Source organism: Eucalyptus grandis, chromosome 1 (assembly GCF_016545825.1).
Source record: "Eucalyptus grandis isolate ANBG69807.140 chromosome 1, ASM1654582v1, whole genome shotgun sequence".
NCBI lineage: Eukaryota > Viridiplantae > Streptophyta > Magnoliopsida > Myrtales > Myrtaceae > Eucalyptus > Eucalyptus grandis.
Genome location: NC_052612.1, coordinates 10,918,370 through 11,051,431, shown reverse-complemented (window position 1 = coordinate 11,051,431; position 133,062 = coordinate 10,918,370). Strand labels below are relative to the sequence as shown.

At 40.2% G+C, this 133,062-nt stretch overlaps 8 protein-coding genes and 1 pseudogene across 8 annotated transcripts; all 9 read right to left on the bottom strand.

Moving 5' to 3' along the window:
• Positions 1 to 14,137: 14,137 nt before the first annotated feature.
• LOC104454489 (putative UDP-glucose flavonoid 3-O-glucosyltransferase 3) lies at positions 14,138 to 14,839 on the bottom strand. The gene has a single exon (XM_010069347.2). The coding sequence runs from the start codon at positions 14,837 to 14,839 to the stop codon at positions 14,138 to 14,140; it is 702 nt and encodes a 233-aa protein (XP_010067649.2).
• Positions 14,840 to 23,725: 8,886 nt separating this feature from the next.
• LOC104433865 (anthocyanidin 3-O-glucosyltransferase 2) lies at positions 23,726 to 25,516 on the bottom strand. The gene has a single exon (XM_010046742.3). The coding sequence runs from the start codon at positions 25,300 to 25,302 to the stop codon at positions 23,851 to 23,853; it is 1,452 nt and encodes a 483-aa protein (XP_010045044.2). The 5' UTR covers positions 25,303 to 25,516; the 3' UTR covers positions 23,726 to 23,850.
• A 24,741-nt stretch (positions 25,517 to 50,257) lies between these two features.
• On the bottom strand, positions 50,258 to 51,879 carry LOC120291166 (annotated as a pseudogene).
• Positions 51,880 to 61,107: 9,228 nt separating this feature from the next.
• On the bottom strand, positions 61,108 to 62,444 carry LOC104454480 (anthocyanidin 3-O-glucosyltransferase 1-like). Its single transcript, XM_039316535.1, has 2 exons — positions 62,215 to 62,444; positions 61,108 to 61,453 (listed from the first exon to the last, which is right to left on the bottom strand). The coding sequence occupies exons 1-2, from the start codon at positions 62,442 to 62,444 to the stop codon at positions 61,108 to 61,110; spliced, it is 576 nt and encodes a 191-aa protein (XP_039172469.1).
• Positions 62,445 to 63,852: 1,408 nt separating this feature from the next.
• LOC104433880 (anthocyanidin 3-O-glucosyltransferase 2) lies at positions 63,853 to 65,461 on the bottom strand. Its single transcript, XM_039307478.1, is given in 2 exon segments — positions 63,853 to 65,017; positions 65,020 to 65,461. Coding segments are annotated over 2 exon segments (1,446 nt in total). The 5' UTR covers positions 65,357 to 65,461; the 3' UTR covers positions 63,853 to 63,908.
• An 8,596-nt stretch (positions 65,462 to 74,057) lies between these two features.
• On the bottom strand, positions 74,058 to 88,994 carry LOC104454455 (anthocyanidin 3-O-glucosyltransferase 6). Its single transcript, XM_039316532.1, has 3 exons — positions 88,753 to 88,994; positions 88,286 to 88,664; positions 74,058 to 74,246 (listed from the first exon to the last, which is right to left on the bottom strand). Exons 1-3 carry the CDS (start codon positions 88,992 to 88,994, stop codon positions 74,058 to 74,060), a joined length of 810 nt encoding a protein of 269 aa, XP_039172466.1.
• A 14,258-nt stretch (positions 88,995 to 103,252) lies between these two features.
• LOC104433885 (anthocyanidin 3-O-glucosyltransferase 2) lies at positions 103,253 to 104,989 on the bottom strand. The gene has a single exon (XM_039305343.1). The coding sequence runs from the start codon at positions 104,879 to 104,881 to the stop codon at positions 103,427 to 103,429; it is 1,455 nt and encodes a 484-aa protein (XP_039161277.1). The 5' UTR covers positions 104,882 to 104,989; the 3' UTR covers positions 103,253 to 103,426.
• Positions 104,990 to 112,776: 7,787 nt separating this feature from the next.
• LOC104433895 (anthocyanidin 3-O-glucosyltransferase 2) lies at positions 112,777 to 114,573 on the bottom strand. The gene is given in 2 exon segments (XM_039307420.1): positions 112,777 to 113,684; positions 113,687 to 114,573. Coding segments are annotated over 2 exon segments (1,458 nt in total). The 5' UTR covers positions 114,372 to 114,573; the 3' UTR covers positions 112,777 to 112,911.
• Positions 114,574 to 131,048: 16,475 nt separating this feature from the next.
• Positions 131,049 to 132,111, bottom strand: LOC104433905. The gene is made up of 2 exons (XM_010046803.3): positions 131,620 to 132,111; positions 131,049 to 131,457 (listed from the first exon to the last, which is right to left on the bottom strand). The coding sequence occupies exons 1-2, from the start codon at positions 132,025 to 132,027 to the stop codon at positions 131,359 to 131,361; spliced, it is 507 nt and encodes a 168-aa protein (XP_010045105.2). The 5' UTR covers positions 132,028 to 132,111; the 3' UTR covers positions 131,049 to 131,358.
• Positions 132,112 to 133,062: the final 951 nt, after the last annotated feature.

Below are 133,062 nucleotides of genomic sequence, written 5' to 3'. Positions count from 1 at the left end.
ATCATACATCATGCGAGGTAGCCTCAAAACAAGAAACGAACTCAGCTTCCATAATGGAAGTAGTAGTCAAAGTCTATTTCGCACTCCTCCATGATGCGACTCTGCCAGCTAACATAAAAATATATCCAGATGTTGATTTTCGAGAATCAATGCAACCCGTAAAGTTCGCATCCGAATAACCAACTACTTCTAGGTTGTTAGTCCGTCTATACATAAGCACGTAACCTTTGGTACCTTGAAGATATCTTATCACTTTTTTTTTTTTTTGTAGCTTTCCAATGATCTATATCTAGATTACTCTAATATCTTCCTAATGTTTCCACAACAAAAGCGATGTCAAGTCGAGTGCAAACCTGAGCATACATTAAGCTTCCGACAACAGAAGCACATGAAATATTATTCATTTGTTCCCTTTCTAGATTGTTCTTCAAGTATTGGTTCAAATTGAACATGTCACCCTTCACAATAGGTGCTATACTTGGTAAACAATCTTTCATTCGAAATCTCTCTAAATCCGTATTGATATAAGTTTGTTGAGATAGTCCTAAAATTTCTTGAGTCTACTCCTATGGATTTTAATGCCAATGACATAAGATACTTCACCCATATTTTTCATGTCAAAATTCTTAGAGAGAAGTTATTTTACCTAATGTGAAAACCCTTTATCATTAGTTGCAAGTAGAATGTTATCCACATATAACACAAGAAAATAAATTTTGCTCCCACTGACCTTCTGATATATACATTGATCCATAACATCCTTTACAAAATTGAATAAAAATATGACATCATGGAACCTTAAATACCACTGGCGACATGCTTGTTTTAAGCCATATATAGATTTCTTAAACTTGCATACCAAATGTTTACCTTTACTAGAGAAGAATCTTTCAAGATGTTTTATATAAACCTCATTCTCTAGTTCCCCATTGAGGAATGCCGTTTTCACATCCATTTGATATAATTCCATATCAAAATGGGCAACCAATGCCAAAATAATACGAAGAGAATCTTTTTTAAATACAAGAGAAAATGTCTTCGTGTAATCGATCCATTCCTTTTGAGTGAACCATTTGACAACAAGTTTGGCTTTATATCTCTCAATGTTGTCCAATGAATCCATCTTAATTTTGAAGCCCATTTACAACCGGTGGCCTTCGCACTATCAAGCAACTCAACCAAATTTCAAACTCCGTTAAATGCCATAGAACTTATCTTTTCCTTCATGGCATTGTACCACAAATTGGATTTATCATTATTCATGACTTATGAAAACATTTCAAGATCATTCTCAGCTCCAATATTATAGTTAGAATCTTGAAAATACACAATATAATCATTAGGAATTGTTGATTTCCTCATTCTAGTAGATTTTCTTAATGTTGCATCAACATTCTCTTGAGGACCGTGTTGATCAATTGGTTGTTCAACAAATTATGATAATTGCTTAACAACTAAATCTACTAGATCAATATCAACAGGTTATGGATTATCATCAGGTTGTTCACTAGTTGGTTGAACTGAAGGGGCGTTATGAACAACAACCGACCTTATATTTGAGGTGGAAGGTTGAGTGTCAAAATAATCTTTCTTAAGAAAAAATTCCTTCGATTGATCGCTTCCACTAATTAAGTCATTTTCAAGAAATTTAACGTTTCTTGACTCAATAATCCTAGTGGTGTGAGATGGATAGTAAAACTTATATCTCTTGGACCTTTCGGCATATCCAATGAAATACTTATTTATGGTCGTTGGGTTTAATTTATTTTCTTGTGGATTGTATAATCTCACTTCAAACGAGCATCCCCTAACGTGTACATGTTGCAAACTCGATTTCCATCATTTAAACAACTCAAAAGGTATCTTTGGGATAGCCTTGATCGAAACTCAATTTAATATATACACTATTGTCTTAAATGCTTCGGTTCACAATGACTTAGGAAGATTGGAGGCGCTAAGCATACTTCACACCATATCCAATAAAGTTCGGTTTCTTCTTTCTGCTATACCCTTTTTGATTTGGAAACCAAACATAGTATACTGGGCAACAATCCCATGCTCTTGAAGAAATTTCGCAAATAGACTAGGTGCTTGTCTATCTTTAGTGTATCTACCATAGAATCCTCCACCTCTATATGATCTCACGATCTTAATTTTCTTACCGCATTATTTTTGTACTTCCACCTTAAATATCTTAAAAGTATCTAACGTTTCATGTAGATACATGTACGTGAGTAATCATCTATGAAAGAGATGAAATAGTTCCAACTATATGAGTCCATATCTGGACTATAAATATATGTATGTATGATTTCTATTATTTTTATACTCTTCTTGGCACATTTCTTCGTCTTGTTGGTATGCTTTCCATTTATATAGTCCACACAAATATCACAATTAGTAAAATCTAAAGTGCCTAGTACTCTATCATTTATCAATGGCTTAATTCTATCTATGGAGATATGTCTCAATATCTGGTGCCACAATATAGAGGAATCTTCATTTACAACACATCGTTTTATACCAATGTTATTAGAAACATGCATCGTATTATAATAAGCACTGTCTTGTAAATTGATTTGAAAAAGACCATCAAACAAAATACCACTCCTAACAATTTCAAATTTAAATAATAAATACAAGTTTGAACTTGAAAAGTTAAAAGAGTAACCCAAATGTGCAAGTCTTGAAAGTGAAATTAAGTTTATAGAGAAATTATGAATATAAAAAGTCCTTTATAAATTCAAAACAAATTTACTATTGGGAACTAGTCTACATATTCCAATAACTTCTACATGCGAATGCATTTTGTCTCCTGAATAGATACTTTGCTTACTTCCCACTAGTTTCTTATGATTTTGAAAGCCCTGCAAGGAATTCAAAATGTGAATTGTAGATCCAGAGTCAATCCATCAAGTGTTATGATTCATATCGGCCATATTAGATTCATAACAAGCACAAGAGATTGGATTACCTTTCTTCTCGAGCCAGGCATTAAATTAGACGCAATCATTTCTTATATGCCCATTCTTTTTAGAGAAGAAACATTTGGTTTCTTTTTTACTATCAGCTTGGGAAGGTATTTTACCTTTTCCCTTTTGCTTGCCATGACCGTTATTCTTTTCTTGTGTTGCTAAATGAGCACTTTCTCCCGAGTCCATAATCAATCTTTCTTCCTCTTAAACACACATAGTCATGAGTTCATCAATTGACCATTTATTATTATGTGTGTTATAACATATCTTAAAAGGTGTCTACTGTTATGGGAGAGTGTTCAGAATATATACACAAAAAAAGATTCAAATATCTTAATCTCAAGGTTCTTAAGCTGAGCTGCAATGTCCCTCATTTTAATGATGTGCTCACGCACATCTCTAACACTAGTGAGCTTCAATGATGAAAGATTTATAATTAGGGTCATGGCATGTGCCTTTTCTAAAGTCTCAAACTACGCATCAATAACCTCCAATAAAGCCTTAGCGTTGCTATGTTGCACAATCAAACCACGAATATGAGGAGATATTTTAGTCCTTATAAACATCGCACTGAAGTAGTTGGACTGCTCTCATTGTTCACAAAGGGCTATCTCAACCGCAATGCTCAAATCAGTAGGAGGAGGTGGTTCGTCTTTCCTTATAGTATAGTTAGTGTTCATACACCCCAATTAATGAAGAACTAACTCCTTCCAAATTTTATAGTTTTCACCATTCCGTATAGGAACATCACTCTTAAATTCAAAGAAATTCACAAATTGCAAAACTGCATATCAAACAATCATGCTTGTGTTATAAAATTTGAGGCAAAATATACATAAATCATGTTTTACTAATGTAAACATGTTAAAAATATGAATCACATAACATAAAAACTGTATGTGGGCTAAGTTTTTAATTTAAATAGATTCATAATTACATCATGGAAAAACTACTATATTATATTCCTTTCCTTAATCCCTATTGGTAAATTAAGAAAAATAATATGACATTTCATCCTAATTAATCTTATTAATATAATGAAAATTAATATGGGATAAAATTCATCATATTAATATGATTAATTACAATCAATGTACATTTCTAAATATGATCCAGAGACTCTTAATATATAATTTAATTAATTAAATATGTTGTAGTTACTCTCTAATTAATTAAAATATATGGATCACTGGATATTTAATTTCTTGCATAAAATATTCATAAAAATGCATGGATGGTTAAAATAGTAAATAAATTCAGCCTAGGACATAAGAGTATATTCAAATGGCCAAGGGGCAAAACAGTGGAAAGATTCGTCGATGGTATAATCGTGAAATCGTGGAAAAGGGTGCGCAAAACCGTAAAAGTGAAGCTAGTCCATGGGTCCATGGGCGTGTGCATGGCACGTGCCTGCCTTTTGCGAGGGCCATGGCATGCACACGCGCCTATTCGCCATGCAGGCATGTGTGGTGCACACTCCCAGAAACTGTCACATAGCCAAGGGTGGCACACGCGCTTGCAATTGCCCATAGTAGTTCTACACACGTGGCCCCACTAGCTTCTTCCTCCACACGAACAGAAGGCTTTTTCTTGCCTTTTTCGCCATTCCATCACGATTCCACCATCTGTCACTTCTTCGGCAGCCCATCTCAGACCAAAATAAATGATGGGCTTTGAAGACCATATCGACACGTCCACATAGCTCCAAGTTTCAGCAAAAATGACCAAGAAATTGGTCGCAAATCAAACAAAAAAATTGCCAAATGCAAACCCTTAACCATTACGACTTCCGCCACCGAATTAGCCTCCAGCAAACACTGATATGCTGAAATATATTATGACTATTCTTCCCCATGGCGGTGCAACCATACCGGTCCGAAGTCGAGTGGTGGGTCGCCGGACTTTGGCTAGAATCAACAATTTTCCTCTTAGCTCCAAAATAGTCGATTCATCTAAAAACCCCAAAAGATACACCAATAATTTGACGAAAACAAGGCAAAGGCACTAAACATACTCTGATACCAAATGTTAGACATAAAAATGATATGTGGAAAAACATGATCAAATGTAAATTAGACCTCCAGCTGTTGTTCTCATAAATTCACGGAGATTCGATAAAATTACAGGCATACTCTACTAATCCAATTCTCTCACATACTAATGGTGTATTTCCAAATGTAAGGATTTGAGTTAGACCTTGTGATTACCCTTACGAAATGAACATTCATCCTTTTATAAACTGTCTCCCATCAAGGTAGTTATCAAGAAGAGATACGAAACATGAAAAAACCGTATGTAGAATAATTGCTACTTGAGCACACAAGCGATTTCCTTCAGTTGGTCCTTGTGGAAGCTGCCATCACTCCCAAAGCATAGGAAAACCATCGATGAAGGTGGTTGCTCATCGAGCCACTCCATGAGGTCATCACCTTGGTGGCAAACATCAGCCTTCCTTTTAGTAATGTTAGAAGCAAAAATCAAATGCAGAAAACATGATCAATATAAACGAACCTCCAACCATTGTTCGTATTCACGTTCGTCGGAAAATCCCAGAGATTCAACAAAATATCGAGCACACTCTATGTTGACACCTCAATTTTAATTAGGTTAATTTTATTTTATTAAGTTTTTATTTCGGATAAATAAGATAATTAACAAAAAAAAAAAAAACAAAAAAAAAAACAAAGCGAAAACAAAAATTGGCAGCCCCCTCTTTTTCTCCCTTTCGCCGGCCCAAGCCCAGTTTTTCTTTTTCTCTGGCCCGGCCCCTCTCTTCCTTCTTCTTCCTTCTTCTTCTTCCTTGCGCCTTCCTTCTCCGCCCTCGTACTTCACGCGCACGAGAAGACGACGATGCACACAAGGACAGCCTACGGCCGGGGAGTAGGCCGACGTCGGCCGGAGAAGATAAGATCGCGAGCGCCATCAATGCCAAGCATGCTTCGCTGGATGAGCTCGGATGGGACGCCGGTTCAGCCGAGGAGAATCGCTCGGCGCGCGAAGGGAACCGGCGGTCGAAGCTCCGTCGACCGGATTTCGTCGCCTATAAATAGAGGAGCACCTCCGTCGACGATCGGCATCGCAAGCTTGGAGATCTTCCCACTGAGAGACTTCGGGGGAGGAATCGACGAGCGAGTGAGAGAGAGCTCGAGTTGTGAGCTCAGCCCACCCTCCACCGAGAGACTTCGGGGAAGGCCGGCGGCGAACAGCCCGAGAGGGTCGATCCGGCCGGTGGAGGCTTGGATCTGGCTCGAGTGAGAGGAATCGGAGGAGGGAAGGTCGGATTCGGGAGAAAGGAGCTGCCGTAGATCTTTGCCCGACGCCGTGCCGCGACTGACCCACCAACGCCACACCGGATCTGAGAGTCGAGGGACTGCCGTCGCTGCCCTGTCGTCGTCACCACCACCATTTGCCGCCACCAGGTATCCGCCGCCTCCGGTTGCGTAGCCATCATTGCACCCCCCTCTCTCGAAACCCATCTATCCCCGAGATCTCGACCTCAGTAAATCGGGGGCCTTCGTCGCGTCTCCTACCGCCGCGCCACGGGCCCCGTCGTCGATCCCGTTGAGTGGCCAGCTGCCGGCTGCGACGTCGCCGTCGTTGGACGCCGGGCTGCTGTCCGTCGGACCCCCTCCGTCCTTCATCAGCGCCGCGAATCGCCAGACTCGTGAACTCCAGAAGTCCAGGTCGACGAAGGGGAAAGCGGGTCGAAGTCGGGCGGATCTGGGCTGGCGTCCGGGTAGGGTTCCGCGAGCCGGGTCGCGGTTGTGAGCTGGGTCAGAGAGTGGGTCGGGCGTGGGTTTGAACCGGGTAGGGTTTCCGCTGAGACAAGCCTGTGCGCGGGGGCCGGGTAGCTTTCGGGCTGAGGTTTTTATAAAAGTGGGCTTATTTTGGTTTTGGGCCTAGAGTTTTTTTAAATAAAGAAAAAGATAAAAAAAAATCCAGTCGGGCCAACGCGGGCCCGTCCTCATTCGGATTCTTGGCGCAGTCGGACCCAACCCGCGGATTCGACCCAGGGTCGGTTTTTATATTATTTTAATATAAAATAATATTTTAAATAAATAATAAATATTTATTTTTCGAAAAATCAAAAAATGTTTTATTTAAAAAAATCGAGAAAAATCAAAAAATAATTTATTTTCCAAAAATATTAAAAAATATTAAAAAAATATTTTATTTTCCGAAAAATAAAAAAAAATAAAAAAGATTTCATATTTTCCAAAAAAGCCAAAAATTCATGAAAAAGCCAAAAAAAAAAAAATTCAGAAAAGCCAAAAAGACTTGTATTTTTCCAAAAAAAAAATCCAAAAAGATCCTTTTATGTCCAAAAATGAGAAAAAGACTCAAAAATGTTTTTCCTCCAAAAAAAAAAATTCTTGGAAAATCCCTTAAAAATCCAAAAAGCCTTAGGGTTTAAACAAGATTAGGTACCGAAAGGGCATTAGTAATTAACTAGTGTAATCAAGTCTCCGATCCTAATTTCTCTGGTTGCGCAGGAGCGAGTATTTCTCTCGATACTTCACTTGGATTTCTAATCAACCCACCTCAAATCGATTAGTGGCGACTCCAATTTAAAAATTGATTTACAGGTTAAAAACTCAGACTATTAAAGTCGTGAATTGGTGGACTTGGGAGAGTCCGGGCATAACTAATTTCAGCCGAGCCATTAGCCTCCTTAGGCGCCCGTACCCGATTGCGGGCGCCGAAAAAAAGAGGTCGCGACACTCTACTAACCCAATCCCCTTGCATACTGATAGTGTATCCCAAAATGAGAAGGTTTGCATTAGACCTTGTGATTATCCCTTAAGAAATAAACGATCGTTCCTTATATATACTGTCTCACATCAAGATGGTTACCAAATGGGCAGTTGTCACAAAGAGGTACGAGGCATAGAAAAACTACATGTGGAATAACCGCCACTTTAAAGAGAAAATGTCGGTCCGAAAAGGTGGGATCACATTATATAAGTAACATTCTCCCACTTGATCCCAACATTTTCATCATATGAATTATCCAACCAAATCCACGAAAAACTTCATGCTTAAAGAAAAGAAACAAAACACATGGATCATGGGGACATGTCCTCTAAAAACGAGTAATATCTTCCACGTATCATAATGCATTTGATTTTTTTAATGTCGGCCTATTGTTACAACACATCTTAATGAATAAACCTTATGTTTATTCCAAAACCAAGGATAGATATTATTCTCATAAACAACAAAATGTATACATCAAAATTGAGAATCAACATTACAACAGAATAAGAGTTTCATACAACAAAAATCGTCTATATGACGACAAATCACATGATGGGACCTATTCCCATACTAGTTACATGATCATTATATTTTATTGTAGCATGCCTTTAGTTAAAGGATCATGCATGCCTTTAGTTAAAGGATCATCTATCATCAATTCAGTGCTAATGTATACCATGACCACTTTATTCTATTTAACACGTTCTCTTATGGTTAAATACTTGATGTTGATATGCTTACTTTGACTACCACTTTTGGTATTTATAGCCATAAAAACCGCAGCTAAATTGTCATAATATATTCTTAATGGCCTAGAGATAGAATCAATGGTTCTAAGCCCAAAAATGAAACTCTTCAACCATACACCATGCAAAGTAGCCTCAAAATAAGAAAAGAACTCATTCTCCATAGTAGAAGTAGCAGTCAAAGTTAGCTTCGCACTTTTTCATGATATGGCTCCACCAGCTAACATAAAAATGTATCTAGATGTTGATTTTCGAGAATCAACGCAACCAGTGAAGTCCGCATCCGAATAACCTATTACTTCCAGGTTGTCAGTTAGTCTATATATAAGCATGTAGCCTTTGGTACCTTAAAGGTATCTCATCGCTTTCTTTGCAGTTCTCCAGTGGTCCATACATGGATTACTCTAATATTTTCCCAACATTCCTATAGCAAAAGCGATGTCAAGTCAAGTGCAAACTTGAGCATACATCAAACTTCCAACAATAGAAGCATATGAAATATTATTCATTTGTTCCCTTTCTAGATCTTTATTTGGGCATTGGTTCAAATTGAACCTATCACCCTTCACTATGGGTGTTATACTTGGTAAACAATCTTTCATCCAAAATCTCTCTAGAACCTTATTGATATAGGTTTCTCGAGATAGTCCTAAAATTTCTCGAGTTCTATCTCTATGGATCTTAATGCCAATGACATAAGATGCCTCACCCATATTCTTCATGTCAAAACTCTTAGAGAGAAATTGTTTCACTCATATAACAACCCCTTATCATTAGTTGCAAGTAGAATATCATCCACATATAGTATAAGGAAACAAATTTTGCTCCCACTAACCTTTTGGTATATACATTGATCCATGACATTCTCTACAAAACTGAGTGAAGAAATGACATCATGGAACTTTAAGTACCATTGACGGAATGCTTGTTTCAAGCCATATATAGATTTCTTAAGCTTGCACACCAAATACTCACCTTTACTAGAGGAGAATCCTTCAGGTTGTTTCATGTAAACCTCATCCTCTAGTATTCCATTGAGGAATGCCATTTTCACGTCCATTTGATATAATTCCATATCAAAATGGGCAACCAATGCCAAAATAATACGAAGAAAATCTTTCTTAGATATAGGAGAAAAAGTTTATGTGTAATCAATTCTTTCCTTTTAAGTGAATCATTTGGCAACGAGTCTAGTTTTATATCTTTCAATGTTACCCAATGAATCCTTCTTTGTTTTGAATACCCATGTACAACCAATGGTCTTCGCACCATTAGGCAACTCAACCAAATCCCAGACTTTGTTAGATACCATAGAACTCATCTCTTCTTTCATGGCATTGTACCACAAATTGGATTTATCACTGTCCATGGCTTGTGAAAATGTTTCAAGATCGTTCTCAGCTCCAATATTATAGTTAGAATCTTATAAATACACAATATAATAACTAAGAATTGCCAATTTCCTTATTCTAGCAAATCTTCTTAATGTTGCATCAACATTCTCTTGAGGAGTGTGTTGCTCAACTAATTGTTCAACAATTTTTGGTAATTGCTAAACAACTAGATCTACTAGATCAATATCAGCAGGTTGTGAAACTTCAGCAATTGGTTGTTCAACAGCCAATTGAACTAAGGAGGCATTATGAACAACAACCAACCTCATACTTGAGGTGGAAGAATGAGTTTCTGAATGATCTTTCTTAGGAATAAGGTCCTTTGATCGATCGCTCCCACTAATCAAGTCATTTTCAAGAAAGTTAGCATTTCTTGATTCCACAATTCTAGTAATGTGAGATGGGCAATAAAACATGTATCCCTTGGACCTTTGGGCATATCCAATGAAATACCCACTTATGGTCCTTGGGCCCAACTTCTTTTCTTGTGGATTATAAACTCTTACTTCAAACGGGCATCCCCAAATGTGTACATGTTGCAAACTTGGTTTCCAATATTTAAATAACTCAAAAGGTGTCTTTGAGATAGCCTTGATCAGAACTCGGTTTAATATGTACACTGCCGTCTTAAGTGCTTCAGTCCATAAGGAGTTAGGAAGTTTGGAGCCACTAAGCATACTCCGCACACCATGTCCAATAAAGTTCGGTTTCTTCTTTCCGTTACACCATTTTGGTCCGGAGAACCAACCATAGTATATTGGACAACTATCCTATGCTCTTGAAAAAAAATTTAAATGGACCAGGTGCTTATCCATCTTCAATGCATCTACCATAGAATTCTCCACGTGTATCTGATCTCACGATCTTAATTTTCTTACTGCATTGTTTCTCTACTTCCGTCTTAAATACCTTAAAGGCATCTAACGTTTTATGTTTATTATGAAGCAAGTAGAGATACATGTAACGTGAATGACCATCTATGAAATAGATGAAAGTATTTCTAACCACACAAGTCCATATCCTGATTACAAATATCTGTATGCATTATTTCTAATAATTTGTACTCCTCTTAGTACATTTCTTCGTCTTGTTGGTCCAATTTCCCTTTATGCAATCCACACAATTATCACAATCAATAAAATCTAAAATACTAAGTACTCCATCATTTACCAATCACTTAATTCTATCTAAGGAAATATGTCACAATCTCTAGTGCCACAACATAGAGGAATCTTCTTTCACAACACATCATTTTATACCAGCATTATCCTGAACATGCATTGCATTATAATAGGCATTGTTTTGTAAATTAATTCGAAAAAGACCAGCAGACAAAGTACCACTCCCAACAATCTCATATTTAAATGATAAATAGAAGTTTGAGTCTGAAAAGTTAAAAGAGTAACCCAAAGATATAAGTCATGAAACTCAAATTAAGTTTATAGAGAAACTAGAAACATAAAAGGCCATTTCCAAATTCAAAACAAAGCCACCATTGAGAACTAGTCTACATGTCTCGATAGCTTCCACATGTGAACGCATTTTGTTTCATGAATAGATGCTTTGTTCACTTCCCACTAGCTTCTTGTGGTTTTGAAAACCCTACAAGGAATTTGAAATGTGGATTGTAGATCCAAAATCAAACCAACAAGTGTTGTGACTCACATCAGTCATATTAGATTCGTTACAAACACAAGAGACTAAATTACCTTTCTTCTCGGGCCAGGTCTTAAATCTGACGCAATCCTTCCTTACATGCTCATTGTTTTTACAAAAAAAACAAAAAAACAAAAAAAAAATTGGATTCTTTCTTAATGTCAGTTTGGGGAGGTATCTTACAATTTCCCTTATACTTGCCATGGCCTTTATTCTTTCATTGTGTTGCCAAATGAGCACTTTCTCCCAATTCCATAATCAATCTTTCTCCCTCTTGAACACATATGGTCATGAGTTCATTAATTGACCATTTATTCTTATGTGTGTTGTAAGAGATCTTGAAAGGTGCATACTGTTGCGGAAGAGTATTCATAATATAATACGCAAGAAATGATTCAGATATCTCAATGTCAAGGTTCTTAAGCTGAGTCGCAATATCCCTCATTTGTATGATGTGCTCACGTACACCTCTAACACTAGTGAGTTTCAATAATGAAAACTTCATAATCAAGGTCATGGCATGCACATTCTCTGAAATCTCAAACTGCGCATCAATGGCCTCTAATAAAGCCTTAATATTGCTATGCTGAGCAACCGAATCACAGATACTATGAGATATTTTAGCCCTTATAAACATCGCACTAATGTGGTTGGACCGCTCCCATTGATTATAAAGGGCTATCTCAGCTGTAGTGCTCGAATCAGTAGGAGCAGGTGGTTCGTCTTTCCTTATAGTATAGTCATTGAAAAAGAACTAACTCTTTCCAAACTTTATAATATTTACCATTAAGTATGAGAACATCACACTTAAATTTAGAGAAATTCATAGGTTGCAAGACTACATATCAAATAATCATGCTTATGTCACAAAATTTGAGGCAAAAACATATCACAAATATGAATCACATAACATAAAGCCTGTCTATGGGCTAAGTTTTTAATTTAAATAGATTCATAATTATATTATGAAGAAACTACCATATTATATAAATTTTCTTAATCCCTGTGAGTAAATCAAGCAAAAATAATATGATATTTCATCCTACTTAATCATATTAATATAATAAAAATCCGTGTGGGATAAAATTCATCATATTAATATAAAAAAATAAATCAATGTCCATTTCTAAATATGATCTGGAGGCTCTTTATATATAATTTAATTAATTAAAGATTCTATGGCCACTCTCTAATTAATTAAAAATACGGATCATTAGACATTTAATTTCATGCAAAAAATTCATAAAAATGCATGAAATGGCAAAATAGTAAATAAATGCACTAAGGGGGCAGAACAGCAAATTGATCAGCCAAGGGTAAGATTGTAAAATTGTAGGAAGGGCAAAAAGGGAATTTTAAAAATGGCGTAGGGGCAATAGAGTAATTTTAGCCATCAAGGGTAGAACCGTAAAATCGCCGCAAAAATTGCCAAAGCATGTGAGGCGTGTGCCATGCACGCATCAGGCATATGCCATCCACTCGCTCGCAGGTGAGTGGGCGCGGGTGCGTGGCCCACACGCGCCTAGCAGTTGTCGCGCACGTGACCCCACCTGCTTCTTCCTCCACGCGAACAGAAGCCCTCTCGCTGTTTTTCGTCGTTTTCCACTGCGTTTTCTTCTCGAACAACCCATCTAAGACTGAAATAAATAATGGGTTTTGGAGACCATGCCAACGCGACCACATAGGTCCAAGTTTCGGTGAAAATGACCAAGAAATTGGCCCCAAATCAAACGAAAATTTCCCAAAACGCAAACCCTTAACCGTCTCGACTACCGCCTCCCGATTAGCCTCCGGCAAACACCAATATGCCGAAATAACTTATGGCTATTCTTCCTCATGGCAATGCGACCGTACCGGTCCGAAGTTGAGTGGTGGGTCCTCGGATTTGGCTAGAATCGATGATTTTCCTCTTGACCCCAAAATGGCCGAATTATTGTTCACATCCAAAAGGCTCGAAAAGTACACCAAAAATTCGACAAAAACAAGGCAGAGGCACTAAATATGCTCTAATACCAAATGTTAGAAGTAAAAATCAAATGCGGAAAACAGGATCAATTATAAACAAACCTCCAGCCATTGTTTTTTTTTTTTGATGACCCAGGAACCCTGTACAGCCGGCAGCCGGCCGAGCAAACCTGGGGGGACGCTAGCGGAGGACCCACCACCCCAACATCCCGCTTAAGACACAAGCACCTCCACTGGGTTTCGAACCCCTCACTTTTGGGCAAGGATCAGCGAAGCTCTTATCCAACGGAGCCACCACGGCCGGTGGTAACCTCCAGCCATTGTTCGTATTCACATTCATTGGAAAAACCTAAAGATTTAGCGAAATATCATACACACTCTACTAACCCAAACCCCTCGCGTACTAATGGTGTATTCCAAAATAAGAGGGTTTGTGTTAGACCTTGTGATTACCCCTTAAGAAATGGACGAGGTTCATTTTATATACCATCTCCCATCAAGACGATTACTAAATGGGCAGTTGTCACAAAGAGGTACGAGGCGTGGAAAAACTACCGGTGGAATAACTGCAACTTTAAAGAGAAAATCTCGATCTAAAAATGTGGGATCACATTATATAAATAACAAGTAACACCCTTGAGATTCAGTATGGGCCTGCAAAGGATGCCACTGCATGCGGTTCGAGCTCATCGAACATATTTATGACATTTCCCCCGGTCCCTCTCATCATCTTGGCGTGCTCCAGGAACGTTCGGACCGACTTCTTCATCAAAACTACAGAGCATAAGACCTTGGCTGGCAATGGTTTCTCAAAACTCGGGAAGTCCAACTCAATGGCCGAGTCCTTGAATTCAGTTATATCCAAGCGTTGCTCGTCTTGGAGCAACTGGAGGTGCAGCATCAGGCCAAGGAACGCTGCGCTTGACGTGAAGAATACATAGGAAGGGACTCCGACCTCGTCAGCCAGTTCAGTCATGGTGGTGCAGAACATGTCGAGAAGCAACCCCACCAGCCGCCTGTTTGAGCCGGCCGAGTTGGTGGTTCCGCAACAGCCCGCTTGGCGTGAGGCTTGTTGCTTTCCATAAAGAAAGTGGGCAAGTTGCCGGCGGAGATCTGTGTCTATGTTCACACGCGGGAGGTGGACAAAGCGGATGCGGGCAGCGTCCACAGAGGTGGCGAGTGAGTTCGTGTACGAGTTGAAGGCGGAGTCGAGGAGAAACTTTATGATGAGAACGGTTACGGAGAGTTGGGGGTCGTGGTGGACGAGTAGCTTGGCCATCTCAACCATTGATACGAGATGGCCCATGCCGGGGGTCGGGATGAACACGAGCTCGCCATAGGCCATCGTGATGTAGCTGATTATTTCCCGGGCTCGAGCGAGTGCTTCGAAGGTTCTGTGGTTGGAAAACGTAGCGATGAAGCTCAAGGCTTCTTATGTTGATTATGACTTAAAATGCTTCCGTCTGGCGGCATTTTTGTGGTTCTTATATTCGCGTTGTTCGATTTTTATTAATTCTATTTCGTGAGACATATGTCGTCCTTTAAACGGTTGGACAGCGAGACGGGAAATGACTTCGTCACGGCTTTACTGGTTGGGGTCAACTTGAGGCGTTATTCGACTCCAGACGGTACTTAGCGAAAGATGGGACCAAGAGACCGAACGATCGTCATGTTATTAGCAAGACGCGATCTATTATAGACCGGATTGATCTCGATCGATTATGACTCCAATATTTATGTATAATTTCTCATCAATTTAACATGACGATATTTGATTTAGGAAATAAATTTGAAAGTACCTTAGCCGTTGTTGATGTGCGCCGTGACTGTCCAAGTGGCGTGACATCTAGACATCCAATTTGGAGCATGCAGCTTGGTGGTGTCAGTGAGTTGCATACAAAAGACGAGTGTTCAGGTCAACAAATCTTGTGGTAAGAGTTACAAAGTACTCTGGAAGATCGAGAGATATTCCGCGAGGAAGTGTGCGAGGCTAAACATTGTATAAATTATTTAGTATAATATGTAGTTGAAAAATACTAATAGCATTTGAGTGACTCAGATGTGGTTGATATCTCCTTTGTTTGCTTGATAGGAATCTTGTGTTGTTATCTCTATGAAGTAGGTCTCACAAACCCAACCACATTAATCTCACATCCAATTTATTTACTTGTTTTATATATTTTATTATTTGGTCTTTTTTTTTTTTTTCAAAAACTTTCTATAGAGATTGTTGATTGAAGTGAAAATTGTCCAAGAAATTCTAAACATATCGCACCTTTGTTATTTTAGTCTTAAAACCTTTAGTTTTGCCAATTGAGTCATAAAACTTTTCACATTTTGTCACTTAAGTCCATCTGGCTAATTCTAGCCGGAAATCGTTGACATGGACATTAATAGTGTCATATGACACGATCGCATTGACGTTGATAATTTTTATAATTTTTTAAAAATTTCTGAATTTTTATTATTCTTCCTTTTCTTTTCGTTTTCTTCCTAGCCCGGTGAGGGCTTTCTAACCTCGCCTAGTGGCCGATGAGGTTGTCAGCCCTCACCCATGGTGGGCAAGGGTCAATTGGTGATGCTCGCCGAACTTGGTAGGAAAAAAAAAGGAAAAAAAAAGTGAAAAAGAATAAAAAACAAAATATCAATTTTAAAAATAAAATGTTTACATCAACGTCAATTGCCCTAAATAGTGTTACTAGCATCCACATTAGCAATTTCTGATTCAAATTGGCAAATTCAGTTTGCAAAGCATGAAAAAATTTATAACTCAATTAGCACAAATGAAAGGTTTATGACTAAATTAGCAAAGTGCAATAGGTTTATGACATTTTGGACAATTTTCCCATTAATTAAAGTCTGAATATGAAAAAAAAATTATGGGTGCTCTAATGAAAGTTCCATTATGTTTATATGATCTTAGAACATGTCATCGCAAGATCGATTTAATCCTTCTACACCTAATGCTACTTGTGACTTTTTGTCAAGATGAGAATAATATAAAATTGGTTTGGTCTGACGATTTGCTCCTTTCTTTCTCTGCAATGCTTTTCTCGTCTCTTGATAAATTACTGCTGTACATCACGAGCAATATTTTAAGAACACAGACGCAATAAGTTGTAGTTAGTAAACGGAACGATTTAAAGTGATTTTACGCATGAATTCTATCAAAAAGGTGTATATGAACATAGTGAACGCTGTATGGGCATCATGCATATGCAAGATTACTCTATTAATTTAGAAACATGAGGTGTGAAAATTATAAAATTATTAAGCACTTAATCAAAAGTATGGGTCACTTTTCTCCTGCATTAAAAAGAAATTTATGAAAGACAAAAAGTCCACCAACGAAATAAATCGCTCTCCATGAAAAAGAAAAAAGAAAGAAAAAAAAAACCACGAGAAAAACTGTCATATTTTCTAAAGAATGGACTCGGAAAAATTACCAATAGCGACGACGATAGGAACTGGCACACAAATAAAAAGGTTGTGCATTGTCATGACGATCTCTTTCAAAAGGGTTGAATGTTTTGGGTTGTTATGGGGTGCATTTCAATCACTCTGTTGCAAATGACCTAGTCACTAGTGGGCTTTATAATGTATAAATTCAAATTGTCAACGGTTGAAGGCACATTGAGAAATAGGTAACAGTAATGAGACAAATCTCAATTACTGAATGACACGACAGACGGTACATTATCCTATCTTCTAATTTTTTCGACTACAAAAGAGAACTGGTGATCAATTTGTCAGATCTTCCATGTAATAGTTGCAAAATCGGTCTTTAATTAAGTTCGTGAGCCTTAAACGAGGGGTTAAGGCTCTATTTGGTAACCAGCCAAATAGTAAAAATTTATATTCTTTTGTATCCGAGAGTAGTTTTGGAATAAATCGTGTTTGGTTAAAAATTTTGTTCCTGGGAACAAATTTCTATTTTTTGTTCCCGGAAGTAGATTTGGAACAAAATCCATAATAATAAAAAAAATTGATTCTTATTCTCGGGAACAATTCTAGAATCAAGCCCATATTTTCTTTTTTTTACTTTCTTTTTTTCTTGTTCTTCTTCCCTTTTCTTCTTCTTCATCCACCGCCGCGGTTGCCGTTCGCCACCGTCCGCCGTCCGCCACCCACTGCCGCCAGTCGCCGGAGGCTCGCTAGGCCAAGGCAAGGTCCAGTGAGCTCGTCAGAGGCAAGCCCAGCCACTGGCGAGGCTCACCCAACCCCAGCGAGGCTCGCCTTGCCACCTCGGCAAGGCTAGGCGAGGCTTGGCCGAGCCATGGTTGGGTGAGCAACCTCACCTAGATTTGGCAAGGCCGAGCTCGCCCAACCACCAGCAGGGCTCAACCTCGCCGAGCCAAGGCGAGGCCGACCTCATGGTGGCCTAGCGAGGTCAAGCCTCGACAGTAGTTGGGCGAGGTAGCTCGCCCAGCTACAGGCGAGGCTCGGCCGATGAGGGCCAGTGACACTCCAATGAGGTTGTTGGCCCTTGTCTGGCCGATCACCGGTCCTCCCAAGGCCGGTGACCGGTGACTTAAAGAAGAAGAAGAAGGGAAAGAAAGGAAAAAAGTAATAATTTGGAGTATAAATTTTGAGCACGGTACTAAACACAATTATATTCCAAAATCAGAAATTTTGTCTAGTTACTAAACGCGTTCTTTTGCTTTGAAATTGTTCCTGGGAACAAAATAAATAAATAAATCATTTCTGATCAGAAATTATTTCCAGGAATAGAAGCGTTACCAAACGCGCCCTAAAATGCAGACTTGTCAAATGAGTGGGCTAAATTGAAAATGATCTAGTCTCAATTTATCCATTTTAATGCAACACAACTTTCGTATTCATAACCACTAGGGAGCCACCCTTCTAACATGGAAGGGAGAGGTGGGGGGTTCGAATCTCCACATTCTCAAGGAAAGTTGGGGTGAGGTCAATTTAGTTTCAGGAGTGGGTTTCGACTCCTATGCCCTGCAAGGAGGCAGGACAAAAGTTAGAGCAAAAGTTTGAGAGTGAGAGTTAGTCTAGGACTAGAGTAGGACCGACAAAAAAAAAAAAAAAAAACTTTCGTATTCCTAACCCGACTCAACCCAACCGAACCCGACATACTAAACCGCAACCGTATTTTACCCGATCTATGCTAACATATATTACTCATTTAATCCCTTTAAGCACTTCATGCGACTTATCTTACTTCAAAAATTTTATATCAAATAAAAAAAATGTAAATTGACAAAAATAAAAGTTACTTGCCCCTACCCAACTCAATTGACATAGTCCCATCTCGAGCCCCGAGACACTTTGGCCGAGCTCCCAAAACTAGTCGTTGCTCTCTCTCTACCCCCCCGCCCATTCATATATGAGATCGCAAGGTTAGATCTAACTTCACCGGTCGCTTTGATTGCGGCATCACCATGACCCTGGTCAATTTAAAAACTTGTATTTTCAATGCATAAACAAAGTGACCAATGCTGTTGCTCAGCCATCATCATCGCCACCATTAGCACAGTCACATTAATGTTGTTGGAAATTGTTTTAAATTAGAAACAGATAAATCTACAAAATAAAAGACTTAATTAATTGTAACTCACTTGAATAAAAAGCGTCCTTATCTCGATTGGACGATGAAGATGAGAGGAACAGGATTTTAAGAGGAAATCAAAAGACATGGCATATCATTGGCTACTGATACAAACAAAGGGGCTTCACGATTAGTTGGATCGACGGAAATTAAAAGCGAGTAAGGGTTATAGTAACCATGAGGTTGGCTGGTGATTTGGATTTTGGCCTATATTTTGAAGTGTCCAAAGCTGCTTTAGTCTTAGAATGCCAAATGAGTTAAAAATTGAATTATTTAAGCAATTCATCATGACCCAATTTACCAAGACTCTATTTGTTTCCCCGACAAGGAATGATTAAAGATTATTATTTTTGTTACTTACAGAATAAATGAATAAAAGATATATTTATCAACCACGATAACGTTTAACCATAAATTATTATCAATAATAAAAATATTTTCTATTGACTAATTCTTTCAAACTGTATATAAGCGAAATGGTCCATTTGAACTCTACTGAAGCGTGTTTCAAATAGTTCATTTTTAACTACGCGTGTTTGAAATGTGTTTGGAGTCAATTCAAAGCTAGCTCAACTTACTTTAAAGGCGAACTTGTCTCCAACTCAAAAAAATGGCTGGAGACGAGTGAAAGCGGGTGCCAAACACATTACTCCGAATCTGGCTTCAGCAGTGAGCAACAAAAACAATTTCAAGTTTGAAAGGTCAGGAAAAATTATGTTCTATTAATTGCATTTACTCAAAAGAATAAGGGTTAAACCATATAATTTACTTCTTTTTATGGGGGGAAAAAAGCTCTCTTTATCTTTTTGCAACACAAATAGAGTGAACATAGTCCTCCACCGCCGGGGTGGATAAATTGAATACATATGGAGTGTCTAAAGGTAATCCTGAACTTATAGGAGCTGGAGGATTATTCCGAAATGAAGAAAGAGACTAGCTTGGCAGTTTTATCTAATTTCTTGGAATATGGTCATCTTTACAAGCAGGATTATGGGCATTATGGATGGGATTTACCATTGCAAAACAACAAATTTTCCACAAACTCATCATTGAGATAGGCTCCAAAATTATTACGAACTTATTAAACAAGAGAGAATAGCGGATAACACTAAACCCGCACTACATAAGGATATCATAAAGCTATTGAGCTCTCATTTTGAGCTCAAAATTCATCACATTTTTCAAGAAGACATTCGGCCTACCGATATGCTTGATCGTGGAGAATTATCTCATGTTTTGCTTAGTGATAAAATTGAGGTTGTAGATTTTAGATGTTAATATTTATTAGTTTTTTACCTTATATTTACCCGATAAGTGAACATAGTCCAAGTTTCAAAGTAGTTGAACTCTAGTCAAACAGCAAGAAAGGAAAAGAAAAAAAAGAAATTGGGGTTCGGATTGATTTTGAAGCTTGACATGACGGTACAATTTCATTAAATTGTGACGAAGGAATGAGCAGGCTCAGCAATGTCATTATATATCAAAGAAAATGAATGATACAATGTGTAATATGATTCATGCACTTTAACTCAATATTCAATATCATTTCAGAACTTTCAATTTATTTAATACGGTCCTTATACTTTTGATATACGTTCAATAATATTCATAACTTAAACATGTATTAAAAGTTTAAGGATCATATTGAATAGATTAAAAATTCAAGAACTGTATTGCGGATTAGACCAAAGTTTCAATACCATATAAAATAAATTAGAAATTCATAGAGTAGGGACTATTTGTGTCATTACCCCTATAAATTATAGGTCTTAGCATTTCTTGTTGAACATCTTTTGAGAGTGATATCTAAGATTTCCTTAAGACAGTTTTGGCATCCCAAAACATATCGAAAGCCTCTATTAAGTATTGAGGGGAGGATAGGTGATGCATAACGGAAGCATATAACGTAGATGATGATTGAGAACCGTAGCAAGAAAAGGACACTTTAAAACTTCCTTGTAAAGTATCAGTTCTATAGCGGGAAAATTGTCCAAAAAGTCCTAAACCTATTGTACTTTTGCCAATTCAGTCCTAAACCTTTTAACTTTGCCAATTGAGTCCTAAATATTTTCACTTTTTGCCGATTCAGTCCATCCGGCCAATTTTGGCCGGAAAATGCTGACGTGGACGCCGGCGGTGCCACATAGGACTGACAGCGCTGACGTGGACAATTTTTAACAATATTTTAATATTTTTAAAAAATTTTGAATTTTTTTGAATTTTGAATTTTTTATTTTTATATTTTCTATTTTTTCCCTTTTTACTTTTCTTTTTCTTTTCTTTTTTTTTTGTTTTTGACTTTTTGCTTGGCCTTTTCCGGTAGCCGGCCATCAGCCATAGGCGACGGCCAGCCACAGGCCATAGCCAGCCGGCTGGCCTCGCCCGCCACAAGCGAGGCCCGGCTAGGCGAGGAGGAGCACCGGCGAGGGAAGCCCTCGCCTAGGCGCGGCCCGGCAAGGGTCGCCTGGGTGAGGCCAACCCTCCCCCAGGCCAGGGTGGCCTCGCCGGGCGTCGGCCAGCGACAACGACGCCGAACGAGGTCGGCCTCGCGGATCCGGCAAGGGGAGCCCTCGCAGGGCTCGCCCTCGCCCAGTGAGCGTCGACCTTGCCCGGACTAGATCTGGTGAGGCCAGCCCTCGCCCCTGGCTAGGCGGGCATTGGCTTGTGGCCGGTGGCTAGCCGTCGCCCACCTGGCCAAGGGTGAGGTCGACACTCGCCTGGGCAAGGGCAAGCCTTGGCGAGGGCTCCCCTCGCCGGGGCTAGGGCGGCCTCGCCAGGCGTCGCCATCGCTCGGCCGATGCCCGGCGAGGCCACCTTGGCGGGGGAGGGTCGACCTCGCCCGGGCAACCCTTGCCAAGCCGCGCCTAGGCGAGGGCTTCCCTCGCCGATGCTCCTCCTCGCTTGGCTAGGCCTCGCCTGTGGCGGGCGAGGCCAGCCAGTGGCCGTGGGGTGGCTGGCCTTTGGAAAAGGCCAAGGAAAAAGCCGAAAATAAAAAAATAAAAAAAAAGGAAAAAACATAAAATTAAAAATTAAAATTTAAAAATTTAAAAATTTAAAAAAATTTAAAATATTAAAATATTATTAAAAATTGTCCACGTCGGCGCCAGAGATCTTACGTGGCACCCGGTGTCCACGTCAGCATTTTCTGGCCAAAATTGGCCGAATGGACTGAATCGGCAAAAAGTGAAAAGATTTAAGACTCAATTGGCAAAGTTAAAAGGTTTATGACTGAATTAGCAAAAGTGCAATAGATTTAGGACTTTTTGGACAATTTTTCCCATTCTACAGCAAAATAAGTATTTCACCAACAACGTGACAAGAAAAGGACAAAAGAAAATAGTGAGAAAATTACCAAAAAAGTCATAAATCTATTACAATTATGCCGATTCAATTCTAAACTTTCTTTTTTTTTGTCAATTGAGTCCTAAACCTTTTGTAATTGCGTCAATTTAGTCCATCTGGCTAAATTTGGCCGACTAGTGCTTACGTGAATGTCAGCCGGTACCAACAGACAATTTTTTAATTTAATTTAATTTTTTTCAAATGTTTTTATTCATTTTTTAATCTTTTCTTTTTTCCCCCTTTTTTCTCTTTGTTTTTTTTTTTCTCTCTCCTCCATCCTTCTTCTAGCAATCAACTAGGTCGGACTAAGGGTGAGCTCACCCCACTGTCGTTGGGCAAGAGAGAGAGAGAGAGAGAGAGAGAGAGAGAGAGAGAGAGAGAGAGAGAGAGAGAGCCCCTTTTTCTCTTTGTTTTTATTTTATTTTTTTCTCTCCTCCATCCTTCTTCTAGCAATCAACTAGGTCAGACTGAGGGTGAGCTCACCCCGTTGTCATTGGGCGAGAGAGAGAGAGAGAGAGAGAGAGAGAGAGAGAAGATTAAAAATTAATTAAGAATTGAAAAAATTTAAATAATATTAAAAAATTGTCCACCGGCACCGGCCGGCAGCCACTTCAATGCTGGCTAGCCAAATTTGGCTTGATAGAATGAATTGACACAATTACAAAATGTTTAAGACTTAATTTCGATACAATTGCAATAGGTTTATGATTTTTTTGATAATTTTCCCAAAAATAGTTGCATCCACACACCAATGCAACCAAACAATGGCCTATTTTGATATGTAATTTTGATTCATGTGAAACATTATTATGTGACTCAATTCATTGCTAGATGGATTTTACAAAAGACTTGTCAAATTGAACGTTCTAAATGAATCAGTCCGTGACGTGTTTATCTAGATAAATATTTCACATTTTCACTCCATTCATGTTGTACTATGATTAATTCTATTCATAGTGTCGTTCATAAAGCAAATATATGCTAAATTCTTTTATATCCCAGACGTTTGTTCTAGAAGGAGGCCCCGTTTGTTCAAGAGACAAAATTGACATTCTTAAACATTCGAAGTGTGCAAGTTTTTAGAACTAAACATCAGAGGATAAACCGCTAGCGTTAGCAAAACTTTATACAAATCGGTGCGTTCCACAATAGATATGAGGATTTTGTGGCAGATCTCTCACTAACCATCAAATTAAAAGCGGGTCACACCGCTGGTGGAAAAGTATTTTTATGTTGACGTTGTACGTTAGATTCACACTTTCAAAATTCGACCAAACCCATATTTTGGGAAAATTTGTTTTATGTTGTGGAACATCCATCCAAAGTTTACACATTAAACTGACTTGGTGAGTACAAACTGATCAGGTACAATGCAAGCGACCATTTTTTGTTCAACATGCTTACAGCAGAAGACTAAATATTCCAACCATTGGAATCACCTAAATCAAAGGCATATTATTCAAGATGTCATCAATCAAACGACCCAAAGATAAATAAGAAGAGCCACCCTCAGTCAACGCCTTTCGGCTCTTTTCGCTCACCTCCTTCACCTTCTTCCAACTATCGCTACCTGCCTCCTCCATTAACTTCCTTATTCCGCCCTCTATTTCATCGGCTGTTAGGATGCCGCTTTCCATCCTAAAATCCCTCCTATAATCCATCTTGATCTCTGTCGCAAGGCCAAGCTCTACCACCAGCTCAAATGCATTGAATTGTTGTTCCGCCCTTAGGGGCCATGTAGCCACTCTAACACCGAACCATAGGCTCTCCAGGGTAGAGTTCCATCCACAGTGCGACACAAACCCTCCAATTGCCCGGTGGGCCAAGACCGCAGCTTGCGGAGCCCACCCAATCACTTTCCCGACGCTAGCTGTCCGGTGCAGGAACCCCTCGGGCAAGACCTCTGCAGGGTCGGCATAGTCACTTGGGATCTCAACTTGGCCTTTCGACAGTGGCGGCCGTCGTAGGGACCACAAGAAGCGGTGCCCACTCCGCTCTAGCGCGCAAGCCATCTGCTTCACTTGGTCCTCGCCGAACCATCCCCTGCTCCCAAAGCACAGGAAAACTACTGATGAAGGCGGTTGCTTGTCGAGCCACTCCATGATATCATCGCCTCTGTGGCCATCAATATCCTTCTCTTTAGTCTCACCATTCAGACTAAGTATAGGCCCCACGGGGTACACCGCAGGTGCCCCAAGGCCCGCCAAGGATCTCATTGCATGCGGTTCGAGCTCGTCGAACGTATTTACAATGATTCCCTTGGTGGCTCTCATCCTCTTGGCGTGCTCCAGGAACGGTCGGACGCTCTCCTTCGTCAGAACCACAGAGGGTAAGACCTTGGCTGGCAACAGGTTCGTGAAACTCGGGAAGTCCAGCTCGCTAGCTGAGTCCTTGAATTCGGTTATGTTCACGTGGTGCTCGTCTTGGAGCAACTGGAGGTGCAGCATCATGCCAAGGAACGCGGCGCTCGACGTGAAGAAGACGTAAGACGGGACTCCTAACTCGTCAGCCAGGTCGATCATGGTGGTGCAGACCATGTCGAGGACAAAACCCGCAAGCTGCTGAGTCGAGCTGGCCGAGTCGACGAGCTCGGCGACAGCCCGCTTCACGTGGGGCTTGTTGCTTTCAATGAAGTCGGTGAGGAAGCTACCCAAGATCTCGGTGCCGATGTTCTCACACGGGAGGTGGACGAAGCGGATGCGGGCAGCAGCCACAGAAGTGGCGAGGGAGTTTGTGTACGAGTCGACGTCGGCATCGAACGGAAGCTTCATGATTAGGACAGTGACAGAGAGGCGGGGATCGCGGTCAACGAGGAGCTTGGCCATCTCGACCATCGATATGAGATGACCTATGGCAGGGATTGGGACGAACACGAGCTCGGCATGGGTCATCTCGATGTAGTCGATCCTTTTCCGGCCTCAAGTTTTTGGGTTGGAAAAGACGGTGATGAGTTTCGAGGCTTTGTATGTTGATTATTACTGATGCTTGTGTCGTGTTGTGAGGTGGGGAAGACTTGCACGGAACTTCAGAGAAGAGAGAGCAGGGAGATGCTTGGACAGGAAGAAGGGAAATGACGTCATTGCTTTGCTGGTGTAGTTTGACTCCAGACAGTACATAATACAAGAAGAGAACGGTTGACTTTTCAACGTTCATCACACTATCCATGTATAAATTTCTCATCAATCTAACGGGATCACATTTGGTTTAGGAATTTAATTTATAAGTACTAGTGATTAAGGATGAATTCTCGTACAGTAGATTGAATTACGTTCCATTTATGCTTATATCATCTTAGAACTTATCACGTCACCAAATCGACTTTATAAAAATTAATCTATATACACCTAATACCTAATGCTATTTGTGACTTTTTGTCAAGACAAGGAGAATATAAAATTGGTTACGTCTGAGATTTTTCCTTCGTTTCTTTGTAATGCTTTTCTCATCCCTTGAAAAATGACTGTTGTACATCATGAGCAAGATATTAAGAACATGAAAAATCTATTTGAAGTAATTTATTAAGCGACACAAATGGTCAGAGTTAACAAATAGAATGATTCGAAGTGTGTACTTTATTGTAAATAACAAATGGCCCACAATAAAAATAAATCACTCTATGGAAAAAAGACACAGGTTTCAAAGAACCGTGATGGAAAGTATGATATATTTTCGAACAAATGGACTCAAAACATTAGTAATAGTGACGACGACAGGAACAAGTGCACAAAGACAAAGGTTGTATGGCATGTCGTGTCAATCTCTTTCTATTGTCCATCATTTGGATGACACATTGAGACGAATGATTGCTAATTGACAAATCCCAATCATTATATGACAAAACAAATGATGCATTTTTCTATCTTAGGACTTTTCCGTGTTGCAAAAGAGGCAACAGTAATCAATTGATTTGAACTTCCATGTAACAGTCACAAAATTGGTCGTCAATCAATAGGTTCGCGAACCTTAAACGAGGAACTAAAGGGTGCTCTAAGTTTGTCCATTCGGACTCTTTGATGCTTGAGCAAGTAAACAAGGTAACAGAGCGAGATATAGGTTGATTCTCTATATTCCAAAGCGCCTAACGTTGAAATAAAATTTTACCATTGTAGACTATCCATTTATATGATCAGTGTTTTTAAAATCCATCCCAAATATATGCACAACTCTTTTAGGTTATACCAAAATCCATTTTCCAAAAATTCCCCATCGGTGCATCTCTCATCTCATTAGTTGGTAGGTGTAGAATCTGGGAATTTTTTTTCTTTTTGAAATGAATGGTATTAGCTTACCATGGCTCAGTATGTAGTACAAATATCTTTTAAGTAGTATCAATCTCTTTTAAGCAAATTAAGAATGCACTATACACATGTATAAACGATATCAAAATCACATTTATCCAAATCTAGTATGTAATATGTACAAGATGAAATATGAAGGTCAACCAATTGTCAGAGAGAGAGAGATAGAGAGAGAGAGAGAGAGAGAGAGAGAGAGAGAGAGAATTCTTCAATTGCACTGCCTTAAGTTAATAGCTAGAGTTTATCCATTCAACGTAATTTGTTGACCAATCGATATCCTAGAAGCAAGTTGTCGGATAAGAGTAGATAGTGGGGTTGGCAAGATAGAATCTTGTCTAATCTGACTTTGAAATGGATGATTGCGAGTGATACCTAATTGATTTAAATCGATCCATTCCTTTTTCATTGATGGCAACAAGTGCTCCTGGTAAACTTCAAGGTCTAAATAATCATAATATCAACATCGTTCCAGCCTCTTTTCTTTTTAAAGCTTTTTCTCGATTTCTTTGACGGATCTATAATAAAACCTCAGGGCTTTTCAAATAACCATACCATCAAAATTCTAATATGCTAAACTTACTAAATGAGTAATTTAAATGAATCTACTTAATGATGCGGCATAACTCTTTTTGCTAGTGCTTAAATGACCCCCCTTACTTTAAGGACCAATTTTTAACCACATTATTTAGTAAACTCATCAATATGAATTTTAGTATCTCTAGCATTATGCAAAGGCTAATAGGCAACTAACAAGTAATCATTTTTGTCCCTGGTATCTTAGCCATTCAAATCTTGAAATCTTGAAATGACTTCTTAGCACGAAATCAAGACATTTCCACTGGTAGGTACAATATTAGTTGTCTTGGGATATCAATCTTTGGTCAAGGCCCAAACTTGGAGAAAAGTACCAAAAAAGTTTTAAACCTTTTGTATTAGCATCAATTTAGTTCTTAGATCTTTTAATTGAACTAATTTAATCTTAAATCTTTTTACATTGATACCAATTCAATCCTCTCGGCTAATTTAGGCTAGAAATTGCTAACGTAGATACCGGTCGTCTTACGTGACATAACCAATTGTGACGTGAACATATTTTTAATATATTTTTTATTTTTATAATTTTTTGTTCTTTTCTTTTTCAAATTTGGGTGAGAGCCGCCTCATTGGCGAGGGCTTGTTGACCCTCGCTTGCCAAAATGACAAAATTGCTCTCCATCCAGATTCGCCCCCGTAGTCCATCCTAATCTCCATGGCAAGGCCCAGCTCTACCAAAGCTCCTTCCTTGTCTGATAATCATCCCGCCCATGATTATTCTTTTATTAACAAAATGTCGATACACTATTTTAAACTTCTCTTCCTAATGTTGGAATTACAGTCTTCCATTGCAGGCTTATCCGCATTTTACAAGATCAGTGTTTTAAATATATATCTATATATATCTATATATATATATATCTATATATATATATATATATATCTATATATATATATATATATATATATATATATGGATAGATAGATAGATACAGCTATCTCAACTTATACCAAATTCAAATTCCAAACATACCCCATCGATACATCTCCTATCTCATTTGTTGGTACCTATAGAACCTAGAAAGGGATTGAGATGAATGGTATTAGCAAAACACCACCAAGTAAGAAATACAAATTTCTTATGAGCAAATTGAGCATTCACTATGGACATTTGTAAATGGTACCAAAAAACTTATTTTTGCCAATTCAATATACAAACTATTTACAAGATCAAACATGGAGGTCAACCGATTGTCAGATAGGGGGGTTGTTTGCAAGATGTGAATTTTATCCAATCGCCATAATTCGTTGACTAACCGATTTACTAGTAGAAAGTTGTTGGAGTAGAATAGATACGGGGTTTGCAAGATAAAATTTAATCTAATTCAACTTTGAAATGGATGATAGGGAGTGACACCATAGAGAGTGTAGAGAAGCAAGATGTTACACTTTAGATATAGAGGTTGCTCGCCACCTACAATTAATTTACTTGAAGGACGAGCAAAACAAGAAAATAAGAAGCTTTCTTGTTCTCAAGTCAAAAGGCTCAAAATAAGACATGAATCAAATAAGATTTGCCTTTTCATTTTGTCGCGACCTCTTTTTTTTCGACGCCCGCAATCGGGTACAGGCACCTAAGGTGGCTAATGGCTTGGCTGAAATTAGTTATGCCCGGACTCTCCCAAGTCCACCAATTCATGACTTTAATAGTCTAAGTTTTTAACCTGTAAATCAATTTTTAAAATGGAGTCGCCACTAATCGATTTGGGGTAGGTTGATTAGAAACCCAAGTGAAGTATCGGGAGAAATATTCACTCCTGCGCAACCAGAGAAATTAGGATCGAGGACTTGATTACACTAGTTAATCACTAATGCCCTTTCGGTACCTAATCTTGTTTAAACCTTGAGATTTTTTGGCTGTTCAAGGGATTTTCCATTCAATTTGGGGAGGAAAAACATTTTTTAGGTCTTTTTCTCATTTTTGGACATAAAAGGGATTTTTGGTATTTTTAGAAAATACAAGTCTTTTTGGTTTTTTATGAATTTTTTGGCTTTTTCATGAATTTTCGGCTTTTTTTGGATTTTTGGCATTTTTTGGAAAATATGAAATATTTTTATTTTTTATTTTTATTTTTCGGAAAATAAAAAAAAATTTAAACATTTTCGGTTTTCTGGAAATTAAAATATTTTTTAATATTTTTCGAAAATAAATTATTTTTTTATTTTTTTATTAAAATATTATATAGAATAATATAAAAGCCGCCCGGGTCGGATCCGCGAGTTGGGTCTGGCCCAGGTCAACACAAAACGCAAACGGGCTTTTTTTATTTTTATTTTTAAAAAAGACGTCGAGGCCGGGCGTTTGGAGACGCCCGGCCCGACCCGATGACCTGGGTTCCTAGCAGAACCCTACCCGGGTCCAACCCGACTCCCAACCCGATTTGCAGCCGCCCCTCGAAACCCTACCCGGATCCAACCCACTTGACGACCCATCTTCTTCCCTCGCCGACCCGGCTCTGGAACCCTCGAGATCTGGCGATCCGCGGCGCTAGGGGGGTGGTGGCTGGAATGTCATCGAGCGGTGACTCAACGATATATGGTAGCTAGGGTTCCGGTGACGACAACGGGCGGCTGCTGGGTCCTCAGAAACAACGGCGGCAACGATGACGGGTGATTGCTGGTTTTTCGGGGATGGCAGTGGCGGCACGGTTCGAAAAAGGGGGGAGATGCGACGGCGACGACACGACCAACGGTGGTGATGGCTACTGTTACCTGTCTATGACGAGGTGGTGAATGGTGGCGGTGACAGGGTAGCGACGGCGTCGAGGCAGTGGTGGATGGTGAGCAGCAACGATCGAACGGCGATGGCGAGGGGGGGAGGAAAACAGATGGCAACGACGATGCAACTGCCGGCGGCAGAGGGCACTCGACTCCCAGATCTGGCCTTCCTTCCTCCTACTTCTCTCGCTCAGCCCCTTCACCCACTCAGATCTCTCTCCCTCGAGCTCGCTTGCCGCCGGTCTCCCCTGAAGTCTCTCGGAGGGAGGTCGTTCGAGCTTCGTGACCCGATTTCTCACGTGCTCGCTCTTTGATTCTCCCCTGAAGTCTCTCAAAGGAAGATCTTCGAGTTCGCCGTATCCCTCGACGGAGCTTGTGGCCTGCTATTTATAGGCGAGGGGGGCGGCCGGTCGACGAAGCTTCAACTGCCGGTCTTCGCGCACCAAACGGCCTCCGTTGGCCAAACCGGCATCCCATCCACGCTTATCCGACGAAGCGTGCTTGGCATTAAAGGCAGCCATTAATGACGCCTAAGATCTATCATCTCCGGCCGACGTTGGCCTACCCTCCTCGGCCGTAGGTTGTCTTCGAGTGCGTGAGTTGCAGAGGCGTAGGGGGAAGAAGGGAGAAGAAGGAAGAAGAAGAGGAGAAGGGGGCCGGGCTTTGGGGAAAAAAAAAGCTAGGCCTGGGCCCGCGAAGGGGAGAGAAAAAGGAGGGGGGCTGGGCGCGAAGGCCTAGCCCCGATGGGTTGCCGATTTTTATTTTCTTTTTTTTTTACTATTTTTTGGTGTTTTTATTATTTATTATTATCTAAAAAGGAAAAAAAAAATTAAAAGAGACTAAGGCCTAATTTAAAAAACCTAATCAAAATTTAAGTGTCAACAATTGCCCCTCTTTGAAGGTGAGTTCGCAGAGGTTGCATTCAAAGACGAACCCGATACCTAAATTTTGTCTATACATATGCAATAGATAATATTTTATTTAAGACATATTGTCCTATGCAGAAAATAAGCAATATAATATTACACATACTAAGACAAATAAGATGATACCTATAGTTACTTACTGGGAGTGAGTGAGATAGGGTGTGAACCCCGAGTTTTGGCAAGTATCAAGGCGTCATCTTACCTGTTGCATGAGAAGATTGTTTTTCCAGAACCCAAACCATTCTTCGGTCGCCTATTGGAGCAATAAGTGATTTGTCTAGGACCCGAACCTTTCTTCGGTCGCCTGTTAGAGCAATAAGTTGGTTTGTCTAGGACCCAAACCTTTCTTCGGTCGCCTGTTAGAGTAATAAGTTGGTTTGTCTAAGACCCGAACCTTTCTTCGGTCGCCTTGACGAGGAATTGCTTTTCCAAGACCCGAACCTTTCTTCGGTCGCCTTAACGGGGAATTGCTTTTCCAGGACCCGAACGGGGAACGGGAATTGCTTTTCCAGGACCCGAACCTTTCTTCGGTCGCCTATTAGAGCAATAAGTTGGTTTGTCTAGGACCCGAACCTTTCTTCGGTCGCCTATTAGAGCAATAAGTTGGTTTGTCTAGGACCCGAACCTTTCTTCGGTCGTCTTGACGGGAGATGCGCCGACCTTTCTCAGGGCATCTGTTTGTTGGGAGATAGTACTTGGATGATCACAAGTATCGAAGGGGTACCTGGACGATCACAGGTACAAACTCTTTGGGGATACCTGGATGATCACAAGTATCGAAGGGGTACCTAGACGATCACAGGTACAAACTCTTTGGAGATACTTGGATGATTACAAGTATCGAAGGGGTACCTGGACGATCACAAGTATCGAAGGGGTACCTGGACGATCACAGGTACAAACTCTTTGGGAATACCTGGATGATCACAAGTATCGAAGGGGTACCTGGACGATCACAGGTACAAACTCTTTGGGGATACCTGGATTATCACAAGCGTACAATGTGATGGAATACTTGAATGGCTACTAGTATTCAATGATACAATTTTGAGGACGACTCGAACAGGTTGAGTGTCAAGAAGAGAGTACCTGAACAGAGGTAGATACTTTAAGACAAATTGTGATAGGGATATGCTTACCTGGCAATATCTCTGATCTCTAAGAGTATGTCTGCTGTTTGCACAATATGTACACATGATTGTATATGCTGTAAATTCATGAATTTCAATGTGATTCATGCATGATAATTTTGTCAATTTTGCATCATCTGATTTCCACTGGGGAAGATTTTGAAAGACAACCTTTCATTTAGAATGTAGATGTCTTGAGCATGCCAGATGAGGGACTTTCAGTCTGAAAGGACTTTCTGCTCACTCTCATGGAAAAGGCTATCATGACTATTGATGTAGGATTTATAAGGACCACACTTCTCACTGTCATCATGTCAGCAGGGGTCCGAGTATTCTCGCAAGTGGTACGACTTTACCAATGTGAGAGGTCTTTGTTGAAATTGTGATGAAGACTTGGTCAACGGCTCATCAAATGGGACCGTCGAGGTCAAGGCTGGAAAAAAAGTGCCGTACGATCATCTCCAGGTTTGCAAGTCAAGAATCCTGCGAAAAGAGATAGGATAATCTTGCTTGTACTTCTTCGAGCGATGTTTATAGACATATGAAATCCTACATTAGTTGAAGTGCCCTAGTCTAAAGAGACTTTTACAATGGGACGCAATGTAGACTTTGACTAATGTGTAAAAAGGTGAGAGCTGGTGATTGCCTTGGCATTTGTCACCGGTCTTTCTTCTCACTGTTAGATGGAGGCTCTATCAATTGAACCATAACGACAACTTCTCTTGGGAATATTTTTGACTAGGGGCATTGGCCTTGCTTTTACTAGGCACACTGCTTTTTCATGCCCCTATTTTTATCCCAACTTTTCATTTATGGGCATTTGACCTTGCTTTTACCAAGTACACTGCTTTTTTATGCTCCTATTTTTTCAGTTTTGTTGCTTGAGGAACTGATCTAGGCAAGTTCAATCGAAACACCGTTATTAGACTCTTGAGTCTTCATCTTCAGTAGGTGCTCTAGGTTATACTGCTTAAATGGCAATAACTTCTGCTTTGCCTCCATGTGAGGGTGAATTTACAGACTCAATTGAGTTGTACAATGGATACAAGTGCATAGAGAAGGAATTGCTCTTCGTCATTCTAAGGCACTTAAATTAACGCGAGTGTTCATATGCAATAAAGACACCCGAAGATTGATGTAAGTGTGAGCAAGAAAATTTCTATCTCTCTCCTCACCTTGTGATGTTGCTTTGCCTCCGATCTACCCTAGTGTGGGGTGGTTCTTGACGGGGGTAGGACAGAAATTTCACCAGTGTATAGGGCTCAATGGGGGTGAACGATGGAATGCCTCTCACTATTTTGGTTATCGTACCATTCGTGAGAGAACTCTTTACCCTACAGTCATGGAATCTTCTGCACTCATCTCACAAGTGTATGGATGGGGACTATAGGTAGGATATGGCTTGCCTTTCATCATTCTGATGTACCTCATCCAGCATGCTCAATCAATCTTGTATTCTTCACTTAGCTATCTATTCTAATAATCCTTAGTGGAATTAGTGACTTAGACAGACAAAATCATCATGTAGAATTCATCTGGAAACGACATGCAACATTTTGAATATGATGAAGTTTGAACTCTTCAAAACAAGTGAATGGTTTTGACTAAAAAAAAAAAAGACCCTATTGACAACTTTAGGAGTTAACATAATGGTGTTTCCAAATATGTTAGATTTTGAACATCAAAAGGGTTATTTGCAAATGGATGTCGATGGTTGTCCCTATTGATTAGGGATATGACACATGAATGATCAGCCAAGGATTGGGAATCTAATCGGGCATCTCTGCTTTTGCCCTTGCGAAGAAAATATGAAAATGGATGTACAAGTAGAAATTAATGTGAATTGAGGCCTAAAGATTTTCTGTCATTTGCTTTGATGATTACTCAAGATGCCATTTTGCTTGGGAGAGTTTGTCATTTGACATGTCTTTCCTTGATTTGCATTTTATCTTTGATTTTTGTTAGTCGAAACTCTTTCAAGAGTCGAATAACTTGATAACATTACCCTTCACTAGATTGGATGGCTGAAGTGCAAGTGGGATACGAAGTCCTATGTCTTTTGCTTCGTTAGGTCACCTGCTTTCTTGTAATTTACAGGCGTAAGAGAAGCAAAATTTTTTTATTATTATTATTTTTCTACCAAGCAACTAACTGCCGCATCGGGGATTCGAACCCCTGACTTCGGACCATTTTGCTTCTTCCCGGTACCTGACTAGAGGTGCCGACGGTGTCCGTAGGGTGCTGCTTTTTTCATTTAACCGAACTAGCTCTGGATGACACGCTCTTTTATACCAAGTTAGGTAAATTGATATGGGTCATTTGATTTTCCCAAATTAACCATTAAGCTTGTTTCTTGAATCCTATGCTTCCTGTCAATGGGAGAAAATATGTCAAAAGTGAGTTCAGATACTAGGAGTATTGAAAACGATACCAAATTACCCTTCCCCAAAATTTATATTTTTTGACTCCTAGGGATATTTGAATGTCAATGACGGCTTTTTGTCTTTGACACAGTTCAACATCTCTTTTGATTGGCCTTTTTCATTTGTGGCCATGTATGCATGATTGGTAGTTTGCAACGCCTTCCTTCTGTGGAATTTTTCTTCTGTCTTTGACTATAGCAGCATTTAGCAAAGTCATGTACCTCAAGCTTCTATGGAATCTGAGATGGACAATCAAAACCTCCAATTCTCTAATGGCAATTACTTCTTGTGAGAGCATGCATCTGGAACAAAAAGTGAGGCATTCCAGTTCTAAGGTCATTGTTTGGGATAGAGGGCTTCTTTTTATTTAACCGGACTGGTTCCTAGACGACACATCTTTTACACCAAATTAGGCGAATTTGACATGGGTCACTCCTAATGCATTGCCTGGGTATTATTGATTTGCTCAAATTATTCCATTGAGTTTGCTGCTTGATTCTTGATATTTCTTTAAATGTTGGTGATTACCATTCATTCTTCTTCGTTGAATCACCCAAACAGATTTTTATGATAGTGTAAATGCATCCCTCATATATAAAAGGTGCATAGGCATTTTCATTTTGGTAAAGAAATGCTTAGCAATGCCAGACAATGAACATCTTTTAAGGGTAGTACTTTTTTACAGTATCGGAATTGACCGATTTGGAGAATTCCCGTCCATCCATTTCAGTCAGAATCAAGGCTCCTCCAAGGAGTATCTTCTTTATTACATAGGGACCCTTGTAATTTGGGGCAAACTTGCCTCCAAGCTCTAGAAAGATTGGCAATGTCTTTCTCAAGACTAGCTCATTTACCTTAAAGTGCTTGGGTTGCACCTTTTGATTGAACGATCGGGCTACCCTCTGCTGGTAACATTGACCATGACAGAGGGCTTTCAGTCATTTTTCGTCGATCATATTCAATTGTTCGAGCCTTTGTTGTGTCCATTCTTCCTTGGACAATCCCGCCTGGGATAAAATTCGTAAGGAAGGGATTTCTACTTCTACAGGCAAAATAGCCTCTATACCGTAAACCAGGGAAAAAGGCATTGCCCCAGTGGAAGTTTGAAGCGAAGTTCGATATGCTGTTAGTGCGAAGGGTAACCTTTCATGCCAGTCGCGATAGTTTTCAGCTGTCTTGGATAAGATTCTCTTGATGTTCTTGTTGGCGGCCTCCACGGCTCCATTCATTTGGGGACGATAAGAGGACGAGTTTAGATGTTGGATTTTGAATTCAGAAAAAAATTGATCGATCAACTTGTTGTTCAGGTTTGACCCCTTGTCGGTGATGATAGCTTCTGGCACACCATAATGGGCAATTATGTCATGTCTGATTAACTTCATAACACTTCGTGCAATTACGCTTGCAGAGGATGTGGCCTTGATCCATTTTGAGAAGTAATCGATTGCAACCAAAATGAACCGGTGCCCATTTGATGCCTTTGGATTGATTGGGCCAATTACATCGATGCCCCACATTGAAAATGGCCATGGCTCAGATAACTAGTGCAGTTCGGTTGGAGGGACATTTATCTTGTCCCACGTGAACTTGACAACGATGACAGCTTCGCAAATGTTGGGCACAATCGCTCTCTAAGGGGAGCCAATAATAACCCAATCTCATTATTTTCTTGGCCAACATGCGTCCGTTCATGTGAGGGCCACACACTCCCTCATGTATTTCTTGCATTATCCGTGTGGCTTCAGTTGCATCCACACACCTTAGTAGAACTGAGGCATATGATCTTTTATACAGATTTTCACCGTTGACAAAGAACCTCGAAGCCATTTTCATTAGGTATTTTCGATCCGAGGGAGTGCTTTCTTTAGGGAACTCCTGCTTCTAGACGTATTTCATGATATCGTAATACCAGGGTTTCCCGTCGGGTTCTTCAGTTATAGCCATGCAGTGAGCTTGTCTTGCCAGGACTTCAATCTTCAAAGGCTCCACTTCTAACCTTATGTTATTTGTAACATAGACGATAACGTTGCTAGTGCATCAGCGAACTGATTATGAACTCTAGGTAGGTATTCAAACGAGATGTCCTGGAATTCTCCCACCAATTCTTCCAAGTATTTGTGATAAGGCACAAGTTTGGTGTCTTTTGTCTTCCACTCACCCAAAGTCTGGAGAATAATTAAGGTGGAGTCACCGAACACTTTTAATTTTGTTACTTCCATTCCAATAGCCGCCTGCAAGCCGAGGATGCATGCTTCATCTTCGGCTATATTGTTGGTGCATGGAAACATCAATTTTGCAGCCATAAGATAATGTTACCCATTTAGGGATATCAAGACCGCCTCGATGCCGGAACCTGACAAATTTATAGCTCCATCGAAGAACATAGTCCATGTGTCCTCTTCTACTATTGAAATTCGGTCATTTGGGGAATTATCCTCGCATACTTCCTTAGGGCAATCTGCTAACATATCAGTAATCACCCGACCTTTAACTGATTTTTGTGACATCACTTGGATGTCAAATTCTAAGATTAGGATTTGCCATTTGGCCAATTTTCCCACCAAGGCCGGGCGACTGAGCAAATACTTGATCAAGTCACTCTCGGTTACAAGGAATGTTTGGTAATGCAAGTTATACTGATGGAGTCTGTGCAACACCCATACCAATGCAGTGCATGTTTTTTCTGATTTGGAGTAGTTTTGCTTCGACGTGGTGAACTTTTTGCTCAAATAGTAAATGGTTCGCTCCCTCCCATCATGGGAGCCTTTCTGTGCCAACATTACACCTAGGGATTCATTGTTGATAATAAGGTAGAGGGTCAAAGGGTGTCCTGGAGTCGGGGGACTAAAACCGGAGGTTTCATCAAGTACTGCTTTAGATTTTCAAATGCTAGTCGGCAGTCGTCATCCCATTTGATTTGTGCATCCTTCCTGAGAAGTTTAAAGAAAGGTTTTGTAGTTTCAGAAAGCTGGGAGATGAATCACGCAATGTAATTTAATCTTCCCAGGAGGCTCTGGACTTCTTTTACAGTCGAGGGAGGAGGCATCTCAAACATCGCTTTAGTTTTTGACGGGTGCACTTCTATCCCTTCAAAGCTCACAATGAATCTAATTAATTTGCCAGAAATTGCCCCAAACACACATTTTGCTGGGTTCAAGCGCAACTTGAACTGGCGAAGTCGATTGAATAATTTTTCCAGGGTCTTCACATGGTCTTCTCCATGCCTGGTTTTGGTGATCATGTCATCGACATATACTTCAATTTCTTTGTGCATCATGTCATGGAAAAGGGTGACCATGGCATGTTGGTAAGTTGCTCCAGCGTTTTTTAGGCGAAAAGGCATCGCCTTATAAAGAAAAGTTCCCCATGGAGTAATGAATGCCGTCTTTTCCTTGTCTTCCTCCTTCATTTTTATTTGGTTGTATCCCGAGAATCCATCCATGAAAGAGAAAAGTTTAAATCCAGCAGTACTATCCATAAGAATGTCTATGTGAGGTAGCGGGAAATAATCTTTTGGACTTGCTTGTTCAAATCGTAGTAGTCGACACAAATCTAGATCCGACCATCTTTGTTCTTCACTGGTACAATGTTCGCTACCCAGCTAGGATATTGCGAGACTTCGAGGAAGCCTACTTCCAGGAGCTTCATTACTTATTCTTCAATCTTTTTTGACAACTCAGACTTAGTTCTTCTTAGTCGTTGCTTCTTGGGGGCTACATTAGGGTTGGTTGGCAAGCTATGCTCCACGATCATTGGATCAAGGCCTGGCATATCAGCATATGACCATGCGAATACGTCTTGATACCTCTTTAGGAGGGCAATTAAGCTTGCAGCTTCTTCTTTAGGAAGGTTTTGCGCCAAATTTTTATTTCTTGGACCTTCTATCACCCAAATTGACAGTGACAGTGTCTTTAGTAGTAAGGGGCCTAGCTTCTTCATGTCGCTCCCAATTCCATTGGACTTCATCGAAATCATCGTCTGAATGATCAAAATTGCTGTCATGGCTGCCTACAGTGTTGGTTTGGACCGTTCCCATACCCTTGCCTACCGCTAGATTACTCCTGTATCATAGAGTAGATAGGCTAAGGGAACAAATAAGGTTAAAAACATGCATGCTTCTTTTCTTTTCTTTTTTCGAAAAGGTGATGAATTGTTCTTTAAGAGGAGGAAGCATGAGGAAACCCGGGCCTCAGATTTCTTCTTTCATTTTGTGGTTGGATATCATCAACGGGCCGGTTTGGTGTGTTTCCTCAGGCCCTCAAAGTGTTTTCAACTTTATTTAATAGTAGGTGGATTTACATTTTGGAATAGTGATTTCAAAAGTTAGTTCCTTAAGTGGAACTGATGTTGAAAACAAAACAAGCTAAACTTAAGAAATATGTACAAGCTCCCACGTAGGGGAGTATGCAAGGGAATTAAAAAGGGTTCTACTCGAACGGGCCTGCACCCATTTCCCCTGACGGTCCTTCGTTGATGGCGCCCACGAATAAGTCTTCATACCAGTCACCAGTCACACTTCCTTGTGCTCCCAGCTTTGTGAACTTCAAATCGTCCATGCCTCCCCATCCATCAGGGACAATGTTTTGATGATGGTCATAGAAACCTTGGGGGATTGAATAGTTGACATAGTAGTCGAATTTACCACTTGCTTGACCCAAAGTGTCCATGATTGCCTTTCCTCTGTGCGCTTTCTTAGTGTGCTCAGAGAGCACGGTGTGGGTGCTAGGTACCATGAGGAGGTCATCTTTACCATAACATAGCCACGGGGAACGGAACGTGAATACCCAGCATCCAAAAGTACCTAAATCTTGTCTCTTAGGACGGTACAGTCATCTAGTGAGTGTCCTAATTCCCCCGAATGATAGTCACAATACTTGGATGGATCATAATCAAGGAAGTACTCGGGAGTAGGATGCCTCCGTTCCCTAGAGATTATTCCTTGCTCTAAGAGGATGGGGAAAACAGTTGCCATCGATTTAGGAAGAGGCGAATATGGCTGCGTGTTCCTTGAGGACTGGGGTAGCCGAGCCCCTTGCCAAATTGTGTCAGTAGGGTCTTCTTCATTTACTTTGGCTGCCAATTCCTCATTGTGGCGAGAGCAAAATGCACGGGTAGCTTGGGTGAAATTTTCTGTCAAGTGGTATATTGTCTCGCGTAGTTCATCGACTTGACGTTGAAGCTGGGTGAACAAGAAGTTATTGCCTACCTGTTCCACCTCAATGGAACCTACGAAAAGGTCTCCAAACATGGTGGTCACGTTGTCTGGCTCTTCTTTCTTTGTAAATACGGGCTGAGTTATGTTCTTCTGACCCATGCCTAAGTAAATGGGCAACTTCAAGCTTTCATGGTTGAATTGTTTTGGAATGCCGATTATTTCTTCTTCCTCATGCATCATCTTCAGAAGGCCTTGGATGGTTTCCTCAAGGTGTGGGTATACAAGGTCGGTCTTCTTTTTTGCCTTTCCTTCCCAGTATTGTTCTGATATCCTAAACCAATGGTGTGAGGTCTCCTCAAGGCTTTGATAGGCTCGCGGATGCCTTGGTTTCCCCTGCCAAGCCCTTGATCCGAGATAAAACCGTATCTAGTCATGATTTTCCCTACCATGATTGCAGTGCTTGATATTTCGGGGACAAGGGGTGGAGTTGCTTGAGTTTCATGTATAGTAGACACAAGCTCGAATGATTGATAGTTGGATTCATTTTTGTCACCAGGTTCAACATAAGGGATGTCAATCTCATGGTAGACGCGGTGATCTTCTTCACCACGGACCGTGATAAGTTTTCCTCCAATCACGAACTTTACATTTTGGTGGAGGCTTGAAGGTACTACTCCAGCGACGTGGATCCATGGGCAGCCTAAGAGGAAATTGAACGCAGTCGGGATATCCATCACCTGGAACAAAATTTTGAATATGGTTGGGCCTATTTGAACGTCAAGCTCGATCTCTCCCACTATTTCCTTCTTCGTTCCATCGAATGCTCGAATGGAAGTCTTAGGTGTCTGGATTCGTGATGTCTCAATTTTAAGACAACAGAGTGTCGCTAGTGGACATATGTTAAGAGTAGATCCATTGTCAATTAGTACTCGAGCGACATGAGATAAGTTGCACTTGACTGATATGTAGAGACCTTTGGTGTGTCCTCTACCCTCCTTAGGGATCTCTTCATCAGAAAATGCCATTTGATATTTTAGAAGGATGGTACTAACAAACTCCTCGAGTTTGTCATGCTCAATCGTTTTCAGGGACATGTACTTCACTTAGTACCTTCATGAGGGATTTATGGTGCTTGACAGATGTCTAAAGTAATTCCAGCAAAGAGATCTGTGCTGGTGATTTTTGTAATTGTTCCACCACGTTGTAGTTGCTGGCTTTAACTACGGCCAAAAACTCCTTGGCTTCTTCGTCAATGACGGGTTTGGCGGGCTGGGTATTGGCTTGAGCATAGGTTCGCCCAGATCTTGTGACTAAGCCAACATCGAGGTTGTAAGACCACGGTACTGCATTGTTGTCTTCGTATTTGTAAGGCTGGGGGATCTCAATGACTATAGATGCTTCTGCTGTCGATGCTTGGACTATGGCTCCTTTCCCCTCAAAGATGTCCTTAGGTGGGGTGGAATCCTTCTTCTCCCTCTTTGCGTTTAGTGTGGAAAATTCTTCATCCCAATTGATGATGACTTGCAATATAGTAGAGACCATACAAGTGTGGCCAGCGTACACAATTATTCTTGCCTCTATCATTCTCGATACCCTTTCTTTCATTGTTACTAAGGGTGGTATTTCATCGCCTGAATAATACCTGGCTTCTACTAGCCCTCGATAGATGTCAACAATATGTGCATTGACATTTCTGATTTGGTTGGCTTCATAACTGAATATCGCATTTACTTTGTCAGTGTGATCGAGGAGCGAATTGCTTTGGACATTTGGTTTTGTAGTTTGGAATGAGGAGGCCTTAGTATCCAGCATGTTCTGGATCCGATGCTTAAGGATGAAACACTCGTCAGTTGAGTGGCCTACTTCTCCCATGTGATAGTCACATTTTTTGGATGGGTCATAGCTGGAGAAGCTTTCAGCGTTGGGTCATTTTGGCTCAATTGAGAGGAGGTTCTTGTTCCGGAGGATTGCCAAAACCTGTGATAGAGATCTAGGAAGCGGAGTGAATTGTCTTCTATTGTTGTAGCGCTAGGGTGGTTGACGACTAGTGGTCTGTTGTTGGCCTGTGCTTGTCTGAACGGTCGGGAGGTGACTGGTATTTGCAGTGTAGGTTGCATTGACATCTACCAGGGGTTCTTTGTCTTTCTTTTGAGCCTTTTGGCGACGAGTGCAGGTTCAGTGAACCAGCCATCCCTTAACCCTATCTCAATCTGCTCTCCTACTGGAATGAGTTGATTGAATGATTCAGCAATTGTAGTCACCATTCGGTTGCGATATTCATAGGGGAGGGTTTTTATGAACATTTTTCTTAGTTCAAAATCAGTTGGTTCGGGACTGATCTGGGTGGCTAGATTCCTCCATCTAATAGCATATTCTTTGAAAGATTCATGCTTTTTCTTTTCCGTGCGCTCAAGATCTTCACGAGAAGGGGTAATATCCATTATGAACTTGTACTGCTTGAGGAATGCCTCACTTGCTTCACTCCATGTTTCGAGGAGGTTTATATTTTTTGTGAACAACTGGATCATTAGAGGTACATTATTAACGTACTGGGTCATTCGAACCAAGTACATTTGCAAATGAGCCATTGGGCAAGTCATGCCATTGTAGTTCTCAAATTCAGGCATTTTGAATTTTTCCGGGATTTTGACCTTGGAGTAGATGGAGAGGTCTGTTGAGGTAGGATCCTGAAGGCCTTGCAGTTGCTTTAGCTTCTCTTCAAGCTTCTCAAGGCGTTTGTCATGTTCGGTTTTAGACAAACAGTTGGGCTTTGCTTTCTCAACTATGATTTGGTGCGTATCATCCTCCAATTCGGGCATGTTATCATCGGTATCTCTTCCTTGATCACCTCGGATAGACGATTGTGGTAACAATACTTCGATTGAAGCCGGGGCAGGAGCCAATTTGCCTTGGATGGAATCTATCTGCTTTGAGAGTTGCTGAAGCACATTGAAGACCCGCTTCATTTCATTTTCCATAATCTCGATACGGCTTGGTACGTTCTCTTCAGCCATTTTAGTTTAGCTTTTGGTGAATGCAACTATGGCGTGATTAGCTGTTTTAAAAAAATGGAGAGAACATAAGCCAAGGAAACATATGGAACACTGGCCCATGGCAAAGGTCGAGTCATTTTTATTTATTAACAGGAAATTTATACAATGCCAAAAGGGCTTTTCAAACAGAGTAAAACGCTCCTAAATATTCACATTAGAAATATTCACACCAAAAAGCCAAGCTGCCCATTTTTATATGCGATGGGAAGTTCTAGTCTTGTGAAGCTGCTTGCTCCTTCGTACTAGCTTTGATACGTGCCTCCTGCTTGTCTCCAAACTTTTTTCAAGAGATTCAATTCGTCTTTGAAGAGTAAGTTTATCAGCTACATCGGGGATTACTGGTTGCAACTCTTCGGGAATTATATGGTTGAGGATGTAGAATGTAGACGCATGATGAGCTTTTTCCTGCCCCTTCAACCTTCTGGGTACGATGATCTTCTCGGTGTGACATTTACTCCATGCATTCTGAATTATGCAGATCTCCTCCAAGTACTCATAGCTCGTATGGGTGAAAAGAATTCGAAACAATCCTGATTTGAGCGCTGGTGGGATTTCTTGGAGGGCCCTGTACTGACGAGCCACCCTATATGGATAATATGAGGTAGCTCCGAAGAGGCCCAGCAGCGGGATGGGGTCATAATAATTCAGCGCAAAGCGCGCCTCTCCTACAATGAACCATTTAGTTCGCCATAGGAATGTCTCAGGGACAGGGTTTTTTAATAAGTTAATCCATCGAGAATATTCCTCGTTGGGAGAGTATTTTTCCAAGCTTTGAAACTTTTGCAGTGGGTGTTTGAATTCATTGATTTCAAATATTTGCATGAGGTGCCCAAATCCTTTGATATGGGAAAAGAACCACATTTGTAAAATTTCTAGGGCGGCTCTCATGATTTTTTCTTTGTTTTCCTTAAAACGATTAAGGGATAAAAACGTTTTGGCTAAAACCATGTTCAGATATCCTGCTCCAAAAATGACTTGATTTATCACCCATGCGATTGAAGGATTTATAGCATTCTTTCGATAGGGGAAGATAATAAATCCAAAGAACGCTAAGAGGAAGATCTTGGTTTTTTGGGTCATTGATTGTTTTTCAAAACATTCGGTTAAAGATGATAGTGGGAAAGTATGGTTGTTGGTTGAACAATTTCTCTTACCGAATGATTTTTTAAAAACCTTGATAGACTAACCACAAGGTCAATGCCGATCGGTGGCTTGGCAAGCTCCCTTCCCAGGGGCATTCCTATGGCGAGACTATATTCTTCCAAAGTCGGAGTCAGTTCAAATTTGCCGAATATAAAGGTGGATGTTTCAGGGCACCAGAAATGTGGTAATGCTTGCATGACCCCAGAGTGGACGTCGATTTAGAGTAATGGGAGGAGATGGCCAATCCTTGCTTTGACACATTCTTGCCCAAGCTGATCTAACTGATCCCACCATCTGAGAAGCTCTTTCTTGGGGGTAGGAATGAACTGGATATTGATTTTTCCCATCGCATATAAAAAAGGGAGTTACACAACCTGACCCTATTTTGCCATGAGCCAATAAAAAGATTGAGTAAAAGTAAAAATTACTTTGCTTTTAAAGAAAAATAGCAAGCACAAAGACATGCGTATGGGACGTGCGGCTCGACTTCTAACTGAGAAGGTTTGTTGAAATTAAAAAGGTATCCGCCCGTCGCAGTCTCGCGTTAGCAGCATACCCTCTTAACCTCGGCTAAAGTAATTCGGGAAAAAGAAAGGCAACCTCATGACGCAGTCTCGCATCCGAAGCCGTATCTTTCTTAACACCATCCTAGAAATCCTATGGCGGCCCAGGTCTGGCGGCCGGGTTGTGTGTGCCATGTGTAGTGTTTAAAACAGTAAAGCATGCACAATAGTTTATAATCACAAGACAATCTATTTTAAGCAAAATTTTAAAAAAACTTCTAAGCTACTAACCTGCATAAAAAAAAAAAAAAAACAAGTCAGTAAAGTGTTTAAATAGGATAGAATGGCCTAAGTCCTCAAACGTCCCCAGCGGAGTCGCCAAGCTGTCGCGACCTCTTTTTTTTCGACACCTACAATCGGGTATAGGCACTTAAGGAGGCTAATGGCTCGGCTGAAATTAGTTATGCTCGGACTCTCCCAAGTCCACCAATTCACGACTTTAATAGTCTGAGTTTTTAACTCGTAAATCAATTTTTAAAATGGAGTCGCCACTAATCCATTTGGGGTGGGTTGATTAGAAACCTAAGTGAAGTATCGGGAGAAATACTCATTCCTACGCAACCAGAGAAATTAGGATCGGGGACTTGATTACACTAGTTAATCACTAATGTCCTTTCGGTACCTAATCTTGTTTAAACCTTGAGGTTTTTTGGATGTTCGAGAGATTTTCCATGCAATTTGGGGAGGAAAAACATTTTTAGGTCTTTTTCTCATTTTTTGGACATAAAAGGTTTTTTTTTTGGATTTTTGGTATTTTTAGAAAATACAAGTCTTTTTGGTTTTTTATGAATTTTTTTGGCTTTTTCATGAATTTTTGGCTTTTTTTGGATTTTTGGCATTTTTTGGAAAATATGAAATATTTTTTGATTTTTTTTATTTCTTCGGAAAATAAAACATTTTTTAACATTTTTAAACATTTTTCGGTTTTCTGGAAATTAAAATATTTTTTAATATTTTTCGAAAATAAATTATTTTTGATTTTTTTATTAAAATATTATATAAAATAATATAAAACAGACCCGGGTCGGATCCGCGGGTTGGGACCAACCCGGGTCAGCCCAAAACGTAGATGGGCCCGCTACGCGAGCCTGACTTATTTTTATTTTATTTTATTTTTTAAACGACGTCGCGGTCGGGCGTTTGGAGACGCCTGGCCCGACCCGATGACCCGGGTTCCTAGCGGAACCCTACCCAGGTCCGACCCGACTCCCAACCCGATTTGCAGCCACCCCTCGAAACCCTACCCGGATCCAACCCACTTGACGACCCATCTTCTTCCCTCACCGACCCGGCTCGGGAACCCTCGAGATCCGCGATCCGCGGCGCCGAGGGGGGGGGGGAATGTCACCGAGCGGTGACTCGACGACGGATGGCAGCTAGGGTTCCGGCGACGATGACGGGCGGCTATTGGGTCCTCAGAAACAACGGCAGCAACGACGACGGGTGACTGCTGGTTTTTCGGGGATGGCAATGGCGGCACGGTTCGAAAAAGGGGGGGAGATGCGACGGCGACGACACGACCGGTGGTGGTGATGGCTACTGTTACCCGTCTGTCACGAGGTGATGAACGGTGGCGATGACAGGGCAGCGACGGCGTCGGGGCAGCGGTGGATGGTGCGGGGGGGAGGAAAACGGATGGCAACGACGATGCAACCGGCGGCGGCGGCGGAGGGCACTCGACTCCCAGATCTGGCCTTCCTTCCTCCTACTTCTCTCGCTCAGCCCCTTCACCCACTCAGATCTCTCTCCCTCGAGCTTGCTTGCCACCGGCCTCCCCCGAAGTCTCTCGGAGGGAGGTCGTTCGAGCTTCGCGACCCGATTTCTCGCATGCTCACTCTTTGATTCTCCCCTGAAGTCTCTCAAGGGAAGATCTCTGAGTTCGCCGTATCCCTCGACGGAGCTTGTGGCCTGCTATTTATAGGCGAGGGGAGTGGCCGGTCGACGAAGCTTCAACCGCCGGTCTTCGCGCACCGAACAATCTCCGCTGGCCGAACCAGCGTCCCATCCACGCTTATCCAGCGAAGCGTGCTCAGCATTGAAGGCAGCCATTAATGGCGCCTGAGATCTGTCATCTCCGGCCGACGTCGGCCTACCCTCCTCGGCCGTAGGTTTTCTTCGAGCGCGTGAGTTGCAAAGGCGTAGGGGAAGAAAGAGGAAGAAGGAAGAAGAAGAGGAGAAGGGGCTGGGCTTTGGGGAAAAAAAAAAAGCTGGGCCTGGGCCCGCGAAGGGGAGAGAAAAAGGAGGGGGCTGGGTGCGAAGGCCTAACCCCTATGGGCTGCCGATTTTTATTTTCTTTTGTTTTTACTATTTTTTTGTTGTTTTTATTATTTATTATTATCTAAAAAAGGAAAAACAAAAATTAAAAGAGACTAAGGCCTAATTTAAAAAACCTAATCAAAATTTAAGTGTAAACACATTTATCATAGCATGTTTATATGAATTAGCAGGGAACAGCCTCCGAGTATAAGTAATTACCAATACTCATAGGAAAGACAAACTAGTTTTACCAAAAAACAACTCCAATTAAAATGGACTCTAGAAACTTAAACAACTACTAAACCTTGAAAATTTGAGAAATAAATATAGTTGGTTATAGGTTTACAAATTTTACTAGTTCCAACGTAATTGAATTAATGGCTTTCAAGGAATGCCTTGGCATCAAGTGATACTTGGGTCAATTCTTTTTTCATTGATGGCAATAAGTGCTCCACGTATACTTCATGGCATAAATATGAACAAAGTTCTAGCCGTTTTGGATGCCTTTTCTCAATTTCTTTGAGGGATCTATAAAAGAAGCTCTGGATTTTTCAAATAATTATACCATGAAATTTATAAGATTTAAAACATACTAATATGAGCATACTAAATGGATTCACTTAATGATGCAGAGTTCTGTTTGCCAGTGTTTAGATGATCCCACTAACTTAAATAACCACTTGCCATGAGCCACATTATCTAGCAAACCCATTCATATGTGAGTTTTAGTATCTTTAGCATTACGCGAATGCTAACAAGTGTTCATTTAATCCTTTTTATCTAATGTGTACCCAAGCACAAAATCAAGAGATCTCCACTAGAGGTTTCAATTCCATTTGGCTTGGGATACCAAGGTTTGCCGGAGGCTCAAACTATGTTGACGCCCCAATCATGTTGTTCACTGGGAACACTTGATGAAATAGTTAGGAAAAATTGTCCAAAATTTTTAAATCTATTGTATGGCAGCAAATTCAGTCATAAATCTTTAAATTTGGCCAATTTAGTTCAAAATATTTTGTTGGCTTGTCAATTTAGTCCTTTCAATGGTGTAGTAGCCGATGCTGATGCGGATTTTTTTTTTTGTTTCCATTTTCTTCTTTCTTTTCTTATTTCCCTCCCCAAAATGTCAAGCTTCAACAATGGCCAACGTCAATAGGCAATGGCCAAGATGCAACTGTCAGATCTAGGTGAGGGCTATGACGTGAGCCCTCGCGAGGGCCGTCACTTGATCTAATAAGGGCCACGATTCCATCACCAAATCTGGGCTAGTGACGTAAAGAAAAATACTAGACCGTCAAGTTAGCGAATTCTAGCAAAAAGTAGATGGGAGAACTAAATTAGCAAATCGTTAAAAAGTTTAGGACTAAATTGACTAAATTAAATCAATTGGGACAACACTTTTTGAACTTTCATCAGAGAGAGAGAGAGAGAGAGAGAGATGTTGAAACTTTTTAATTCTTTTAGATCTAAAGAAAATTATATTGATTGAGTGATTTTCAAACACTTTTAAAAGGAAACTTATTTAAGAGTAGTAGTTGAGGGAGTAGATGACAAACAGCGTGAGAAGACAAAGAACAAAACAAATAGTGGCACCCACACACACTAATACATTTAAAAAAATCAAACACTTTTAAGAAGGAAACTTATTTAAGAGTAGTAGTTGAGGGTGTAGATGACAAACAACGCGAGAAGACAAAGAACAAAACAAATAGTGGCACCCACACACACTAATACATTAAAAAAAAAAATCAAACACTTTAAGAAGGAAACTTATTTAAGAGTAGTAGTTGAGGGTGTAGATGACAAACAGCGCGAGAAGACAAAGAACAAAACAAATAGTGGCACCCACACACACTAATACATTAAAAAAAAATCAAACACTTTAAGAAGGAAACTTATTTAAGAGTAGTAGTTGAGGGTGTAGATGACAAACAGCGCGAGAAGACAAAGAACAAAACAAATAGTGGCACCCACACACACTAATACATTAAAAAAAAAAAAATCAAACACTTTAAGAAGGAAACTTATTTAAGAGTAGTAGTTGAGGTGTAGATGACAAACAGCGCGAGAAGACAAAGAACAAAACAAATAGTGGCACCCACACACACTAATACATTAAAATAAGTACTGTGATTGATTACATTCAATGCGTTGATGGTAAATTAAGTCTAAATTAAATTTTTTTATATCTGAGACATATTGTACTGAGAAATATGCAATTGACATTCTAAACCATTCACCCTCGGATTTAGGTGAAGGCTACGACGTGAGCCCTCGTGAGGGTCGTCACTTGATCTAATAAGGGCCACAATTCCATCACCAAATTAGGGCTAGTGACATAAAGAAAAACACTAGACCGCCAAGTCAACAAATTCTGGCAAAAATTAGTTGGAAGAACTAAATTGGCAAATTGTTAAAAAGTTTAGGATTAAATTGACTAAATTAAAACAATTGGGACAACACTTTTTGGACTATCATCCTTAATAGTTTAGATATACATTGGGCTCGTTTTCAGTCTTTCTCATATTGGTGGTCATTTGCATTAGTTTGTAATATATTGCCAGGTAAGTTTGAAGGAGAATCAACCCTAACATGCTCGACACATGGATGGTGAGAGTGAGGACAATGCTTATGATTAAGGCAACTTTCAAAATGCTACATTTGTACCAAATCGTAAGTTGTCTTCGTTCGCGAACATAAATCATCGAATTGGCACAAAGCCTAGCTAACCATCAATCTGGTTCACTGAAATTGTTCGAATTCCCATAGGATAGCCTAGCACACTGAAATTTTATAAAAATAATTCAAATTCCTTTGGAATGTGAACAATTTCATATTTTATTTTTTGCTCAACTGGATAAGTTGAATATATTTAAAATTATCAAATTATCAAGTTTACCGTATTTGGAGTTATATATCTCATATGAAATCAGGAACGAAGTATACCTGATGACAAACCATTTTAGATGAGAAAAATCGAAGCATATTAGATTATTCGGAGATTGAGGTGGTGTTCCCCATCTAAGGAAGGATGTCAATGAGAGAGAGAGAGAGAGAGAGAGAGAGAGAGAGAGAGAGAGGACAGGACAATTTTAAGGCAGATAACTTTTTAGCTCTAAAGAAAATTATATTGATTGAGTGATTTTCAGGCACTTTAAGAATGAAACTTATTTAAGAGTAGTAGTTGAAGGTGTAGATGACAAACATCGCGAGAAGACAAAGAACAAAACAAATAGTGGCACCCACACACACCAATATATTAAAATAAGTACTGTGATTGATTACATTCAATGCAATGATAGTAAATTAAGTTTAAATTAAATTTTTTATATCCGAGACGTGTTGTACTGGAAAATATGCAATTGACATTCTAAATCATTCAAAAATGCATACGTATTTTAAAATAAATCATTGGAGCATATTACACTAGAGTAAATAAAATTTTATATGGGCGGGGCTTATTCCCTTTTGATTTGTTGGCAGATAAAAAAAAAATTATATTATATCGCATGCCAGAAGATTCCCTCCATGTAACGGCAGATTTATCAGAAATTTCCCTGGTAAGCCAACTTTAACGAGGACCAATTGATCTAGTACAACGAAAGCAACTTCTTTTATTCAACAGGCATAGACCAGAACTGCTAAACCATTGCGGTCACCTAAATTAAGGCATATTATTCAAGATGTCCTCAATCAAACAACCCAAAGACAAGTAAGAAGAGCCACCCTCAATCACCGCCATCCTACTCTTCTCACTCGCCTCATTCACCTTCTTCCTCCTGTCACTGTCGACCTCCTCCATTAACTTCTTTATTACACCCTCTATTACGTCTGCTGTCACCACGAAATCACTCTCCATGCGGGGATCCCTTCGAGGATGCCTCTGATGGTCCATCTTGATCTCCACTGCAAGGCCCAGCTCCACCACCAATTCGAACGCATTAAATTATTGCTCCCCGGAGAGGGGCAATGTGGCCATCGCCACACCAAATCATATGCTTTCTAGGGTGGAGTTCCATCCGCAATGCGACACGAATCCCCCGATTGCTGGATGGGCCAGGACGGCAACTTGTGGAGCCCATCCAATCACTTTCCCGATAGTGGCCGTCCGGTCCAAGAACCCCTCGGGCAAGACCTCAGTAGGGTCCATTAACTCACTTGGGAACCAAACCTTGCCCTTTGGAGGTGGCCGTCGTAGGGACCATAAAAAGCGATGCCCACTTCGCTCCAACGCGCAGGCCATCTCCTTCACCTGCTCCTCGCCTAAGCTCCCCATGCTCCCGAAGCACAGGAAAACCACCGATGAAGGCGGTTGCTCGTCGAGCCACTCCATGATGTCATTGCCTTGGTGGCCACCGCAGGCCTTTGTTTTAGTCTCACCCTTCAGATTCAGGATGGGCCCCAAGGGGTACACCGCGGGCGCACCAAGGCCCGCCAAGGACCTCAGCGCATACGGTTCGAGCTCCTCGAACGTATTTACAATAATTCCCTTGGCCGCTCTCATCCTCTTGGCGTGCCCCAGGAACGGTCGGACGGTCTCCTTCGTCAGAACCAGGGGAGGTAAGACCTTGGCTGGCAAGGGGTTCGTCAAACTCGGGCAGTCCAGCTCGGCGGCGGAGTCCTTGTATTCGGTTATGTCCACATGGTACTCGTCTTGCAGCGACTGGAGGTGCAGCATCATGCCGAGGAATGCAGCGCTCGATGTAAACAAGACATAGGACGGGACTCCAAGCTCGTCCGCCAGGTCAATCATGGTGGTGCAGAACATGTCGAGGACGAACCCAGCTAGGCGCCCGGTTGAGCCGGCTGAGTCAGCGAGCTCGGCAATGGCCCACTTAACACGGGCCTTGTTGCTTTCCACGAAGTTGGCGATGAATTAGCCTGAGGAGAAATCCGGGTTGGCATTCTCGCGCGGGAGGTGGATGAAGCGGAGGCGAGAGGCAGCCATGGAGGTGGCGAGGGAATTTGTGTACGAGTCGACGTCAGAGTCGAAGGGAAACTTCATGACGAGGACGGTGACAAAGAGGCGGGGGTCACGGTCAACGATGAGCTTGGCCATCTCGACCATTGCTACGAGATGGCCCATGCCAGGGGTTGGGATGAACAGGAGCTCGGCATCGGCCATCGCGATTATCTCCCGTGCTCAAGTGAGGATTTTGAAAGTTCTGCGAGTGTTTCGAAGTTCAGTCGATGAGGATGGGGGCCTCTTCTATTGATTATTGAGTACGGTGTTTTGAGGAGCGGACGATTCGTAGTTGTAGAAGGCTGGGGCCCTCTTCTGTTGATTATTATGTGCGTCGTGTTGTGAGAAGCGGAAGATACGCCTTCTGTCGGCATCTTTTACCATTTTTTGCTCGGAATTTTTCGTTTCTTCATTTGCACGGAACTCGAATATAAGAGAAGGCAGAGAGATGGTTGCAAGACACGATCCATCTTAATGAGATTTTATACCTTACTTTTTATGGGAATTGTCGACTGAGGACAAAAATTTATCTTAAGGTGCTTGAATATAAATTACATATAAGACACGATCCATCTTAATGAGATTTTATACCTTACTTTTTATGGGAATTGTCGACTGAGGACAAAAATTTATCTTAAGGTGCTTGAATATAAATTACATATAAGACTCGATCCAGCTTACGATTTGTCACATCGATTTTATAAAATAAATCCACGTACACCTAATGCTACTTGTCCCTTCTTGTCAAGACAAGAAGAATATAAAAAATCGGCTATGTCCGACCATTGCTACGAGATGGCCCATACCAGGGGATGGGATGAACAGGAGCTCGGCATCGGCCATCGCGATTATCTCCCGTGCTCAAGTGAGGATTTTGAAATTTCTGCGAGTGTTTTGAAGTTCAGTCGATGAGGATGGGGGCCTCTTCTATTGATTATTATGTACGGTGTTTTGAGGAGCGGACGATTCGTAGTTGTAGAAGGCTGGGGCCCTCTTTTGTTGATTATTATGTGCGTCGTGTTTTGAGAAGCGGAAGATTCCTGGTTTTATTGTTGGAAGATTCCTGGTTTTATTGTTGGAAGATATGATTTAGCAAATCATATCAAATTGTAAATTGATATGTAAAATTGTCTATCTTAGGTTTAGAATGATAGGGGATAATTATTTTCCTTTATTATTTCTTTCTTTGTAATTAAATACAATGTATTGTGCACAGATTACATTCAATAGAGAGAATACAACTTTTCTCCTATTTCTTCTTTTGCATACTTTCCTTTGATCTTCTGACATGGTATCAGAGCCTCTAACGATTCTGGCATAGCTTTTGCTTCCATCTTGATTGCCTTGAGGAACTGTAACCTACAAAACAGTTACTGAAAGGAATCAACTCCTTTCAAATTTTTCTTTGCTACAATGAACAAATCAAAAGCCCTCACCTCCAAATCAAATGACCAGCCAGCAAGAGATGCGACGCCACAGACTATGCACAATCCAGATTCAACTGTCGTGACGACTATGGCTGAACAACAACTCAGTCAAAACCAGATCCAGCCTCAACACGTGCAATGGCAGACTTTTCCGGCTTAGTTCAATCTGGGGCAGCCCTTCTTGGGCCATCCTTACCAGTGGATGCCGTATCCATGGATCCATGGGACAAACCCATATACATCACAGCCGGGCTACCAAAGCAGCTTGCGGACCAATGGAGGCCCACCAACCAACAGTGGGGCAGGCTCTACCTTCGGCCCGGAGCAGACGGGCGGATCAGGCGAATCAGGGGGAACGAATCCTTACCCGAATTTTTTCAATGCGGATCGAGGAAACAGGTCAAATACTCCGAATGTAGGGGCGAATACCTACCCGACTTCACCTGGTTTCTTTCCATATCCAATCCTTGCTGCCGGAGGACGGCCGGAGCCTGGCGACCCTCTTTACACGACGAATGTCGACGGACCAGAACTGAAACTCATCAGTCATCAATTAACGGGTCCAGACAATTACGCGACTTGGTCAAGCGAGCTCCGGCGTGCCCTGGTAACAAAGGATAAAGAGGGTTTTCTCGACGGAACCATTCCGGTTCCGACCGATGAGCGAATGGCTCGATTTTGGAAAAAAGTGTAATCAACTCGTCAGAACTTGGATTGGGAACTATATCACAACTGAAGTGGCAGCAGGGCTTCCCCCGACAGAAGATACGAAAGAGATGTGGGATAACATTAAGGAAATGTATGGAAAGCTAGATCAAATCAAGATCTTTTCCATTACACAGCAAATTTCAGATCTGAAACAGGGCAATATGAGTATCGCGACAGTCTATAACAAACTGTCGGCACTGTGGAATGAGATGGAATCAACCGAAGAAAAATTCAACTGGCCCGAACCCATTCTACAACAGTACAAGATCATGCATGAAAGAGAGAAGGCGATTAGGTTCCTCCTAATCTTAAACGAGACATACCTTTCGTTTCGATCCCAGATCCTAACCATGGATCCTATGCCAAACCTTGGCCGAATCTATCAGCTTGCCGTCCAGGAGGAGAGCCAACAGAAGACGGCAACCTATGGAAAGGGGAGCGAGGCGATGGCTCTGGCCGCAAGAGGCCATTTTCGCTCTCCACAGAGGAACCCAAGAGTCGGAGGACGAAATGGGGCGAATGTGGGGTTGAGAAACCCTAGCCCTAATTTTGGTGAGCAAATGGACGGCTCCGATTTTGTTGAACAATCAGACGGCTCCCATATTATTTCGATAGGGCCATTCTTAGATGGCCCACGGAGCAGCTTCGCTGGAGCAGATGGGCCACGTGGAATCAATGGGCCCCGAGCAAATGTTTATGGACCAGAAAGTGCACGCGGATTTCAACCCACTGGATTAGAAGGGTCATATGGGCCAACTTCGGCCCAAGCTTTTCAGCCCGACAACAGATTTCATTCAACTGCAAAAAACAATGGTCAAAAAGGAAGAGGTAAATTATATTGTGACTATTGTAAATGTGCGCACCATACAATTGACAATTGTTGGAAATTACATGGGAAACCTGGAGAAAAAGAAAAAGGGAAATCTTCACAAGTTTTTCAAGTGTCGGGTCAGCCAACAGAAAGATCGATTATCTATGAGCAGTGTCAGGAATTGATGGGAGCTTTAAAAAGGTTGGATGCCTCTGATAAAGCTGGGAGTTTCACAGCTACATCTTATTTCTTGATGAATTCAATTTCGAAAAATGCATGGATTATAGATTTAGGTGCTAGTGATCACATTGTCTGTGATAAGGGCTTCCTTTCCAAAATCAAGATATTATCTTTTCCTATATCAGTGCAACTTCCAAATGGAAATTCCACACAAGTTGCCATAACCGGCACTGTGAATCTTAGTCCCCTAATTACACTTCGAAATGTGCTATATTTGCCTGACTTCCAATTCAACCTAATATTAGTTAATCGAGCTTCTAAAGAAAATTCATGCCATGTCCTATTCACTCCCGATAATTGTTTCTTTCAGGCCCTTTCGCCTGGCAAACTGATGGGCTTGGGTAAAGCTTATCAAGGACTCTATTTTTGGATGGATTTTCCCAGCAATTCTAAATTGTCTTCTATTGAATTCAATAAATCATTATGTAACCATGTTATCAATGACAAAAATTTTATTTATCATAAAAGATTGGGACATAGTGCTAAATTTCCTTGTCCTTAGTGTCCTATCTGTCCTTTGGCAAAACAGACATGTACTCCTTTTCCCAAATAGTAGTTCTAGAGTAGATGGCATTTTTTCATTAATCCATGCTAATGTTTGGGGACCCTACCATACCGTGCATCGTGATGGATCGCAATATTTCCTCACAATTGTTGATGATTTTTCTCGTGCAACATGGATATTTCTCATGCAATCCAAGAATCAAGTCATTTCCTATCTAAGGACATTTTTTTCCTTATCCAAAAATCAGTTTGGAAAAACAATCCGTCGCATTAGAACTGATAATGGAAGAGAGTTCTTCAATGGTGAATGTGCTTCTTTATTTTCATTGAATGGAATCTTGCATGAGAGTTCTTGCACTTATACACCACAGCAAAATGGTGTTGTTGAGAGGAAACATCATCACCTCTTAGAAGTAGCACGTGCTCTTAAGTTTCAAGCATCTATTCCCGAGAATTTTTGGGAAGATTGTGTGATCACAGCAGCATATTTGATTAATCACATGCCATCACGCATTCTGCAAGGGAAGACACCATTTGAGGTGTTGTATGGAAGGAAACCGAATCTGAGTCATCTTAGAGTTTTTGGGTGTCTTTGTTATGTAACTACAGTGGGACACAGGGATAAGATGGCACCACGTGCTAGTGAATGTATATTCATGGGGTATCCCACCTTAAAAAAGAGATATCGGATTTACACACCATCCACAGGAGAATTTCTCATGAGCAGAGACGTTGTTTTCCATGATAATATTTTTCCCTTCCAAACTGTTGTTTCTTTATCTGAAGATGAGAAGACAGCCAATTCAAGATTCTTATTGGAAGAGGATTTACTTTCGGGAGGAACATTTATTGCTACTTCTCCACCAAGACCAACTAGTCAATTGCCTACATTGCCTATTGAGACATCTACAAGTCATTCCACTGAAGAACCTTATATAGAAGAACCAGCACAGTTCGTAGAACTTCTAGCACCAAGCCCTGTTATAGAAGAGTCTTCCTCATTGCAACAAGAGCCTACACGACGTTCTAGTCGAGTTGCACGGCCACCAGCTTGGACAAAGGATTACATATGTGGTTCTTCCAGATTATCAGGTACTCGTTATCCTCTCTCGTCTTACATCTCATTCGATAGGATATCACCAGAATATCTATGTTGCATGAGTCGTATTTATGAAGAACGAGAACCTTCTAGCTATAATGAGGCCAAAGACAATCCTCATTGGCAAAAGGCCATGGAGGCCGAGTTACATGCTTTGACAGAAAATCATACTTGGGATGTCGTGCCAATGCCTACTCATTGCAAACCCATTGGATGTAAGTGGGTTTTCAAGATCAAGTACATGGCAAATGGTTCTGTAGAGAGATGTAAGGCGCGATTGGTGGCCAAATGATTCACACAACGAGAAGGTTTTGACTACCATGAAACTTTTTCGCCTATTGCAAAGGATGTCACGGTTCGATCTTTCTTATCAATTGCTGCCTTTCATGACTGCCCATTGCATCAAATGGATATGCATAATGCTTTTTTACATGGTGATCTGGATGAAGAAATCTACATGGATCTTTCACCAGGATTACGGAGACAGGGGGAGTCTAAGGTATGTCATCTCCATAAATCTCTTTATGGACTAAAGCAAGCCTCTCAACAATGGTGTGCCAAGTTTACTAATGCACTTATGACTGCTAGATTCAAGCAGTCCAAATATGACTATGCTCTATTCACTTGGACAAAAAGTATGTCATCTATTTACTTGATGATTTATGTTGATGACATACTTATCATGGGAAATGATGATTCTGCTGTGAAGAAACTTAAAGTACATCTACATTCCACCTTCCATATCAAAGATTTAGGGTCACCTAAATATTTTCTTGGAATTGAGATAGCTCGTTCAGATCAAAGAATCTCTCTCAGTCAGTAGAAATTCATAATGGAAATCATATCAAAAACAGGACTGTTAGGCTGTAGACCAGCCATTATTCCTATTGAGCAAAATGCTAAGCTGACATATGTCGACTATGATACTGGCATATTTCGATGATCCGTTATTAAAAGATCCGTCGGGATATCAGAGACTTGTAGGGAAACTTATATATCTCACTATGACTAGGCCAGACATCTGCTATGCAGTGCAGACTCTTAGTCAATTTATGCACAGTCCAAAGCAATCTCACATGAATGCAGCCTTGAAGATCATGAGATACTTAAAGACATGTCCAGGCCTAGGGATACTCCTTTCTCGAAAATGCAACATGGAAATGACGGCTTACTGTGATGTAGATTATGCCACATGTCCTATGAGCAGGAGATCCATTATCGGATTCTATATCAAATTTGGGGAATCATTACTTTCATGGAAGACAAAGAAGAAGTCTACTGTATCTCTATCTTCAGCTAAAGCCGAGTATTGGTCCATGGCCAAGATTGTCTGTGAAATAGTTTGGTTAAGGGGTTTACTTCAGGATCTCAGGGCACGAGTTGAAGGATTGACTACACTCTTTTGTGACAATGATTCAGCACTCAAACTTGCAGCAAATCCTGTATTGCATGAGAAGACAAAACACATAGAAGTTGATTGTCACTTTACTCGATAAAAGATTCAAGAAGGAGTAGTCGAAACAAGAGGGATCAGAACCTCAGAGCAACCAGCAGATATATTCACTAAACCTCTTTGTCAAAGACAACATGCATATCTTCTAAACAAGCTTGGAGTCTTGGACATCTACAAGCCACCAGCTTGAGGGGGAGTGTTGGAAGATATGACTTAGCAAATCATATCCAATTCTAAATTGATATGTAATATTATCTATCTTAGGTTTAGAAAGATAGGGGATAATTATTTTCCTTTATTATTTCTTTCTTTGTAATTAAATACAATGTATTGTGCACAGATTACATTCAATAGAGAGAATACAACTTTTCTCCTATTTCTTCTTCCGCATACTTTCCTTTGATCTTCTGACATTTATACGTCTGCTGTCGGCATCTTTTGCCATTTTTTGCTCGGAATTTTGTCTTTCTTCATTTGCACGGAACTTGAATATAAGAGAAGGCAGAGAGATGGTTGCAACACGCGATCCATCTTAGACGCAATCAATGCCCATCGTCCAAAATGCATAACGTGCGCGAATCCCACACTTCGTCCAATATCTTAATGAGTTTTTATACCTTTTTTTTTTTTTTTTTTTTGTGGGAATTGTCGACTGAGGAAAAAATTTTATCTTAAGGTGCTTTAATATAAATTCCATTCAAGACTCGATCCAGCTTAGGATTTGTCACGTCGCTAAATTGGTTTTATGAAATAAATCCATGTACACCTAATGCTACTTGTACCTTTTTGTCAAGACGAAAAGAATATAAAATCGGTTATGTCTGGCGATTCATTCCTTCCTTTCTCAACAATGCCTTTCTCGTCCCTTTACAACTAACCGTTGTTCATCAATAAGCAATATTTTAAGAACATCAAGAGTCAATTAAAATCAGTTTATTAAGCGACACAATAAGTTATAGTTAATTAATAGAACGATTCAAAGTGATTTTACCATTATTTAATTCACAAGTCCTATAAAAATGTTTATAAAAACATTAACTCTTTCGTCCTTTTTCTCAATTCCCTTCTTTTTGTCTTTATAAATCCTTATGTACTAGTCATAAGTAAAGCAACAAATGATGGCATTTATTTCATAGCAAAAGTATTCTAATGATATTTTCAAGTGATTTGGCTTCATAGGATGATGTGTGAATTAAAATATGAACAAACAGGTCTTGTCAAAATAATGTGTGATAATAAGTCGGCTAGCCAAGAATCTAGTTTTTTCATGGTAAGAGCAAATATATCGATATCAAGTATCACTATATCCGTGAGTGAGTCAAAGATAGTAGCATTGAACTTAATTTCTAGATTAGAAGATCAAATTACAGATATTTTGACGAAATCATTGAAGGGGAATTTGTTCAAAAAATTAAAGATGATGCTCGATGTTGTTGATTTCAAAAATCAATTATAAAGGATGCTATTAGAGTAATATAAAATTGATTGGTGAAGATTTGAGCCTGTTGATTATTGAGCTATGGATTTTTTTGTTAGTATTCTTCGAAGGATGTCTTGACTTATGATGGGTGTCCAAAGATGATTGAAGACAAAAGGAAATCAGCATGATTTATGGTGGACTATGTTTGGGTAGACCCTCTACTATTCAACAAGGAGTAAATGCTATCATAAGGAAAATAGAAGCTCTTATTTGTTTTTTGATCGTAGAGCTTGAAATTTTAACGTTGTTAGAAGGAGTGAAGACTTCATGAAATTTGGCCCATTTAATGATTGTGTTTTCTTGTTGTTGACATTTTGTCCTTGGGATAATAAGTGTGGGATATTTGTCTTCATCTTTATTATAATTTAGGTGTTCTGCTATTATATTGGATGTGAGGGTGTGTCATACACAAGAAGCCACTAGAAAAGTATTCTAAGAACAATTTCTTCCTCCAACTTGTACACTCATTCTAAATTTTCAAAGTTGTCATTATTTTTTTGGTTCCAACAATAAAAACCTTTTGGCAACAAAAGTTTTAACTTGTCGCCAAAGCAATAACTGTTGGAATTTTGTTTGTTAAAACAAAATGAGTGCCTTTACTTTGTCCCACATAGAAAAGGTGGGAGCAGGAGGATTAGTTTATTAATGAGGAATTTCCCTTTTGTAGTTAAAGGAGTGATTAGGTGGGGCTAGACCCCACCATACCCGTGTGCGGGTGCGCGGATAATTGCGCGATTATTTGGCGCACTTAGCGGTTTAATTAGCATTAATCCCTTGCTTTTATTTCAAAGGTTGCCTTTTAAATTCGAAATTCTATTTAAAAAATTATTCCGAATTTTATTTGTGTCTTTTCAATACAACCTTTGGAAAATTACTTATTCGGTTTTAATTTATCCGAATGATTGCAATTGTTCGTTTTTCGACTTTTTCCGAAGAGTCGCATTGGTTTATCCGAACAATTTTCTAAAGACGTGTTTGTTCGCAATTTTCACGAAGAGTTGCAATACTGTTTCATATATATACTTGTCATTTTCGGAAAGAAAGTGTGTTGTCATTTTCGAGTCCTCTTTCTGAAAAAACAGCAGTCAATTTTTCGATTGTTTCTTAGAGAGACCTTGGAGAAATACTAGAATTGCTATTTAGTATTCTCATCCGAGACTTTGTTGTATCCTCGGAGGATTTTTGCGGTGACCATTAGCAACGTTGTGGGGCAAATAAATCCTTAAAGAAAGTGATATCACGCCTCAAAGTCCGAGTTGTTTTTACTCGATCCGATTTTATTGTTCAACCCATTTCGAAGACATATTTTACCAACAATAACCACCCAATGTATTCAAAGAGAAAAATATTTCCTCACTAGTCGATGAGAGGTGAATAATTAGCACATAGCTGTAAGTGCCCCAAAAAAGAAACATCCTGGACATCCGTAAGAGGGGGAGGGTGGTGGAGAGCACACGCAACAAGTACTTGGAAATTCAAGCCAAACAATGATCGCGCGAGCCAATCAAGGCAAATTATTCAAGATGACGAGAGTTCAAAATTCTCAAGATCATGATAATGATGATGATGATGTCTTGGGAATTTTTTAATCCTTGCTGAGACAACTCGTTTGAATTAGGCTGAGGATCATGCTCGTCACGGTGTGATTTCTTTACTCAATTGTGCTGTCTGGTCACTTTCATGATCTCCAGCTGGTGAAAGGAATACTCCAAGCACGCAAAGGATTCCAACCACTGTAGCCATCGTAGTCATCTAAGTCATGGCGTATTGTTCAAGATGTCCTCCATTAACCGACCCGAGAGGCAAGTAAGAGGAGTCACCCTCGACCAACGCCTTCTGACTCTTCTTGCTGACCTCCTTCACCTTCTTCTGCCTCTCGCCACCTGCCTCCTTCATTAACTTCCTAATTCCGGCCTCTATTTTGTCTGCCATCACGATGTCACACTCTATCCTGAGATCTCTCCCGTAGTCCATCTTTATTTTCGTTGCGAGGTCCAGCTCTGCCACTAGCTCAAAAGCATTGAACTGTTGCTCCTCGTACAGGGGCCACATAACCATCGCCACATCAAACCATATGCTCTCGAGGTTGGAGTTCCATCTGCAGTGCGACACGAACCCCCGATTGCGGGGTAGGCCAAGACTGCAGCTTGCAGGGCCCAGCCAATCACTTTCCTGATGCCGGACATTCAGGGGGTGTTTGGTTGGGCATTCCCAAGGGGCTTTGGGCCCCCAAAGCCCCTTGGGAAAATTTTGGGTATTTGGCAAAGGCTTTTGAATGCCCATTTGCGAAATGTGGGCATTTTAAATGCTGAAAGCTGAATGCCGGGGGGACCAGCTTTGAGCATTCGGCATTCCGGACATGCGATTTTACTGTTCATCGCGTCACTGTTCATCGTCTCCTCCGCCGTTCGCTTCTTCTTCGCCGTTCGTCTTCTTCATTGCCAAAGGCGGCGCTCAGCCGCGATCTGGCCGCCGAGAAGCCTCGCCTGAGGTCGCGCGGACCTCAGCCGGCGTCGCCTGGTCTCGCACGAGCCATGCGACCAGGTGAGGCCAGATCTGGCGGTCCGGCGACGGCCAGATCTGGCCGTCCGGCGGTGGCCGGCCGCCGGAATTTGATTTCAGATTTTTAAAAAAATAAAAAATAACCAAAGCTAATTCCAAATGTAAATTTTGCCAAACGGTGTTTATGCTAAGTTGCATTTCAATGCTAAAATTTACCAAACGGTCTAACATTTCCAAAAGCCCCTTTCCCTCAAAGATATTTGCATTCTCCCAATGGCATTCCCCAAAAGCCAAACCAAACGGGCCCTCAGTCTAGGAACCCCTCAGGCAAGACCTCTGTGAAGTCCTCGTAATCACAGAGCTACCAATTTTTGCCGTTTGGCGACGGCAGCCGTAGGGACCACTAGGAAGCAGTGCCCACCCCGCTCCAGTGCGCAGGACATCTCCTTCACCTGATCGTCACCGAAGCTACCCCTGCTCCCTAAGCATAGGAAAACCACTGATGAAGGTGGTTGCTCACCAAGCCACTCAACGATGCCATCACCGCCGCGGCCACCATTAGCCTTCTCTTTAGTCTCACCATCCATATGTAGTATGGGCCCTGCGGGATACACTGTGGGCGCCCCGAGGACCTCACCACATGCGAATCGAGCTTGTCGACGTATTTACGACAATGCTATTGGTTGCTCTCATCCTCCTGGCGTGCTCTAGGAACATTCGGACTGCGTCCTTCATCAGAAGCAGGGTGGGTAAAACCTTGGCCGGTAATGGATTCGTGAAACTCAGGAAGTGCAGCTCACTGGCTAAGATAAGCTTGGCCGGCAATCCATGATATGGTCAAGATAAGGTTTGTGCAAAGTCGTTTCTAATCCTTTACATTACATCGACGGTCGCTGTAGTTTACTAAGAACACTCTATGAAATAGTCAAGATAAGCATTAAGCAAAGTCAACTTTCAATCCTTAGGGTTAGATCCCGGGTTACTCGTGGTGATTCGTAGTGTAAATTCGCCCAGTATTTTCAAAGGAAAATCAACCCAACATGCCCCACGAGTCGATGATGCAAGTGAGGACTGATGCTCACGAATAAGGCGAATTTCATGATACTATATTCATACAAAATACCAAATAGTCTTTGTTCACAAATTCAGGTCATCGATCCGCTAGATAACCATAAATTTGATTCGCTAGAATTGTTTGAATTCCCAAAAAAATAACTTTGCTTGTTGACATTTCACAAAATAAATTCATACTCTCTCGACAGTGGATATATTTAAATTCGGTTAAATTATCAAATTTTCAAGTTTAACGCATGTTAAATTATGCATTGGATAGAAAATCATGAATGAACTGTGGGACCGACCGACCAAAGTAGGCCGAGGATCAAGAATATAAGGTTATTCGGAGACATCAAGGAGATGTGCTCCACACGTGAGGAAGACTTGTCAACGACAGACAGACAGACAGACAGACTTTCCCAAGCAATGCACAAAATGGGACAAGAAAAGGACAAACGGAATAGTTGCATTCACACACCAATGCAACCAGACAATGGGATGGGACCATTCTAGTCCATAATTTCGATTAACAAATGATATTTAAGCGACTTAAGTCATCACTGAGATCTCACAAAAAAACTCAGACAAATTCAACGGTCCACGATGCACTTGTTAGGCAAATTTTTCACACAAGAACTTTCGCACCATTCATGCACTTTGAGGCTTGTCTAAAAAATGCAATAAAAATCTCAACCACTCAAAATGTCCGTGTATTTAAAATGAAATATTAGAGCATACACCATTAAAGTAAATAAAACTTTGTGCAAACATTCTGATCAAACCTCAATTTCAGGATTTTAACTAGCGAACCTCTTATTAATTATTAGATCGAGAGTGGATAAGACTACACATAAAAATTACTTTTACATTGACTGCATGTGCTAGATTTCCACGATAAGAGTACAAATTGATCTAGTACTATGAGAGTCACCTTTTTTAATTCAACATGGATACACCTAAAATGCTAAAGATTCCAACAATTGGAGTCACCTTAATCAAGGCATATTATTCAAGATGTCATCAACCAAATGACCCAAAGCCAAATGAGAAGAGCCACCCTCCATCAACGCCTTCCTACTCTTCTCACTCACATCTTTCACCTTCTTCCACGTCTCGCTGCTAGCGTCCTCCATTAATTTCTTTATTCCGCCCTCTATTTCGTCTGCTGTCACAATAAAGTCGCTCTCCATCCTAAAATCCCTCCTGTAGTCCATCTTGATCTCCACCGCAAGGCCTTGCTCTGCCACCAGCTCGAATGCGTTGAACTGTTGCTCTGCATATAGGGGCCACGTGGCCACCGCCACGCCGAACCAAATGCTCTCAAGGGTGGAGTTCCATCCGCAGTGCGACACGAACCCCCCGACTGCTGGGTGGGCCAGGACCGCGTTTTGCGGGGCCCACCCAATCACTTTTCCAACACCGGCCGTCCGTTCAAGGAACCCCTCCGGCAAGACCTCCGCGGGGTCCGTGTAGTCACGTGGTAAATCAAACTTGCCCTTTGGTGGCGGCCGTCGTAGGGACCATAGGAAGCGGTGCCCACTCCGTTCCAGCGCGTAGGCAATTTCCTTCACCTGGTCCTCGCCAAAGCTCCCCCCACTCCCAAAGCACAAGAAAACCACCGACGACGGCGGCTGCTCGTTGAGCCACTTCATGATATCGTCGCCCCGGCCACCACCATCAGCCTTCGTTTTAGTCTCTCCCTTCAAATTCAATATAGGCCCCACGGAATACACCGTGGGCGCCCCGAGGCTGGCCAAGGACCCCACTGCGTGTGGTTCGAGCTCATCGAACGTGTTAATGATAATTCCCTTGACCGCTCTTATCCTCTTGGCATGCTCCAGGAATGGTTGGACCGCCTCCTTTATCAGAACCACGGACGGCAAGACCTTGGCCGGCAACGGGTTCGTGAAACTCGGAAAGTCGAGCTCAGTGTCTGAGTCCTTGAATTTGGTTATGTCCATGTGCTGCTCGTCTTGGAGCGACTGGAGGTGTAACATTAGCCCAAGGAATGCTGCGCTCGACGTAAAGAAGACGTAGGACGGGACTCCAAACTCGTCCGCCAGCTCGATCATGGTGCTACAGAACATGTCGATAACGAACCCCCGAGCTGCCGGATCGAGCCAGCCGACTCGGCGAGGTCGGCGACAGCCTGCTTGACGTGGGGCTTGTTGCTTTCCATAAAGTGGGCGAGAAAAGTGCCCGAGGAGATCTCGGGGTCTGAGTTCACACGCGGGAGGTGGACGAAGCGGATGCGGGTGGCATCCATGGAGGTGGCAAGTGAGCTCGTGTAAGAGTCGACTTCGGAGTCGATCGGAAGCTTCATGATGAGGACGGTGATAGATAGGCGGGGGTTGCGGTCGACAAGGAGCTTGGCCATCTCGACCATTGATACGAGATGGCCCATGCCGGGGGTTGGGACGAGCACAAGCTCAGCGTAGGCCATCGCGACGTAGTTGATTTTCTCCGGAGCACAAGCGAGTGCTTCGAAGGTTTTGCGGTTGGAAGAGGCGGTGATGAAGCTTGAGGCTGCTTATGTTGATTATCACTGGTGTTGGGATGTGACTGTGAGGTGGGGAAGATCCCCGTTTAAATACGACTTCTCGCGGCATTTTGGTCTTTCATTAATTTGCATTATTTGCTTTTGTTTATTATATTTCGTGATGCATTTGTCGTCCTTTGAACGGATGGAACTCGAAAAGAAGAGAAAGCAGCGAGATGCTTGGGCATCAAGAAGGGAAATGACGTCATGGCTTTGCTGGTTGCGAGTCAACTCGAGGACTAGTCTGACACCAACCCAGACAATAATACTCTGGAAAGGAAAGAGCTGCAAGATTCGATCCTCTGCGTGATTTACGCTCGAGCAACATCTATTGTATAAATTTCTCATCCACAAGGCCGACTACGTTTGGTTTAGGAAATTAATTTGTAAAATGTCCCTTTTTTTCACTTTCTATTAGAATATATCACGAGTTCGAACCTGCTGAACGAAACCCGATCGGATAAAAATGTGTAGAGCCCGACCACGGCAATGTGAAAAGAAAAAAGAAGAATCAGAAAAAAAGAAGAAGAAAAGTCCCGATTGGACTTTGTTTTCCGTTCCCACTTGGCGTGGCCTTCATGAGGGATCCAAATTTTAAGCTTCTCCGGGCGGTGGATGAATATACATATCCCCTAGAATTCGTTACGTATGTCTTCTTGGTTGAGGAAGAGGGCACGAATCCAAGCCATTCCTGACGTGTACCGCGCAAATTTTCCCGAGCGGCGAGATATTCGAGTATCTGATTTGGAGATTGCGGCTTGGTGTATTCAAGAATCGCATTCAAGAGATTGTACGCTTAAGCAAATAAATCTTGTGAAGATTTGTGGATTTTTTTTTTTTTTTATTTTATGAAATCAAGATATTGTTTTCGTGAGGAAGTGTGTGAAACTAAACATTTTGTGAATTAGTTGGTGTAATTAATAGGTGAAAAGTATCAAGAATATTTGAGTGACTCAATTATGATAATAATCTCCGTTACATCGTTTGATCGGAATCCTTTACTATTCTTTACCGTGGAGTAGGTCTCACCTCCTAAACCACATAAATTTGGTGACCAAATCATCCCCTCATTCTATTTATTTTGTTCAATCATTTCCTTTTCCAGCACTTATATTAGAGGTTGTTGCTTGAGGACAGAAAAGTCTTTTACTCTCTTCTATTTTGATTGTCTTCTTTCACCTTCAACCATGGGTAGGGTTTGAGCTTGTCTCACCTCCCCTCCATTTGTTTTTATTTTCTTTTAGCTTTTTTTGTACTTTTCCTCTTTTTTCTCTCTCGATCTAGATCTTGGAGCTATGATCTCCTAATCTACTTCTAGATTTGAGAGTTGGAACTCTTCAAATTTAGTTCTAAACTTATAAGTTTTTCTCTTCCGATTTAGATCTAGGAGTTTAATAATATTTTCGAGAATTCGATACCTCCATACTCTATCCATGTACGAGTTCTCTTCCTCCAATTTTAATGATGACCCCAGGAGCTCTAGCATCTCATTAAACTATGAAGATTTGCTTTTCCAAAGGTTAGATCTCTATTTATTTAACCAATTTTGAATAACATTTTCGAGGATTCGATACCCCCATACTCTATCCATGTACAGATCCTCTGCCTCCAGTTTTAATGATGACCGCAGGAGCTCAGGCATCTCATAAAATTATGAAGATTTGCTTTTCCAAAGGTTAAATCTGTGTTTATAACCTATTTTGATTGTCTCTGTACAACAATGGTGTAGAGGAAGCCGAACCTAGGTTCACATCGCCAAATGGCAACCCCGTAGTTATAGGAGAAGAAATTTCCGGTATGTATTCATCACTAACAACAATACAAGATCTAATGATTGGCTACCAATAATTTTGCTTGACAAATTAGTTCTTTTGGAACTAGTGTATGCTTAACCCTATTGGTATTTTGTTGATCCTCCTTATTGTTGGGATTTGGCTATGTTTGTGGTGTTATGGCCTTTCCTCTATTTCAATTTGCTTTACCATGAAAGTTTATGTACCTCTCATATATAAATTTTAAGCCATGAATACAAATATATTTCAACCAAAAATAATAACAATAATAAGGAAAATTGTCCAAAAAATCCTAAATCTATTGTAAGTTTGCCAATTTAGTTCTAAAGATTTTACTTATACCAATTGAGTCATAAACATTTTTTACATTTTGTCGATTAAGTCAATCTGGTCAATTTTAACCAAAAATCATTGACATATTCATTCTATGTGACACAACCGATATTAACATAGATAAATTTTAATAATATTTTAATAAATTTTTTAAAAATTTTATTTTGTTTGTTTCTTTTTACTTTTCTTCTATTTTCCTTCTTTACTTTTTTTTTTTTTTTTTTTTGTCTTGTTACTTTTTATTCCTCTTCTCTTCCCTTTGTTTTTTCTTTTTCTTTTTTCCATTTTTCCTTCTGTTGTCCATTCATTGACCTCAAGCAAGGGTCACCCTACCAGCCTCGACCAAGGGCCATGCCCAAGCTTGGGCTGGTGAGGACGAGGGCGGCCCTTGCATGAGGCCGACAGAGGTTGCCGGGCATCAACAAGGCCCAACGATGACCAATGAGGGAAAAATGGAGAAAGGAAGAAAAAAGAAAAGAAAAGAAAAGGTAAAAGTAAAGAATGAAAAGAGAAGAAAGGAAAAGGAAATATAAATAAATGATTTAAAAAAAATATTAAAAATTAATCGCGTGTGGCACATGCTTTGTAGGATGCTTGCTATTCATATTAGTGATTTTAGGTCAAAATTGGCTAGATGGACTCAATTGGTAGAACATTTAATCAAATGGTTTGATTAAAATGTTTATGACTAAATTGATAAAAATATAATAGATTTAAGACTTTTGGAATAATTTTCCCATTGTATGTATAAGCTATAGTTGACATTGTTGTTTCCACACAGGCATATGCAAGATATGCTATCTATCTAGAAACCTAAGGTGTTTTTTTTTTTTTTTTTTTGGTCATTAGAAACCTAAGGTGTGAAAAATTATAGGCGTAATACCACCAAAAAAAAAAACTCAAATTGGTATACATGTAACAAATTTATCCTTTGTTCACTCTAGTTAATTTTTACCACGAAATTACTGAGTTAGATGACACGTGACAATAGATAGATATATTTGTTTGGAGTTTTATTATCCATTTATCGTCGATGTACTCATTTGTGATTTTCCCTAATATTAATTCAATTTAACCAAAACTAACATAGGGGTAAATTTTTCATAAATGTATATTAATTTAGGATAAATTTACCACAAATGTGTCAATTTAGGGTTTTTATAGTATTAACCCAAATTTATATAGTTACCATTTACTTTATCAAAAGTATTAATCACTTTTCTTCTGCATCACAAAGAATTTTACGAATAACAAAAAGCCTACCAGCGAGATAAATCGCTCTCCACACAAAAAGGAAAGAAAGAAAAGATGCATATCATGCGGAAGCGTGATGGGAAGTATCATATTTGTTTGAACCAATGGACCCGGAAACATTACTAATAGTGGCGACGACAGGAACGAGTGCCCATAAAACGAAGGCTGTGATTCAAATGATTTGAATGTTTTTCGGTTGTTTTTTAGGGTCCACTGAATGAAAAAAACAATTTGCTTCTTTTAATAGACAAAAACAATTTTTTCTTTGGAACCCAACGAAAATAGTCCAAATAGCCTAGTGGTTTGATCCCAATGCCAAAAAAATGGGGTTTGAAATGTTTACTAACTTTGGAGCTTGATGTGATAGTACAATTTCATTAGAATCGTGGTGAAGAATGACCCGGTTTAGATGAGCACTTACTGTTTCTAGTACATGAGTTTTTATATCTCTAGCATTACTTAAACGATAATAAGAGACTAACAAGGATTCATGTTTACACTTGATATTTCAGCCATTCAAATTCAAGGAAATTTGAAATGACTTCTTTGCAAACTACGCCCACACCCACGAAATCAGGACATCTCCTCTGGACGTTTCCGTTGTGTTTGTCATGGGATACCAAGATTCGCTAAAGGTTCAAACTATGTCGATATCCTGGTCATATAGTATTCGAAAAGAACACTCGATGACAAAGTCAAGATAAGCATTGGGCAACGTCGTTTTCCATCCTTAGCATTACATCCGCGGTCACTTTGGTTTACTAAGACACTCAATGAAATAACCAAGATAAGCATTAAGCAAAGTCGTTTTGAATCCTCAGCGTTATATCATTGATCACTTGTAGTAATTCATAACGTAAGTTCACATGGCATTTTCAAAGGAGAATTAACCCTAACATGCTTCACACCTTAATGATGAGAGGGAGGACCCATGCTCATGGATGTCAATTTTCAATATACTACGTTCATGCAATATTCCAAATTCCCTTCGTTCACAAGTTTAAGTTATTGATCAGAAAAAGGCTGGATAACCAGCAAATCGGTTTGCTAAAATTGTTGGTATTCCCATAAAATAATTTAGCCTGCTGACATTTCACAAAAACAATATAAATTAATTTTTCTGATTTTATATTGGATGGAAGATTATGAATGAAGTGTTGGACCGCCAAGAAATTTAGACACGGGATCAAAGAATGTTAGGTTATTCATAGATTAAGGTGATGTGCACCATACATGAGAGAGAGAGAGAGGGAGGGAGGGAGGGAGGGAGAGAGATTTTTGGTGGAATGATTTTCGTACAAGTTGAGACTATTCTAGAGAGAGAGAATTGTAGTATGATTTTCGTACAATTTGAGACTCTTCTAGTCCACAAAGAGAGAGAGAGAGAACTTCGATTGAAACTTCTTTGAAAAGTATTTCACGAGCAATGGCACAAGCTATGAGAAGAAAGGGACAAAGGGACTATTCTAGTCCACGATTTCGATTAACAAATGACTTTTAAGTGAATAGAGAGAGAGAGAGAGAGTTGGTAGAATGATTTTCGTACAATTTGAGACTCTTCTAGTCCACAAAGAGAGAGAGAGAGAGAGAGAGAGAGAGAGAGAGAGAGAGAGAGAGAGAGAGTTTTGGTAGAATGATTTTCGTACAAGTTGAGACTATTCTAGAGAGAGAGAGAGAGAGAGAGAGAGAGTTGATAGAATGATTTTGCTACAATTTGAGACTATTCTAGTCCACAACTTCAATTGAAACTTCTTTGAAAAGTATTTCACAAGCAATGGCACAAGCTACGAGAAGAAAGGGACAAAGGGACTATTCTAGTCCACGATTTCGATTAACAAATGACTTTTAAGTGACTTCTTAAGTCATCACTGAGAGATCTCACAAAAGACTCAGAAAAATTCATCAGTCCACAATGTACTTATTAGGCAAATCTTTCACACACAAATGTTGGCACTATTCATACAGTGATTGATTTTAACCACTGAATTGCTCATAAATCAAGCCTATCCTAAAATTATTTTTCATATAGTTCTAGAATGAGGCCTATCTAAGAGATGTTATTGATATTCTCAACCATTAAATGTGAACACATATTTTGAAATGAAATATTAGATCAGACACTGCTAGAGTAAATAAAACTTTATACAAACAATTTAACCTTGATTTGTGAGGATTTTAAATTGCAAATATCTTACTAGCCGTTAGATTAGGAGTGGATAAGGCTGCTTGTGGAAAAAAATACTATACTATGCTAGATTTCTACAATAAGCTAACCTTTTATTCAACGTGTGTATACTAGAAATACCAAAGATTCCCATCATTATTGTAACATCATCGATTTCGACCTTTATTTTAGTCCAAACTAGGAGGCTAAGCTAGATAAACCTTGGATTAGTCAAACCTTCCTAGAAAATAAGTGTGAACAAGTGTGAAAAGCATTAAATGAGAATTAACGTGGAGGCTTATATGTCCAAAGTAATTAATGAAGGGAGGGTGACTCATGATCTAAGGAAATGATAGCAAGTGATCTTGCAAGCTAAGTAGAGCGCCACCTCTCCTCCATAGACTTGCCACATTGAGTTTCATAAGTTTTGATTTTCCAATTTTTCGAAACTGCTGGACATTTATTGCTTTTCAATTTTATAGAGCTCTTTGTGCTTCGAATTTGAAGAAACTTACTTCATGAAAGTTGTTCAAAACATCTTAATCTATAACATACTTAAATTTCATATTTTTATTAGGTGAAATGGTTCGGACGAATGCCCAATCAATTACCATATAGAACCTACTTAGTATATAGTGAGAACGGTAATCAGGTTGCCTTCTCGAATTTTTATAAAATCCTCCCTTTTGAATTTGTACATGCTTCCTTCCTTTACAAAAGTTTTAAATGACATCCATATCTACAACATATTAAAATTTCAAAGAGTTTGTGAAGATTTAGATTTCAAAATGAGTCTCTCTCTCTGATTGTTGAATCTACTCAACGGACGAATTTTTGGGTTGTGTTAATTGAATTACTGCTCTTTACACAGCACGATTTGGCTAAATTTCCTTCACAAAAATGTCTATTGAGGTCTTCTCTACAACATATCAATATTTTATAATTTTTCGAACTCGTTTGATATAGTTACAATGCCGATTCCGGAAATTGCTCGAAATTGTCTTTCACCCTGAGATTAGAGGGTCACACGCCCAACTTGGAAGGGAAGAGGGTTGCACACCCAACTTGAGGAGGAAGCCAATTCAGAGTTTTCTTGGCTTGAAGATAAGAAATCATTAAATGTAAGAAGCCTTGTCAACATCTTAGGTGTCCATCTAAATATTATGTAATAATTTCAAAAGATTTGCCTTGGTAAATAAGTTAGTGATTTATAGTGTAAATGAATCATACCATGGAATGTTCTAGAATGCTTGGCTTAATAAGCAAGAAAAGCCATGAAAAAAATGTTTTAAAAATCCAAGACTAATGATGGTCATATCTTAGGCATTAATTGAATGGATGAATCATTAGCTTAGGTGGCCAATTGAGGATTTGAGCTTCAGTGTATAAGATTTTCCTTGGAGATTAAGTTAGGCCAAGTAATGATGAAATTGTGACTTACAAGCTTAGATGAACCAATTAAGAGTGGCCTGGAGAATAAGTAACACGTGTTCCTTGGAGACTAGTCCTTAAATGAAGATATGACTCACTAACTTAAGTGGCAAGGAGAAGATTCGGTAATCATGATGATAGGATCTTCCTTGAAGAATAAGTTAGGGCCATTAATGAAGCTTGATCTATAAATCGGAAAACCACCCCCATCCATTTTCTCCGACCTTTGGCTCACTTCTCCTCCTCCTCCTTTCTTGCTTGTCTCCTCCCTCTCTCAGCCTTGCTCGCCCACCACCTCATAATACAACCCTCTTTTGGTAAAATCACCTATAGTTTATCGAGGTTTATCGAAGGTAAGTAGAATCTCTAACTCTAGGCTATAGTGATAGCCTACATCGTCGAGTTTAGTGGTGTGCTCACCCATGTAAACCATGTGTATGTTGCAATGTTCTTTTGTATGTTTGCTCACGTTTGCATGCTTGAGTGTGTTCACGCCCCAGGACAAGATCGAGGTCAATTCGGCTTGGAATAAATATCAAGTTGCAATAGCCTAAGCATGCGACTCAAGCCACGAACCAAAAATCGTTCCCGGCATATTACATAGTATGATGTTAAGAGTCATGGCACACCTACTTGAATGAGTACGCCCTCGGGCCTTGTATGCATCGACTAAGATGAAAGATGAAGAACCAGCTTGTGTGATACACTTATATGATGCACCTAAAGAGGAAAAAGCGCTCTTCACCACATAACATTGGTGGCAATGCCTCGTTCATTAAACGGGATGCCTTGGTTGAGCCAAGATGCCTAGGTCAAGCCCGAATGCCTTGGTGAGCTAACGTCAGAATGCCTCGATTGAGCTGGGATGCCTTAGTTAAGCTAGGATGCTTAGCTTGAAGCTAGATGCCTTGATTGAGCTGGGAGGGGCTAGTTGAGCCATGACAACAATAAATGAATTTGCATGAGTGCCGGTATATATATAAGCATGATATGTTGATGTGTTCATTGATATGTTGAAGGTAAGCATGCATTGAAGTATGCAATGATAAACATTTGCATATAGTCGAGGATCGCAATAAGTTTGCTATTGGTCTACCATCGACATTGCATTGCGAGTGTTGTACTTACTAGATTTTGATGATGAGATATTTTCCTAGTAGAGAATTAGGGATTTTACTTACTGATTCCATGACTCACCCTATTGTTTTTCAGAATTGTAGGCATGAAGGAGTTGTAGTCTTACCAAAGGAGCTAAGGTTTACCCCAGCCTTTTGAGCATAGAAAATGTAGTAGTTATTAAAATAATAGCTGAAATAAAAAGGGCTTGTAAATGTAATTGATGTAATTATATGTTTGTAAATGATTTTTTTCCTAGCCATATGTTGTTGTCTGAGTGTTATATGTATGCTTCTGCATGTGCTTAATGAAAATATAAAAACAAATGAGATGGCGACATGCATGGGATGTTGCAAAAATAACCCTTGCTACTCGAGACCTTGGAGATTGAGTTGGGGTTGTGACAATTATAGTCACCTAAATCAAGGCATGTTACTTAAGATGTCTTCAATCAAATGACCCAAAGTCAAGTAAGAAGAGCCAACCTCAGCCAATGCCTTCCTACTCTTCTCACTCACCTCCTACACTTTCTATCGCCTCTTGCTACCAACTTCCCCATTAACTTTTGTATCCCATGTCCTATTTCATCCGCCGTCATGATGACGTCACTCTCCATTTGGAAATTCACCCTATAATCCATCTTGATCTCTACCATGAGGCCCAACTCCACCACCAGCTCGAACGCGTTGAACTGTTGTTTCACCTGTACGAGCCAAGTGGCCACCGCTTCGTCAGACCATATGCTTTCTAGGATAGAGTTCCACCGCTTCGTCAGACCACAACCTACGAGGCCCACTCAATCACTTTCCCGACACGGGCCGTCTGATCCAAGAACACCTAAGGCAAGACCTCTAAATGTCCGTGTAGTCATGTGGTAACTCAATCTAACCCTTTGATGGTGGCTGCCTTAGGGATCATAGAAATGGGTGCCTGCTATGTTAGACATAAAAATTATATGTGGAAAAACAGGAACAGAGCAATTTGAATTTGTGTTCGTCAAAAATTTATGGAGATTCGATGAAATTATGAGCACACTCTACTAACCCAATTCTCTCACATAATGATAGTGTATTTCTAAAATGAGAAGGTTTGCATTATACCTTGTGATTTTCTTGCAAAATGAACATTTGTCCTTTTATAAACCATCTCCTATCATGTTGAATAACCACTATCTGAAAATAGGAAAAACACGGGTCCCAAAATGTGGGATCACATTATATATATATAACATTCTCCCATTTGATCCCAACATTTTCATCATACGGATTATCCAACCAAATCCACTAAAACTTCATGCTTAGAGAAAAGAAACAAAATACATGAATCATGACGACATGTCTTCTAAGAGCAAGTAATGTCTTTAATGTACCATAATGCATCTTATTTCTTTAATATCAACGTATATGAGACAATACATCTTAATGAATAATCTCTCTGTTTATTTCAGAATCTATGATAAACGTTATTCTCATAAACAATAGTATGTATATACCAAAAATTGAGAATCAGCATTACAATAGAATGAGAATTTCATATAACAAAAATCGTCCATATGACAACAAATCATATGATGAGACCTATCCTCATACTAGTTACATGATTTTTATATTCCATTGTGGCATGCCTTTAGTTAAAGGATTAGTTGTCATCAATTCAATGCTAACGTGTTCTATGACCACTTTATTCTCCTTAATATGTTGCTTATGGCTATATAGTTGATGTTAATATGTTTATTTCGATTGTCACTTTTGGCATTTTTAGCCATAAAAACAATAACTAAATTGTTACAATATATTTTTAATGGCCTAGAAATAGAATGAGTAATTCTAAGCTCAGAGATGAAACTCTTCAATCATACACCATGTGAGATAGCCTCAAAACAATAAACGAACTTAGCTTCCATAGTGAAAGTAGCAGTCAAAGTCTATTTCGCACTCCTCCATGACATGACTCTGCTAGCTAACATAAAAATATATTCAAATGTTGATTTTCAAGAATCAACGCAACCCGTAAAGTTCGCATCCGAATAACCAACTACTTCTAGGTTGTCAGTCCATCTATATATAAGTATGTAACCTTTGGTACGTTGAAGGTATCTTATCACTTTTTTTGTAACTTTCCAGTGGACCATATCTAGATTACTCTAATATCTTTATAATGTTTCCACAACAAAAGCGATATCAAGTCAAGTGCAAACCTAAGCATACATTAAGTTTCTGACAGCAAAAGCACATGGAATATTATTCATTTGTTCCCTTTTTAGATTGTTCTTCAAGCATTGGCTCAAATTGAACATGTCACCCTTTACAATAGGTACTATATTTGGCAAACAATCTTTCATTTGAAATCTCTCTAAATCCATATTGATATAAGTTTGTTGAGATAGTCCTAAAATTTCTTGAGTCTACTCCTATGGATTTTAATGCCAATGACATAAGATACTTCACTCATATTTTTCATGTCAAAATTCTTAGAGAGAAATTATTTTACCTTATGTGAAGACCCTTTATCATTAGTTGCAAGTAGAATGTTATCCACATATAGCACAAGAAAATAAATTTTGCTCCCACTGACCTTCGATATATACATTGATCCATAACATCCTCTACAAAATTGAATGAAAATATGACATCATGGAACCTTAAATACCACTGGCGACATGCTTGTTTTAAGTCATATATAGATTTCTTAAGCTTGCATACCAAATGTTTACCTTTACTAGAGAAGAATCTTTCAAGTTGTTTTATATAAACCTTATTCTCTAGTTCCCCATTGAGGAATGCCATTTTTACATCTATTTGATATAATTCCATATCAAAATGGGCAACCAATGCCAAAATAATACGAAGAGAATCTTTCTTAAATACAAGAGAAAATGTCTCCGTGTAATTGATCCCTTCCTTTTGAGTGAACCATTTGACAACAAGGCTAACTTTATATCTCTCAATGTTGTCCAATGAATCCATCTTAATTTTGAAGCCCATTTACAACCAGTGGCCTTCGCACTATCAGGCAACTCAACCAAATTTTAAACTTTGTTAAATGCCATAGAACTCATCTTTTCCTTCATGGCATTGCACCACAAATTGGATTTATCATTATTCATGACTTATGAAAACATTTCAAGATCATTCACAACTCCAATATTATAGTTAGAATCTTGAAAATACATAATATAATCATTAGGAATTGTTGATTTCTTCATTCTAGTAGATTTTCTTAATGTTGCATCAACAGTCTCTTGAGAAGCGTGTTGATCAATTGGTTGTTCAACAAATTATGATAATTGCTTAACAACTAGATCTACTAGATCAATATTAACAGGTTATGGAATATCAGTAGGTTGTTCACTAGTTGATTGAACTGAAGGGGTGTTATGAACAACAACTGACCTTATATTTGAGGTGGAAGGTTAAGTGTCAAAATAATCTTTTCTTAAGAAAAAAAGTCCTTCAATTGATCGCTTCCACTAATTAAGTCATTTTCAAGAAATTTAACGTTTCTTGATTCAATAATCCTAGTGGTGTGAGATGGACAGTAAAACCTATATCTCTTGGACCTTTCAGTATATCCAATGAAATATTCATTTATGGTTGTTGGGTTTAATTTATTTTCTTGTGGATTGTATAATCTCACTTCAAACGAACATCCCCTAACGCGTACATGTCGCAAACTCGATTTCCAACATTTAAACAACTCAAAAGGTATCTTTGGGATAGCCTTGATCGAAACTCGATTTAATATATACACTATGGTCTTAAATGCTTCGGTTCTCAATGACTTAGGAAGATTGGAGGCGCTAAGCATACTTCGCACCATATCCAATAAAGTTTGGTTTCTTCTTTCTGCTACACCGTTTTGATTTAGAAACCAAGCATAGTATACTGGGCAACAATCCCATGCTCTTGAAGAAATTTCGCAAATAGATTAGGTGCTTGTCTATCTTTAGTGTATCTACCATAGAATCATCTACCTCTATATGATCTCACAATCTTAATTTTCTTACCGCATTATTTTTGTACTTCCACCTTAAATATCTTAAAAGTATTTAATGTTTCATGTAGATACATATAACGTGAGTAATCATCTATGAAAGAAATGAAATAGTTCCAACCATACAAGTCTATATCTGGACTATAAGGCCCTACATGGTAATGTTCTTTTTTTTTGTTTATGAACAAAAATTTTGTTTTTTTGTTCCCGGGAACAAAAAAAGAATAGAAACGCGTTTGTTTGCGTTTTTGTTCAAAAACTATTTTTTTGTTCCCGGAACAAAATTGGAACGAAAAAAAGAAACAAAAAGAAGTTACTTTTTGTTCCAGAAACACTTCTTGAAGAACAATTCTCTCTCTTTCTTTTCTTCTCTTTTTTTTTTTCTTCCTCTTTTCTTCTTCTTTTCTTCTTTTTTTTCTTCTTTTTTTCTTTGGCCGGCGACGCCGTCAAGGGTCGGTGACCTTGCCGGAGCCATCGCCGGCCCCTTGACCTCGCCGGATCTGGGCGAGGCCAAGCTTGCCCAACCAAGGCGAGGCCGAGCCTCGATAACCTCTAACACTAGTGAGCTTCAATTATGAAAGCTTTATAATTAGGGTTATGGCATGTGCCTTTTCTAAAGTCTTAAACTACACATCAATAACCTCTAATAAAGCCTTAGCATTGCTATGTTGCACAATCAAACCACGGATAAGAGGAGATATTTTAGTCCTTATGAACATCGCATTGAAGCGGTTGGACTGCTCTCATTGTTCACAAAGGGCTATCTCAACCGCAATGCTCAAATTAGTAGGAGGTGGTGGTTCATCTTTCCTTATAGTGTAGTTAGTGTTCATGCACCCCAATTAATGAAGAACTAACTCCTTCCAAACTTTATAGTTTTCACCATTCCGTATAGGAACATCACTCTTAAATTCAGAGAAATTCACAAATTGCAAAACTGCATATCAAACAATCATGCTTGTGTCATAAAATTTGAGGCATAATATACATAAATCATGTTTTACTAATGTAAACATGTTAAAAATATGAATCACATAACATAAAAACTGTATGTGGTCTAAGTTTTTAATTTAAATAGATTCATAATTACATCATGAAAAAACTACTATATTATATTCCTTTCCTTAATCCCTATTGGTAAATTAAGAAAAAAAATATGATACTTCATCCTAATTAATCTTATTAATATAATGAAAATTCATGTGGGATAAAATTCATCATATTAATATGATTAATTACAATCAATGTACATTTCTAAATATGATCAAGAGACTCTTAATATATACTTTAATTAATTAAATATGTTGTAGTTACTCTCTAATTAATTAAAATATATGGATCACTGGATATTTAATTTCATGCATAAAATATACATAAAAATGCATGGATGGTTAAAATAGTAAATAAATTCAGCCTAGGGCTTAAGAGTATATTCAAATGGCCAAGGGGCAAAACAGTGGAAAGATTCGTTGATGGTAGAATCGTGAAATCGTTGAAAAGGGTGGGCAAAACTGTAAAAGTGAAGCTAGTCCATGGGTCCACAAGCGTGTGCATGGCATGTGCCTGCCTTTTGCGAGGGCCAGGGCATGCACACACGCCTATTCACCACACAAACATGTGTGGTGCACGCTCTTGACAACTATCGCATAGCCAAGTGTGGCACACACGCTTGCAATTGCCCATAGTAGTTCTACACACATGGCCCCACTAGCTTCTTCCTCCGCGCGAACAGAAGGCTTTTTCTTGCCTTTTTTCACCGTTCCATCACGATTCCATCATCCGTCACTTCTCCAGTAGCCCATCTCATACCAAAATAAAATGATGGGCTTTGAAGGCCATATCGACACAACCACATAGGTCCAAGTTTCAGCAAAAATGACCAAGAAATCGGTCCCAAATCCAACAAAAAAAATCTTCAAATGCAAATCCTTAACCATCATGACTCCCGCCACCGAATTAGCCTCCGGTGAACACCGATATGCCGAAATCTCTTATGACTATTCTTCCCCATGGCGGTGCAACCGTATTGGTCCGAAGTCGAGTGGTGGGTCGCCGAACTTTGGCTAGAATCGGTGATTTTCCTCTTAACTCCAAAATGGTCGATTCATCTAAAAACCCCCCAAAAAATACACCAAAACTTTGACGAAAACAAGGCTAAGGCAAAGGCATTAAACATACTCTGATACCAAATGTTAGACATAAAAATGATATGCGGAAAAACATGATCAAATGTAAATTAGACCTCCAGCTATTGTTCTCATAAATTCATGGAGATTCGATAAAATTACGGGCATACTCTACTAATCAAATTCTCTCACATACTAATGGTGTATTTCCAAATAAGAGGGTTTGAGCTAGACCTTGTGATTACCCTTACGAAATGAACATTCATCCTTTTATAAACTGTCTCCCATCAAGGCAGTTATCAAGAAGAGATATGAAACATGAAAAAAACCGTATGTAGCATAATCGCTACTTGAAGAAAGAAAAAAAGTGAATCCAAAAATATGGGATCGTGTGTGTGTGTGTGTGTGTCTAACACGCTACACTTGAGCACATAAGCGATTTCCTTCAGTTGGTCCTTGTGGATGCTGCCCGCGCTCCCAAAGTATAGGAAAACCATCGATGAAGGTGGTTGTTCATCGAGGCACTCCATGAGGTCATCACCTTGGCGGCAAACATCAGCCTTCTTTTTGGTAATGTTAGAAGCAAAAATCAAATGCAGAAAACATGGTCAATTATAAACGAACCTCCAACCATTGTTCGTATTCACGTTTGTCAGAAAATCTCAGAGATTCAGTGAAATATCAAGTACACTTTACTAACCCAATCCCCTCGTATACTGATGGTGTATTTCAAAATGAGAAGGCTTGCATTAGACCTTGTGATTATCCCTTAAGAAATAAACAATCGTTCCTTTTATATACTATCTCACATCAAGACAGTTACCAAATGAGTAGTTGTCATAAAGAGGTACGAGGCATGGAAAAACTACATGTGGAATAACCGCCACTTTAAAGAGAAAATGTCGGTTTGAAAAGGTGGGATCACATTATATAAGTAACATTCTCCCACTTGATCCCAACATTTTCATCATACGAATTATCCAACCAAATCTACGAAAAACTTTATGCTTAAAGAAAAGAAACAAAACACATGGATCATGGCGACATGTCCTCTAAGAACGAGTAATATCTTTCGCGTATCATAATGCATTTTTTTTTTTAATGTCAGCCTATATATTACAACACATCTTAATGAATAAACCTTATGTTTATTCCAAAACCAATGAAAAATGTTATTATCATAAACAACAAAATGTGTACATCAAAATTGAGAATCAACATTACAACAGAATAAGAGTTTCATACCTTAAAAATCGTCCATATGACGACAAATCACATGATGGGACCTATTCCCATACTAGTTACATGATCATTATATTTCATTAGTGGCATACATTTAGTTAAATGATCATCTATCATCAATTCAGTGCTAATGTATACCATGACCACTTTATTCTCTTTAACACGTTCTCTTATGATTAAATACTTGATGTCGATATGCTTACTTTGACTATCTCTTTTGGCATTTTTAGCCATCAAAACCGCAGCTGAATTGTCACATTATATTCTTAATGGCCTAGAGATAGAATCAACAATTGTAAGCCCAAAAATGAAACTCTTCAACCATACACCATGCAAAGTAGCCTCAAAATAAGAAAAGAACTCATTCTTCATAGTAGAAGTAGCAGTCAAAGTCTGCTTCTCACTTTTTCATGATATGGCTCTGCCAACTAACATAAAAATGTATCTAGATATTGATTTTCGAGAATCAACGCAACCAACAAAGTCCGCATTTGAATAACCTATTACTTCCAAGTTGTCAGTTAGTCTATATATAAGCATATAGCCTTTGGTACCTTGAAGGTATCTCATCACTTTCTTTGCAGTTCTCTGGTGGTCCATACATGGATTACTTTGATATATTCCCAACATTCCTATAGCAAAAGCGATGTCAAGTCAAGTGCAAATTTGAGCATACATCAAGCTTCTGACAACAGAAGCATATGAAATATTATTCATTTGTTCCCTTTCTAGATCTTTATTCGGGCATTGGTTAAATTGAACCTATCACCCTTCACTATGGGTGTTATACTTGGTAAACAATCTTTCATCAAAAATCTCTATAGATCCTTATTGATATAGGTTTCTCGAGATAGTCCTAAAATTTCTCGAGGTCTATCTTTATGCCAATGACATAAGATGCCTCACCCATATCCTTCATGTCAAAACTCTTAGAAAGAAATTGTTTCACCTCATATAACAATCCCTTATCGTTAGTTGCAAGTAAAATATCATCCACATATAGTATAAGGAAACAAATTTTGCTCCCAATAACATTATGGTATATACATTTATCCATGACATTCTCTACAAAACTAAATGAAGAGATGACATCGTGGAAATTTATGTACCATTAGCAAGATGCTTGTTTCAAGCCATATATAGATTCTTAAACTTGCACACCAAATGCTCACATTTACTAGAGGAGAATCCTTCAGATTGTTTCATGTAAACCTCCTCCTCTAGTTTTCCATTGAAGAACGCCATGTTCACATCCATATGATGTAATTCCATATCAAAATGGATAATCAATGCCAAAATAATATGAAGAGAATCTTTCTTAGATATAGGGGAAAAAGTTTCCATGTAATCAATTTATTCCTTTTAAGTGAATCCTTTGACAACGAATCTAGTTTTATATCTTTCAATGTTACCCAATGAATCCTTCCTTGTTTTGAATACCCATTTACAATCAATGGTCTTTGCACCATTAGGTAACTCTACCAAATCCCAAACTTTGTTAGATGCCATAAAACTCATCTCTTCCTTTATGGTATTGTACCACAAATTGGATTTATCATTGTCCATGGCTTGTGAAAACATTTTAGAATCATTCTTGGCTCCAATAATGTAGTCAGAATCTTTTAAATACACAATATAATCACTAGTAATTGTCGATTTCCTTATTCTAGCAGATCTTCTTAATGTTACATCAACATTCTCTTGAGGAGTGTGTTGCTCAACTGGTTGTTCAACAATCTCTGGTAATTTCTAAACAACTAAATATCAGCAAGTTGTGAAACTTTGGCAATTGGTTGTTCAACAGCCAATTGAACTTGTTGACACCTAAATTTTGATTAGGTTTTTAATTATGCCTTAATTTCCTTTATTTTCGGATAAAAATAAAAATAATAAAAACAAAAAAAAAACAAGAAAAAAAAGCAGCTAAAAGAGGGCTGGGCCTAGAAGCCCAGCCCCTCCTTTCTTTCTCTCGTGGGCCGCTAAGACCCAACCCGCGCGACCCAGCCCTTTTCCTCCAAAAGCCTGGCCCCCTTTCTCCTTCTTCCATTTTGTCTTCTTCCTCTGCAAACCTGCAGCACCTACGACTGAGAGGAATAGGCCGACGTCAGCCGAAAGGGACAAGTCTCGGACGCCATCAATGCCGAGCGTGAGGGAGGTCGAATTGGACACCGGTTCAGTCGAGGGAAACCGGTCGGCAGGTCGAAGGCCGGCAGCCAAGATTCTCCGTCGAAAAGAGGGGGGGGCCGACACCGAGGAAGGTCGAAGGCACGCAAGCTCCGATAGCTTCCCATCGAGAGACTTCTGGGGAGGTCCGAGAGTGAGCGAGCCCAGATCTGATCAGAGATCGGCCGAAGAGGAGGAGATTTGGGGTTGAGTGAGGTCGGCCGGAGAAGGAGGTCGTCCTGGTGCAAATCTAAGAGAAGCCATCCCTGAACCTTGCTGTTCCGTCGTCACCTCCGCTTCGACAGCCAACGAGCTTGCTCGACTCCACCGTCCACATAACCATCGACCTCTGGTAAGAGGATTCTGTTCTGCCCTGCTCCGACAACTTGTGCCGAAGCTCATGACCGTAGGGTTCGTGTGAGCTCCAGACCGGGCTGTTCTTCTCGATTCCTCACCACCGCCTATTCAATGCCTCCCCCACCGATGATCTACCAGCACCACCATCCCTGTGCCAGGCTGTCACCATCTCCGCCGGACAATGCAAGAGTAGGGCAAAGTAAGCTGTGGCCATGAACCGGGTCAAAAGCGGGTCAGTATTTGGGTAGGGTTTCCCTTGAGTCGGGCCGAGTCACACGTGGGCTAAATTTGCACGGGCCTCAAAGAAGTGGGCCTATTTTTGGGCCAGGCTTGTTTTTCTAAAATAAAGGGAGGAAAAGCAATCAAAAAAATCCAAGTCAGGCCCGCAACGTAGGCCCATCCGGATCTTGAGTGGGCAACCGGGTCGGACCCAACCCAGGATCCAACCCGTTTCGCATTTTAATATTATATTATGATATAATAGTTTTAAAATAAAAAATAAAAAATAATTTATTTTCCAAAAAAAATCAAAAAAATAGAAGATATCCATATTTTCCCAAAAAAGCCACCAAAAAAAAGTCAGAAAAAGCCCAAAAAAATGTGATTTATATTTTCAAAAGAAAAAAAGATAAAAAAATAAAAAATGCTTTTATGTCCAAAAAATGAGAAAATAATCCAAAAATGTTTTTCTTCTACAAATGCATAGAAAACCCCTCAAAAATCCAAAAAGCCTTAGGTTTAAACAAGATTAGATACCAAAAGGGCATTACTGATTAACTAGTGTAATCAAGTTCCCAATCCTAATTTCTCTAGTTGCATAGGAGCAAGTATTTCTCTCGATACTTCGCTTGGGTTTCTAATTGACCCACCCCAAATCGATTAGTGGCGACTACGTTTTAAAATCAACTTACAAGTTAAAAATATCAAACCATTAAGTCGTGAATTGGTGAACTTGGGAGAGTCTGGGCTATGCTTAATAAACATAGCCGAACCATTAGCCTCCGTAAGGCGCCCGCCCCAATCAGGCGCCAAAAAAAGAGGTCGCGACAGAACTAAGGAGGCATTTTGAACAACAACCAACCTCATACTTGAGGTGGAAGATTGAGTTTCTGAATGATATTTCTTATGAATAAGGTCCTTCGGTCGATCGCTCCCACTAATCAAGTTATTTTCGAGAAATTTAGCATTTCTTGATTCCACAATTCTAGTGATGTGATATGGACAATAAAACATGTATCCCTTAGACCTTTGGGCATATCTAATAAAATACCCACTTATGGTCCTTAGGTCCAACTTCTTTTCTTGTGGATTGTAAACTCTTACTTCAAACGAGCATCCCCAAACGCGTACATGTTGCAAACTTAGTTTCCAACCTTTAAATAATTCAAAAGGTGTCTTTGAGATAGCATTGATCGGAACTCGATTTAATATGTACACTACCGTTTTAAGTGCTTCAGTCCATAAGGACTTGAGAAGTTTGGAGCCACTAAACATACTCCGCAACATGTCCAATAAAGTTCGGTTTCTTCCTTCCACTACACCATTTTGGTCTGGAGAACTAAGCATAGTATATTGGACAACTATCCTATGCTCTTGAAAAAAAAAATTAATGGATCAGGTGCTTGTCTATCTTCAATGTATCTACCATAGAATTCTCCACATGTATCTAATCTCACGATCTTAATTTTCTTACCACATTGTTTCTCTACTTCCGTCTTAAATACCTTAAAGGCATCTAACGCTTCATGCTTATTATGAAGCAAGTAGAGATACGTGTAACATGAATGATCATCTATGAAATAGATGAAGTATTTCTGACCACACAAGTCCATATCGGATTACAAATGTCCATATGTATGATTTCTAATATTTATGTACTCCTCTTGATACATTTCTTTGTCTTCTTGGTCCGATTTCCCTTTATACAATCCACACAATTATCACAATCACTAAAATCTAAAATACTATGTACTCCATCATTTACCAATAGCTTAATTCTATTTAAGGAAATATGTCACAATCTCTGGTGCCACAACATAGAGGAATCTTCTTTCACAACTTATCATGTTATATTGGCGTTATCATGAACATGCATTGCATTATAATAGGCATTGTCTTGTAAATTAATTCGAAAAAGATCAGCTGACAAAGTACCACTCCCAACAATTTCAAATTAAAATGATAAATAGAAGTTTGAGTCTAAAAAGTTAAAAGAGTAACCCAAAGATATAAGTCATGAAATTGAAATTAAGTTCATAGAGAAACTGGAAACATAAAATGTCATTTCCAAATTTAAAACAAAGTCACCATTAAGAACTAGTCTACATGTCTCAATAGTTTTCACATGTGAACACATTTTGTTTCATGAATAAATGTTTTGTTTACTTCCCACTAGCTTATTGTGGTTTTGAAAACCCTATAAGGAATTCGAAATGTGGATTGTGGATCCAAAATCAAACCACCAAGTGTTGTGACTCACATCAGTCATATTAGATTTATTACAAACACAAGATATTAAATTACCTTTCTTCTCAGGCCAGGCCTTAAATCTGACACAATTCTTCCTTACATGCTCATTGTTTTTACAAAAGACAAATTTGGATTCTTTCTTAATGTCAATTTGGGGAGGTATCTTATATTTTCTCTTATACTTGCAATGGCCTTTATTCTTTCCTGGTGTTGCCAAATGAGCACTTTCTCCCAATTCCATAATCAATCTTTCTCCCTATTGAACACGCATGATCATGAGTTCATTAATTAACCATTTATTCTTATGTGTTGTAAGAGATCTTGAAAAGTGTATACTGTTGTGGAAGAATATTCATAATATAATACATAAGAAATTATTCAGATATCTCAACATCAAGGTTCTTAGGCTGAGTCGCAATGTTCATCATTTGTATGATGTGTTCACGTACACCTCTAACACTAGTGAGTGTCAATAATGAAAACTTTATAATCAAGGTCATGGCATGCGCATTCTCTGAAATCTCAAACTACACATCAATGGCCTCTAATAAAACCTTAGTATTGTTATGCTAAGCAACCGAATCACAGATACTATGAGATATTTCAGCCCTTATAAACATCGCACTAACGTGGTTGGACCACTCCCGTCGATTATAAAGGATTATCTCAGCTATAGTGCTCAAATCAGAAGGAGCAGGTGGTTCATCTTTCCTTATAGTATAGTCAATGTCCATCCACCCCAATTGAAAAAGAATTAATTCCTTCCAAACTTTATAATTTTTACCATTCGGTGTGGGAACACAATACTTAAATTCAGAAAAATTCATAGGTTGCAAAACTACATATCAAATAATCATGCTTATGTCACAAAATTTGAGGCAAAAAAACACATCAAAAATATAAATCACATAACATAAAAACTATCTATGGGCTAAGTTTTTAATTTAAATAGATTCATAATTACATTATAAAGAAACTACCATATTATATACATTTTCTTAATCCCTGTGAGTAAATCAAGAAAAATAATATGATATTTCATCATAATTAATCATATTAATATAATAAAAATCCGCGTGGGATAAAATTCATCATATTAATATATAAAAAAAAATCAATGTTCATTTCTAAATATCATCCGGGGTTCTTTATATATAATTTAATTAATTAACGATGTTGTGGCCACTCTCTAATTAATTAAATATATGGATCATTAGACATTTAATTTCATGCATAAAATATTCATAAAAATGCGTGAAATGACAAAATAGTAACTAAATGCACTATGGGGTAGGATTGTAAAATTGTAGGAAGGGCAAAACAGGAATTTTAAAAATGGCGTAGGGGCAATAGAGTAATTTTAGCCATCAAGGGTAGAACCATAAAATCACCGCAAAAATTGCCAAAGAGTATCAAGCGTGTCCCATGCACACATCAGGCATATGCCATCCACTCGCTCGCAGGTGAGTGGGCGCGGGCACATGGCCCGCACGCGCCTAGCAGCTGTCGCGCACGTGACCCCATGTGCTTCTTTCTCCACGTGAACAGAAGCCCTCTAGCCGTTTTTCACTGTTTTCCACTGTGTTTTCTTCTCCAACAGCCCATCTAAGACCAAAATGAATAATGGGTTTTGGAGACCATGCCAACGCGACCACATAAGTCCAAGTTTCGGCGAAAATGACCAAGAAATTGGCCCCAAATCAAATGAAAATTTCTCAAAATGCAAACCCTTAACCATCTCGACTTTCGACTCCCGATTAGCCTCCAGCAAACACCAATATGCCGAAATAACTTGTGGCTATTCTTCCTCATGGCGGTGTGACCATACCAGTCCAAAGTCGAGTGGTGGGTCCTCAAAATTTGGCTGGAATCAGCAATTTTCCTCTTGCCCCCAAAATGGCCGAATTACTGTTCACATCCAAAAGGCTCAAAATGTACACCAAAAATTCAACAACAACAAGCCAGAGGCACTAAATATGCTCTAATACCAAATGTTAGAAGTAAAAATCAAATGAGAAATACAGGATCAATTATAAACAAACCTCCAGCCATTGTTCATATTCACGTTCGTTTGAAAATCCTAGAGATTAGCGAAATATTGAGCACACTCTACTAACCCTCGCGTACTAATAGTGTATTCCAAAATGAGAGGGTTTGTGTTAGACCTTGTGATTATCTCTTAAGAAATGAACGATCGTTCATTTTATATACCGTCTCCCATCAAAATGGTTATCAAATGGACGGTTGTCATAAAGAGGTACGAGGCATGGAAAAACTGCAGGTGGAATAACTACCACTTTAAAGAGAAAATGTCGATCTAAAAATGTGGGATCACATTATATAAATAACAAGTAACACCCTTGAGATTCAGTATGGGCCCCACAGGATATACCGCGGGCGGCCTGAGGCCTGCGAAGGATGCCACTGCATGCGGTTCGAGCTCATCAAACGTATTTATGACATTTCCCCCGGTCCCTCTCATCATCTTGGCGTGCTCCAGGAACGTTCGGACCGACTTCTTCATCAAAACTACGGAGCATAAGACCTTGGCTGGCAATGGTTTCTCAAAACTCGGGAAGTCCAACTCAGTGGCCGAGTCCTTGAATTCGGTTATATCCAAGCGTTGCTTGTCTTGGAGCAACTGGAGGTGCAACATCAGGCCAAGGAACGCTGCGCTTGACGTGAAGAATACATAGGAAGGGACTCCGACCTCGTCGGCCAGTTCAGTCACGGTGGTGCAGAACATGTCGAGAATGATCCCCACCAGCCGCCTGTTTGAGCCGACCGAGTTGGCGGGTTCCGCAACAGCCCGCTTGGCGTGAGGCTTGTTGCTTTCCATAAAGAAAGTGGGCAAGTTGCCCGCGGAGATCTGTGTCTATGTTCACACGCGGGAGGTGGACAAAGCGGATGCGGGCAGCGTCCACAGAGGTGGCAAGCGAGTTCGTGTACGAGTTGAAGTCGGAGTCGAGGAGAAACTTTATGATGAGGACGGTTTCGGAGAGTTGGGGGTCGTGGTGGACGAGTAGCTTGGCCATCTCAACCATTGATACGAGATGGCCCATGCCGGGGGTTGGGATGAACACGAGCTCGCCGTAGGCCATTGTGATGTAGCTGATTATTTCCCGGGCTCAAGCAAGTGCTTCGAAGGTTCTGTGCTTGGAAAACGTAGGGATGAAGCTCAAGGCTTCTTATGTTGATTATAGACACGCGGATCCCTGGAACGCCATAAACTTGACAGAAAATGACACTTAAGTGCCATAACTTACGAGAGGTACACTTAAGTACCAAAATCGGAGCAAAATTGATCACTTGAGTGCCAATCCAACCAAAATCCGGCCAAAATGCTAACGTGTCAATTTTCCGGCGAAGCGAGTGCAAAACAGTATCGTTTTGGTGCTGATGTGGTAAAAAATTTAATATAAAAATTAATTTAATTTAATTTAAAACTAAATTTATTTAAAACATTTAAAAATTAAAAAAAAAAAAAAAAAAAAAAAAAAAAAAGGGAGGTGGCCCTGGCCGACCCTCCCCCACCTTCCGGCGACGGTGGGGAGGCGACGGCAGCGAGGGCTCTACCCTCAACCGCTTGCTGCCTTCCTCCTCCTCCTCCTCCTTTTTTTAAAATAAATATAAATTTTATTATTATTTTGTTTTAAATTAAATTTAATTAATTTTTATATTATATTAAAATTCAAATTATACCAAAACAACGTCGTTTTGGCCAATTTAAGGACTCTATTTTGGCCAACACCCGAAACAACGTTGTTTTGGTGCAGACGTGGTAAAAAAATTTATATATAATTAATTAAATTAAATTTAAAACTAAATTTATTTCAAAAATTTTAAAATAATTTTAAAATTTTAAAATTTTTCAAATTTAAAAAAAAAATTAGAAAAAGGGGGCGGCTGAGGGCTGAAATTTTTTGTAAATTTTTTAAATTTTTGTAAATTTTTTTGCAATTTTTGTAATTTTGTAATTTTTTAAAGTTTTTAAATTTTTTAAATTTATTTTTAAAATGTTTTAAATAAATTGATTTTTAAATTTAATTTAAATAATTTTTATATTATATTAAAATTCAAATTATGCCAAAACGACGTTGTTTTGGCCGAGTTAAGAGTTCTATTTTGGCCAACACCCGAAACGACGTCATTTTGGGTGAATTCGAGTTGACTTAGCTCTTCGGCGAGACACATCGGCGAGAAATATTAATATTTTAATGTCACGTATGATTTCTAGCCAACTTCGCCAGAAATGGCACTCGGGTGTCTCACTTTTCTTAAAATGTGGCACTTAAGTGTACATTTTATAAGTTATGGCACTTAAGTATCCATTTGTGCCAAGTTATAGCACTTTAAGTGTTATTTTGCCGTTGATTATGACTTCTTAAAATGCTTCCGTCTGGCAGCATTTTTGTAGTTCTTACATTCGCATTGTTCGATTTTTATTAATTATATTTCGTGAGTCATATGTCGTCCTTTAAACGGTTGGACAGCGAGACGGGAAATGACTTCGTCACGGCTTTACTAGCTGGGGTCAACTTGAGGCGTTATTCGACTCCAGACGGTACTTAGCAAAAGATGGGACCAAGCGACCGAACAATCGTCATGTTATTGGCAAGATGCGATCTATTATAGACCGGATTGATCTCAATCGATTATGACTCCAATATTTATGTATAATTTCTCATCAATTTAACATGATGATATTTGATTTAGGAAATAAATTTGAAAGTACCTTAGCCGTTGTTGATGTGCGCCGTGACTGTCCAAGTGGCGTGACATCTAGACATCCAATTTGGAGCATGCAGCTTGGTGGTGTCAGCGAGTTGCATGCAAAAGACGAGTGTTCAGGTCAACAAATCTTGTGGTAAGAGTTACAAAGTACTCTGGAAGATCGAGAGATATTCCACGAGGTAATGTGCAAGGCTAAACATTGTATAAATTATTTAGTATAATATGTAGTTGAAAAATACTAATAGCATTTGAGTGACTCGGATGTGGTTGATATCTCCTTTGTTTGCTTGACAGGAATCTTGTGTTGCTATCTCTATGAAGTAGGTCTCACAAACCCAACCACATTAATCTAACATCCAATTTATTTACTTGTTTTATATATTTTATTATTTGGTCTTTTTTTTTTCAAAAACTTTCTATAGAGATTGTTGATTGAAGTGAAAATTGTCCAAAAAATCCTAAACATATCGCACCTTTGTTATTTCAGTCTTAAAACCTTTAATTTTGCCAATTGAGTCATAAAACTTTTCACATTTTGTCACTTAAGTTGTTGACGTGGATATTAATAGTGTCATATGCGATCAGCATTGACGTTGATAATTTTTATAATTTTTTAAAAATTTCTGAATTTTTTATTATTCTTCCTTTTCTTTTCATTTTCTTCCTAGCCCGGTGAGGGCTTTCTAACCTCGCCTAGTGGCCGATGAGGCTGTCAGCCGTCCCCCATGGTGGGCGAGGGTCAACCGGTGATGCTCGCCAAACTTGGTAGGAAAGAAAAAGGAAAAAAAGTGAAAAAGAATAAAAAAAATATATCAATTTTAAAAATAAAATGTTTACATGAACATCAATTGCCCTAAATAGTGTTACTAGTATCCACATTAGCAATTTCTGATTAAAATTGGTAAATTCAGTTTGCAAAGCATGAAAAAATTTATAACTCAATTAGCACACATGAAAGGTTTATGACTAAATTAGCAAAGTGCAATAATTTTGGACAATTTTCCCATTAATTAAAGTCTGAATATGAAAAAAATTTATGGGTGCTCTAATGAAAGTTCCATTATGTTTATATGATCTTAGAATATGTCAGCGCAAGATCGATTTAATCCTTTTACACCTAATGCTACTTGTGACTTTTTGTCAAGATGAGAATAATATAAAATTGGTTTGGTCTGACGATTTGCTCCTTTCTTTCTCTGCAATGCTTTTCTCGTCTCTCGATAAATTACTGCTGTACATCACGAGCAATATTTTAAGAACACAGACGCAATAAGTTGTAGTTAGTAAACGGAACGATTTAAAGTGATTTTACCCATGAATTATATCAGAAAGGTGTATATGAACATAGTGAACGCTGTATGGGCATCATGCATATGCAAGATTACTCTATTAATTTAGAAACATGAGGTGTGCAAATTATAAAATTATTAAGCACTTAATCAAAAGTATGGGTCACTTTTCTCCAGCATTAAAAAGAAATTTACGAAAGACAAAAAGTCCACCAACGAAATAAATCGCTCTCCATGAAAAAGAAAAAAGAAAGAAAAAAAACGAGAAAAACGGTCATATTTTCTAAAGAATGGACTCGGAAAAATTACCAATAGCGACGACGATAGGAACTGGCACACAAATAAAAAGGTTGTGCATTGTCATGACGATCTCTTTCAAAAGGGTTGAATGTTTTGGGTTGTTAAGGGGTGCATTTCAATCACTCTGTTGCAAATGACCTAGTCACTAGTGGCTTTATAATGTATAAATTCAAATTGTCAACGGTTGAAGGCACATTGAGAAATAGGTAACAGTAATGAGACAAATCTCAATTACTGAATGACACGACAGACGGTACATTATCCTATCTTCTAATTTGTTCGACTACAAAAGAGAACTGGTGATCAATTTGTCAGATCTTCCATGTAATAGTTGCAAAATCGGTCTTTAATTAAGTTCGTGAGCCTTAAACAAGGGGCTAAGGCTCTATTTGATAACCAGCCAAATAGTAAAATTTTCTATTCTTTTGTATCCGGGAGTAGTTTTGGAATAAATCATGTTTAGTAAAATTTTTGTTCCTAAGAACAACTTTCTATTTTTTGTTCCCGGAAGTAGATTTGGAACAAAATCCATAATTAAAAAAAAAAAATTGATTCTTGTTCCCAGGAACAATTCTAGAATCAAGCCCATATTTTCTTTTTTTACTTTATTTTTTCTTGCTCTTCTTCCCTTTTCTTCTTCTTCATCCACCACTGCGATTGCCGTTTGCCGTCGTCGGCCGTCCACCACCCGCTGCCGCCGGTCATAGGAGGCTCACTAGGCTAGGGCAAGGTCCGGTGAGCTCGCCAGAGGCAAGCCCGGCCACTAGCGAGGCTCACCCAACCCCAAAGTGAGGCTCACCTTGCCGCCTCAGCAAGGCTGGGCGAGGCTTGGCCGAGCTATGGCGGGTGAGCGGCCTCACCTAGATTTGGCGAGGCCGAGCTCGCCCAACCACCAGTAGGGCTTGACCTCGCCAGGCCAAGGCGAGGCCGACCTCATGGTGGCCCAACGAGGTCGAGCCTCGGTAGCGGTTGAGTGAGGCCGCTCACCTAGCTATGGCTCGGCCGAGCCTTGCCCAGCTACCGGCGAGGCTCGACTAATGAGGGCTGGCGACACTCTAATGAGGTTGTTGGCCCTTGTCTGGCCGATCGCCGGTCATCTCAAGGCCGACGACCGGCGACTTAAAGAAGAAGAAGAAGAAAGGAAAGAAAGGAAAAAAAAAGCACTAAAATTATTTAAAAATTAAAATAAAATAATTTGGAGTAGAAATTTTAAGCACGGTACCAAACGCAATTATATTCCAAAATCAGAAATTTTGTCTAGTTACCAAACACATTCTTTTATTTTGAAATTGTTTCCGGGAATAAAATAAATAAATAAATAAATAAATCATTTCGATCGAAATTATTCCCGAGAACAGAAACATTACCAAACACGCCCTAAAATGCAGACTTGTCAAATGAGTGGGCTGAATTGAAAATGATCTAATCTCAATTTATCCATTTTAATGCAACACAACTTTCGTATTCCTGAAAGAAAGAAGACAATTCTCGGGTTACTGTTCACTTTCCTCTCCATTTGGGCGATTCTGGCACTATTCACTCCAGCTAGTTTTTTGCGGATTCTGGTTGATTCCACTGGTATTCGGAGCTGATTTTTCGTGGGCTAGGTCATCTAAGGACAGCCTACAAACCCCAGGTAAGCTTGGCTTGGTTGGTTTTCGTTTATCAGGATGGGAGCTCTCGATCAGAATTTATGGTGCGCCTAGCTTTTCCCGATTCTGGTCTCTGTCTTCATGGGTGGCTTTGACTGGTTGGTGTGCTGATTGCTGGTGGATCTCCTTGTCCCTAAAGGCCCTTAAGTCCCTTCAAACACCTAGTATGGCCTGATTGCGCTCCTTGAATTTATTCTGGGGTTTGGGCCGGTCTTTGTGTTGGGGTACTGTCTTTGTTTCATAATGGCATCCTCTTCGAATCTCCCAAGTCGGTTGGGCCGCCCAAATGAGGAGTCCTAAGCGGGCTCTAGGTGTGGTAGGATCCACCTTAGATCTGCTTCTCGTGGGCCTAGAGTGGCTCGTCCCGCTAGACAAAAATGGAGTGAGTAGAAAGCCCCTCCAACCCGTTCATGGGTTAATGTTGCTAGGCTCTCGGCAAAGGGATATGAACTTAGCTTCGTGCCTCCAAATTCTGTTGGAAAAAGAGGAGTGGTGCACCTCTCTGAGGAAGTGGTGCATGCGGCAGATCCAAAATGGAATCATTGTTTGATGGGGTATTTCGTTGGCAAGAATGTGCCGTTCAAAATGACTAAGTCAGTCCTTAAGGAGACGTGGGGCTCCCATTTAACTGAAATGCTTGCTGATGATGAAGGATTTTATTTCTTCTTTATTCCTGACCCTGATTACCGCAGGAAGATTCTTGAGGAAGGTCCATTGACGGTGAATAGAGTGCCACTTATTCTGAAACAATGGGATCCCACTCTTGAGCTGAGGAAGGACTTGCAATCCTCTGTGCCCGTTTGGATCCGTATGAAAAACATACCTTTTGCTTATTGGTCTACTCTTGGGATAAGCCAGATAGCGAGTGCGGTTGGTAGACCCTTATATGTGGACCCATTGACTGAAAAAATGAAACGTTTGTCTTTTGCAAGAGTATGTGTCGAAGTGTCGGCTAAGTTAGAGAAATGTGAATCTGTGGAGGTATTTCTGAATGGGGAGTCCTTCATTGTTCCTATATTGTACGAATGGATACCCATTGCGTGTCTGAAATGCCATGTCTTTGGCCATAACTGTGAGGAGAAAGAAGTTCCAGCACCCATAGCAGATAAGTCCCATGATGCTGTTGCTGAGGAAGCTCGGGATGCTACTGTGCCTACGGTGCCCCCCTCGATTCCTCTCACCTAGCCTCATAAGGTGTCTTATGCTGACCAGCAGGATGGCTAGAAGCAGGTAACTCGGAAGAAGAGGCAACCGTCGGGGTCTAATGGGAAGGACTCTTCGACTCCTATCTCTTCTTTGAAGTTTATGGATAAATCATATTCTTCTCAAGCTTTAAGCAAGTCTACCCAAAAAAATAAAGGTGCTTTGATTCCCAGCACTACTGGACCTCCTTCCATGATGGTTCCTGTTGAGCCGATCCTAGAATCTGCTTATATTGGGTCTGGCTCTACTGCTGAAGAATCTAAGGATGCAGCTAGTGCGGTAAGTAGCAACTCAGATGAGGAACCCGATGGTCCTAGTGAATTGGTTACAAATGTTAAGCATTATGATATTTTTTAGGAAGCCCCTGCTAAAAGGAACTCGCCCAAGACTCCGTCTGTCCCAAAGTTGGCCGCCCCTCCTATCCCAGCGTTGGTTGCTCCTCCTGACCCTCCTCAAGGCACTAGCTAGAGGAGATCACGTCGGTAACTTCTATTCTCATCGTAATACATTATATAGTTATATATAACTATGTATATTGGAGTTTGGAATATTATGGGACTTGGTAGCCATCTCAAACAAGCTAAAATCAGAAACTTTGTTAGATCTCATAATCTATGTTGTGTTGGTATTGTGGAAACAAAGATTTCCCAGGGTGCCTTTAGTGCAATCTCTGCTGTTTTGTTGTCGGGCTGGAAGTGGGAAAACAACTATAATCATTCCTCGAAAGGAAGAATTTGGGTGGGGTGGAACCCCCATGAAGTCTTATTTGTTACGAACTCTTCTTCGGATCAAGCTATTCATGGAAAGTTATCTTGCTTAAATTCTGGTAAGGTTCTCTTCCTTACGGTGGTCTATGCTGAGCATAGTTTTGTGGCTAGACGTCCTCTTTGGGCTGACATTATTCAGACTAGCTCTCTCCTTTCGGGTTTCCCTTGGATATTAGCAGGAGACTTTAATGCAATCCGTAACCCTTCAGATAGATTGGGTAGTTCTAATGGTTGGATCCCAGCTTTTGATGAGCTGCGTGAGTGCCTCATTCAAGCTGGTCTTGACGATCACAGGTATACCGGGAATAGATTTACTTGGGCTACTTCCATGGGTGCCAACCGTAAGCAAAGAAAGATTGATCGTGTTCTCGTTAATTCTTCTTGGACTGCTGAATTTTCCTTTTCTGAGGCCTCTTTCTTGGCCCCTGGCATTTCAGATCATTCTCCAATGATTATTAAGATTATGCCTGCCCCTAAGTCTCGCAAGCCTTTCAAGTTCTTCAATTTCTAGTTTTCTCATCCGGATTTTACTGATGTGGTTTCGCAAGCTTGGAGTTCTCCCTTTGTGGGTTCTCCAATGTTTATTCTTTGCTCCAGGCTTCGGCTTCTCAAATGTAAGTTGAAACAAATCAACAAGGAGTCCTTCTCGGACTTGTCCTCTAGCACGGCTGAAGCAAGATGTGCATTGCTCCAAACCCAAGATGCTCTTCAGAATGACTATTCAAATATTCAACTTGCTGAATTGGAAAAACAACAGCTCCAATCCTTCTTGGATTTGTGTCTTCAAGAGGAATCATTTTATAGACAAAATTCTCAGGTGTGGTGGTTGAAAGAAGGTGATCTTAATACTAAATTTTTCCATAACTCGATAAACAAGAGACAACTTCACAATAGAATTATCTCGCTCTCCGATGGGATTGTTTCTACCTCAAATCCCTCTGAAGTTCAAAACCTGTTTGTTGACCACTTCCGGGAGTTATTGGCCTTCTCTCCCCCTGCTGCGAGGCCTTCAGTGGAGGAGATGTGTGCGGTGTTGAGGCACACCCTTGATGCGGATCAGGTTCGCTTTATTTCTAGCCCCATCTCAGAGACTGAAATTAAATATACTATATTCTCTCTTGCGGTGGGTAAGGCCCCTGGCCCTGATGGATATAATGTGGAATTTTTTAAACATTCTTGGGAGATTGTTGGACCTTCTGTTATTCTAGCAGTGAAAGATTTCTTTGAGACAGGCATATTGTTGCGGGAAATTAACACAACTATTTTGGCCCTGGTCCCCAAAGTCCCGAATGCTTCCAATGTGAATGATTTTCGACCAATTGATTGTTGTAACACATTGTACAAGTGTATTACCAAGCTTATTGCTAATCGGATCTCTCAGGTGCTACCTTCTATCATTAGTCTGCCCTAAAATGCCTTTGTAAAAGGTAGACACATCAGTGACAATATTTTACTTGCTCAGAAGCTGTTTTGTGGTTTTCACAATGATCCTTATCGGCCTAAATGTGTTATTAAAGTTGATTTTAGGAAGGCCTACGATACGGTGGATTAGAGGTTTATTGAATTGTGTCTACAGGCTTTCGGTTTCCCCCAGGAGTTCATTGCCCGGGTTATGATTTGCATTCGTACCCCCAAGTTCTCGATTGCAATTAATGGGGAACTCCATGGGTTCTTTTCAAGTGGGAGGGGTATTCGTCAGGGTGATCCCATGTCGCCGTATATTTTTACTCTTGTGATGGAAGTCTTTACAGGTATTCTGGACATTCAAACTTTACATCTGGACTTTGTTTTTTTTCTGGCATTGCAAGCCCACCAGACTTTCTCATCTTTTCTTTGCTGATGATGTACTACTCTTCACTGAAGCTAACTTACCATCTATTGATCTTCTCAAGAATGGTATCGAGAAATTTTCTAGCTGGAGTGGGCTGATTCTGAATCTTCGAAAGAGTGAAGTTTTCCTTTCTGGAGGCTCCTCTGACCTTCATGAGGATATCCTCAATAAGCTGGGCTATTAGTTGGGCACCTTTCCTTTCTGCTATCTAGGAGTACCGGTTATTTTAGCTAGATTGGGGAAAGCTGACTGCGTCTCTTTGGTTAATTCAATCACGGCTCGTGTTCAGTCTTGGACCAATAGATTCCTCTCCTTTACGGGGCATCTTCAACTTATAAGGTCGGTGCTTCATTCTATACAAGTCTTTTGGGCTAATGTGTTCTTTCTACCATGTTCGGTTCTAAACCGAATTGAGCAAATTTTCCGCAATTCTTGTGGAGAGGCCCTGAGATGGGTGCAAGTGGTGCTAAAGTCTCGTGGTGTAATGTTTGCCTTCCCAAAAATGAAGGGGGCTTAGGTATTCGTACTCTAAGGGAGAACAACATTGCGTCCATGCTTAAACATATTTGGATTCTTTTCTCGGATAAAGAATCCATGTGGTGTAAGTGGATTCATTCCAATTTCCTGAAGCGGAAAAATTTTTAGGTGGTCCCTTGCCCTACTCATTGCTCTTGGGCCTGGAGGAAGTTATTAGATCTTCGTGATCAATTTTAGCAATATTTCAGATGGAGCATTGGAAATGGGAGGTCGGTCTCCTTTTGGTTTGACCCTTGGCACCCAAATGGTCCTTTATACAAGATCTTTTTTAATCAAGATATTTATCACTTGGGTATATCCCGTTCTGCTTCGGTTGCTGATGGTTTTGCTACTCCTATGGGCTAGTATATCATTAACATCATGGCTAATTGGTGGAATCCCCTTCCGGTATTCAACCAAGAGGAGGATCAGTTTCAGTGGCTTCCGCACCCATCCGGTCGCTTCTCCATTGCTTCTGCCTGGGATTTGATCCGTCCGAAGCGTAATGTTATCTCGTGGGCCTCTTTTGTTTGGAATACTGCCTTGCCTCCAAGATATCAAACGCATCTTTGGCTTATTTCGTGCAATCGGCTGCCGACTCAGGTTTTGCTCATCTCTTATGGTAGGATCCCCCTACAAATTGCCCCATTTGTTCATGCAAACCTAATTCTATAGATCATTTGTTCTTTGCGTGCTGTGCTTCAGATAGTCTTATTTCATTTTGGGCGGCAAGATTCAACCTAGTGTGGCGAAACAAGCGTTGGGTGGATAATTTGGCCTGGGCTTCCAAGCGGTTTATGGGGAAGAGTTTTTATCAGATCCTAGCTCGGTTTAGTTTTGGTGCAATGTGTTATATCATTTGGAAAGAGCGGAACAATGTGCTTTTTCGGAATCAAACTCTCTATCTTCCAGCGATGAAAATGCATCTTCAAAAGGCTATCAAAGATAAGGCTATGACCTTTAAGCATGTTCCTGATGTGCCCATGAATAGAAGACTTCAACGAACCTGGAACATCCATCCTTCTATTTTTGATTGATGGAGGTTTTCTAGTTTTTGTTGTCTTTTGTTTCCTTTAGTTGTTGTTGCTCCTTTTTTCTGGGAACCATGGCACCCTTACACTCGTTCTAGACTTTTGTCTTCTTGAGTGTCTATATTTGTTGGTGTTAGGCCTCCCTCTTGTCTTCTTTCTTGCAAAATCAATATATTACTTACCTTTACCAAAAAAAAAAAAAAAACTTTCGTATTCCTAACCACTAGGGTTTGCCTCGGTGATCACCCTTCCAACATGGAATGGAGAAGTGGGGGATTCGAATCTCCACCTTCTTAAGAAGGGTTGAAGTGGGGTCAATTTAGTTTCAGGAGTGGGTTTCGATTCTCATGCCCTATAAGGAGGCAGAGCAAAAATTTGAGAGTGAGAATTAGTCTAGGACTAGAGTATGACTGACCCAAAAAAAAAAAAACTTTCGTATTCCTGACCCGACCCGACATACTAAACCGCAACCGTATTTTACCCAATCTATGCTAACATATATTACTCATTTAATCCCTTTAAGCACTTCATGCGACTTATCTTACTTCAAAAATTTTATATCAAATAAAAAAATGTAAATTGACAAAAATAAAAGTTACTTGCCCCTACCAACTCAATTGACCTAGTCCCATCTTCGCTCGAGCCCCGAGACACTTCGGTCGAGCTCCCAAAACTAGTCGTTGCTCTCTCTCTCCCCCCGCCCATTCATATATGAGATCGCAAGCTTAGATCTAACTTCACCGGTCGCTTTGATTGCGCATCACCATGACCCTGGTCAATCTAAAAACTTGTATTTTCAATGCATAAACAAAGTGACCAATGCTGTTGCTCAGCCATCATCATCGCCACCATTAGCACAGTCACATTAATGTTGTTGGAAATTGTTTTAAATTAGAAACAGATAAATCTACAAAATAAAAGATTTAATTAATTGTAACTCACTTGAATAAAAAGTGTCCTTATCTCGATTGGACGATGAAGATGAGAGGAACAGGATTTTAAGAGGAAATCAAAAGACGTGGCATATCATTGGCTACTGATACAAACAAAGGGGCTTCGCGATTAGTTGGATCGACGGAAATTAAAAGCGAGTAAGGGTTATAGTAACCATGAGGTTGGCTGGTGATTTGGATTTTGGCCTATATTTTGAAGTGTCCAAAGCTGCTTTATTCTTAGAATGCCAAATGAGTTAAAAATTGAATTATTTAAGCAATTCATCATGACCCAATTTACCAAGACTCTATTTGTTTCCCCGACAAGGAATGATTAAAGATTATTATTTTTGTTACTTACAGAATAATTGAATAAAAGATATATTTATCAACCACGATAACGTTTAACCATAAATTATTATCAATAATAAAAATATTTTCCATTGACTAATTCTTTCAAGCTGTGTATAAGCGAAATGGTCCATTTGAACCCTACTGAAGCGTGTTTCAAATAGTTCATTTTTAACTACGCGTGTTTGAAATGTATTTGGAGTCAATTCAAAGCTAGCTCAACTTACTTTAAAGGCGAACTTGCCTCCAACTCAAAAAAAAAAAAAAAAAAAAAAATGGCTGGAGACGAGTGAAAGCGGGTGCCAAACACATTACTCCGAATCTGGCTTCAGCAGTGAGCAACAAAAACAATTTCAAGTTTGAAAGGTCAGGAAAAATTATGTTCAATTAATTGCATTTACTCAAAAAAAAAAATAAGGGTTAAACCATATAATTTATTTCTTTTTATGGGGGGAAAAAGCTCTCTTTATCTTTTTGCAACACAAATAGAGTGAACATAGTCCTCCACCGCCGGGATGGATAAATTGAATACGTATGGAGTGTCTAAAGGTAATCTTGAACTTATAGGAGCTGGAGGATTATTCCGAAATGAAGGGAGAGACTAGCTTGGCGGTTTTATCTAATTTCTTGGAATATGGTCATCTTTACAAGCAGGATGATGGGCATTATGGATGGGATTTACCATCGTAAAACAACAAATTTTCCACAAACTCATCATTGAGATAGGCTCCAAAATTATTACGAACTTATTAAACAAGAAAGAATAGCGGATAACACTAAACCCACACTACTTAAGGATATCATAAAGCTACTGAACTCTCATTTTGAGCTCAAAATTCATCACATTTTTCAAGAAAACAATCGGCCTACCGATATGCTTGATGTTGGAGAATTATCTCATGTTTTGCTTAGTGATAAAATTGAGGTTGTAGATTTTAGATGTTAATATTTATTAGTTTTTTACCTTATATTTACCCGATAAGTGAACATAGTCCAAGTTTCAAAGTAGTTGAACTCTAGTCAAACAGCAAGAAAGGAAAAGAAAAAAAAAATGGGGTTCGGATTGATTTTGAAGCTTGACATCACCGTACAATTTCATTAAATTGTGACGAGGGACTGAGCAGGCTCAGCAATGTCATTATATATCAAAGAAAATGAATGATACAATGTATTCATGCACTTTAACTCAATATTCAATATCATTTTGGAACTTTCAATTTATTTAATACGGTACTTATACTTTTGATATACGTTCAATAATATTCATAACTTAAACATGTATTAAAAGTTTAAGGATCATATTAAATAAATTAAAAATTCAAGAATTGTATTGTGGATTGGACCAAAGTTTCAAGACCATATTAAATAAATTAGAAATTCATAGAGTAGGGACTATTTGTGTCATTACCCCTATAAATTATAGGTCTTAGCATTTGTTGCTGAACATCTTTTGAGAGTGATATCTAAGATTTCCTTAAGACAGTTTTGGCATCCCAAAACAGATTGAAAGCCTCTATTAAGTATTGAGGGGAGGATAGGTGATGCATAACGGAAGCATATAACGTAGATGATGATTGAGAACCGTAGCAAGAAAAGGACACTTTAAAACTTCTTTGAAAAGTATCTGCAGCAGAATAAGTATTTCACCAACAATGTGACAAGAAAAGGACAAAAGAAAATAGTGAGAAAATTATCAAAAAAGTCATAAATCTATTACAATTATACCGATTCAGTTTTAAACTTTTTTTTTTTGGTCAATTGAGTCCTAAACCTTTTGTAATTGCGTTAATTTAGTCCATCCGGCTAAATTTGGCCAACCAGTGCTAATGTGAATGTTAGCCGGTACCAACAGACAATTTTTTAATTTAAGTTAATTTTTTCAAATGTTTTTATTCATTTTTTAATCTTTTTTTTTTTCCCCTTTTTTTTCTTTTTTTTTTTTCTATGTCGTGAGAGAGAGAGAGAGAGAGAGAGAGAGAGAGAGAGAGAGAGAGAGAGAGAGAGAGAGAGAGAAAGATTAAAAATTTGAAAAGATTAAAAATTTGAAAAATTAAAATAATTAAAAAATTGTCTACCGCAAGACCGGCCGGCATCCACTTCAATGCCAGCTAGCCAAATTTGGCTCGATAGAATGAATTGACACAATTACAAAATGTTTAAGACTTAATTTTGGTACAATTGCAATAGGTTTAGGATATTTTTGGTAATTTTCCCGAAAATAGTTGCATCCACACACCAATGCAACCAAACAATGGCCTATTTTGATATGTAATTTTGATTCATGTGAAACATTATTATGTGACTCAATTCATTGCTAGATAGATTTTACAAAAGACTTGTCAGATTGAACGTTCTAAATGAATCAGTCCGTGACGTGTTTATCTAGATAAATATTTCACATTTTCACTCCAGTCATGTTGTACTATGATTAATTCTATTCATAGCGTCGTTCATAAAGCAAATATATGCTAAATTCTTTTATATCTCAGACGTTTGTTCTAGAAGGAGGCCCCGTTTGTTCAAGAGACAAAATTGACATTCTTAAACATTCGAAGTGTGCAAGTTTTTAGAACTAAACATCAGAGGATATACCGCTAGCGTTTGCAAAACTTTATACAAATCGGTGAGTTCCACAATAGATATGAGGATTTTGTGGTAGATCTCTCACTAACCATCAAATTAAAAGCGGGTCACACCGCTGGTGGAAAAGTATTTTTATGTTGACGTTGTACGTTAGATTCACACTTTCAAAATTCTACCAAACCCATATTTTGGGAAAATTTCTTTTATGTTGTGGAACATCCATCGAAAATTTACACATTAAACTGACTTGGTGAATACAAACTGATCAGGTGCAATGCAAGCGACCATTTTTTATTCAACATGCTTACGGCAGAAAGACTAAATATTCCAACCATTGGAATCACCTAAATCAAAGGCATATTATTCAAGATGTCATCAATCAAACGACCCAAAGATAAATAAGAAGAGCTACCCTTAGTCAACGCCTTTCGGCTCTTTTCGCTCACCTCCTTCCCTTTCTTCCACCTCTCGCTACCTGCCTCCTCCATTAACTTCCTTATTCCGCCCTCTATTTCATCGGCTGTTAGGATGCCGCTTTCCATCCTAAAATCCCTCCTATAATCCATCTTGATCTCTGTCGCAAGGCCAAGCTCCACCACCAGCTCAAATGCATTGAATTGTTGTTCCCCCCTTAGGGGCCACGTAGCCACTACAACACCGAACCATAGGCTCTCCAGGGTAGAGTTCCATCCACAGTGCGACACAAACCCTCCAATTGCCCGGTGGGCCAAGACCGCAGCTTGCGGAGCCCACCCAATCACTTTCCCGACGCTAGCTGTCCGGTGCAGGAACCCCTCGGGCAAGACCTCTGCAGGGTCGGCATAGTCACTTGGGATCTCAAGTTGGCCTTTCGACGGTGGCAGCCGTCGTAGGGACCACAAGAAGCGGTGCCCACTCCGCTCTAGCGCGCAAGCCATCTGCTTCACCTGGTCCTCGCCGAAGCATCCCATGCTCCCAAAGCACAGGAAAACTACTGATGAAGGCGGTTGCTTGTCGAGCCACTCCATGATATCATCGCCTCTGTGGCCATCAATATCCTTCTTTTTAGTCTCACCATTCAGACTAAGTATAGGCCCCACGGGGTACACCGCAGGCGCCCCAAGGCCCGCCAAGGATCTCACTGCTTGCGGTTCGAGCTCGTCGAACGTATTTATGATGATTCCCTTGGTCGCTCTCATCCTCTTGGCCTGCTCCATGAACGGTCCGATGCTCTCCTTCGTCAGAACCACAGAGGGTAAAACCTTGGCTGGCAACGGGTTCGTGAAACTCGGGAAGTCCAGCTCGCTAGCTGAGTCCTTGAATTCGGTTATGTTCACGTGGTGCTCGTCTTGGAGCAACTGGAGGTGCAGCATCATTCCAAGGAACGCGGCGCTCGACGTGAAGAAGACGTAGGACGGGACTCCAAACTCGTCAGCCAGGTCGATCATGGTGGTGCAGACCATGTCGAGGACAAAACCCGCAAGCTGCTGGGTCGAGCTGGCCGAGTCGACGAGCTTGGCGACAGCCCGCTTCACGTGGGGCTTGTTGCTTTCAATGAAGTCGGTGAGGAACCTACCCGAGGAGATCTCGGTGCCGATGTTCTCACCCGGGAGGTGGACGAAGCGGATGCGGGCAGCAGCCACAGAAGTGGCAAGGGAGTTTGTGTACGAGTCGACGTCGGCATCGAACGGAAACTTCATGATGAGGACAGTGACAGAGAGGCGGGGATCGCGGTCAACGAGGAGCTTGGCCATCTCGACCATCGATATGAGATGGCCCATGGCAGGGATTGGGACGAACACGAGCTCGGCATGGGTCATCTCGATGTAGCCGATCCTTTTCCGGCCTCAAGTTTTGGGGTTGGAAAAGACGGTGATGAGTTTCGAGGCTTTGTATGTTGATTATTACTGATGCTTGTGTCGTGTTGTGAGGTGGGGAAGACTTGCACGGAACTTCAGAGAAGAGAGAGCGGGGAGATGCTTGGACAGGAAGAAGGGAAATGACGTCATTGCTTTGCTGGTGTAGTTTGACTCCAGACAGTACATAATACAAGAAGAGAACAGTCGACTTTTCAACGTTCATCACACTATCCATGTATAAATTTCTCATCAATCTAACGGGATCACATTTGGTTTAGGAATTTAATTTATAAATACTAGTGATTAAGGATGAATTCTTGTACAGTAGATTGAATTACGTTCCATTTATGCTTATATCATCTTAGAACTTATCACGTCACCAAATCGACTTTATAAAAATTAATCTATATACACCTAATACCTAATGCTATTTGTGACTTTTTGTCAAGACAAGGAGAATATAAAATTGGCTACGTCTGAGATTTTTCCTTCGTTTCTTTGTAATGCTTTTCTCATCCCTTGAAAAATGACTGTTGTACATCATGAGCAAGATATTAAGAACAAGAAAAACCTGTTTGAAGTAATTTAGGTGCGCATGGATTTATTTCTGTGCTTTTTTGTTCCCGGAAACGAAGAAACAAAAAAAGTGTTTCGTTGGGGAACAATTTTTGAACAAAAGAACGCGTTTGGTAACGTTTGATCCGGGAATAAAAATGAACGAAACACGTTTGGTTAAATTTTATTATTTTTTTGTTTCTTTTAATTTTTAAACATTTTTTATTATTTTTTATTTTTTCCTTTCTTTTTATTTTTTTTTTTTCAGCCGGTCACCGGCCTCCGGCGACCGGCCGACGGGGCGGCGGCCTCGCCCGGCCACGGCGAGGCTCGCCGGCCCACGGCGAGGCCGAGCCCGGCCGTGGTTGGGCGAGGCTCGGCCTCGCCTTGGCCGGGCGAGCTCGGGCTCGCCAGATCCGGCGAGGCCGAGCGTCGCCGGCCCCGGCGAGGCTCGGGCTCGCCGGATGCTGGCGAGGCTCGGGCTCGCCGGATGGGCGAGCCCGAGCTCGCCCGCCCAAGGCGAGGCTCGGCCTCGCCGCGGGCAACGCCGAGCCTCGCCTTGGCGGGCGAGCTCGGGCTCGCCAAATCCGGCGAGCCCGAGCCTCGCCATGGCCGGGCGAGCTCGGGCTCGCCCAGATCCGGCGAGCCCGAGCGAGCCCGCCAGATCCGGCGAGCCCGAGCCTCGCCGGGGCCGGCGACGCTCGGCCTCGCCCGCGCCGGCGACGCCGAGCCTCGACGGCCGGTCGCCGGCCATGGCCGAGGCCGGCGACCGGCCAAAGAAAAATAAGAAAAAAAGAAGAAAAGAAGAAGAGAAGAAGAAGAGAGAGAAGAGTCGTTTTGTTCTTTTGTTCTTCCGAGAAGTGTTTCTTTTCGGAGAAACAACTTTTTTTTTGTTTTTTTTCTGTTCCTATTTCGTTCGAAACAAAAAAAACAAAAAAGGAACAAAAACGCAACCAAACGCGTTTGTTCCTTTTTTGTTCCCGGGCACACTTTCCGTACAAAAGTGTGCCGGAAACGTTTCTAAGAAACGTTTCCATGCACGCCCTTATTAAGCGACGCAAATGGTCAGAGTTAACAAATAGAATGATTCAAAGTGTGTACTTTATTGTAAATAACAAATGGCCCACAATAAAAACAAATCACTCTATGGAAAAAAGACACATGTTTCGAAGAACCGTGATGGAAAATATGATATCTTTTCGAACAAATGGACTCAAAACATTAGTAATAGTGACGACGACAGGAACAAGTGCACAAAGACAAAGGTTGTATGGCATGTCGTGTCAATCTCTTTCTATTGTCCATCATTTGGATGACACATTGAGACGAATGATTGCCAATTGATAAATCCCAATCATTATATGACAAAACAAATGATGCATTTTTCTATCTTAGGACTTTTCCGTGTTGCAAAAGAGGCACCAGTAATCAATTGATTTGAACTTCCATGTAACAGTCACAAAATTGGTCGTCAATCAATAGGTTCGCGAACCTTCAACGAGGAACTAAAGGGTGCTCTAAGTTTGTCCATTCGGACTCTTTGATGCTTGAGCAAGTAAACAAGGTAACGGAGCGAGATATAGGTCGATTCTCTATATTCCAAAGTGCCTAACATTGAAATAAAATTTTACCATTGTAGACTATCCATTTATATGATCAGTGTTTTTTAAAATCCATCCCAAATATATGCACAACTCTTTTAGGTTATACCAAAATTCAACTTCCAAAAATTCCCCATCGCATCTCTCATCTCATTAGTTGGTAGGTGTAGAATCTGGGAATTTTTTTTCTTTTTGAAATGAATGGTATTAGCTTACCATGGCTCAGTATGTAGTACAAATATCTTTTAAGTAGTATCAATCTCTTTTAAGCAAATTAAGAATGCACTATACACATGTATAAACGATATCGAAATCACATTTATCCAAATCTAGTATGTAATATGTACAAGATGAAATATGAAGGTCAACCAATTGTCAGAGAGAGAGAGAGAGAGAGAGAGAGAGAGAGAGAGAGAGAGAATTCTTCAATTGCACTGCCTTAAGTTAATAGCTAGAGTTTATCCATTCAACGTAATTTGTTGACCAATCGATATCCTAGAAGCAAGTTGTCGGATAAGAGTAGATAGTGGGGTTGGCAAGATAGAATCTTGTCTAATCTGACTTTGAAATGGATGATTGCGAGTGATACCTAATTGATTTAAATCGATCAATTCCTTTTTCATTGATGGCAACAAGTGCTCCTGGTAAACTTCAAGGTCTAAATAATCATAATATCAACATCGTTCCAGCCTCTTTTCTTTTTAAAGCTTTTTCTCGATTTCTTTGACGGATCTATAATAAAACCTCAGGGCTTTTCAAATAACCATACCATCAAAATTCTAATATGCTAAACTTACTAAATGAGTAATTTAAATGAATCTACTTAATGATGCGGCATAACTCTTTTTGCTAGTGCTTAAATGACCCCCCTTACTTTAAGGATCATTTTTTAACCACATTATTTAGTAAACTCATCAATATGAATTTTAGTATCTCTAGCATTATGCAAAGGCTAATAGGCAACTAACAAGTAATCATTTTTGTCCCAGGTATCTTAGCCATTCAAATCTTGAAATCTTGAAATGACTTCTTAGCACGAAATCAAGACATTTCCACTGGTAGGTACAATATTAGTTGTCTTGGGATATCAATCTTTGCTCAAGGCCCAAACTTGGAGAAAAGTACCAAAAAGTTTTAAACCTTTTGTATTAGCATCAATTTAGTTCTTAGATCTTTTAATTGAACTAATTTAATCTTAAATCTTTTTACATTGATACCAATTCAATCCTCTCGGCTAATTTAGGCTAGAAATTGCTAACGTAGATACCGGTCGTCTTACATGACATAACCAATTGTGACGTGAACATTTTTTTAATATATTTCTTTTATTTTTATAATTTTTTGTTCTTTTCTTTTTCAAATTTGGGTGAGAGCCGCCTCATTGGCGAGGGCTTGTTGACCCTCGCTTGCCAAAATGACAAAATTGCTCTCCATCCAGATTCGCCCCCGTAGTCCATCCTAATCTCCATGGCAAGGCCCAGCTCTACCAAAGCTCCTTTCTTGTCTGATAATCATCCCGCCCATGATTATTCTTTTATTAACAAAATGTCGATACACTATTTTAAACTTCTCTTCCTAATGTTGGAATTACAGTCTTCCATTGCAGGCTTATCCGCATTTACAAGATCAGTGTTTTAAATCCATCTCAAATATATATATATATATAGATGGATAGATAGATAGATACAGCTATCTCAACTTATACCAAATTCAAATTCCAAACATACCCCATCGATACATCTCCTATCTCATTTGTTGGTACCTATAGAACCTAGAAAGGGATTGAGATGAATGGTATTAGCAAAACACCACCCAGTAAGAAATACAAATTTCTTATGAGCAAATTGAGCATTCACTATGGACATTTGTAAATGGTACCAAAAAACTTATTTTTTGCCAATTCAATATACAAACATATTTACAAGATCAAACATGGAGGTCAACCGATTGTCAGATAGGGGGGTTGTTTGCAAGATGTGAATTTTATCCAATCGCCATAATTCGTTGACTAATCGATTTACTAGTAGAAAGTTGTTGGAGTAGAATAGATACGGGGTTTGCAAGATAAAATTTAATCTAATTCAACTTTGAAATGGATGATAGGGAGTGACACCATAGAGAGTGTAGAGAAGCAAGATGTTACACAAACAATAATTTAGATATAGAGGTTGCTCGCCACCTACAATTAATTTACCTGAAGGACGAGCAAAACAAGAAAATAAGAAGCTTTCTTGTTCTCAAGTCAAAGGCTCAAAATAAGACATGAATCAAATAAGATTTGCCTTTTCATTTATCATAGCATGTTTATATGAATTAGCAGGGAACAGCCTCCAAGTATAAGTAATTACCAATACTCATAGGAAAGACAAACTAGTTTTACCAGAAAACAACTCCAATTAAAAAGGACTCTAGAAACTTAAACAACTACTAAACCTTGAAAATTTGAGAAATAAATATAGTTGGTTATAGGTTTACAAATTTTACTAGTTCCAACGTAATTGAATTAATGGCTTTCAAGGAATGTCTTGGCATCAAGTGATACTTGGGTCAATTCTTTTTTCATTGATGGCAATAAGTGCTCCACGTATACTTCATGGCATAAATATGAACAAAGGTCTAGCCGTTTTGGAAGCCTTTTCTCAATTTCTTTGAGGGACCTATAAAAGAAGCTCTGGATTTTTCAAATAATTATACCATGAAATTTATAAGATTGATTTACTTAATGATGCAGAGTTCTGTTTGCCAGTGTTTAGATGATCCCACTAACTTAAATAACCACTTGCCATGAGTCACATTATCTAGCAAACCCATTCATATGTGAGTTTTAGTATCTTTAGCATTACGCGAATGCTAACAAGTGTTCATTTAATCCTTTTTTATGTAATGTGTACGCAAGCACAAAATCAAGACATCTCCACTAGAGGTTTCAATTCCATTTGGCTTAGGATACCAAGCTTCGCCAGAGGCTCAAATTATGTTGACGCCCCAGTCATGTAGTTCACTGGGAACACTTGATAAAATAGTTAGGAAAAATTGTCCAAAAAATTTAAAATTTATTGTATGGCAGCAAATTCAATCATAAATCTTTAAATTTGGCCAATTTAGTTCAAAATATTTTGTTGGTTTGTCAATTTAGTCATTTCGTTGGTGTAGTAGCCGATGTTGATGCGAATAATTTTTTTGTTTCCATTTTCTTCTTTCTTTCTTTTCTTATTTCCCTCCCCCAAATGTCAAGCTTCAACAATGGCCAACATCAATAGGCAATGGCCAAGATGCCACCGTCGGATCTAGGTGAGGGCTATGACGTGAGCCCTCGCGAGGGTCGTCACTTGATCTAATAAGGGCCACAATTCCATCACCAAATCTGGGCTAGTGACGTAAAGAAAAACACTAGACTGTCAAGTTAGCAAATTCTAGCAAAAATTATATGGGAGAACAAAATTGGCAAATCGTTAAAAAGTTTAGGAGTAAATTGACTAAATTAAAACAATTGGACAACACTTTTTGGACTTTCATCCTTAATAGTTTAGATAAACATTGGGCTCGTTTTCAATCCTTCTCAGATCCGTGGTCATTCGCATTAGTTCGTAATGTATTGCTGGGTAAGTTTGAAGGAGAATCAACCCTAGCATGCTTCACACGTGGATGGTGAGAGCAAGGACAATGCTTATAATTAAGGCAACTTTCAGAATGCTACATTTGTACCAAATCGCAAGTTGTCGAGAGAGAGAGAGAGAGATCGAGAGAGAGAGAGAGAGAGAGAGAGAGAGAGAGAGAGAGGAAAATTTTCAGTTGAGGGTAACGCAGATGTTGAAACTTTTTAAGTTTTTTAGATTGAGTGATTTTTCAAACACTTTAAGAAGGAAACTTATTTAAGAGTAGTAGTTAAGGGTGTAGATGACAAACAGTACGAGAAGACAGATAACAAAACAAATAGTGGCACCCACACACACTAATACATTAAAATAAAAATCAAATACTTTAAGAAGGAAACTTATAAGAGTAGTAGTTGAGGGTGTAGATGACAAACAGCACAAGAAGACAGAGAACAAACAAATAGTGGCACCCACACACACTAATACATTAAAATAAAAATCAAACACTTTAAGAAGGAAACTTATTTAAGAGTAGTAGTTGAGGGTGTAGATGACAAAACAGCATGAGAAGACAAAGAACAAAACAAATAGTGGCACCCACACACACTAATACATTAAAATAAAAATCAAACACTTTAAGACTTATTTAAGAGTAGTAGTTGAGGGTGTAGATGACAAACAACGTGAGAAGACAAAGAACAAAACAGTGGCACCCACACACCATAATACATTAAAATAAGTACTATGATTAATTACATTCAATGCATTGCTGGTAAATTAAGTCTAATTAAATTTTTTTATATCTGAGATGTATTGTACTGAAAAATATACAATTGACATTCTAAACCATTCACCATCGTATTTAGGTGAGGGCTACGACGTGAACCCTCGTGAGGGTCGTCACTTGATCTAATAAGGGCCACAATTCCATCACCAAATCAGGGCCAGTGATGTAAAGAAAAACACTAGACCGCCAAGTTAGCGAATTCCGATAGAAATTAGTTGGGAGAACTAAATTGGCAAATTATTAAAAAGTTTAGGATTAAATTGACTAAATTAAAACAATTGGGACAACACTTTTTGGACTATCATCCTTAATAGTTTAGATAAACATTGGGCTTGTTTTCAGTCCTTCTCATATCCGTGGTCATTCGCATCGTAATGTATTGCCAGGTAAGTTTGAAGGAGAATTAACCCTAATATGCTTCACATGTGGATGGTGAGAGCGAGGACAATGCTTATGATTAAGGCAACTTTCAGAATGCTACATTTGTACCAAATCGCAAGTTGTCTTCGTTCGCAAACATAAATCATCGAATTGGCACATAGCCTGGCTAACCATCAATCTGGTTCATTGAAATTGTTCGGATTCCCATAGGATAGCCTAGCATGCTGAAATTTTATAAAAATAATTCAAATTCCTTCGAAACGTGAACAATTTCATATTTTATTTTTTGCTCAGCTGGATAAGTTGAATATATTTAAAATTATCAAATTATCAAGTTTAACGTATGTGGAGTTATATATCTCATATGAAATCAGGAACGAAGTATACCTAACCACAAATCATATCGAAGCACGTTAGATTATTTGGAGATTGGTGTTCCCCATTTGAGGAAGGAGAGAGAGAGAGAGGACGATTTTCAGTTGAGGGTAACACAAATGTCAAAACTTTTTAATTTTTTTAGATCTAGAGAAAATTATATTGATTAAGTGATTTTCAGACACTTTAAGAATGAAACTTATTTAAGAGTAGTAGTTGATGGTGTAGATGACAAAAGCGCGAGAAGACAAAGAACAAAACAAATAGTGGCACCCACACACACCAATATGTCAAAATAAGTACTGTGATTGATTACATTCAATGCATTGCTAGTAAATTAAGTTTAAATTAAATCTTTTATATCCGAGACGTATTGTACTGGAAAATATGCAATCGACATTCTAAATCATTCAAAAATGGACACGTATTTTAAAATAAATCATTGGAGCATATTACGCTAGAGTAAATAAAACTTTATACGGGCGGGGCTTATTCCATTTTGATTTGTTGGCAGATAATAAAAAAAATTATATTATATTGCATGATAGAAGATTCCCTTCATGTAGCAGCAGATTTATCAGAAATTTCCCTGGTAAGCCGACTTTAACGAGGACCAATTGATCTAGTACAACGAAAGCAACTTCTTTTATTCAACAGGCATAGATTAGAACGGCTAAACCGTTGCGGTCACCTAAATTAAGGCATATTATTCAAGATGTCCTCAATCAAACAACCCAAAGACAAGTAAGAAGAGCCACCCTCAATCACCGCCATCCTACTCTTCTCACTCGCCTCATTCACCTTCTTCCTCCTGTCACTGTCGACCTCCTCCATTAACTTCTTTATTCCACCCTCTATTACGTCTGCTGTCACCACGAAATCACTCTCCAAGCGGGGATCCCTTCGAGGATGCCTCTGATAGTCCATCTTGATCTCCACTGCAACGCCCAGCTCCACCACCAATTCGAACGCATTAAATTGTTGCTCCCCGTAGAGGGGCAATGTGGCCATCGGCACACCAAACCGTATGCTTTCTAGTGCGGAGTTCCATCCGCAGTGCGACACGAACCCCCCAATTGCTGGGTGGGCCAAGACAGCAACTTGTGGAGCCCATCCAATCACTTTCCCGATGGTGGCCGTCCGGTCCAAGAACCCCTCGGGCAAGGCCTCAGTAGGGTCCACTAAGTCACTTGGGAACCAAACCCTGTCCTTCGGCGGCGCCTGTCGCAGGGACCACAGAAAGCGATGCCCGCTTCGCTCCAACGCGCAGGCCATCTCCTTCACCTGCTCCTCGCCTAAGCTCCCCATGCTCCCAAAGCACAGGAAAACCACCGATGAAGGCGGTTGCTTGTCAAGCCACTCCATGATGTCATTGCCTTGGCGGCCACCGCAGGCCTTTGTTTTAGTCTCACCCTTCAGATTCAGGATGGGCCCCAAGGGGTACACAGCGGGCGCCCCAAGTCCTGCCAAGGACTCAGCGCATAAGGTTCGAGCTCGTCGAATGTATTTATAATAATTCCCTTGGCCGCTCTCATCCTCTTGGCGTGCCCCAGGAACGGTCGGACGGTCTCCTTCAACAGAACCAGGCCAGGTAAGACCTTGGCTGGCAATGGGTTCGTAAGACTCGGGAAGTCCAGCTCGGCGGCCGAGTCCTTGTATTCGGTTATGTCCACATGGTGCTCGTCTTGCAGCGACTGGAGGTGCAGCATCATGCCGAGGAATGCAGCGCTCGATGTAAACAAGACATAGGACGGGACTCCAAGCTCGTCCGCCAGGTCAATCATGGTGGTGCAGAACATGTCGAGGACGAACCCTGCTAGGCGCCCAGTTGAGCCGGCCGAGTCAGCAAGCTCGGCAACGGCTCTCTTAACACGGGGCTTGTTGCTTTCCACGAAGTTGGTGAGGAAATGGGCCGAGGAGGATTGAGAGTCGTCATTATCACGCGGGAGGTGGACAAAGCAGAGGCGAGGGGAAGCCCCGGAGGTGGCGAGGGAATTAGTGTATGAGTCGACGTCGGAGTCGAAGGGATACTTCATGAGCAGGACGGTGACAGAGAGGCGGGGGTCGCGGTCAACGATGAGCTTGGCCATCTCGACCATTGCTACGAGATGGCCCAGGCCAGGGGTCGGGATGAACAGGAGCTTGGCATCGGCCATCGCGATTATCTCCCGTGCTCAAGTGAGGATTTTGAGAGTTCTGCGGGCGTTTTGAAGTCCAGTCGATGAGGCTGGGGGCTTCTTCTGTTGATTATTATGTACGTCGTGTTTTGTAGAGCGGACGATTAGTCGTGGTTGCATAAGGATGGGGCCCTCTTCTGTTGATTATTATGTGCGTCGTGTTGTGAGAAGCGGAAAGATTCTTGGTTGCACACGTCTTCCGTCGGCATCTTTTGGCATTCTTACTCTAGCATTCTGTCGTTCTTTCATTTGCACTGAACTAGAATAGAATAGAAAGAAGAGAGATGATTGAAGAGCGGGACCGGAAACGACGTCGTGCATTCGCTGGTCGCACGACACGAAATGCCCGTCGTCCACGTTGCATGCCGTGCGCGAATCCCACTCCGTCCAGTATCTTAATGAGATTTTATACCTCATTTTTTTTATGGGAATTGTCTGTTGGAATATATGATTCACTAAATCGTATCATATTGTAATTGATTGTAAACTTTGTCTATTTTAGTACTAGAAGAATAGGAGAATATCTAGTTTCCTTTTATTGATTCATCACTTGTAATTAAATACACGAATTGTGTTACATTGAATATACAACAACACAGAAATTCTCTATCTGTTTCTCACTTTCTTACATGGTATCAGAGCCTGCGGGTTCTGACCTTTTTCTGCTTCCGCTCAGATTGCCTCATAAAGGAACTTCAATCTTCAAAGGAGTTGCCGTAGGAATCAAAGATTCAATTATTTCCAGAAGAACTTAACCTACAAAAGAGTTGCCGAAGGAATTAATTTCCATTTACCATGACAAAGCCAGAAGACCTTACCACGAATCCAGTCGACCAGTCTGCTGGGAACACTACTCCACAGAATCTCGGCAGCCAAGACTCTTTTGTTGTGGTTTCCGAATCAGGACAGCAACAGGGTCAGATCGCGTTGCATCCGCAACACACGCAATGGCAGCAATACCAGGCTCAGGCCAATCTGGGGTTGCCCTTCTCGGGGCCTCCTTACCAGTGGATACCATATCCATGGTATCAGGGACCAAGCCCCAGTGCATCATTGCCGGGCTACCAAGGCAACGTGCGAACCGATGGAGGCCCACCGACCAATGATGGGGCAAGCTCAACCATCGGCGCGGAGCAGATGGGCGGATCGACTGGACCGGGTATGGGAATGAATCCCTACCCGGGTTTTCACAATGCGAGGCCTGCAATAGGGTCGGGTCAGAATGCAAATCCCTATCCGGGTTTCTTTCCGTATCAATTCCTTGCTGCCAATGGTCGGCCGGAACCCGGCGACCCACTTTATACAACAAATGCCGAAGGATCTGAACTAAAAATCATCAGCCAACAGTTAACGGGCGTCGACAATTACTCAACCTGGTCGCGCGAGTTCCGATGTGCACTAATCACAAAGGGAAAAGAAGTTTTCATAGACGGAACTTTCCCTATTCCGTCCAATGAAAGATCGGCGCGCCTTTGGAAGAGATGCAGCCAATTAGTCAGAACATGGATTGGAAACTGCATCTCGACCGAAGTCGCGGCCGGACTTCCGCCGACAGAAGACCCACAAAAATTATGGGAAAGCATAAAGGAGATGTACGGAAAGCTCGACCAAGTAAAGATTTTTTATCTCACACAACAGATATCAGATCTAAAGCAAGGGAACTCAACAGTGGCCGAAGTTTACAATAAACTCTTGGCACTGTGGAACGAATTAGAGGCTGTCGAAGAGAAATTCGACTGGCCCGAACAGATACAACAGCAGTACAGAAGCATGAGGGAGAGGGAGAAGGCGACGAGGTTCCTCCTCATTCTCAATGAAGCTTACCAGACGTTTCGCTCCCAAATCCTTACCATGGAGCCGATGCCGAGCCTCGGTCGGATTTACCAACTCGCTGTTCAGGAGGAAAGTCAGCAACGAACGGCAGATCATGGAAGGGGAGGAGAAGGAATCGTTTTGGTAACAAGGGGCCATCCTCATTTCTCACAGAAAAGCACGGCGAGAGGAAGAGAGGCAGGGGGCGGATCTAGGGTTCCTCGACGAGAACCCTAGAGATATCCGAAGATTCTCCAACAGTCCAGATCAAACTAATCAATCGGACGGCTCGCGTATGATCTTGGGCGCGAATGAATCCAACAGCCCGCGAGGATCTAGCTTCGGTGGATCGGACGGCTCGCGTGGAATGAGCTTCAATGGGCCAGACGGCCCGCACGGTCCCTTTCTCGAGCGATTGGATACGAATGGGCCCAATTCATTCGGCCCAACCTCGGCGCAAGTCTTCCAGCCCATGAACAGGTCTTCCTCAGCTGCAAAAAATGGTGGGCCAAGAGGAAAAGGTAAATTATATTGCGATTATTGCAAGCGGCCACACCATACCATAGAAAATTGCTGGAAATTATATGGAAAACCAGGAGAAAAAGAAAATGGGAAATTTTCCTCAGTTTTTCAGGTGTCGGGTCAACAAATGAGAAAATCAATCACCCATGATCAATATCAGGAACTTATGGAGGCATTGAAGAAATTGGATGCTTCTGATAAAACTGGGAGCTTTACAGGTACATCCTATTGTCTGATGAATACAATTTCTCAGAATGTATGGATTATTGATTCAGGTGCTAGTGACCACATAGTCTGCCATAAATCTTTCTTTTCTAAGGTTAAAAAGTTGTCTTGTCCCATATCAGTACAACTCCCAAATGGAAACACTACTCAAGTAGTCATGTCTGGCACCGTGAATCTTGGCTCACTCATTACTCTTCGAAATGTGCTATATGTTCCTAATTTCCATTTCAACCTGATATCAGTTTCCCGAGTTTGCGAAGAAAATTCATGCCGCATCCTATTCCATCCTGATAATTGTTTCTTTCAGGCCATTTCGACTGGCAAACTGATGGGCTTGGATAGAGTCAATCAAGGGCTGTATTTTTGGGAAAATTTCCCACAATATTTACCTTCTGTTGAACTCAATAAGTCATTGTGTAATGTTGCTGCCAATGATATGAATTTTCTTAATCATAAAAGATTGGGTCACAGTGCATATTTTCCTTGTCCTCAGTGTCCCATCTGCCCCATGGCAAAACAAACTCGTGCTCCCTTTCCTCATAGCACTTCTCGAGCAGATGACATTTTTTCTTTAATACATGTTGATGTTTGGGGGCCCTACCATACCTTGAATCATGATGGATCCCGTTTTTTTCTCACAATTGTGGATGACTTCTCCCGTGCCACATGGATATTCCTCATGCAGTCAAAAAATCAAGTCCTTTCACATCTGAGAACTTTTCTATCCCTATCAAAGACTCAATTCGGGAAAATAATCCGTCGAGTTAGAACTGATAATGGTAGAGAATTCTTCAATAATGAGTGTGCCTCTTTTTTCTCCCTGAATGGAATATTGCATGAGAGTTCATGTACTTATACACCACAAAAAAATGGTGTAGTAGAAAGAAAACATCGTCACCTTTTAGAAGTTGCTCGGGCTCTTAAGTTTCAAGCATCTGTTCCTAAAAACTTTTGGAGAGATTGTGTGGTCACGGCAGCATATCTGATCAATCGCATGCTATCTCACATTCTGAAAGGAAAGACACCTTTTGAGCTGTTGTATAGAAAGAAACCAGATTTGAGTCATCTTAGAATTTTTGGATGCCTATGTTATGTAACTACAGTGGGACATAAGGATAAGATGGCTCCTCGTGCTCATCAATGTATCTTTATGGGTTATCCAGCCTTAAAGAAGGGATATCGTATTTATATGCCATCCACAGGAGAATTTATTATTAACGAGGATGTTGTCTTTCATGAGGATATTTTTCCTTTCCATACCATAACTCCTTCCCCTGAAGATACCAAGACAGCTTATAAGGAATTCTTAGAAGATGATTTGCCTTCTGGAGGAACTCTTATTATTACTTCTCCTCCAAGATCAAGTGAAGTATCTCCTTCAACACCTATTGAGACTCCTATGGGTCATGCTATTACAGAACCTCCTGAAGAGCCAACAGAATCAACAGGAAATATCATAGCAGAACCAGTTCAATCACTGGATATCTCATAAGCAAGCCCTAATGAAAACTCACCTTCAATACAACATGAGCCGTCCCGACATCCTAGTCGCATTACTCGCCCACCGACTTGGACCAAAGACTACATATGCGGTTCCTCAAGGTCATCGGGTACTCGTTATCCTATCTCGTCCTATGTTTCATTCAATAGGCTATCACCATAACATTTATGTTGTATAAGCCGTATTTCTGAAGAACGAGAATCGTCTAGCTATAATGAAGCACGAGATGATTCTCGTTGGCAAAAGGCTATGGCAGCAGAATTACATGCATTAATGGAAAACCACACCTGGGATATTGTACCTTTACCTGCTGATCGAAAACCCATTGGGTGTAAATGGGTGTACAAGATTAAATACAAAGCAGATGGTTCAGTTGAATGGTACAAGGCCCGATTGGTGGCCAAAGGATTTACACAGCGAGAAGGTTTTGACTACCATGAAACTTTTTCGCCAGTAGCGAAGGATGTGACAGTTCGTTCCTTTTTATCGGTTGCTGCTTTCCATGACTGGCCGTTACATCATATGGATGTTCATAATGCTTTTCTGCATGGTGACCTGGATGAAGAAATCTACATGGATCTTCCACCAGGATTACGGAGACAGGGGGAGTCTAAAGTGTGTCGTCTCCGCAAATCTCTCTATGGACTAAAGCAGGCTTCTCGACAATGGTATGCCAAATTTACCAACGCACTCATGGCTGCTGGTTTCAAACAGTCCAAATATGATTATGCACTATTCACCTAGACAAAAGGTATGTCATCTATTTACTTGATGATTTATGTAGATGACATACTAATCATGGATCATGGGAAATGATGATTCTGCTGTAAAAAGACTTAAAGAATATCTACATTCCACCTTTCATATTAAAGATTTAGGGCCACCTAAGTTTTTCTTAGGAATTGAGATAGCTCGTTCAGATCAGGGAATCTCTCTTAGTCAGCGGAAATTCGTGATGGAAATTATATCAGAAGCAGGACTGTCAGGCTGTAGACCAGCGATTATTCCTATTGAACAGAATGCCAAACTGACTTCTGTTGACTATGATGCTGGTATATCATCTTCCTCAATGATCCATTGCTAGAGGATCCGCTAGGATATCAGAGACTTGTGTGAAAACTTATATATCTTACCATGACTAGACCAGATATCTGCTATGCAGTACAGACTCTCAGTCAGTTTATGCACAAGCCAAAGCAATCTCACATGAGTGCAGCCTTGAAGGTTGTGAAATACTTAAAGACATGTCCAGGATTAGGGATTCTCTTTTCCCGAAGATGCAACATGGAAATGACAGCCTATTGCGATTCGGATTATGCTACATGTCCTATGAGCAGGAGATCCATCACTGGCTTTTGTATCAAGTTTGGGGAGTCACTGCTTTCATGGAAGACAAAGAAGCAATCTACTGTGTCTTTATCTTCAGCTGAAGCCGAGTATCGATCCATGGCCAAGACAGTTTGTGAAATAGTTTGGTTAAGGGGTTTACTCTTAGATCTTGGCACAGAAGTTAAAGGACCATCTATGCTCTTTTGTGACAATGATTCAGCACTCAAGCTTGCTGCAAATCCTGTATTACATGAGAGGACGAAGCACATAGATGTTGATTGCCACTTTACCCGAGAAAAAATCCAAGAAGGAATTGTCGAGACAAGAGGAATCAGAACCTCGGAGCAACCTGCGAACATGTTCACTAAACCGTTGTGTCAAAGACAACATGCATATCTTCTGAGCAAGCTTGGCGTCTTGGACATATACAGACCACCAGCTTGAGGGGGAGTGTTGGAAGATATGATTCATTAAATCGTATCATATTGTAATTGATTGTAAACTTTGTCTATTTTAGGACTAGAAGAATAGGAGAATATCTAGTTTCCTTTTATTGATTCATCACTTGTAATTAAATACACGAATTGTGTTACATTGAATATACAACAACACAGAAATTCTCTATCTATTTCTCACTTTCTTACATTGTCGACTAAGGACAAAAATTTATCTTAAGGTGCATGAATATAAATTCCATTTAAGACTCGATCCTGCTTAGGATTTGTCGCATCGATTTTATAAAATAAATCCACGTGCACCTAATGCTACTTGTCCCTTCTTGTCAAGACAAGAAGAAAATAAAAAATCGGTTATGTCCAGCGATTCGTTTCGCCTTTCTCTGCAATGCTTTTCTCGTCCCTTGACAAATAACCCTTGTATATCAATAAGCAATAGTTTAAGAATATCAAAAGTCTATTAAAATCAGTTTATTAAACGACACAATGAGTTATAGTTAATTAATAGAACGGTTCCAAGTGATTTTACCATTATTAAATTCATGACTCCTATAGGAAAGGTTTATATCAACATCGCCTCTTTCATCCTTTTTCTCAATCCCTTACTTTTGTCTTTATAAATCTTTATGTACTAGTCATTTGCCTGTGCAATGCATCCTTTTTCTCAATCCCTTACTTTTAACTGATGATTAATCACTGAATCTCATATCGTCATCAGTAATGAGCACACATTGAGATTTCCCTCTCGAGTAGCTGCAACATTGTCAAAATATAGTGCGCGCCTAAGTTTGGCATTCCTAGTAGTGTCTCCGTATAGAAACAACAACAACGCCATGAGGTTAAAAGAGTTAGAAAAACGCCCTAATCCTAAATCTATATCTTGATCTAGAAAAAGCACCTAAATCTAGATTTAAGTCGAGATCAAAAGAGAAGAGCTGTAAATGAGATACCAGTTGATCACAAATTGACTTTCAAACAAGCCGACTCGGCAGCAGTAGAGTAGCCTCAGAGACTTGCAAAGTGCTCAACCATCTTAAGCAAGCACCAAAGTCGGCGCGAACGAGTAGATCCAGAAGAGTAGATTCTCCCAAGACACTTGCGCTCCGAACTTTTGAGCTCACGGGACAAAACTCTCCACTTCTGCGAAGGAAATCGATTGCATCGTTCACAAAATTAACGAAGAAGTTTTGAAAATGAGGAGATATAGAGATAGGCAAATAGAGAAGGAGAGTGAGAGGAAGGCTTCCCTCGGGGAGGTCGCTATAGAAAGAGGCTAGGTGACGGTTCCAGAATAAGAGAGGAAACCTTAAATTTACGCACTTGGCTCTTGGAACTATAGTCATCCGTCCATATTTCATTCGGGTACTCTAACTTAATAAACATCAACTGCATGACTTTTATATGACTATACTTCGTATGTAGAAATTGTTCCTATCACCATTTGAGAGAGCTTCTTACATTTTGATCCCTCGTTCTTCCACCATGTCAAGGTGTCGAAGTCGTCCACGCGCAGTCTACGCATTGAGACTCAAGATACAGATCTAACTAAGTTTTTTCAGGCATTTTAACCTCCACTTCCATTATATATTGTGACTTGACCTAGTGCCCAATAAAAATCTCATCAAGCGTAAAAGTAGAGATTAGAGGTGGTCAACCATGAGAGTGTCCTCACGGTACATAACTCTAAGGATGCTATCACCTCATCCTTTAGGATCGGCACCATGAGGACTCTCGGTCATAGTTATTAGTTCTCCCAAGCTCACATCTCACATGACAACAGAGTTTGTTATGACTTGACCTCAGCACCATTTTCTTTTCTTCTTCTTTTTTGATAAAAAAAAAGGCATAAAGGCAAAGTTTATAAGTATTTAACTATGAAAATTTGCTCAAAGTACTTCCCCTCAACAAGATGTCATCACTTCATCTTTTTGCTGGGTCACAACCACTGGGATTACAATCATAACCACAAGCTTTTCCAAAGCTCATACCTCACATGATAGGTAAGTTTATTTTAAAGTTGTATTAGATGACCTAAATGGTATCTTGGAGTCACCACTAGTCTCATTTTTGGGGGCCTACCAAAATGCCCAATCGAAGGTTGGGAGTAATTTCTCAAATACTTACATAACCAAAGATCTAGAGTTTGGAACTTGGGCCACACTAATGTTGCTATGAGCATTCTTTCAATACCTAACAATCAATGTATTATCTAACGTGATCATACATCTCTTAGTACTTTTTCATGCAAGTTTATGAGGTAAATGTGATCATGCATGGATGGTTCATTCATGTCATTATGCTCTATGACTAAAAAAGTGAAAAGGCAAATCAATCAATAAATTGAAATTTTGGTGCAAGTAAACACCCAAGGATGATAATAGAGAGTAAGATGAAAAGAGTTTACACAATTCTTAAAATGAAATAAAAAGGAAACCCGCAACTCGTCAGGTATTTATACAACACCAAACAACCCGAGAGATTTGTCGAGGAGCAAATAGTACAATTGAGAGGTCGGATTGGACATCGACCATTCATCATCTTTGAGTCTTTGGGATCGCCATCTCCATTGACCTATCTTGATTCTAGTCTATAGCTAGGACTGACATACTAATGATGCAAATAAAGAGAATGCAAATGTACCAAACAAACAAGAACACTCACAATCATAATCAAGAAACTAATCGAGGCATTAGCTAATCAAACATGGCCTTGGGATTGGCCTTTGAGGTCCATGCCATCATTTGTGTTCTCACATGGTGGCTAACGCTAGAAGTTCTTAATGCAAGTTCTAGTGTCATCCCAAATTGACCCCATGTCAACATGCATCACACCTAAGTCATTCATCTAAAAATCACATACAAAGCATCTAGGGAGAAGTACACTATAAGTGCCATAAGTTGTGTATGGCGCTCACTTTGGTGCCCAAAATTTCCGTCAGATCACTTAAGTGCCAAAAAATTTGAAAAACGATCATTTTAGTGCCAACTCCGATTAAATTGACTGGAAATCTGACGTGGCACTTTTTTATTAATTTTTTACGCTGATGTGGCCCGCCGGAGAGTACAGTCAGTATGTAAACCACAAAACGACGTCGTTTGGTGTCTCTCCCCCAATTCAAAACCCTAAACCCTAAATCTGCCGGATAATCTCGGCCACCGCCGCCCTCTTCGTCCTCTTCATCCTCTTCTCCTCCCTTGTCGTCCTCTCCGCTGCCGCCCATGGCGCCGCCAAGCACCACCACCTCCTCCACTACCTCGACAAGTTCGGCGATTGTGGCGAGCAAGTCGCTATTGACCCCCCCCCACCTCCTTCGAGAACCCGCGCCTCCGCAATGCCTACGTTTCCCTCTAGGCCCTGAAGCAGGCCATCCTCTCCGACCCTAACAACTTCACCACCAACTGGGTTGACCCCAATGTCTGTGGCTACTCCAACGTCTTTGCTCCCCAGCCCCCGACGACCTCGACATCCGCACCGTCGCTGGCATCGACCTCAACCACAATGACATCGCCGGTGATGGGCCAGTCGTTGTCCTTGATTGCCCCCACACTCGGCGGCCGTGGCTTCGACCCCGACCCCAACCCCGACCCCAACTTGGCCACTCGGCAGCCAAGTTGAAGGCCATGATCTCGCTCAAGTGCGAACCTCACGTTGCCGAGTGACGGTGGCCATGCGAGCTAGGTTGACGATCGAGCAACAACGGCCGAGCGAGCTAGGTCGGCTGCCAACGAGGATTGGAACCCTAATTTCAATCTCCAAATAAAAAAAAAAATCCCAAAATGAGTTGTGTGGCGTCGTTTTTGTGAGGCCATCCACTTAGGACGGCAAAACGGCGTCGTTTTCTTAAGGAGGATGGAAAACGACGTCGTTTCTCAAGCCATGTCAACTTTTTTTTTAAAATATAAAAACCACGTAATTATTTTGGCTGGAATCTCTCATCAGTGACACCAAAGTAATCGTTTTTCCTCCGATTTGGCAATTAAGTGATCCAATTGAAACTTCTGATACCAAAGTGAGTACTGTACACAACTTATAGCACTGATAGTGTATTTCTCCCAAGCATGTAGGTAAGCATGCACGCAAGCCATTTGACCTTACTTCTTAATCAATCAACCAATTAAGTGAGCCAACAATGGATCACTTATTTAGTCCTCATGAGCCAAACATAACCACATAAATTTCGCGGTAAGAAAGACAGTCAATATATGACTCATGTGATGCCCAAAAACCTTTTTGTGGACAATTGGCAAGAAAAGATGTTGTTTCAAAAGAATTTGATAAAAAAAGGGACATAATTTCATCAATGCTTTGGAGCAAATTTGGCTATCAAAGCTAGCTTGAGTGCATCAAGGGCACAACTAATTAAGCATCGCAAATGTTCTAAATATAATTTAGACTTTGACAAATTTTATGTCAAATCAAGATTTTTAAAGAAAGTATCGAGTAAGGACATGATCCTATCAAAACAAGAATCATTTCTAGTCGTTAAAATGAGTTCGGGTGCATCAAGGGCACACTAAGTAAATATGTTCTTTAACAGCGTAGAACCTTGTCCTTTCACTAACATTAATGGCAAGATCTTTTTTTCTTCTTCTTTTTCGCGGTATTTACAATGGATGTATACTCTCAAATTGGAAACCACTTGATTACAACCTATTCTTTTTTGGGCAATAATTAAACACTTAATAATGGGTGATGTACAGAATTACCACACTAAAAATAGCCGAAATCGTACATCTTAAAACCTCATTCCATTACATTGCATTCATGATCAGACCAAGGAAAAACAAAGTGATTTCATCAGTACTCTAAAAATGATTGAATGGTAAGAATTCAAGTAGCGCAGCGTGCCCTTCTGAGCAGACATTGCATTCACAATCAGACCAAGGAACAACACCAGGGGAAAGACAGCGTCCGGGGTTCCTGAAGTTCCCAGTCCCAAAGTTATTGTACGGCTACTTTGTCGAACAAACCAATCTGGCTTTGTAGATTCCAAACATCGCAAAACCAGAGTCAAAAACTGCATTTATATAAAGGATGAATCCTCAGAGGATTAATGGCGGGTAAAAGATAATTCAAAGTACTCTTGATCGGTTGTGTCTTGGTTTTCAAGCTCAGTTACCTCCCGAGCGTTTCAGGTATCAAAACTTGGCTACCATACTAAAACCATCAGAAAGAGACATGGCAAATGGCAATAGAAATTCCTTCAATCAGCATTGCCATTGCCACTCCGTCGGTTCAGGTAAATTGAGCAATCACTATAACCAACGTCAATCAATCCGGGGACTAAAGCTTCACAGACAATATGAGTAAGAGACATATTAAAGGATGAAGTTCTAAGGGATAAATGAAAAACAAAAAGAGCTTCAAGCGGCAACAATAGAATTTAAAAGAGACTCTGTTCTTGAATGGTCACCAGCGAAAAAGACTTCCATAACAGGATAAAAGCTATACAGGAAACAGGAGAAATCCGTCGGGCACCATCACAGCTTCTTTAGGACTGTGCCCACTTAAATAAACGTTTCATAAGAAACCAATACAGTACAAAAGCTGAAAATCTGTCAGCATACTTCTAAGAACATCTATCCTATAAATTCTTGAACTTTTCAGTCGCCTTGGAACCTCAATACTGCCTGCCTCAAAATGTCACGGGCACATCGTCCTCTTTGTGTCTTTTCATTGTCAACTTTTATAGTTGAAAAATAGTCATTAGAATATATTTTCAGCTGCACGAGTATAGAAAAAATCTAACGCAATGCAGTCCACTAGAAAATCACTAAACCTAGACATCCCAAATTATTAAAATTATAGAAGAGTAAGCAATGAAAACGCCACACAAATGGCCGAGGTCTTCAAAAATGAAGCACAAAAGAAGGACGTCCTTGAACTCATATCTCTTTCTCTTGCAGCACTTCAAGCTTTAAATCTGCAAAAATTAAAGACAACAAATGAGATCCTGATCAGTTCAACTTCACTAATTCATAAGCATGTTACTAGTAAGTTACTCTGGCCCTTAAAAATTCATTCTGCCAGGATTTCATGTTCAGTGATGAAAGTTACCTCAATAAAAACCAAAAAGCATAGAAGTAAAAGACAATGAATACGTTAAAATTCATAACAAGGAGACAAGAGTAACGAAGAAGAACTATGAAGCAACGAACGGCATTAACTAAACATAAAAGGGGGTAGAAACCTGATTCATATCTCTGAGCATTCTCCAGGCTCTCTTCAACGTAATTATGGGTGGGACTTGATCTCGACCAATCTGTGCAAAAACAAGAGAGTCGAGGACCTCTGGAGTCAAAGAACAATGAAACTGATTAGGCACACATCTCGGCTCACCAAAAGCTGCACCGAAAGCAACCATAGATGCTGGAATAGCCAAAATATCTCTTGCCATGGAGGAAAAAACCCTAAATGATTCCCATCATTATTCCACCAAGACAAGATGTCAAAACCATCTTCATCAGATGAGAGTTGCTCATTAAGATACCGATCCAACTCGGTTTTGGCACTTTTTTTTTTTCTCTCTTCTATATTTTCTCCAACTCTCATGGAACATCATGTAATGATCATCAAGAGCAGTCTTCGGGAGTTAGAAATTTGAGAAGATTGAGTTTCCTCTAATGACAATTGATACATATCATAATAATACTCAAAAAGTTGCCATAATTCAACCTTCAAATTTTGCTAGCAACTCACCAACCTTTTCAGTTTCACTACCATAAATTCGTCCATAGCACCACTCGAACAATTTCAACTTGAATCGAGGATCTAGCACCATTGCAGTCAACATCAACGAGTTTGTTTTATCAATGTCCCCATAGTACTTGTCAAGCATTTCTGTCATTTTCGTCATTTTCTTCAACATAGATCTGTGGAATAAATCTGCATAATCTGTCCACTGGTATAAAGTCCCAAGTATCTCAGCGACCTTAGGTAAATACAAGTTAGAAATGACATTAGAGACACTTGACAACTCTTTTACAGCCCTGTAAACCATCTGCAAGAATTTAGCGGACACGAGGGCATTTGGTCAATCATCACTTGTAGGTGTTTCATGATGAGCTCTTCACTAAATGAGGGATCGTCCTTTTCCAATCTTTCAAAAGCTTTCCTGAACATGACCGCCCTCCTTAACATTAGGTAGGTAGAGTCCCACCTACTTGAAGTATCATGACAAATGGAAATCTTAGAGGATATCTTTTCTTTCTCAAGAGAAGAGAGAGAGAGAGAGAGAGAGAGAGGGGCACCAGAAAGGGCGCCAAGCGGGAGTTGTCTCTCCCGCTTTGTTTTCCATTTGCGTTTTGGCCCTCCTGCTTTTCTGGGATTTCAATTTTGGCCCCCCAGAATTTCGTCTTGACGATTATATGATTTATTTAGACCATTTATTAAGTACTTTGACTTACATTTTTGGTCAACGTCTGAGGGAAATTATTGAGTCATGCTGCTAAAAAACTAATACTTGACTGGTGCTTAAGCTCACAGTAAATCAAAAACCAGTCCCCTTATTTTTAATGGCATCTTATTTTAGTCCTTGGACTTTTGCTTTATGACAAGTTAGTCCACGTTTGACAATTGAAGTTCTCGATGCTAAGCCAACATCCACGTTGCTACATATTATATATGGACGAAATAGCAACTAAAATTTCGTTTATTTCACATAAATGAATTATTTTAAAAAAAATAGTTTTTATCACTTTAAATAATTAGTCAACGAAAACAAAATCTTATTATTGACAATAATATATGTGTAAATACTTTTATGGACGATGAAGATAATTTTTATACACTTATTTTTGTAAGCGATAAAAGTGATCATTTTTAAAAAATGCTTTTCAAATCCTTTATTTTTCACAAAACAAATGCACCTTATATTCCTCACTTTTGAAAATCATGTCAACTACATTCCCAAGAATAGTCCCCCTCCAAAAATTGTCTTTTAATTACCTTTGTAGAGTTGCGGTCGATACTATTTTTTCAAAAGTACCTAATCTTTCATTCATTCTTCTTACAAAAAGGAATTAGAAAATACTTGTATCATATGAAAAATGGGTAATATAAAGCAAGATAAATATTTTTTCCCTTGAAAAGTTGAGATACATTTTACGGTGGATATTTTTTATGGGATAAATAGATCATGAAAAAAGTGAAAATCCTTAAAAAGATCGTGATTTGTCTTGTCATCTGGCCTTGTTTATGCGTACCATACAAATACCTTTGTCATTTGTAAAGATTCTTCCATGTACTGAAATGAACAAACATTAATGGAGATCTGTCACATCAACTGGTCACGGATTAAGTCATTTTACGTTCTAAAGTTCAAGATTGTGAGCGATTTCTGTAACTTTGCGTATGAATTTACAGTGTATTTGTTCCCAAGTGTTCTTTTGTTTTATAAATCTATGCAGCACTCCTTATTTCTTATGAACATTAGAAAACCGGGAGAATTACCAAAAAAATCCTAAACATATTGCAATTATGTCAATTCAGTCATAAACCTTTTTCTTTTGTCAATTTAGTCATAAAATTTTTATAATTTTGCTAATTCAGTCTATCTGGCCAAAATTGGCTGGTTGGTGCTGACGTGGACACCAGCTGGAGATAGCTTGCCGGCGAACAATTTTTAATAATTTTTTTACGAATTTTTTAATTTTGTTATTGATTTTTTTACCTTCTTCTTCCTCTGGCTAGCCAACGCCTACCGAGGCGAGGCTCGGCGAGGTCAACCTCGCTGGCCACTGGCAAGGCTCCCCCCCACCGGCCACTAGTGAAGGTGAGCCTCATCCATCGATGGTGAGGCAACCGTCGCCCAGCCAAGGCGAGGCTCGGCCTCGCCAAATTTGAGGACGGCGGCCTCGCCATCGCTAGGCAAGGCTTGCCTTTGCCAATGGGCGGTGGGGGCGAGCCTCACCCGGCCATGGCCGAGTCGAGCCTCGCCGAGATCGGCGACAGCGGCCTTGCCGGCGACCGGCGAGGCCGTAGCCAAATTTGGCGAGGCTCACCCCCGCCGACCATTGGTGAAAGCGAGCCTTGCCCGGCGACGGCGAGGTCACCGTCGGTAGATCCGGCGAGGCTCGACCTCGTCATGGTTGGGCGAGGCCAAGCCTCGCCTTGGCTAGGTGACAGCAGCCTCACCATCGCTGGGTGAGGCTCGCCTTCACCAGTGGCTAGCAGGAATGAGCCTCGCCAGCCAGAGGAAGAAGAAAGTAAAAAAAAAATTAAAAAAAAATTAAAATTATTAAAAAATTGTTCATCACTAGCTGTCTTCACCCAGCGTCCACATTAGTGCCAGCCGCCAATTTTGGCCGGATGGACTGAATTAGCACAATTATAAAAATGTTTAGGATTAAATTGGCAAAAAAAAAAAAAAAGGTTTATGACTGAATTGGCATAATTACAATAGGTTTATGATTTTTTTTGTAATTCTCTCTCAGAAAACCAGATTCTCATTTTCTATGAACTCTCAAACGATGGACGATGTTGACACTGCATTTCATTCTAGTGGACTTTTTAAGCAAGATCCCAATCTACATATGAAGGAGAGTAGCAAAGGATTTTGACCGATGACGAAAACAAATAACAGGGTCGGTAGCGGACGATGAATTCTCAGTGATTCTAGTAGTGCGGTCGTCTGGCGAGTACTCCGCCGAAGCTGTGCTAGTGCTGGTTTTTCTTTTTTCAACGTGATGCAGTGTCTGCAGATGAGAGAATATACATATCAAATGAAAGAACCTCCATTAGAGATCCTAATCAATTCCGACTTCATCGATCTTTCAAAAGCTTTCCACGAGTATGCTACTAGAAAAGTTGCTGCTTCTTTTAAACAACCCCCTGACAGGATTCCTTCTTCAGTGAGGCGAACAATCTCTGCCACAATTGACAAGCAAAGAAGACCAATATGCTGATTCATGTTTCTCAGCATTCTCAAGGCTCTCTTCGACACAAGCTGGGGCCGTTACTGGGTCTTCACCAATCTCTTGCGCAAATTGAGAGAGCCTGCAACCTCTGAAATGAGAAACTACAAAACCGATCAAGGAAACGTCCTGGCGAGCTGAAAGCTGCACCAGAAGCAAGTGCAGATGCTGGAATTGCCAAGATTATGTCTCGCCATGCGGGAGAGTACCTTATATCTTGATTTATTATTCTTCCTCCATGTCAAGATATCAAACTCATCTTCGTAATCTTCACATTGCTACTCAAGATACAGATCTAACTCGGTTTTAATCTCCTTTTTATGCCCCTCTCAGCAACAAATGAAATGGGTGAATATCATCAGAAACATAGGGCTAAAAGGTTTGCGTTTGCAACACATCATCATGATAAAACTCGAGAAGCCAACTCAACCCAAAATGCGTTCACAGCAGAACTTCGAAAACTTCAACTTGAGCAGAGGATCTAGTACTACTGCTGTCAACATCATCGAGTTTGTTTCATCGATGCTTCTATAGTACTTGTCGAACATCTACTTCATTTTCCATAGCCATCAAACTCCACACATAAATAACTCGAATTTCCCACCGAACTCCACACATCAGTGCGAGGCCAACTCTAGATTTCAATGGTTCCCATCAAAGATTCCGACTTCACCTTCTCAATCAAATCAAGTTTCATGCAATCCTTAGTTAGTAAAGCGTGAAACGCAGCCCAAATGCACGAATGCACGCCCCAACGCGCTCACAAAGTCCTTGGGGTCGTATTTTCGAGCTTTGGGGTTAGGGCAATGCAATGACAGACTGAACCAATCTGAAGTGCAAGTAAATTAAACAATGTGACGACGACATAATTGAACAAAATGTACGCGCAAGTGCAATGTTTAGGTCTCTTCAAGTCCCTCTATGTTCATCATCAATCTTTCCTTCTAATTAGCAACGAGTAATTATAATGACAGCAAAGAAATTTCACGTGTTCGCGAAAGGTTAGCCCCAACGAAAGAACAGAGATCTACATATTATCGGAGAACTATGTAACGTTACAAGAACCGTCTCCCTGGAAATTTCGCGAATGTCGCGAATTTCGTTTCCAACAGAAGTTTCAGAATCATCGAATTTCGTGGTCATTCGAAGCCGAAAAGAACATGACAAATCAACAGCAGCAAAATCCTCCAAGAAAAATGAAGAAATTCTCAGTCTTTCAAGTAATTGGAGAGCTTCACATGAGCCGTGGGATCTCTCTTCGTCTTCTTGAAATGCTTGGTTGCCGCCTTCAGCACCTTATCCCAACCCTGAAAAAATCCCAAAACCAGACGAACCCTAATAAAACTGGAAAATTCTGAATACAAAATTCGATAAATCGCATGATTCAAGCTTAGATTTTCATTAAACAGAACGAATTTCCGAAAAAAGAAATCGACAAGAACAGGGAGAGAATCGGATAGTGGTAGTACCTTTCTGGCGAAGGGCGCGCAGGCGACGTTCGACGGAGTCATCGACGAACCGGAGACCTTCGCCGGCCTCTTCTTCTTCTTGCCGCTCACCGAGAGATCGATGATCTTCTTCTTCTTCTGCTTCTGCTTCTTCCTCCTCGCGGTCGCCGTCCTCTCGGGACCGAACCCGAAGCAGAGCTTCCTCGGGGTGGCGAAGCAGCCGGAGTCGACGGGGAAGTGGGAGCGGGGGAGGAGCGGGGACCAGATGGAGCTCTGCGAGTAGTCGAAGCCCAGGGAGGAGCCGTCCGGGAACTTGTGGAGGAGGTCCCGCGACATCGCCGGCACCAGGTACTCCACCACCTTGCAGGCGTCGGGCAAGAGGCCGAGGGTCTCGTCTTCGTCGGCGTCGCCGCCGCCTCCGTTGTTCATGGAGTCGTGTCGTTCTTCCTCGGCGGCAAATTTGCGGATCGCTTGTTTTCCGGCCGTTGAGCGATCGGGGGACTTTGCTCTGGTTTTGTAGAGAGAGAAAGAGGGGGGAAAAGTTACCGTTGGATATGGGTGAAGGAGGCACGAGAGTCGCAGCACGCACGTGAACGTCAAATCCCCATATTTTCTTTGTCTCTTTTTTGAAAATAACATTATGAAACCGTTGGCCTCAAGTACAGCCAAATCGAAACAGTTGAGAAAGTTCAATTAAATTCTGAAGGGTTAATACTAAATAAAAACTCAAATTAATTCCTATATAATAAATTTATCCCAAATTAATTATTGGATCTAAAGAAAAATTTCTAAATCAGTATACTTATAACCAATTTACCCGAACTAATTTTTAGATCACTAAAGACTTAAAAAAAGTACACTTTTAATTAACTTGTCACAAATTGATATAATTTCCAGCTCAATAATATCACAGACGTTAACGGAGAGTAAATATCGGTCTGGATTTTTGGTAATTTAAAAATTAATTTGGATTAAATTTATCATAAGTGTATGAATTTGAGATCTTTGACAGTAGTAATACTAAATGTTCTAAATCTAGTGCAATTTTAATTTCGCATTGAGTTTTTGCAATTGCACCAGTAATAAGTTATTGAAGACTTGGTGGCACTTTTCGAACTTATTAAGATTTAATTGTACTTTGGGCCAATGATTTAGGAATTTTGGTCTACGACCCCCTTTTTTCGTGGGTTTTATGGGGAGTGCTCGTTACAAGTTAGCAATCGACTCGTTATGCAAGAGCCTTCTTTAGTCCCTTGGTTTTCAATGTGATCGTGGATTTTAAGCTGGCCTAACGAAGCACGTGGATGTTGATGGTGAAGAGTCGTCGTGATCAGTCTGCAGTCAACTTCTTTGGTCATTTCATGGGGGTCTCGTCCCATAGCTGACGCAAAAATTTGATCCCAATTATAATCACTCTATCATCACAATTTCATCATTGTGCCAAGAATCGAGAATTTCTTCATA

Coding starts and splice junctions, on each gene's coding strand:
- LOC104433865 (XM_010046742.3), bottom strand. CDS start 25,302: ATGACCCATGCCGAGCTCGTGTTCGTCCCAATCCCTGCCATAGGTCAT.
- LOC104433885 (XM_039305343.1), bottom strand. CDS start 104,881: ATGACCCATGCCGAGCTCGTGTTCGTCCCAATCCCTGCCATGGGCCAT.
- LOC104433905 (XM_010046803.3), bottom strand. CDS start 132,027: ATGAACAACGGAGGCGGCGGCGACGCCGACGAAGACGAGACCCTCGGC. Junction 131,458..131,619: donor GCGCGCCCTTCGCCAGAAAG/GTACTACCACTA, acceptor GGATTTTTTCAG/GGTTGGGATAAGGTGCTGAA.
- LOC104454455 (XM_039316532.1), bottom strand. CDS start 88,994: ATGGCCTACGGCGAGCTCGTGTTCATCCCAACCCCCGGCATGGGCCAT. Junction 88,665..88,752: donor ATAGACACAGATCTCCGCGG/GCAACTTGCCCA, acceptor CGGCTCAAACAG/GCGGCTGGTGGGGATCATTC. Junction 74,247..88,285: donor CAGGCCTCAGGCCGCCCGCG/GTATATCCTGTG, acceptor TGGCTCGTACAG/GTGAAACAACAGTTCAACGC.
- LOC104454489 (XM_010069347.2), bottom strand. CDS start 14,839: ATGGCCTATGGCGAGCTCGTGTTCATCCCGACCCCCGGCATGGGCCAT.
- LOC104454480 (XM_039316535.1), bottom strand. CDS start 62,444: ATGGATGGTGAGACTAAAGAGAAGGCTAATGGTGGCCGCGGCGGTGAT. Junction 61,454..62,214: donor CGGCAAAAATTGGTAGCTCT/GTGATTACGAGG, acceptor GTCGCACTGCAG/ATGGAACTCCAACCTCGAGA.